The sequence below is a fragment of the Engystomops pustulosus genome, chromosome 1 (genome assembly GCF_040894005.1).
Source record: "Engystomops pustulosus chromosome 1, aEngPut4.maternal, whole genome shotgun sequence".
Taxonomy (NCBI): Eukaryota; Metazoa; Chordata; class Amphibia; order Anura; family Leptodactylidae; genus Engystomops; species Engystomops pustulosus.
Window position 1 is genome coordinate 299748367 of NC_092411.1, and position 144179 is coordinate 299892545.

A 144179-nucleotide genomic window follows, 5' to 3' on the forward strand; every position below is an offset into this window, starting at 1 on the left:
TCCTCCCTGTCACCATGGCTTAGGTGGCATACAATAGCAGGTAGTGGGTTAGACCACATCACCTCTAGAACATTGTTATCCTCCTCAGCGCTGGTCAGACACTACTACTCCTACTACCATGTACCTGTGATATTGGAGATCTCTCCCTCTGAACATGGGACGCAGTCATAGCAGCAGATGTGAATGGTTTCTCCTGGCTTTTTCCTGCTTCCAGGTAAACACGGATCTGAGCAGCGGGAGACTGGGATCTGAGGGGAAAGACAAGACACTTTACTGGAAGGACAAAGACAAAGGGGCTCATTTACTAAGGCTTGCCGTTAGGGAGAGAGTTGCTGCTGCTGCAGGGATAGCGTTAGGGTGTTATATTAGCTTACTCTTAGGCAGGAGTGATTCTACAAGAACCCAACAGCCCTTCTTAGGGCTACAATAGCGTTATATATATATTATTTTTTTTTATTTGCTTGTGGCTGGGCTTGCTGGCACTAGTAGTGCATCTAGTACCATATTGTGACGAATTTGCAGGGAGACTTGCGAATGTTCTATTTAGCCCTTAGTGACACACATCTCCATCTCAAACACCTGAGTGGGACAATTTATTAGGGGTTTGATTATATTAGGCACAGTCTGCCTATTTTTTATTTTATTTTTCAAAACTGAAAGTCACAGGCACAGCACAAAATTCTGTTGTGTGCTGTCAGTGTAGGTTAAAAACTAGCCATAGCAATCTTCATCTTCTGTGTTTGCTGTGTGATTTCTTCTGCACATTTTGTTCTATAAAAAAATTAAAAACACAAATAAAAAAATTAAAAAAACAAAAAAACACAAAAAATAAAAAAAACACAAAAAAAACCACAAAAACAATATACAGTTTATATTTCTGTTTTGTCTATATAATAGACTTTAATTTTGAAAATGTTGAACCCGAGGACTAGGGATAGAGGACGAGGGCGTGGGCTACTGCTACTGCAGGGGTCAGAGGCGGTGGTCCTGGGTGGGGTGAGACACCACCTGCTGATGAGGGAGCAGGGGAACGCCGCAGAGCTACACTCCCTAGGTTCATGTCTGAAGTTACTGGGGCTCGTGGTAGAGCACTGTTGAGGCCAGAACAGTGCAAACAGGTGATGACGTGGATTGCGGACAATGCTTCTAGCCATTTGTCCACCAGTCAGTCTTCCACGCAGTCCACCCATGTCACCGAAATCAGCACTCCTCCAGCTCCTCCACCTCAGCCTCCTTCCCCCCAGTCTGCCCCCTCCCAGGAAAATTTGGCATTTGAACCGGAATACTCTGAGGAACTGTTTTCTGGACCCTTCCCACAGTCACAAACCACTTGTCCGGTTGCTGCTGAGCTCTTTCCCGATGTCCAGGTTTTTCACTGGTCCAAGTCTGTGGGTGATGATGACCTTCTTGACGTAGTGGAAGAAGTTTGTAAAGAGGTGACGGACGATGAGGAGATACGGTTCTCAGACAGCGGTGAAGTTGTTGTCAGGGCAGGAAGTCCGAGGGGGGAGCAGACTGAGGGATCGGAGGATGATGAGGTGACAGACCCAAGCTGGGTTGATAGGCCGGGTGAACACAGTGCTTGTGAGACGGAGGCGAGTCCTATGCCAGAACAGGTTGGAAGAGGCAGTGGAGGGGCCAGACGGAGAGGCAGGGACAGAGCTGGTGCATCAGCGTCAAATGTTTCACGTAGTGAAGCTCCCGTGGTGAGGGCTGGATTTTCAGAAGTCTGGAGTTTCTTTAAAGAAACACCGGATGACCGACGGACTGTGGTGTGCAACCTGTGCCACACCAGGATCAGCAGGGGTTCAACCACTACTAGCTTAAACACCACCAGTATGCGCAGGCATATGAATGCTAAACACCCCACCCAATGGAACCAAGGCCATTCACTGCTCACTGCTCCTTCCCCTGTGTCATTTGCTGCCTCTGCTAGTCAGCCCCCTGCCCAGGACCCCCGCACAAACACCTCCCAGGCGAAAACCACACTTTCGCCTCCACGATCCTCCACAGCATCCACCAATGTCTCCATGTTCAGCGTCCAGCTCTCTATACCCCAGACGCTGGAGCGCAAGAGGTAATACAGTGCAACCCACCCACACGCCCAAGCCCTCAACGTCCACATCTCCAAATTATTCAGCCTGGAGATGCTGTTCTATAGGCTGGTAGAGACCGAGGCCTCATGGGCCAATCTCATGGAAGTAGCCGCCCCTCGGTTTTCGCTCCACAGCCGCCACTACTTTTCCCAATGTGCCATCAAAGCCCTGCACCAGCACCTGTCAGACAACAACACCCATGCCCTGACCAACGCCGTTTCTGAAAAGGTCCACCTGACCACGGACACGTGGACGAGTGCTGCCGGGCAGGGCCACTATATATCGCTGACGGCACATTGGGTTAACTCGGTGGAGGCTGGGACTGAGTCTGACCCTGGGGCTGCTCATATACTGCCGACGCCGAGGATTGCGGGGCCTACCTCGGTCCAGGTCTCTCAGGCCTACTATGCCTCCTCCTCCTCCCACCCCTCCTCCACCTCCTCCTCCAAATTAACATCCGTGGGCATGGCACCATCAGTCGGTAGCTAAGCGACAGCAGGCGGTGCTCAAACTGATGAGCCTAGGCGATAAAAGGCACACCGCCCAAGAGCTATTACATGACATCACGGCGGAGGCTGTACTTTGGCTGGCACCGCTGAACCTGAAGCCAGGCATGGTTGTGTGTGACAACGGCCGTAACCTGGTGGCGGCTCTGCAACTCGGCAGACTGACACATGTGTCATGCCTGGCCCATGTGTTAAATCTCATAGTTCAGCGGTTCCTCAAGACATTCCCCAATCTGCCTGATTTGATCATGAAGGTGCGCCGCATCTGTGTGCATTTCAGGAAGTCCAGGACAGATGCTGCCACTCTGCCAACTGCCCGCTCACCGACTGTTGTGCGACGTGCCCACGAGGTGGAATTCAACATTAACCATATTATCCAGAGATTACCAGAAGTGCGGAGCGATTGTAGACTGCCAGATGTCAACTTCCACCAGAACTGGTAGTCAGGTCAGTCAGCTTCCTCAAGTCTACAATGAGGAGTGGACGTGGATGTCTGATATCTGTCAGGTGCTGAGTAACTTTGAGGAGTCAACACAGATGGTCAGTGGCGATGCCGCCATCATCAGCCTCACCATCCCGCTGCTTGGCCTGTTGAAAAACTCTCTGGTCAGCACGAAGTCGGAAGCTTTGCGCTCGTCACAAGAGACGGGGGAAGAAGATTCCCTTGTTGAAAGACAAAGCGCCCTCAGGTCTGTTTCTCAGCGCATATCGGAGGAGGTGGAGGAGGATGCAGAGGATGAGGAGGAGAATGTTGGCGAGACAGAAGAGGGGACCATTGTTCAGTCCTTCACTGTTCAGCGTGTATGGGCAGAAGAAGAGGAGTTGGAGGAGGAGGAAATGGAGAGTCAGGCCAGTGAGGGGAGTGAATTCTTGCGCGTTGGTACTCTGGCGCATATGGCAGATTTCATGCTAGGCTGCCTATCCAGTGACCCTCGCGTTCAAAGAATTTATTCCAGCAGCGATTACTGGGTATTCACTCTCCTGGACCCACGGTACAAGCAAAATCTTTCCACTCTCATCCCTGGAGAGGAAAGGAGTGTGAGAATGCATGAATACCAGCAGGCCCTGGTGCACAAGCTGAAACAGTATTTCCCTTCTGACAGTGCTAGCGGCAGAGTGCGTAGTTCTGCGGGACAAGTAGAAAGGGAGAGTAGGCGAGCAGGCAGCTTGTCCAGCACTGGCAGGGGTACGCTTTATAAGGCCTTTGCCAGTTTTATGTCACCCCAGCAAGACAATGTCACCTGTCCCCAGTCTCGGCAGAGTAGGGCTGATCTTTACAGAAAGATGGTGAGGTATACGTAGCTGACCATACCATCATCCTAAATGATCACACAGCTCCCTACAACTACTGGGTTTCAAAGCTGGACATGTGGCACGAACTGGCGCTGTACGCCTTGGAGGTTCTTGCCTGCCCTGCCGCTAGCATGTTGTCAGAGTGGGTTTTCAGTGCAGCTGGTGGCATCATCACCGATAAGCGTACACGCCTGTCGACTGACAGCGCTGACAGGCTGACGCTTATCAAGATGAATAAAGCCTGGATTTCTCAGGATTTCCATTCTCCACCAGGTGAAGGTGAAGCTCAACCTGAATAATGTATGCACTCCTCCTCCTCATTTTCCTCCTTCTCCTCCTCTTTGTACACTAAAGCAGAGGAAACTGGCTATTTTTTGCCAGGGCCAACTGGCTCTAGCTATAGTACTCTATGCATTTAATTTTTCTGGAGGGCCACCTACCCGGTCCTCTGTTTTAAACAATTTTTGGGAGTGCCACATACAGGCACTCAATCTATTTAATTTTTCTGGAGGACCACCTACCTGCTCCTCTGGTTTGAAAACTTTTTTGGACTGCCACAAACAGGCACTATCCAAATTTAATTGTCTCCATAGCAGCCTCCACACATTGTCTTTATAGCTGCCTCTACAGGTTTTCTCCATTGCTACCTCCACACATAATCTCCATAGCTGCCTCCCAAAGTCGTCCATATAGCTGCCTCCATACATCGTCCCCTTAGCAAACGAGCTGTGTCAGGCAGAATTTTGGGTTGTTTTCATGGCTTCCACATCAAACTTGTTAACTTTGTCGCCACCCTGCTGTGTTATCCACAAAATATACTGGCAAACTTTATCATTTACCGATATTATTTTAGCGCTTCTTGCACATCTGTTTACATTCCCCTCACCCGCCATAACCAAGCCATTTACTTATAAGAACAGTACTACACTTGATCTTATACAAAAGGTTCTTAGAAGTGCTGTTTGTAGCCCCCGCCTGCTTTGAAAATTATAATTTTTTCAAAGTAAACGCTTCTGGCCCCCACGCCCATTTTGGATGGGGAGGAGCCGAGAGGCAGGGGCTTGGACAGGCAAAAGCTTGCCTGGCAGCGGACCGCCAGCTCCATCCCAAGATCCAACTAACATAGTTTTAAATGCAGCACCTTTAATCTACTACTACTTTACTGCCTCCATACATCAAATGAGCTGTGTCAGGCAGAATTTTCGGGTGTTTCACCAGATACATTGTGGAACTCGGCCCATCTGTCGCCGCCATGCTGGAGACCTGAAGTTGCAATCATAGCAGCGCAATATGGATGCCCCATACTGTCACTCCTAATCATGGAACCATTTCCGAAAAAACTATTAAAAATAGAACCACTATGCTATTCCATTATTCCTAGATGAAATATTCAAACGACCCCGCCTGCTTTGAAAATTATAATTTTTTCAAAGTAAACGCTTCTGGCCCCCAGGCCCATTTTGGGTGGGGAGGAGCAGAGAGACAGGGGCTTGAACAGGCGAAAGCTCGCCTGGCAGCGGACCGCCAGCTCCATCCCAAGATTAGGCAGCCTCAGAGGCATCCATGCATACTGCCCCTGCTTTTTCCTGTCCATTTTGCCTCCACGATCCTCCACAGCGTCCACCAATGTCTCCATGCGCAGCTTTCAACTCTCTATACCCCAGACGCTTGAGCACGAGAGGATATGCAGCACATCATCCCCTTATCAAACGAGCTGTGTCAGGCAGAATTTTCAGGTGTTTCACCAGATACATAGTGGAACTCGGCCCATCTGTTGCCGCCATGCTGGAGACCTGAAGTTTCAATCATAGCAGCACAAAATGGATGCCCCATACTGTCGCTCTTAATCATGAAAGTCATCCACATGTCGTCCCCTTATCAAGCGAGCTGTGTCAGGCTCATTTTTCGGGTGTTTCACCAGATACGTTATGGAACTTGGTCACTATGTCGCCACCATGCTGTGTTATCGACTAAATATACCGTCAACCTTTTGTTCACATAGGAAATCATTTCAGCGCTTCTTGCTCACCTCCTTTGGTTCCTCTCTGCCGCCTTAACCAGGCAAAATACTGATACATACAGTGCTACACGTTATCCTCGCCAAAAGGAATTTTCTTAATTAGTTTGAAGCCTGAGTCCATTTGGGGTATGTCGCCATGCCACTCTCTACCCTGCCGCTGCTGCCGCTGCCTCTGCATGCCATCTTCTATAGTGTCAGGGTCAATTATTGGATGTTTTAGATGCTATCTAGCCTCATTCGGTCACTCTGTCATGGCCATGCTGTTGCCCATAATTTTGGCATAATGGTGCGATTAAGCAGCCTCAGAGGCATCCATGCATGCTGCCCCTGCTGTTTCCTGTCCATTTCTGTGGTGTTTCCATCATTTTCTGAGGTTTCCAGGTGTTTGGCCAAGCTTCCCTGTGCAGACCCTTGGTCCCCTTGAAATATGCTCGAGTCTCCCATTGACTTCAATGGGGTTTGTTATTCGAGACAAGCACTCGAGCATCTGGAAAAGTTTGTCTCGAATAACGAGCAACCGAGCATTTTAGTGCTCGCTCATCTCTAGTCACTCTCAGAAACATACAATTTCCTCTTAGATTACCACTGCTGTTCAGTAAGCAATATTCTTCCTCCAACTAGATCACAGTAAGGTCAAAAATCGACTTCATACAAATAGTAGACATATACATCACACAACCAATGTCATATCTGGGGAATTCCATGTATGTGATATGTACAGCCTCCTGCATGTATACAGCGTGTATACATTCCCCACCACATGCATTAGAGTCAGTAATACACAAGTCCTGGACACACCACGACCTTATCCCAATGCATTTCTTTCAGTTTTTGCTTTCTCTCACAGTTTTTGTTGCCATTTTCTTATTATGTATTTGTAGAATATTTAAGAACCTTATGAAGGAGCCGTCCGCCCCCGAAACGCGTTGTTCATTATTCGATACTTTGTGAATAAAATGAATTGGTTGAGCCAGAAATCGATGTAGCAGCCCACAGAGGAAGCTCCTCTTTTTCCCTTGTATACACAACCCTTGTTAACATGTTCAACTCCTTGGAAATAATAACAAATAATAATGAGGATACATGAAGCAGGGAATTACCCTTCACATTTTAGTTTCCTGGAATAATCTTCTGTCTCAAGCTCAAAATACTCATTAATTGTCAATAATCCCCCAATGATGAGATCTCCATCCTGGTGACATTTCTCGAGATTATCATCAACTTCTCTGATCCTGAAATCGCACAATAAATGGATCATAGGAAGCCATGGAAGAATCAGCAGGAGCAGCATGGAAGATGAGGAGGAAATCACATAGAGAGACAGCGGCTCCCAGGATCAGGGCCACCCTGGTGACTGCTATCATCTCCCCTCTTCTTATACAGGATGATGGGATATATTTTACATTGTCTGATCTCATCTCACATCATTCTGGATCTGCTCCCCGGTGATTGTGTCCTCATCCGTCTTTACACTGGATAAATGTAGAACATGATGAAGAAGAAGAAATAACCATCCGCAGCCTCTTCTTGTCCGGGTTATTCTTTCACCTGTGTTACCTCTGAATCTATAAACTATTGATGTCCCTGATAAATCCTCATACACACAGAAGGAAAACTATAGGACCCTAGGATACAGAAGCCACGGCAGATTCATATCTGCAACATTGATTGACCCTTCCCTTCTATAATTCTTTCATTATCTAGAATAGCAAATAAAAATGTATCTAAATGTAAAGAGTGACGAGAGAGTTAAAATGGCAGTGGGTTCAGCGTTTTGTCCTCCATCTGGTGTCCCTTTCCCTGCACCTTGGTGATCCTGGGATTGTCAGGGATACTCTTGGCTAAACTTTGGTACTCTATATGTAGTGACAGGAAGGAAGGCTTCTCACAGGAGTGGTACCAACCTCTGGCTACCCATGAAAATGAAGGGAGTAGAGGAAGTGCAGGAGAGCGATAGTCATGGGGACAATTGCTTTTCCTGATTGCTATAGGATGTGACCCATAAACTCTGTTTTTGGTTCCAGTTCACTATTTGGATAGTTGAGTAGAGCTTGGTACAGCTGTACTGGGAATGAAGTTGCTTCACAGTCCGGATTACTTATAAGGCCTTTATAGTAGCCAATAGGGTTAACAAAAATGTCTTAACCATGCATGAATATTAAACCGCCTGGTACTCCCACAATGATGATAGCCCCAGCACTATTGGCCAACAGGAACACTTAACCTAGACTCGGCTAAGTGGCACCAGTCATCAATGTCACCCAAACCAGGCTGCCCCAGGCAACATAACCATTACTAGCTTCTAAAGCATGCATCTTGGGACTGCAAGTAAGTCTTAGTCCATTGGGATCTTCCACTCTGGTCTCCAGTAGAGCAACTTGCAGCTGCATCACTCGGCGCATGCTCTAAAAATAGACAACTTGCTGTAGCCTGACAATTACCCCTTCCATCCTTATATCTCTCAGCTATTTCAGTATCATATTAGGCATGGAAAACCACAAAAGAAATGGCGAATCACAACCTCTCACACATTCAACTGAACGACATCCCACTTACATTATCTTTTACCTTATCTGCAGTGGCATCGATGTGGCATCAGCTCAATCCATTCCCTGAAGGCAGATTCCAAGCTGATATCTTTTAAGAGATAACTTTGACCTACCCCAATTAGGAAATCTAAGCCTATCATAGGATTAGGACTTTCCTCCTTAAGCATGTTGATACAAAACCTGCCATCACTTCTTCAATACTACAATTTTTTTTAATAACACTGATATGGTCAAAAAAGGCATTTCTAGTATACACAAAGCACTATAGGCTACAAGCCCACTCATTAAATCAACATACATGACCAAATAGGTATCGGAAGTGGGAGAAGAGTTTGAGCACTGATTGGCATAAGGCGTTCATGTTTATTAATTCCACATTCCGTTGCATCTCTTACCAGGAAGAAGTCATTAAAACGCAGATTTGATGGTGATTCTCCCCTGCTAAAGTGGCTCTTATGTTTCCCTCATCATCTCCTGGGTGCTTGCGAGGCTGTAGAGGGAGGGGTACAACCCTAAACATCATATGGGAATGCCCAATTATTACACCTCTTTGGAAGGCCACTTCAGATGCCATTACTTTCTTAACTAACTCCCAACTACATCTCACTCCGAAGCTAACAATGTTATTAATAGGTATAGACAAGCTGGCAACAAAACAGAATTATAACAGCTCATCTTTTGATGGCAACTTAATTGACCATCACTCGACCTGGGTAGACCCATCTGTCCCCCATTTACAGAGATCTCCAGCATTATTAATGCCACCAGCACATATGAGAACATATTGGCCCTACAACAACACAAATTTAAAAAGTACTCGGAATCTTGGGCTGTATGGTTAACAAGTCCACTATGCACCACATGAGTAATGAAGATTGGGCTCCTTCAATCCCCCCGGAATGGTAAGGAAATATTCTTCAATTTCTCCAATAACGACAAAAACCTGTTGTTCTGTTGGTTTCATTCCATTGGTAACCTGTTACGATAATCTCCTGGATTATTTACCCTTTACAAAATATGCGCTAACATGTCAATCTACCCCTCCTGTCACATGTCTGAGAAACCAAAACTCAGACATTTTAGGCCGCTCACGTGAACAGGTCTGCAGGTGCACCTCTACAATAGAAAACTTTTCTGTGATGTTGTAAAGCAAATGTGCATTGAGGAATCAGAGTGTGCCAAGATATGATTTCTGTCTGATATTGCAGCAATTATCCTTGTTTCCCTTTGTATTGTAATCCATGTTAATTCAATCAAAAATTTTGAATTGAAAAAAAAAACACATCAGGAGAATTATTGATAAATTTCTTCCCATAATTGAAGAACTTGGGGCACATTTATCAGGACCTCTGTGCCACAGCATATGCAATAGGTCAGTATTATTTTCACTACATTTCATGCTTTTACCAGAATGTCCCTGTTTAAACCGACTAATCGTTTTAGGTGAATAATACAATCTATGAATTTTCCTTAACTGTATTAATGTAAAGGACTCCGATGCTGACATTCATACAATGTTCTGAAAAATATGTGACGGTTGGTTTTCTGTTTTCTGTACCAATTTCCTTTGAGCATAACTCCATTTTATTATGCTGTGGGGTAACAAACAAATTACTAGATAAAAATGTATATATTTGGGGCGTGGCTAACAGCTGAACAGAGTGGACTCATCCTGGGGCTGCTCTAGGGTAGATGCCCAAATCCACTGCCATCCACCTGTCTAGCTACCCCAGATTATTTGGCAGCTTACCAGGGTCCCCACAATCACCCGTCGCACCACTATACACGTCACCGTCACAACACAACCACAGAGCCACAGCTTTGTCATCAATTTCTCGACCAGCCTTCTCACCATCTCCAGAGCACATTGAGACAGAGCCCACATGTCTGGACACTCCAGGACCCTGCTGCCAGCCTGCAGATTGACCTCTTAGGGTTAACTACACCCTTTCTTTAACTCCGGCCACCACTGGGCACTGACTGAACACAACGCAGCAGAACCGATGAGGTCTCCTCACCACACTGCACCAACAGCTCTCATCCAGCCTTGGGACTTTAACGAAGGGCCTCCTCTCATAATCTCCCTCCAGGAACACATTCTGCACAGTCACATTTTAAAACTAATGTGCTCATATCCTCCTGTACCTCTACACCGGAAAGGCTGGCTCCACCTGTGTTGATTCTCCTATCTCCCTTTGAGAAGAACTCCGATTTTATCTATGCTGTAATTGAGCCTGTTGTGGAGAGAAGTTCTCTACTCCACATGTTCTGGTCTGTCATTAATCGAGGAATGGAAAGATATCTCCAAGACAAGTCAGCAGAAATGGCCGGTAGAAATAGCACCAGAAGAACAAACGGAACTGAGGCATCAACCTCCCAAAAGCAGCAGGACACCCAAATATGCAAACCACAAGGAAAAATGGGTTCTAAACAAATGGGTTCCACTCCATCCTCTAGTGCCCTGCCATTTCCTGATAACCCCCCAGACTGGGAAGTGGTGATACCATCTCCACCTCCTTCACATGCCTGGCAACCAGTTTGCTCCAGGAAGAGACGTCCTCCAGGGTCACGGTCTTCCTATTCTGCTTCTCCTGCTGACCCCCCCATGGCTGATCAGTGACTGTGGTGATCCTGGAAGTTACTCGGTGGTGTTTACGCCCACATGATATGACTATTGTTATCTCCATGAGGAGTTTATGTGCTGTGTTTAGCCTTATGGTGATGAACCAGTTCTATCAGTACTACTGAATATCCTTTATATAGGGGACATGCCGAAATCGTTTCACTTTTTCTGATGCTCGTTATTAGAAAACGTGTCCACAGACCGGGTGCCCGTGACCCAGGTCGTTCTATACATTTGTTCAGTTGGTCTATGTATATTGTCTCGTGTTGTTTCACTAACCCTTTTGTCTCTCCCCCATTGTGGAACTACAGACCTCTGAAGTTAATGCACTGTATGTTGGCTGGTCCAGCATGGGATGAGAGGCGCTCCTATCACTCTTTGGTAAGCAGGACCCAGGCAGTCTGTCCTATTCTTTATCTGCCCTAGCAGCTTTAAAATTAGGGGGAATTTCTATATTATCTTTTCAACAACTATTGATAGGCTGTCCATGGCAACCCTTTCTCCAGCTCCTTGAAACACATGGCAAGGGACTTTTGCAAGTTGATTTGGTCACATTCCTTGTTTGAATTATGGCGGGTGGAGCACCCAGGTGACCGTTCTTTGCTTCCTCACCCGCATAGTTGTCACACCCGTATTGACTATTTGTTTATAAATACAGTAGCATTACAACGTCTTCACTTGGCAGAGGTCAGGACAATTCTCTTGATCGGACCGTGCATCCATCTCAGTAGCCTTATAGGTGTCGGTTATTACAGGAGAACCTATCCTCTTGCCAGCTGCCCACCCTATCCAACACTGCAGAGGCTTACCAGGGAGGAGCTGGAAGAGGTGGTGAAAGCTATTCTGTCAGGGGAGTCCACTGGATCGGATGGGTTCACTTATATATACTTTAAGATCTTCCTGGACGACCTTGCAACCCATATGCTTTCTATGCTCGACTCCTTCCTGGATGAGGCTCAACTACACTGAGACATTTTATCTTCTTACATCTCACTGATACCCAAGCTGGGTAAGGATACCGCTGAATGCAGTAATTATTGCGCTGCTAAACTCTGATCGGAAGATCTCAATTTGTTGCAACAGAATTACCATTTCCAATTGAAATCAGCTTCTGTTAAATATCTCGGGGTACAGTTAACTGCTTCATATTCCTCACTGTATAGAGATAACTACCCTTATCAGTTTACAGATTTTAAGTGTTGCATGAAAGGCGGGCTTGCCATATATCCCTGCTTGGTTGGGTGTCAGTGGTCAAAATGACCTGGCTTCCTAAACTACAATATTATTTTCTAACTTTACCAGTGAAGGTGCCTCATAGCTCCTGCAAGGAGCATTCTTAACTTTATCTGAGATAATAAAATCCACAGAAATCCATGCTTGCCCCCAAAACCCAGGGAGGCTTGTTGGTCCTGGATGTGACCCATTATTACTGGGCAACACAGCTGCGCCACCTGCCACACTGGACGGTTTCAGCTGTATACATAAAATGGGTGGAAATGGAAAAGTTGTGGATACCACTGACCCACCATAACTCACACCTTTGGGGACCTTATCCCCCTAAGCATTCCACGGTATTATTGGGCCCTATGGCTTTTATACTTTCAGTATGGCAGGTGTGTAAGAAGCGCTTTAGTTTTTAAATCTTCCCAATGTTCCCCTGGTGTACGTTCTATTTAATCCTAGCATATCTGTAATCCTAAGGGCGCCTACGGTGCACAATCAGTCTAAAGTAGGAGTGCTCCACCTGGCAGATAAAATGGACCCCCTTACTTTGGAGCTGCAATAGTTCCAATATCTGCAACAGGAAAGCAACTTGCCAGGTGAAGAATGGTATGGGTATCGGCACATGGGGCACTTTGTTATGGGGCAGTTTGGGATTGTCACTGTATCTGAGCAAACTGAATTTAAAAGGTTATGCCGAAGGGGCACCTCGGTGAAGGGCCACAGTAAGGATATCCGGCGCGCGATCTTTGTGAATCGCGCTGGAGTTCATTTTGGTCAGCTAATGCACAGCGGGGATCATGACAGGATCGGGTAAGTAAATGGGCCTAGTGTGTCTGCTTGGAGAGTCCCTGCCCACATCCCAGAGTTTTACACTGAGCAGCCTAAGGAGTGATAGGAGCTAAAACAGCAATAACACAAGTAAAATTGTGAAAATATGGGTTAAAATTAATCTTTATTGTGTTAACATCACTAGAGGATTTAGATTTGAGAATTTTCTTTCTTGAGAAAACCTTGTTAAGATTGAGATTTCTATTATATTCTATATTAATGATGAGGCTTATATTCTGCAGTCATTCCTTTCTTCTCACCAGTAGATCTGTTTTTCTATTGTTTTCAGATCTAAATAAAATGATAAAACATTTAGGGAAAAACACACAACCTAAGAGTCCAGCACTGGAAGCCATTACTGCAAATATCTCCACAGCCACCATGTATTTCCCTCTGGTGCTCAGATAAGCCGGGATCATGGAGATCCAGACACTGCAGAACAGCAGCATGCTGAAGGTGATGTACTTGGCCTCATTAAAACTGTCCGGTAATGTCCTCACCATGAAAGCCAGAAGAAAACTGCCCGCTGCCAGGAGCCCCATATAACCCAACATGGAGTAGAAGCAGATATCTGACCCCTCATTACACTGAATGATGATCTTCCCAGGAGAAGACTGAGTGTCCAGGTCCTGGAATGGGGGAGAAATAGACAACCAGATAACACAGATGACCACTTGTATGGATGAACACAACAACACTATGGTGTAGGGCAGCTTCACACTCAGCCATCTTCTCCAGGGGCTTCCAGGCTTGGTGGACTTAAAAGCAACACAAACCATCACAGTCTTGGCCAGAAGTGAAGAGACGGCAACTGAGAAGAAAACTCCAAAACTGGTTTCACGTAATCTACAAGTGACATCACTGGGACGACCAAGAAACAAGAAGACAGCGAGGAAGCTGAGGAAGATGGAGACCAGGAGGAGGTAACTCAGGTTCCGGTTATTAGCTCTAACAATAGGAGTGTCCCGGTAGGAAATAAATATTGTGAATATGAAGCCGGTGACAAGACATCCGAAGAGCGAGAGACAGGAGAATACAGAAGCCATTGGGTCATTCTGGTAAGAGATGAATTCTGTTACTTTGGGAAGACATCGGTCTCTCTCCTCATTCGGCCATTCATCACTTTCACATTGTATACAGTTGTCGGCATCTGTAGGAATAAATAATTTATATTTTAAGGAGTAATTACACTTCAGGTGTCATGTTTACAGTGACCTATTAAATCATTTTTACAATGTGAGATTTCTGACATGTTAAGTATTTTGCACCTCTGTGTAGCCATTAAATTTTGAATAGGTTTGAACCTGACACCTCATAAGCAAACATATATAGAAGCTTCACACAAACACATACAGGGTAAGATAATTTCAATATCAGTATTTATAGATATTTAGACATTAAGAGCCGCAGGTGAGCCACGTTCAGAAAATGAGAAGTGATTCTTCATTCCAAGTGAAAGGTAAAAAGCATTTAATGGGCTTCAACAAAATACAATTTAGATTGAAAAGTAAAAATACAAATACAAAAAGTGAAATAAAAAGATGAAAAAAGTAACAGTCTTACAGCATGGTGGGATGCAGAGCTATGAATGAAAAGTCTTTGTTGCTGTATGGAGACAAAGGACTGATGGTGATCTCCAGTGAGGGAGAAGGTACCTCCTGGTGGGCGATGTCTCCCGATAGGGGAAGTGTCTCTCCTAGTGACTGGTAATTATACACAAACTAACATTCCCCAAGGCAATTTTCCCAATCTTCTATTGGTTCGTGTTAGTAGCATACATGATATCATTCCGGCTCATAAATATGTAAACTTAACACATTGGGGCACATTTATTTATCTGTCCGACGGAGGACACCCAAAGTGTATTGTCCATGTATAATGCTCTCTGCTGCGATTCCCATGTGTCTCTTCCCCGCTAAGGTCCCCGGAGTTCACCTTCTTTTCCTGGTGCATGTAAGTGCATTGTCTGTGTATAATGCACTGTGCGGGGAGTCTCTAAGATCATGCGCCCGATATCCTGCATGTGACGCTTCCCAGCTCAGGTCCCCGGGGATCACCTTCTTCTTCCTGGTGCATGTAAGTGTATTGTCCGTGTATAATGCGCTTTACGGGGAGTCACTAAGATTGTGCGCCGGACATCCTGCATGTGTCGCTTCCCCGCTCAGGTCCCCGGAGTTCACCTTCTTCTTCCTGGTGAATGTAAGTGCATTGTCTATGTATAATGCGCTGTGCGGGGAGTCACTAAGATCATGCGCCCCATATCCTGCATGTGTCGCTTCCCCGCTCAGGTCCCCGGAGTTCACCTTCTTCTTCCTGGTGCATGTAAGTGTTTTGTCCGTGTATAATGCGCTTTACGGGGAGTCACTAAGATCATGCGCCCCATATCCTGCATGTGTCGCTTCCCAGCTCAGGTCCCCGGGGATCACCTTCTTCTTCCTGGTGCATGTAAGTGCATTGTCCGTGTATAATGTGCTGTGCGGGGAGTCACTAAGATCCTGCGCCTGATATCCTGCATGTGTCGCTTCAAATAACACCTGTTGTATACCTGTCACAGCCGTGCAAATCCCGAAAATTCCGGAAAATCTGATGAAAGTGCGATCCGCAACCCTTAGTAAGTAAGCCTCATTTTATTTCACCCAAACAAGCTCGGACCAAAAATGAAGCAGAGCAAAAACATAACAGAAACATCATAATAAAATAAAGAAAATGTTGGGGTTAGACAAATCTTCCCTATGCACGGTTTGTGTAATATGATTTATGTGCAACATCCCTCACCGGGGCCTAGCCTTTTTCTTGGGGCCTAGAGACAGCCGGGGCCCGCAGTACCTGAGTGGCTGGCGGTTGCGGCCTAGGCACGCTAGTGTCACAGTGCTTGGTATGGGGAACCGGAGGGCTGTCCTACAGCCGGGTGGTGTTGGCAAGAAATGATGAGGGAGAGGCTGCTATAGCGGTTCTCCCTTTGGTGTCTAGAGTATGAGTCTCTGTGTGGTGGACAGGGTCCCTGTGATGGTGACTGCCGTAGTAGCAGGGACCAGACGGAGGCAGACGTTGATTGGAACCAACAGGAACAGTAGCAACGTGCCTTAACAGGATGGTGGAATGCTGGAGATGCAGTTGGAGGGAGCCACAGGAGTAGATCACCAACCTGGATGCAATGGCAGGCTGGGAGGTAGCTGTGTCCTAATAGGATGCTTCAGCTTGTCCTGGGTTGCTTCAGATATCACCCTTGAAGGTAGGATGATACCCCTTTCCTCTCACTAACTAACTCACTACACTCTTCAGGCAGAGAGCTGAGCTCTCCTGCTCTGGTCTGGTGTGCTGGCTGCACTGACTCTTCTGAGTCTCTAATCCACTGACTACAACTGCTCTCAGTCTGAACTAGACTGGAACTGAGCTCTTCCTCAGCTAACTCTGATCTGAGAGTGAACTCTAGAACTTTCCTGACCAGGGGTTTTATTACTCCCACTGGTCAGGTGGTGGCTACTCCTCCAATTACATCTCAGCTCACAGATTCATTAGGATAACACATGTGATTGGTTGCTGGAATTACATCACATTTAATACTTAACTCCTGCCTTACCAGGCAGACTCTATCGCTGCAGTGTTCCCCTGTGTTATGTAGTGACCTGCTGTGGGGTTGATCAGACCCTACACAGGCTGCAAGCTACATGGTGGGACGTATTCGCAACAATATTTGCATCGGCAGGGGTGTTGCATATGTATCTTAAGCCAAACTTCCTAGAATTATATTCTATAAATGCGAGTTACAGGACGTAGAAATGGCCAGAAGTGTCCACTCCAATAACTCGTAATGTAGAGCAACTGCAATTGTATTTCACATTACACGAAACATCCAGAAGTCACAACACTTACTCCAACACGTCTCAGATCTATAACTTGTCCTTAATCCTGACTAAACAGACCTATAAGCCCGGGACTTAAATTTACAAATCTTTACATTTATCAAATAACAATATATAGACTGCTCACTCCCTCACATGTTATAAGTGTGATTTAAAGTCATGCCCCAATAGTGGATAACATTGGGGCACATTTACTAAGGGTCCGTCGGACGCATTTCCGTTGGGTTTCCCAAATATTTCCATTTTGCGCTGAAATGCCCCGGGTTTTTGGCACACGCGATTGGATTGTGGCTGCTGCGATTCACTTACAGCGTGCCCGCTATTTTTGAACATGTCGCTTCCCTGTTCAGGTCTGCCGGAGTTCTCCATCTTCTTCCCGGTGTTTGTAAGTGCTGTTCTTGCGACACAATTTGAATTTCAAATTCCGCAGTTTGTCCGAATCAGTTGGGTTGTCCGACGGCCACACCCCCCTATTTCAGGAATTCAGGAAACCTGACGGAAATGCGTTGAACGGACCCTTAATAAATGTGCCCCAATATCCGACACACCCTCTCCTTCGCTCCTCATATTCCACCAATAGGTATCCAGTTTTCTCATCCAATCCTCCGCTAGTCGGGATAGTCCTTTGGCCCTATCACTACTCCAGAGTTGACGCACCTCCACATTCAGTTGTAACATTCTACCAATAGGGTGGTAGGAAATATCGACCAGTAATATGTTAGGGAGGGTTTTTGTTCCATCCAATCCTATTTAGTATAAACACCTCTTTTCATTCTGCAGTTACAGGTCGCTCGGTATTCTAGATCAGCAAATATTATTAACCTATTGTGGAATAATTGTACAAATATTTACACTTCTATTCCCCTAGAAAAAGGTAGATGATCCACATTCCTATAAGACTAATATTACAAACACCAGTATAATGTATTCTATATAAAAGCTGTAGAGGGAGGCTTTGCCATTGTCCTAAGGCGCCCGATGCCCAATACCCAACATTTTACCATTTTTTTTTTTTTTAAACTTGATTTTTATTGACATTTTGTTTTACATATCATTACATGTTAATACTGCCAAATTATTGATACATGTGACATATACATAACTTGATATGCATACACATAACTGTCTGTTACGTAATGATATGCGAATAACATACAAAGTAATCTTAAACCATCTGATAACATCAACAATTGCTTACAACATTACTCTAAGTCCTCACTTGTCTGATGCATTTTAATATGTTATTCCATAGGGAAGGGAAAGGCTGAAATATATACCCTTGGCCTCCAAGAGGAATCAGTATATGATATATCACTTATCATTTTAGCTCCATTGCCCACTCATTAGATCAGTCGGACAACCCAGTAATACAGGGAGAGAGTGCAGGATATAAGGACACCCAAGAATCCCATGTTTCTTGGAAAGTATGCAATGATTGATTCCTTAAAGCTAAAAGCCGTTCGAAGGTACAATGTTCTGCTAATTTATCCAATAAATTTGCAATTGTGGGTGAATTTGGTGATTTCCAACTTCTAGCTATTAATAATTTTGCTGTTAGTATTATGTGCCCCACCATGCATCTAGCTTTCCTGGGTATATTATCTATATCAACTCCTAAAACCGCCAGGCCAGGGTTTAGTGGAATGTCGCATTTTGCTACTGCCACGCACATCTGGAATACATCCCTCCAAAATTGTGATAGCGAAGGGCAATTCCAGAATGTGTGTAATAAGGATCCTTTCCCTCCACAGTTTCTCCAACATTGGCCAGAGGAACCTCTAATAAGTTTGCGTTCTTGGTTGCTTTTTTGACCCAGTAGCATGCGACGTTCCATTTTTTTTGAGAAATTGTAGTATCTAGTACTACTTGCCACTTGGAAAGTGTCGGGATTGTATTGTCTCCTAAATCTCCTTGGCAAACATTGTATAAGTATCGAATCTTTTGTTCTTTCACCTCTGGGGATTCTGATATCAGATCGTAAAGTGGAATTGGGAGTATTGCTTTACGCACTCCGCGTTTCTCAGTAAGTGTGTCACTTGAGAGTAAAGATACGAGTCTCTGCTGGATAAATGATATTTCTGAACGGCTTCTTGATATGATATTAGTTTATTTTGGTTATACAAGTCTCCCACATATTTTATACCCTGAAACGCCCATCTATCCAGAGATACTCCCGGAATAACATATTCCAATACCTGTATGGGGATTTGAATGTCTTTACTGGGTGTTGAGGATGGGAAGGATTTTGTTAGGGTCTCCCAAACATCCAATGTCGCTTTAATTGTGGGAAATTTGTTTTCTGATATGTTTGTTGAGGGAAAACAGACCCTAGCTAATAAAAGGTTATGAAGGGATTTCCCTCCTGACATATGTGTTTCAATCATCGGCCAGCTTGAGTTATTTCAATATGCGTTCCATTTCCTAATTTGTTGACCAACTATTGCCCTGTAGTAGTTGGACAGGTTTGGGAGATAATTTTTGCTGCTACCCTTGGTTTTTTATTGTTCCAAATGAAGTTTGAGAGCATTTTCTGTAATTTGGATAATAAGCTAATTGGAAGTGGTATTGTAAGAGTTCGAAAGAGATAAAGTATTTTAGGTAAAGTCATCATCTTAAAGAGTACTATGCGCCCCATCCAAGATGGTTCTTGTTTAGAGAATACTTCTAGTTCCTTGGTCAATTCTACTATGAGTGGGTCGTAATTAATTTTTGTTATATGCTTCCATGGGCTGCAAAGTTTGATCCCCAGATAAGGGACGAATGATTCTGCCCATTGAAATTTAAACTCTCTCATAATGCTCTGTTTCACTTGACTGGGACAATTTATTCCTAGAATCTGACATTTGGTAGTGTTTATCTTATAGTAAGAAATCTCTCCGAACGAATTCAAGACCCTTTGTGTCTCTCTCAGGGAGGTGTGTATTGATGATAAAGTTAAAATGACATCGTCTGCGAACAAACCCAGCTTATGTTGTCTCAACCCTGCTACTATGCCTGATATATTTGAATTGGTTCGTATGCTCTCTGCTAGCGGTTCCATGACCAATACAAATATGATTGGGGATAAGGGGCAGCCTTGCCGTGTTCCATTTGTTACATGAAATCTATCCGAATGGTATCCATTAGCCAATACTCTTGCAGTGGGACACGAGTATAACGCTTGAATTGCATTAAGTATTGGACCCTGGAATCCGAACTTAGCCAAGACTGAAAATGCGTATTCCCAATGTATCCTATCGAACGCCTTCTCTGCATCCAAAGTGAGGAGCAAAGAAGGCGTCCGAGATTTTTCCATCACTGAGATTAAATCGATTATCCTTCTAGTCCCATCCGGGGCTTGTCTCCCTTTCGTGAACCCCACTTGGTCATTATGGATTAGATTAGGGATGACCTCTATAAGCCTGCCTGCTATTATCTTGGCATATAATTTGGTATCACTGTTCAGTAGTGAGATGGGTCTGAAATTTGGGGGGGATGTGGGGTCTTTGCCTGGCTTTGGGAGGGTGGTTATAGTAGCTTCTAGCATTTCTTGAGGCATGGACCCTGTTTGTCTAGCTTTGTTAAATATCAATGCCATATATGGAGCTAAATGTTGGTGAAATCTTAAATAATATTCGTTGGAGAAACCATCTGGGCCTGGTGCTTTATATTTTTTTGATTTTTTAATGGCATCCGTGATTTCTTCTACTGTGAAGGGTTTATTCAGGTTTTCTATTTGGGTGGCAGTGAGAGTTGGCAAAGATATCCTTGTAAGAAAGTCATTTATATCCTGCTTTGAGGGTTGTTTAGTGTTTAAGTCATGCTTCAAGTTATACAAGGACTCATAATAGTCTCTGAATAGATTTGCTATTTTAAGAGGGTGTGTTTCTTTTTTGGGTGGATTTATACTACTATAAAGGAACGGTATTTTATTTTTGACCCTTTTGGGTTTAACCTTATTTGCCATGTATCTACTTGGCCTATTATTGGTCGTATAGTATGAGGCCTTCATAGAAGTCATATTTTTGTCATATTCTGATAACAAAGCTGCTCTCACAGCCTGTCTAGTCTCTGATATTTGAGTGTGTATGTTCGTCTTATTCGAATGCTGGGCTTCTTTATCGAGGTGTTTTAGTTTGTTAAGTAGGTCTGATACTATTTTTTCCCTTTTCCTGTTGTGTTGTATTTCCAATTGTATTAATTTGCCTCTCACCGCCACTTTATGAGAATGCCATAAATTGAAAATATCTACTTCTAGATTTACATTATGGTGGAAATAATCCAGTATTGCTTGCGTTATCTTCCTATGGAAGAAGGGGATATTATATAAAAATGGTTGATTACGCCAACTACGTTGGTTGGGGATAAGGTGGGAAAAAGATAGTATGGTGAAAGTTGGAGCGTGGTCCGACCACGTTGTGGTTCCTATTTTGGAGTTGCAAATTTGCGTCAATGCGTCTCCTTCCGCTAGACATAGGTCTATCCTTGTGAATGACCTGTGCCTGTGTGAGTAGAAGGTGAATTCTTTTGCTGAAGAATTTAAACAGCGGAATGTGTCATATAACCTTTCGTTATGGAGCCAAGCCATTAGGGATGGGGGAGGTAATCTGCCCTTGCCTGTCGTATCCATTAGAGGATCGGGGATAATGTTAAAGTCCCCAAGTACTAGTAATTTGCCCTTCCCTCTTTCCCTTACTTTTTTAAGAGTTTTGCTTAAGAATTTTCTTTGCCCAGTATTCGGGGCATAAATATTCACAATAGTGAAGGGTATATTGCTTATTTTGCAAATAAGGGCAATGTACCTACCTGCTTCATCTTTTAAAACTTCTATTATACTTATATCCACATCTGATCTAATTGCTATTAGGACCCCAGCTTTCTTAGCCTTGGAATTGGACATGTAGATATGTGGGTAGTCCCTGTTTGAGAATTGTGGAGAGTTCCCTTCCATAAAATGTGTCTCCTGGAGACATATAATGTTGGCCTTTTTTAGCATCTTTCCACACTGATGCTCTTTTAAATGGTGAATTGAGCCCTTTAGCATTGAGACTCATTATATTAATTGACATTTTGTTTAACTGGTAAAAAGCTATATGACCTAACAGCTATTCTCTTGATACTATTCAATTTATTTATTTTCCCTATTAAGTGTACTGATGAATTGTTGACTCGTGAGGATTTAATCTTAGCAACATTACATTTAAAACAGTTTAACCTGTAAAACATCTTAGTGAAGGCTGGGATTATCTCATCCTGCTGCCCCCACCAATAGAACTTAATACAAACTTCAGACATAGCCAAGAGGGCTATTAAGAACTGTGCAGGGTTATTGTATACCTGCATCAAATTTTGGGGATAAAGTCCACCTGTAAGTCCTTCCTGACCTAAAGGGAAAAAGACATCATAGCCTAAATTGTGCACCAAGCAATCATGCTACTTGCCAGTCCTTTGTGATTTCTGGTATCTTCTGAGCTGCCGACGTCGCATCCATATCCTCTATTGGGAGGCCCCACGATTGTAGAAGCTTGATTCCCTCTTCTGGCTTTGATAACACATGTGTTGTACCCTCTCGTCTGATGATTAATTTCGTAGGGAAGCCCCATTTGTAAAGCATCTCGTTTTTCCGTAGGGTTGTAGTCACGGTTGCAAATTTCTTTCTCGCTTGAAGCGTCACTTGCGAAAGATCTGCATATACTTTGATGTGTGCATAAGGATCTGGAAGCTTTTGCGTTCTTTTTGATTGTAGCATTAAGGCATCTTTTGTGTGGAAATAGTGCAATCTGGCAATGGCATCTCTAGGCAAATTATCTGGTACTGATTTCGGTTTGGGCAACCTGTGTGCCCTATCTATAAGGCATTCTGATAGTTGCAAAGGAGGTAGAGTTGTATGCAGGAGTTCTGTGAGAAAGTTCTTTAGCTCTGACTGGGAAACTGACTCTGGGACGCCTCTGAATTTTACATTATTGCGCCTTCCACGGTCTTCCATGTCAGCCATTTTTAACTTCATGGCCTCTACCTCCTCCTCTAATACATAATGGGCTTCAATTAGTTCGTTATGCGAGCTTGTAACTTCTCCCATTTTATTTTCTAAGTGATCGACCCTTACTCCCAGTTCTTCTACTTCTGCTGTAGTTTGGTTCAGCATCAATGTAAAGTCCTTATGTATAGAGCCTCTAAGGGCTAACATCATTCTCTTAATAAAGGTCTCAGAAGCTGGTTGTTCTGTAGACGGGAGATCTTGTAAAGGGTCTTGCTCGTTCTCACCTGATTCCTCCATATCTTGTGCTTCCTCCGAGTGAGCGTCTGACCACCGGGGTCTTTGCTTGTCCGGGCTGCAGCTGGGGGAGTTCGGCTGCCGCGTGTTGTCCGGCGGAGCTTCCTCCTCCAGATTGTCGTTTCTCCCGTGACAGTCCCGATTGCTGTGTTGATGCATTGTCACGCCGCTGCGGTGACCCAGGGCTTCTTTGTTGCACTTGGGAGCTTACCGAGGATATCGATGTGGCTGGCGAGCCAACTTTGCTTCTAGTCCCCTCGTGCTTTGAGCTGTCGTCGCCATCTTGGAGGCAATCCTGGGAGCCGTTTCGAGCCGAAAAGAAGTCTGTGAGGCGCTTTGGCCCGCTTTTAGCGTTTCTTTTTCGGGTCTGCATGTTCCCCTCTTGAACTCCGTCGCCCACCAGGTAAGTTTTTAGCTTGGTGTCGCTTTATCTCGTAGCTTCTTTAGGTCAGGAGTACGGAGCTCTGAACTACACGTCTGCTCCCGAGCTCATCCAGGCCACGCCCCCTCGTAATAAACCCTTTTATTCGTACTAAAGTTTCTATTGTGCTGTAATAACCTATTGTCATCTCCACTACTTATAATTTTATTCTCCATATTTAATTCCTCTGACTTCGTTTTGTACCACATCCGACTTAAACACAACTTCTAAATATATAACAAATATTAGAAAGACAAGATAAGCAAACCCAATAAATCCCCCCCCCCCTCAGTGCCCCTTATCCGTAGTGTAAGACAGGATATTCTATAGATTTCATTTAATTTGACGAATAATCCAATAAAGGGGACCTCTCCCTTATGATCATATAATGATTATAATTTCACATCGATCCAATAAGAAATAGTTTATTCTAGTATAAACCTTATGGGAATTATAATAAAAGGTAAAGTCCTGTTCAGTAGGGTTTCTTACCGGCCATGCATCGAAAAGCTCATTTTTGAAGATGGTTCTGCAAATGGGTTGGGTTCTGGCACCTTGTTAGCAGATGTGGAGACAATTTTTGGCCACAATGCCTGATTGAAGTCACCTGCCAAGATCAGGTATCCCTTCTTAATAATAATTATCCCTTCTTAAGAATAAGTATCCCTTCTTAATAATAAGTATCCCTTATTACCGTATTTTTCGGCCTATAAGGCGCACCGGACTATAAGGCGCACCTCTAATAAATGCCTGCTAAGACATCTAGGTTCATATATAAGGCGCACTGGAGTATAAGGCGCAGGATCAAATGCAGTACCTAAAAATGACCAGCAGGTGGCAGACCTGTGCACAGTTCAAGCCAGCTACACTTCCCGGGAAACTTGTCTTCAGCGTGTCAGAGAGCTCCGATCTCAGAGGTATGGGCTGCTGGGGGTTAATGCAGGGTGATGCAGCAGGGGTTAAGCGGTCTCCCTCTGACCCTGTGGATTCCTGTGGGGTTCCCTGTGGCTCCTTCTCTTTCCCCTGTTACAGGGCTGGCAGGTATGGGGGATTGTTTACTGATGATGATGATTGCCTTGTGGTGGGCACTATGGCGGCTCTGGTCTCTCCGTGCTGTGGGAGGGCAGGATGGGCACAATGTTAGTTGTGGTGCCAGGGCACTTCAGGAGCTAGGGACCCTGTATACTGTGTGGGAAGGTGCAGGACATTTCTGCGGATGGAGCTATTACACACTGGTAAATGTACAGTACATCTTGTCTGTAGTGCATTTCTGGATAAGTTCATATATAAGGCCGAAAAATACGGTAACTCTAGACAGTCATTTGTTAAAAAAAGTCCGCTGCTTCTTATTCTGCCCATAATCTGAACTATATTATACTGTTGGTTGTTATCTAGACAAATAACAATAATATATTGTCCCTTTTTATCTGTGAGGGATTCTTCATACTGAAAAGCTACCGAGTCTCTGATATCTATCGCTACTCCGCAGAGCTGGAGCATGGTACATATGGGGATCTCCTATTTTTAAGGTGGTAGCAGTCGGCTTGATTTAATTTCGTCTCCTGAAGGCAGAGGACGTCTGCATGGTGCCTTTCACATTGATAGAAATGTAAGTACCATAGTGACAACAAAAAGATCTTATTAATGATATATACGTTGTGGTGATTTCAAGGGCCCTCCAGTCTAGACTCGCACCCCGCGAGTGCTGTGAATAGTATAGTACCTGCACGCACCGATGGCTCCAAACAAGGGGATAAACAACAGCACTGAACCTCGGTAACCAATAGCAACCTGAGAAAGGTGACAAGTGTGTTCATACAGGGTTCAGGTCATTGAGGACCGGATAGTACGTGTCAGCGACGGTTGTATAATTAAGCTATTTGTAAAGGCTACAGTGAAGACTTGGTAGGGAGCACAGTCCTAATTCAGAGATAAAATATATGGTGACAAGTCTCTCAGATCACATCGCCCTCTTTTTCCCGTAAGCTACTGTGTACCTCTCCTCCTGCAGATGAAATGATGATGGACATTTACACGCGGTTTCTGGCACAGAGAGTGGGTACACCCGGCCCTGAGGAAGAGACTTGTCTGGCAGCAGATCCACAGGGTGGTCGAAAGGACTGAGAGGCAGCAATGTCTCGGCTTGCTTCTTCGAAAAGAGGTCAACAAAGTCCTGATAGCAAAATGAAAGGCCCTCCAGAGGCTTGGGAGCCACAGAAAAAACCATGACTGGTACTAGATGAGAATGAGACCACAGGTCTCGTGCAGACAGCACATCTTTAAATTGTCCCGAAAGTTCTTTTTTGAAGGTTGCAGTCAAGGCTGCATCGTTCTAGATAAGCTCAGAGACCAGAGTACGGAACTGACCACATAGTCACCAACTGAACAGTTCCCTTGGTGCAGGTTCAGAAGTGCAGTCTCAGTTAAAGACGCCCGTGCAGTTTCCTTAAAAACGGAACAGGATTCTGCTAGGAATGCTGCGAGAGTAGCCGTGACCAGATCATCCCTGTGCCATAGGGAAGCAGCCCAAGCCAGAGCCTTTCTGGAGAGGAGGCTGATAAGGAATGCCACCTTGGACCATTCAGTGACAAATTGAGATGGCATAAGTTCAATGTGCATTGAGCACTGAGTGATAAAGCCCCTGCACAACTTGGGGTCACCATCATACATTATGGATAGTCTCACCCTAGGTTCAGCGGTAGGCAGGCTAGCCAGAGTGGCAGGAGGAGCCGCAGGAGCTTGACGCTGTTGCTGAATTGCCATCATTTGCTGAAGCATGACGGTAACTTGACCAAGCCATTCACCGTGCGCAGCAATCTGTCAGGACTGCTGGACCACGACGGTTATAAGATCAGCTAGTACAGGTAGCAGAACTTTGGTAGGGTCCATGGCCATATCGTATTATCAGGCTCCAGGGGTAGTGGACCCACTGAACTACCACAGACGTTGACACCTGGCACCAGAGTCTAAGTGGCACCCGGTTTTCACCAGAGCCCATTGCTGCAGCGTGGTACCACCAGGTCATTTCACAGGTGCGACTATGTCCGTGGTGGCTGCCAAGGCGAGGTAAAGAAACAGAAGGCAAGTTCTTGGTCAGAGACAGACAGGAGGTCAAGATAGTTGGCAAAGGTTCAGGTTCAGAGGCAGAGCAGAAAGTCAGGGCTGGCGGCGAAGGAGCATGAATGGGAACAGGTCAGGCATCACAACCAATATCACACTAATCACAAAGGTCATGGGAAACAAGCTTTTTCTAAGGCGGTGAGGCACAATGATCCGGCAGAGTGTGCGGGGGGACGCTGGATTAAATAGAATTCTGGGTAAGGCCAGCGCCAATTAATTGAGCGCTGGCCATTTAAATCTTGTGAAGCTGGCACGAACATACACTAGGACGCGGGGAAGTGAACGGCCGAGTACCCAGAAGCAGGAGCAAGACCTAGGACCAGAGTCTAAGTGGCAGAGTCTAAGTTTTCACCAGAGCCTGTTGCTGCGGTGTGGTACCCCCAGGTCGTTTCACAGGTGCAACTTTGTCTGCGGTGGCTGCCAAGGCGAAATACAAAATGGAAGGCAGGTTTGTGGTCAAGATAGTTGGCAAAGATTCAGGTTCAGAGGCAGAGCAGAAGGTCAGGGCTGGTGGCGGAGGAGCATGAATGGGAACAGGTCCGTGGTCACAACGGGAAATCACTCCAATCGCATAGGTCATGGGAAACAAGCTTTTTCTAAGGCTGTGAGGCACAGTGACCTGGCAGGGTGTGCGGGGAGAGACTGGGTCAAATAGAATTCTGGGTAAGGCCAGTGCCAATTAACGGCGTGCTGGCCCTTTAAATTATATATATTGAGAAGAAAAGAAGTGTGCTACACTGGACCAAAATTCAGTCTTCAATTGAGTAGGTGGTAATGATCAGGAAGTTTCTTCGCAGTGTGAATAGTCCCACAAGAATAGTAGGTATCCAATGTAGTAGATGCCCTCTGTTCAATTTGCATCTTCTAAATAGCCCTTGACGTTATCAGGCAGCATTTTGGTTAGGAATATGAGTGAATTGTGGTATGATAGAAAGGAACAGATCCAAAACATCCAATCATTTTTCAAATTGTCTAACAACACTCAAAGTGTATTATTAAATGATGAAGCCCTGCATAATGCGAAACTTTCCCTAAAGAATTTGGAAAAACACCTCCTAATAGAAATGAAGAGTTTATGGGAAATCGCATCACTAGAAAAATATCTTGAATATGATGAAGTACCAAAAGGATTAAAAGTATATAAAAAATTAGCATCCGATATGGGGGAAACAAATATTTTACAAGAATGGAACAATATGTTCCATGAATTTTCTAAACAAACAGTCCGATTTATTATTGAGAAAAGACGTACACAGCTAATGAGAGAAAACGAGCAAATCTCCATTTTGTTTGAGAGAGTAAGGCCATACAAGGACCATCCAGATATTGTAATTTTGGCTAACTACATTAAAATACGTATGAAACAAAAAGAGGAAGAGATCATGAATAAGAAAAGGAACAAATTCTCAAGAGACTGGGTTCCACATAGCCATACACACGAACAATCAGCTCAGGAGGACCCAAATGATATATCACAGCAAGATGAACTTCAAACAATAGATGAAATAACAGATAGCAACATTGACACAATTGATATCAGTACACACCCAACATCACAGGATTTCAGACACACAGATGCAAACAGAACGACTGAGATGATGCAAGTAGATACACAATATCCATTAAGTCCTATCATTAAAATAACTAATAACATTCAAGAAGTTCCAACCACCAAAATCAGGGATCAACCAACTACATCTACATCAATAACCATACCCACGATGAATAGGTTTGAACATCTATGTGAAAACAATGATCTAAGTATAATAGAAGATATGCCTGATAATCAAAAGAATACTCAACCTACCAGTAAAAATAGGGTTACATGACAAAATAATGATAAAAAAAGTATGACCAACAACACAATGATTCCAAAAAATAGGATAACAGGATAACAGTAAGAACAAAAATAAGGGATATAAAGAAAAAAGTAGAAAAAATATACAGGATTTTTTTCAATTCCAACCAAATGTAAGAGAAAAAGAGGGTGCAGGGGCGGGCAACTCTCCAAAAAGAAAAAGACAGAACTAAACAAGAACGATCCTCCAAGCCATGAACACCCTAATATAACGCAATAAATGTATAATCTAAGCGATTACACCCTAACGGAGGGTGAAGGAAGATTGTTACAAAAGGGTTTAAAATTTGCGTCAACAAAAAACCTAAACAAATTTGATGCATTCATAGGCATTAAAAAGTTCATGAGGAATCTTGCCTTGAAAAAATATTTTATAAAGAAACCCCCACACACCAGTATGGTAATGCAACAAGACACATACATCAATACTACCTTAAAAAATAAATCTAATTTCCACCCATTAAATGAATATTCGGAGGTATTCAACACTTTTCAACATCTTGTGATCAGAGATATTAAACGGATAAATGATAAGAAGATAACCAGGAATCCGTATGAGAACAATTTAACTCGAGGTGAAATTAATGCCATAATCTCGCTTCAAAAGAATCACAAAATCACTCTACGCCCCGCTGACAAGGGGGGCAGTATAGTGATTCAGAACCAAGAAGACTATAACAAAGAGTCTCTCCGCATCTTGGGGGACACACGTACTTACAAAAAATTAACATCTAATCCTACAAATTTATACAAAAAGGAACTGGCAGTTCTAGTCAAAAAAGGGAGGGACACAGGAATCCTCACCAAACAAGAATACCATTTTATTAACAATCAAAATCCAAGAATATCAGTTTTATACCATATACCAAAGATTCACAAATCAATAAATAGCCCACCAGGTAGGCCTATTATATCTGGCATAGATTGTCTAACAGCCAATTTATCGGCCTATGTGGACCAACATCTGCAGGAATATGTACAAAAACTTCCTGCATATATAAAAGACACTGGGCACATATTGAACATACTATCAGACATAACTTGGAAACCAGAATACATTATAGGTACACTAGATGTCACTTCATTGTACACTGTAATAGAAAAACACAAAGGATGTGAATCTGTAAAATATTTTCTAACAAAGTATGGAGAACTACCACCGGTACAAATCGACTTCATTATTGACTGTATTAGCTTCATTTTGGAGCATAACTACTTTCTTTATGAGGACACCTACTATGTGCAAACATGGGGGACTGCCATGGGGACCAGGTTTGCGCCGAGCTACGCCAATTTGTAAATGGGAAGATGACTCCATTTTTTCCACGAGCGGGCTCGGCGAGAACCTGGTCCTCTGGAACAGATTCATCGACGATGTCGTCTTTGTCTGGTCGGGAGGTGAGGTGAGGAATTCCTAAAAAGTTTTCCTGCAACTCTTAATAAGAATGATTTTTTTCTAGAGTTTACGGCCACCTATAGTAAACGGGAAATACACTTCTTGGAGCTGATGATATACATAGAGGAGGGTCTGCTTAAGACAAAAAGTTACAATAAACCAACAGACAGTAACAGTTTAATACAAAAAACCAGCTGTCACCTCCGTGCTTGGTTAAATAATATACCAAAAAGTCAGTTCATGCGCCACCGACGAAACTGTACAAACTTGGAAGACTATAACATAGAAGCAGAAAACCTAAAAAATAAATTTGTACAAAAAGGGTATGAATCGGACTCTATAGAAGCAATTAAGAACGAAATAGCTGTTGTCCCCAGACACAGTCTGTTGAAAAATACAGATAAAAATACAAAGAAACCAACAGAATTGGAAGTTGAAAAGGGAGGAATCACAGTACCTATAATCACACAATACTCTAATAATCAGCAGATGTTTAAAAGAATTGTTTCTAAACATTGGAACATCTTATTACAAGATAAAACTGTAGCTCCTCTTTTACCATCAAAACCCAAGTTCGTGTTCCGTAAGGCAAAAAATTTGGGTAATTTAATAGCCCCCACTGTCCAAAACAAAACCCAAAAAAAGAGCCGGAACACCAACTTTATGAGAACACCGGGTTTCTACCCCTGCAAATACTGTAAAATGTGCAGATGTACCGCAATACGTACACCAACACACAATATAAAAAAGGTTGGAAGCTCCGATATTAAAATAAAAGATTACATCGATTGTAATACCAAAGGTGTAATCTATTGCATACAATGTCCATGCGAAAAGTTATATGTCGGATGAACAAAAAGGAAATTAATTACTAGAATCAAGGAACATCTGACAAATATAGAAAGGAAGCACGACGGACACCCATGATCAAAACATTACAAACAAATGCATAACGGAGAAATAAAAGGAACAAAGGTTTTTGGGACAGAGAGAGTGAAACGAAACTGGAGGGGTGGAGATTTTATTAAACAAATGTCCGGAGCGGAGAGCCGCTGGATATTTGAGCTGGAAACATTGGGGCATATTTATCAGGACCTCTGCGCACCGCCAGTGGCGCAGAGGCCCTGAAATAATCGCAAATGCTAGCTTATTGCTAGTTTTTGCGATTATTTTTCACTAACCGCCACCTTCACGCCAGTGGGGCGTGAAGGGGGGGCGCGGCCGGCCGAGCGGGGGGCGCGGCCGGACGGGAGTGGGCCGGCGCGGGGCGTTACTGTCCTGCGCACTCGCTGCTGCTGGCGACTTTTCATACGTGAAAAGTCGCCGGTTGCGTTTTTTTCTACGCCAGGCCCTGCCTCCGGAATGATTGTAGAAATATTAGACATATATGAGGTCTTGCCCCTTCTTATAATAAAACATGTTTTTACTGAAATGTTAACAGTATGTTTACACCCATTATTTAATCACAATCGATGTAAACATCGATATTTTTGACAAACAGAAGTATAGCTTATAGATTGCTTGAATAGACCCCGCAAAGATATTTGCAAATAAATATCAACCAACATCCAGTTGAATGTTTTACTAACCGCACTTAGAAGATTAATGGCAGAACAAGCGGCCGGAGCTCTATTGGAAGTTGATAAATTGCAGCAGTGGCAGAGAAGGTTGAACTCTACCCTGAGGAAGAGAGCCGTAGCTCTTGAAAACGCGTTCGGTGCGTGTTCACCTATGTCCCACCGCTCCATCCGTAACTTAAAGTGACGTCACTATTCACTTCCGACTCATCGTGTGGTCGAGCCACCGGCCTGGGCTCCCACACTGAATCGCTCTGCTCTTGGACTGACTTCAAACTTGGCTCACAGAAAAAGGCATCTACTACATTGGATACCTACTATCCTTGTGGGGCTATTCACACTGCGGAGAAACTTCCTGATCATCACCACCTCCTCAATTGAAGACTGTTTTTTAATCAGGTCAGTTACCCACTCAGCCAATACATCCCTTCACTTCATATATCATTGTTTGCATCAGTAGTCACAGTCAGCGCAGGTATATTGTTATTTTGAAATAATTTCTAGCCTGATGTCTGGGGAAGCCCTGGGAGATGTAGAGACACCATATATGGACAGATGATGGTATTTCTCTTATGCTCTGATGCTGCCCCACACATCTATTCAAAGGATTATTCAGCCTGACACATGTATTCACAGAATTTCCAGCCCTAAGTCTCCTTTGTTCATTCCCCTGCAGGCACATACTAGGGGGGTTATTTATTATTTATTATTGGTCTCATTGTAGTCGCATTGAGGTTTTTTTTAAGACTTTTCACTGCTAAAAAGTCTCCTGAAGATATTTCCAGCTTTTGCTTAGTCAGGTGTAAACACAGAACTACTGCTAGCACATTGCCATGCAAAGCCAGATGCATGACTTGAGACTTTTTAAGCATTTTGAGACTTTTTGGGACTTTAAAAATAGTCCATATGAACATTTATTAACCCCTTAGCGCTCTGCGCCGTAGCTGTTCTGCGCTGAGGCCCGCAAATAGCGCTCAGCACAGTACAGCTACTGCGCAGAGACGAAGCCGCTTCAGCTCTGCACAGGAGCCGAACTGGCATCGGGGGTCGTGGGATTTCAGCAGTAATCTACGATCGCGTTTAACCCGGCATTTTACATGCCTTCCGGGGGTCTTTACCCCACGATCGACCCCCCCCCCCCCCGCGCCGTTTTTCCGGGGAGCTGATCGCTGTTATGGCACATCTGTAAAAGCAGTGCCTTTTAGATGGCGTCTGTGACGTCATCTTAAAGGCAAAGTGTCAGCCAATGCATCTGCATAGCCTGGCACTGCTAATACCCTGCAATACATCAGTATTGCAGAGTATTATCATGAACAAGTAATCAGATGATTGCTTGTTCAAGTCCCATGGTGGATCATGTAAAAAATGTAAAATAAAATGTTTTTCAATAAAAAATAACTTTATAAATCACTAAAAATGCCCATAAGCCCCAAAACATATAAAGAGACATATAACGCTCAAAAAAGTCTAAATCATAACACAAACCCCACATATATAGTATCACCGCGTCCGTAACAATCCATAGAATAAAACTAAATAACTATTGAACCCATATGATGAACGCCGTAAAAAAAAACGTTAAATTATATCCCACTAAAAATGCAATAAAAAGTGATCAACAAAACATATGTACTCCAGATAGATAGATTTTTCCCCACATTAGGGTTTTATTTGGCAAATTTAGTAAAACGTAAGAAAAATTATTCATGTCTGGTATCCCCGTAATCGTATTGACCCATAGAATAAAGATAACATGATTATTAGGCTATACGGTGAACACGAAAAAAAAAAAAGCGCTGGTCAGACACGACTACTCCTACTACCATGTACCTGTGATATTGGAGATCTCTCCCTTTGAACATGGGGCGCAGTCATAGCAGCAGATGTGAATGGTTTCTCCTGGCTTCTTCCTGTTTCCGGGTAAACACGGATCTGAGCAGCGGGAGACTGGGATCTGAGGGGAAAGACCAGAACCTTTACTGGAAGGAAGAAGACAAAATGCAAACAGGTAAAAGTAATGAGATTTAGGAGGATGGATAACAGAAGCTAAAGTGTCCAGTCATATGAAGTGTCCTCCTGAAAGTAAGGATGGAAGATGCTAGATCAGAGGGATGGCAAAATAATCAGCAGATTTTATTGATTATAAACAATGAAGCAAATAGCTAAAAGGATGGAGAACAACCCCAAACTGATTTACTCAAAATGTTCTGCTATGGGGGGGGGGCGTGGCCTGGACGTGCACCGAGACGGACGCGAGGTGGAGGAGCTGCGTCTCTAGACCTGCAAGCGACGGCACTTAAGCGGTGGTGAGACACAGCAAAAAGCACAGAAAACTTTCCAGGAAGACTTACCAGCATGATGACCCGAAAAAGGACAGCCGGGAGTGGACCAAAACGTCTCCCGGACTTTTTTGCCACAAGACCGCATGGCGCGAACGGGTCCCAAGATGGCGCCGAGGCAGGAGCGGCATCCCCAGAATGGGAAGCGACACAGTCCTCTCCGACTTCCCCCGTTTCCAGCAGCGGACCGAAGGAGACAGAAAGAGGTGGAGGGGGATCCCCTAACAGAAACAAGCCTAAAGAAAAAAGGTAAGTAAGGGGTTGAAGAGTAGATGGGCTTTAACAAAATGGCGGGGGAGAGTGATAGCAACTCATCATCCCCAAGTAAAAGCCCTGCAAATTACAGACCTAGACTGGCTGCACAAGATAGCACCAGGGCCATACAGGACATGCAAGCAGAGGAGGAGGAGAGAGACCCAATCTGAGCAAGCAGCCTCTGAAGTATTCATTAAAAATATGATGCTGGCACTCAAAGGGTCCCTCAGGAAAGATCTTAACCTTCTCTCTTCCAGCCTACACTCCTCCATGGAGGAGCTAGGAGGTAGGGTGGATCACATTGAGAACAAGATGGCAGAACTAAATCACACAAAGATCTAATTGATGTACATTATGGGCTGGAGGAAGAGGTGGATAGAATAAAATTGAAACTGGCTGACATGGAGGATAGGGGAAGAAGGAATAATGTGAAGTTCAGAGGGATCCCGGAATCTGTGACAGATGGGGAGCTGAAAGCATATCTTGTACATCTAATAAAAGCTCTACTCCCTGACACACAGGCATCAGAGTGCTTGTTAGATAGAGCCCACAGATTGCCGAGACCAAAAGTGGTGCCAGAAAATCTCCCCAGAGATGTCATAGCGAGATTACATTATTTCCATGTAAAAGAGATGCTAATGTTTGCTTCAAGGAAAATTAAGACTTTTCCCGATCCATATGGAGACATCAAAATATTTGCCGACTTATCACAAGCCACATTGCAGGCTAGAAAGAAGTTTGGTCTGACTACAGGATCCCTGCGCTCCCACAATATCCCATATAAATGGGGGTTTCCTCTTAAGCTCATGATCCGTAAAGAGGGCACCACTCACATCTTGCTGCACCTTGAGGAAGGGCCTCCCCTATTGTCGGCTTGGGGCATTCCGTTGGCCAGTCAGGCACAAGAGAGAAGCGATACGCAGCCAAAGAAAATTCCAAAGGACTGGAATGTCGCGCAGAAAAGGAACGTTTTCTCATCACATAAATGCACTAATATGGCAGGTCGAAAGACCTCCAGGTGAACTGTAACCCACGTTAAATAATGCAGGCTAGTGAGAAACCCGCAAGAAAGAAGATTCTGACAAGAGGTTGGACTGTTTACATAGTTAAGTTTGGGCAATGGAAGCAGGATCATGGTGTCCCATCCATCGCCAAGTTGCTTAAAAAAGTTGGTTTTTGGTTGGTTTGTTATCAGAGGCACTTCACTGAATTTTCCCGATTAAATAGTAGAGAAAGGTATATGATTTCGATGAAAACATGGTTAAAAAGAGAGCTCAGGGGTAAGGTAGTAAGGATTTCACAAAATGTCAGTTAAAATAGTAAGTATTAATACCAATGGTTTGAACTCACCTTTCAAAAGGTCTACAGTGTGGAGGGAAGCGGTTAAATCCAGGGGGGATGTTGTATGCATCCAAAGGTAACTGTCCAATATTCACGCACAAAAAGTTCCCAACAATAATACAAGCTAACGCAGACTCTAAAAAAGCAGGAGTTTGAATTGCAATAAGGGACACGGTACATTTTAAACTATTGGATGACTGAAGAATACACATACAACAGACATAAATCCTACTCAAAATTGGATATGTTCTTGGTAGACAGGAGTACATTGTCATGGGTAACAAAATCAGGAATAGGGGTGGCTACATGGTCAGACCATGCGCCAGTGGATCTAGAAGTAACACTCTCTCCCAAAATCCTCCCCACAAGAATATGGAGAAATTCAACATTTATGTTCACAATCCCCTCCTGCAGGGAACAAATAATAAAAGCAATGAGGGATTACTTCTCATCAAATAAAATCGACCTGATAACAGCAATGGAGCTATGGGCAGCTCATAAAATAGCGGTTAGAGGCACGTTGATGCAATTAAGTGCTCAACATAAAAAGACTAGAGAAAAACACATTGACGAGTGTGTAAAAGAGCTAAAAAATCTAGAATTTCAAATAAGGACAGGCCCTATATCCGACCACTACGAAAAACTCATGCAGGTGAGACAAAAATTAAGGGTGGCCTTGATCGATCAATATGATAAACAACTGAAATCTAGGAAAGCTACATATTACACCTCATACAATAAACCTAGCAAATTAATGGCTGCTAAAGTAAAACAACAAAGAATAAAAACGAATATTCCCTTTTTATACAGGACCAATGATAAGACAGTTAAGGAATCCCATCCAAGTAAAATTTCAAATATATTTAAAAGCTTCTATGAGGAATTATATAACCTAAAAGAATGCAATTCCACGAGCCAACCTACTCAAGAAGCCATAGGAAAATTCCTAGGTAAAATAAAACTACCCTCCCTCACGGAGAAACAACTGGAAGAATTAAATAGACTGTTCTCTCTACCCGAAATAAATAAAAAAAAAGCCAAGAAGGGAAAAGCCAAGAGGGGAAAAGCATCGGGTCCAGATGGGTTTGGTAATGAATATTATCAACAGTTTCATGAGGAGCTGGGTCCCCACATTCTAGAGGCATTTAATCAGGCCATGCAAACACAGGCACCCTAAGGTCTGACATGTTACAAGCAACCATAGTCACCCTGCCCAAACAGGGTAAAGAACCCACAATTCCCCAAAATTTTAGACCGATATCCTTATTAGACTGTGACATGAAGTTATATGCAAAGGCCATAGCTAATCGTATTATGAAAGTCTTACCTGGGATAATCCACAATGACCAGGTGGGATTCACTAAAGGGAGACAGGCCCCTGATAGTACGAGGAGAATCAGTAATGGAGGACACTAGAATGCCTTCGCTGCTCCTCACTTTGGATGCAGAGAAGGCATTCGACAGGATCCACTGGGGCTTCGCATTTGCTACACTAGAAAAATGAGGGTTCAAGGGCGGTATATTGGAGGCCATAAAGGCATTATATTCTTCCCCATCCGCTAGGGTATTAGCAAACGGTCACTTATCAGATCCATTTCAGATATCAAACGGGACCCGTCAGGGATGCCCATTATCCCCTTTAATCTTTGTAATGGTGATGGAGTTAATAAGACAAACAGAAACAATAGAGGGAATAAAAGTGGGCAAAAAACACCACAAAGTAGGACTTTTTGCAAACGACGTGGTTCTCACATTATCCAACCCTGTAAAGTCCCTAACCAGCATGACTTCAGTATTAAAAGAATTCGGGGAAGTCTCCTACTATAAAGTTAACGCCACCAAGTCAACCATGCTAGGAATACACGTGCCTTCCCAAATGAAAAAAGGAATTGTGAAGGATTTCCCTTTCCAATGGGAAACAGGGGCTCTGTCTTACCTAGGAATAAAAATATGCCATCCCTTATCCAACCTGGTTAAAGTCAATTTTCCCCCCTTACTAGACCAAATCAAGAAGGAATCACTAAATTTGGAAAAAATTGATAATTTTATATAAAATGATGATACTTCCCAAAATCTTGTATTTCCTCAGGGCTTTAATAATTCCCATTCCCAACTCCATTTTTCAGTTATTCCAAAAACAAATGCTTACCTTCATATGGAAAGGACTAAAACCAAGAGTATCGGCTAGGGTACTATATGCTCCAAGGAGTAAAGGGGGAATGGGAGTTCCAAACATAAAATTATATCAAAAAGCGATTACAATCCACCACTTGAGGTATTGGTGTAGATCTACGGACATATCTAGCTGGCCGAAGGTAGAATCCCACTTGATGAAAGTAGACCACCCTCCACATCTCTTAATGGCACACCTGATCAATAGAGGTAACCCACCATTACACAAAAATTCACCCACAATTCGGGCGTCAATAGAGGCATGGCAATCACTATGTCAAACACTGAAACATCTAGCTCCTCAGGCAAAACGTCCCATACAAATCCACACACTGGGTTTACTAAATCCACAACTAAGAATTCAACATTGGTATGATAAAGGAATAAGGAATCTGAACGACCTCTATGAAGGCACCGCTCCAGTCACCTTTCACAAAATAGTAGATAAATACAAAGTAGAAAACAAAGACTTCCTAATATTTATGCAAGTGAAAGCGTTGCTGCATAAACTAGAAGGCCCCCATATGGACCTCCTCTAACATATTGCTAAGCTTCCTAGAGGGCAAAGAAGGGAAGCAACTAAAAACGGTTAAAAATATTTATGAAACATTAAGGAACCCCTCTGAGGTAGAAATTTCTGTTTCACAGATGAAGTGGCAGTTAGAGCTAGGCAGAACATTTTCAAGAAAGGAGTGGGACCAGGCTAGCTATTGGACCTCTAAAGCGGCAGGGAGTGCTAACCTCCTAGAGGTACATCTCAAGATCCTCACAAGGTGGTATTTAACCCCAATTAGACTGGCAAGAATTTTCCCAGGGATGTCAAATCACTGTTGGAGAGGGTGCAATAGAGAGGGGTCCCTGATACATGTGTTCTGGAGTTGCCCAGTTCTCCTAACCTTTTGGAGGAAGGCTTTCCAACTGTGTTCATGTGTAGCAAACATAACCATTAGCCCTAAGGCTTCGTTGGCACTGTTAGGATTGGGGATCACTAGAATCCCTTCCCATGCAAGGAAATTAGTGCTACATATATTGCTAGCGGCAAAGTTACTGGTAGCGAGAAATTGGAAAAACAAAAGGGCACCAGAAATGGAACTAAGGAACTTATAGCAGAACACTGCTTTTATGAAAGAATCAAAGCTTATAGAGAGGGTAAAAACAGCTCATTCCATGGGACGTGGGATCTATGGTTGAAAAAATTCCCAAATCTAAGTCCCGACATAAAGGGGCTATCCGCATAAAATACAATAGGAGAAGAAAGTAAAAAGGGGGTACGGCTGGAACAAGGTGCAGAAAGAGACTATCCTAGAGGCTCTCAAATCTAGTAAACAAGGCCCATATATCTTTCAACGCAAACAAAATTGGAGTAAGTGCCCAAGTTAGTGGTTTTAGTAAGTTGCAAGGTTATAAACTGAAAACATGGCTATATAGAAGTAATTAAAAAAGATGAAAAAGCGCTAATAACAGATAAGTCAATGTAACTGTTGTATCTTTTATTGCGGTCTCATATAATGGTCAAATGTTTGAGCTGGACATGTACTTTAAAGGTAAATGCATACAGCCCTTGTAAAACTTGTATTGGAAAATGCTAATAAAAATTTATTTACAAAAAAAAAATGTTCTGCTATGTATCATGGACATAACCCCGCGCATATATTGTGGCTTATTTACTAAGGGTCCGCGGATCGCATTTCCGTTGGACTTCCCGAAATTTTCAGGATTTGCACCGCTGTGACAGGGATTTAGCAAGGGATTGTGTTGCACGCGATGGGATTTTGGCACAGCGGCGCCAGCTTTCATGTGACAGAAATCAGGGGACGGGCTGTTGGATGATCCGACTGATTCGGACTGAGCACGGGATTTAAGATTCAAATTGTGTTGCATCCGATGCACTTACAAGCACCGGGAAGAAGATGGTGAACTCCAGCGGACCTGAGCGGGGAAGCGACACACGCAGGATATCGGAGTGGAAGTAGGTGCCCTTACCATGTCCATATAGAATGTGACCTCACCTCGTGTTTCCATCTCCCCTCCATATAGATTGTGACCTCACCTCGTGTCTCCATCTACCCTCCATATAGATTGTGATCCCACCTCGTGTCTCCATCTCCCCTCCATATAGATTGTGTCCTCACCTCGTGTCTCCATATACCCTCCACATAGATTGTGGCCTCACCTCGCGTCTCCATCTACCCTCCATATAGATTGTGTCCCCACCTCGTGTTTCAGTCTACCCTCCATATAGATTGTGACCTTACCTCATGTCTCCATCTACCCTCCAAATAGATTGTGTCCTCACCTCGTGTCTCCGTCTACCCTCCATATAGATCGGGTCCCCACCTCGTGTTTCAGTCTACCCTCCATATAGATTGTGACCTCACCTCATGTCTCCATCTACCCTCCAAATAGATTGTGTCCTCATCTCATGTCTCCATTTACCCTCCATATAGATTGTGTCCTCACCTCATGACTCCATCTACCCTCCATATAGATTGTGACCTCAACTTGTGTTTTCATCTACCCTCCATATAGATTGTGTCCTCACCTCGTGTCTCCATCTACCCTCCATATAGATTGTGTCCTCACCTCGTGTCTCCATCTACTCTCCATATACATTGTGTCCTCACCTCGTGTCTCCGTCTACCCTCCATATAGATTGTGTCCTCACCTCGTGTCTCCATCCCCCCTCCATATAGATTGTGTCCTCACCTCGTGTCTCCATCTACCCTCCATATAGATTGTGTCCTCACCTCGTGTCTCCATCTACCCTCCATATAGATTGTGACCTCACCTCTTGTCTCCATCTTCCCTTAATATAGATTGTTCTAGGTATATATTTTACATTCTTTCCATTTCTGCTTTTGTATTACAACTTGTGTAATACCAAATCTGTTGCTTTGGTTAACGAGGGAGAGTTATTTATGGCACATTACTATTGAGGGGCAATGTAGATGGGAACATGAAAGGACAACGTCTCCTGGAGGGGATGGGATGTCAGTTATAGTCCACCATTTTATTATGCAATGGAAGTGACCCCATCTAGAGGGCTGTTTATGGCTTCCTCCATGGTTCATTCTATTTGCAAAATAATAAGCCCATAGAGCTGTGGGGACTTGATTTTGTTTCAGCTAGTAAGATATCTTCCAATGGAAGGATATGAGGGTGAAAGGATACAGAGGAATGAAAGGGAAACAACACTGAAGCCAAGGAGGGCTGATTGTTATGTGGGACTGAATGGACAAAATATATTAACACCATTGTCAATGTCTGGTGGTCTCTAGGCCTGAAGTCTAATAATGTAAGCTTTGCCTCTGGTAGAAGAATCAAGGTTATCTGTCCTGGATTACTACCTGGTTGAGTGGTATAAAGTGGACTGACGATTCCACTCCATAATCACTTCATTTCATATTCATATCGCAACATTTTGGTGCCATGACAAGTGATAAAAAGCTTAAGGATTGTGACCTAAAGAAGTCTGTGCCTACCCCAGCAAAGTAACTACCTAGAAGGAAGTTTGGACCCAACAACCCTTCATAACAAAGCTCTGAAGACTCTGGTTGGTGAATATATTATTTTTTTCATATTATTGTGTGTAGCACTTTATGTTGTTATCATGACTGTAAACATGTCTAGTGAGGAACGTACTGTAAGAGGAGTTAATGTGAAAAATTGGTTGCTAAATTATACAAAAGGTCATGGCCGACCATATGAGATTCTCCAGGAACATAAACAGTTATGAGATGAAATGAGATGCTTTCTTGAGAAGGAGGTTTTTGATAAAAAAAAGTTAAAGAGAGAAATTGCAAGGATTTTTTATTAGATTAACAGAGGTTTTTAAAGGACATCTACCACATTTACTAATGGCCGAGTGTCCTAATTAGACTACTTGTTCCATCCAGGGGATGGGAGGATGTTTTTAACACATTTTATGGTATCTTTATAAATGAAATAATACGTTTTTAAAACAGCCGTTGTCGCTCAGGCAGATGGCGTCCAAGTGTCTCTCGGCTTTGCTGTCTTTCATTTTATGCACCTCCCCCACTGCAAGTTCCTCCTGCTGCTGGCCGGAGAACTAAGAGAGAACACAAAACCACTTTCTCCACACCACGGTTCTGAATTCAATGGCCAGCTCATAATTCCCCTGCCGGGAGCAGGGGAGGGCTTGGAGCAGCGGGCATGCATAAATTAAGAATCGGGGAAGCCGAGAAGTTATTTTTTCATTAATAAAGGTGCCCCAGAAAGTGTAAAAAATGGTCCCCCCTATCCGCTAGACTGGACGAGCATTCTAATTAGGACACTCTGCCAGCGGTAATCTGGTGGTAGATGTCCTTTAAGCAAAAAAACAATGAGATTAGATTGAAAAAATAAGAGTGTGAATATGTTCAAAGTGAGATGACTGACAATATTTCTGATCTGAGATTGTATGCGGTGACCACTGGGGAAGTGGTGCTTGAGAAAGCTAAACTCTAAAATCCAGAACATCCCAGCATCTCCTACTACTACAACAACTGTACTAAACACTGATAACACTGGCAAAGTGCAGCTTGTAACAAAACAACTGAAGCCTCAGGAGCAGGATGTAATAGTCAGAGACATTGAGCAGGGGATAAATGTGATAGTCAGAGACATTGGGCAGGAGATGGATATAATAGTCAGAGACATTGGGCAGGAGATAAATGTGATAGTCAGAGACATTGGGCAGGAGATGGATATAATAGTCAGAGACATTGGGTAGGAGATGAATGTGATAGTCAGAAACATTGGGAAGGAGATGGATGTGATAGTCAGAGACATTGGGCAGGAGATGGATGTGATAGTCAGAGATTGGGCAGGAGATGGATGTGATAGTCAGAGACATTGGGAAGGAGATGGATGTGATAGTCAGAGACATTGGGCAGGAGATAGATGTGATAGTCAGAGACATTGGGCAGGAGATAGATGTGATAGTCAGAGACATTGAGAAGGAGATGAATGTGATAGTCAGAAAGATTGGGCAGGAGATGGAGGGTAAATTTAGAGACATTGGGCAAGAGATGGAGGTGATAGTCAAAGACATTGGGCAGGAGATGGAGGTGATAGTCAGAGACATTGGGCAGGAGATGGAGGTGATAGTCAGAGACATTGAGCAGGAGATGGATGTGATAGTCAGAGACATTGGGCAGGAGATGGATGTGATAGTCAGAGACATTGGGCAGGAGATGGATGTGATAGTGAGAGACATTGAGCAGAAGATCGATGTGAGAGTCAGAGGTTGGGCAAGAGATGGATGTGATAGAGACATTGGGCAGGAGATGGATGTGATAGTCAGAGACATTGGGCAGGAGATGGATGTGATAGTCAGAGACATTGGGCAGGAGATGGATGTGATAGAGACATTGGGCAGGAGATGGATGTGATAGTCAGAGACATTGGGCAGGAGATGGATGTGATAGTCAGAGACATTGAGAAGGAGATGAATGTGATAGTCAGAAAGATTGGGCAGGAGATGGAGGGTAAATTTAGAGACATTGGGCAGGAGATGGAGGTGATAGTCAAAGACATTGGGCAGGAGATGGAGGTGATAGTCAGAGACATTGGGCAGGAGATGGAGGTGATAGTCAGAGACATTGAGCAGGAGATGGATGTGATAGTCAGAGACATTGGGCAGGAGATGGATGTGATAGTGAGAGACATTGAGCAGAAGATCAATGTGAGAGTCAGAGGTTGGGCAAGAGATGGATGTGATAGAGACATTGGGCAGGAGAAGGATGTGATAGTCAGAGACATTGGGCAGGAGATGGATGTCATAGTCAGAGACATTGGGCAGGAGATGGATGTGATAGAGACATTGGGCAGGAGATGGATGTGATAGTCAGAGATTGGGCAGGAGGTGGATGTGATAGTGAGAGACATTAAGCAGGAGATGAATGTGATAGTCAGAGACATTGGGCAGAATATGGATGTGATAATCAGAGACATTGGGCAGGAGATGGATGTAATAGTCAGAGACATTGGGCCGGAGATGAATGTGATAGTCAGAAACATTGGGCAGGAGATGGATGTGATAGTCAGAGACATTGAGCAGGAGATAAATTATATAGTCAGAGACATTGAGCAGGAGATGGATGTGATAGTCAGAGACATTGGGCAGGAGATGGATGTGATAGTCAGAGACATTGGGCAGGAGATGGATTTGATAGTCAGAGATTGGGCAGGAGATTGATGTGATAGTCAGAGATATTGAGCAGGAGATGAATGTGATAGTCAGAGACATTGGGCTGAATATGGATGTGATAGTCAGAGACATTGGGCAGGAGATGGATATAATAGTCAGAGACATTGGGCAGGAGATGAATGTGATAGTCAGAGACATTGGGCTGAATATGGATGTGATAGTCAGAGACATTGGGCAGGAGATGGATATAATAGTCAGAGACATTGGGCAGGAGATGAATGTGATAATCAGAGACATTGGGCAGGAGAAGGATGTGATAGTCAGAGACATTGGGCAGGAGATGGATATAATAGTCAGAGACATTGGGCAGGAGATGGATATAATAGTCAGAGACATTGGGCAGGAGATGAATGTGATAGTCAGAAACATTGGGAAGGAGATGGATGTGATAGTCAGAGACATTGGGCAGGAGATGGATGTGATAGTCAGAGACATTGGGAAGGAGATGGATGTGATAGTCAGAGACATTGGGAAGGAGATGGATGTGATAGTCAGAGACATTGGGAAGGAGATGGATGTGATAGTCATAGACATTGGGCAGGAGATAGATGTGATAGTCAGAGACATTTAGAAGGAGATGAATGTGATAGTCAGAAAGATTGGGCAGGAGATGGAGGTTAAATTTAGAGACATTGGGCAGGAGATGGAGGTGATAGTCAAAGACATTGGGCAGGAGATGGAGGTGATAGTCAGAGACATTGGGCAGGAGATGGAGGTGATAGTGAGAGACATTGAGCACAAGATCGATGTGAGAGTCAGAGGTTGGGCAAGAGATGGATGTGATAGAGACATTGGGCAGGAGAAGGATGTGATAGTCAGAGAAATTGGGCAGGGGATGGATGTCATAGTGAGAGACATTGGGCAGGAGATGGATGTGATAGAGACATTGGGAAGGAGATGGATGTGATAGTCAGAGATTGGGCAGGAGGTGGATGTGATAGTGAGAGACATTAAGCAGGAGATGAATGTGATAGTCAGAGACATTGGGCAGAATATGGATGTGATAATCAGAGACATTGGGCAGGAGATGGATGTAATAGTCAGAGACATTGGGCAGGAGATGAATGTGATAGTCAGAAACATTGGGCAGGAGATGGATGTGATAGTCAGAGATTGGGCAGGAGATGGATGTGATAGTCAGAGACATTGAGCAGGAGATAAATTATATAGTCAGAGACATTGAGCAGGAGATGGATGTGATAGTCAGAGACATTGGGCAGGAGATGGATGTGATAGTCAGAGACATTGGGCAGGAGATGGATTTGATAGTCAGAGATTGGGCAGGAGATGGATGTGATAGTCAGAGACATTGGGCAGGAGATGGATATAATAGTCAGAGACATTGGGCAGGAGATGAATGTGATAATCAGAGACATTGGGCAGGAGATGGATATAATAGTCAGAGACATTGGGCAGGAGATGAATGTGATAGTCAGAGATTGGGCAGGAGATGGATGTGATAGTCAGAGACATTGGGAAGGAGATGGATGTGATAGTCAGAGACATTGGGCAGGAGATGGATGTGATAGTCAGAGACATTGGGAAGGAGATGGATGTGATAGTCAGAGACATTGGGCAGGAGATGGATGTGATAGTCAGAGACATTGGGCAGGAGATGGATGTGATAGTCAAAGACATTGGGCAGGAGATGGATGTGATAGTCAGAGACATTGGGCAGGAGATGGATGTGATAGTCAGAGGCACTGGGCAGGAGATGGATGTGATAGTTAGAGGAACTGGGCAGGAGATGGATGTGATAGAGACATTGGGCAGGATATGGATGTGATAGTCAGAGACATTGGGCAGGAGATGGATGTGATAGAGAGATTAATGTGACATTAAAATTGCTCGAATAATTTAATTAATGTTTAAGAATTTTAACTAAAATATTGTAATGTTTTTCAGGTCCTAAAGATTGGGAGAAAGGAAGAAAAACTAGAAGGTTCCCTTATTCTATCTAAATACCTGCTGCTGGGGAGTGTAGAGAAGAAACAGAAAATCTGAAAATTTGAACAAATGGCAACTGTTTAACCAGAAGTCAACGAAATTAATGGAAATTCACCATCTTTCATCTGTCAATTTACATTATTATTATTATTGTTAGTCTTGTTAACAATTTATGTACAGTATCAAATCACACAAGGGCTCAAAGTTAGAAAGCGATCACAAAGGGGTCTGGGAACTGACACATCACGACTCAGTTTGGGTGCTACATTCTGGAACAGACCAGATTTAGACTTCTAGAGGTAAGTGGGTTGGAGCAGATATTTCCTACAGAGGGAAGAGCGGCCGAGCACCGATAAACAGGGTTGTGTGTGAATCTGACCAGTGGACTGATGATGACCATGAAGAAGACATGATAAGAGCCAGCATTATAACTGGACCTGTGGACACTGTTTTATATGATTTAGATAATGTAGAAGTTATGACCTCACCTGAATTAAGGGAATAACAACCACAACTTGAGCTGGACACATTGGGGGTCATTTACTAAGGGCCCGATTCGCGTTTTCCCGACGTGTAACCCGAATATTTCCGATTTGCACCGAGTTTCCCTGTATTGCCCCGGGATTTTGGCGCACACGATCGGATTGTGGTGCATCAGCGCTGGCATGCAGGCGACGGAAATCGGGGGGGCGGGCGAACGAAAACCCGACGGATTCGGAAAAAACGCAGCAGAGAACTCGCCGCTGGATTCGCGATCCAGCGGCGCCTTCTCTGCGGTGGATTCCGGTCTTCCGACGATTCAGTAAGGTAGTTCCTCCGCCGTCCACCAGATGTCGCTGCTGCGCTGAAGAGCATGGAAACACACTGGAGTACACTGAGCCGGGCTGAGTGAAGGTAAGCGCGTGCCAAGCGACAATTTTTTTTAAAAAAATGCGGCGGTTTTTCCGAATCCGTCGGGTTTTCATTCGGCCACGCCCCCCTATTTCCGTCGTGTGCATGCCGACGCCTATGCGCCACAATCCGAATCGAATCGGGCCCTTAGTAAATGACCCCCCTTGGGTCACATTTACTAAGGGTCCGAGGACTGCACTTTAGTCGGATATTCCGATGTTTTGGGGGATTATGTCACATGCAATCGGATTTTGGCGCAGCAGCGGCGGCTTTCATGAGACAGAAATCGGGGGGCATGACGTCGGACGTTCCGACTGATTCGGACTGAGCGCGGAATTTAATATTCAAATTGTGTCACAAGGCAATGCACTTACATGCACCGGGAAGAAGAAGGTGACCTCCGGGGACCTGAGCGGGGAAGCGACACAAAAAGGATATCAGGCTCAGGATCTTAGTGACTCCCTGCACAGTGCATTATACACAGACAATGCACTTACATGCACCAGGAAAATGAAGGTGAACTCCGGGGACCTGAGCGGGGTAGCGACACATGCAGGATATCGGGGGTACGATCTTAGTGACTCCCCGCACAGCGCATTATACACGGACAATGCACTTACATGCACCAGGAAGAAGGTGAACTCCAGGGACCTGAGCGGGGAAGCGACACATGCAGGATATCGGTTGCACGATCTTAGTGACTCCCCGCACAGCGCATTATACACGGACAATGCACTTACATGTACCAGGAAGGAGAAGGTGAACTCCGGGGACCTGAGCGGGGAAGCGACACATGCAGGATATCGGGGGCAGGATCTTAGTGACTCCCCGCACAGCGCATTATACACGGACAATGCACTTACATTCACCAGGAAAATGAAGGTGAACTCCGGGGACCTGAGCGGGGAAGCCACACATTCAGGAAATAGGGCGCACGATCTAATTGAAACACGGCACAGTGCATTGTCATTGGACAATGTACTTTTGGGAACTCCTCCGGACCGGTTTAGTTAATGTGCCCCCTTATTTAGTAGGGATAGCAGGAGAGTTATAGAATTGGAGAAATTGATTAACGGAAATATTGCCAATTCTAAAAATAAAATTGTAAAGGATTTTCAGAGGCCCTGGTGGAGCTTCACATTTTGTTTGTTTGCTTTGTAAATTGGTTCGCGTTAGAACCGATTCAAGTCTGGAGGGGGGTATGCGTATATATTATATTATTTCATTTCTTTATACATTGATCTACCATAGTTCTATTACAACTTGTTTAACATCTGTTGCTTTAGTTAAGAAGGGAAAGTTATTTATGACACCCTACAAGTGTCATTTAAGATAGAAGGCAACAGGAAAAGACAACATCTCCTGGAGGGGCTGAGGTGGCAGTTGTATTCTACCATTTTATTATACAAAGGAAGTGACCCCATCTAGGGGCCAGGAAGTGACCCCATCAAGGGGGTGGGAAGTGACCCCATCTAGGGGGCAGGAAATTATTTAGGTCTATTCTTTCTCTCACTGTCCTTGCAGCTCCAGTCTCTCTCTTTTTCGGTTTCCTCTCTATCTCCACTGAAACAGCAGGGTCACATGTCCCACCCAGTGAAACACAAACATGATCATACAGCCCATGGCTGTGGTTGCTTTGGGGCAGAAAGCTGGTTAAATGGCTGTGCAGCAGGTGCTGAATATGGAATGTTTGCTATGGTCCCAACTTTTGCAGTTTTGGTCGGCCCAACAATATTGAACTGTTATAACTTACCACTGAGGGTAGATTCGGCAATTAAGCATAGACAAATGGGAAGGAGGTTTAGTCTCAGGGTCCACTGTCTCTGTCTATGTCACCCATTGATTTCCTGATATTGCATAACTATAGTCACATGTATCATATAAGACTACTTACCTCCTGTGTGTGTCTCCAGGTTATAGACTGGGGATTTATGTAAAGCTTCTGACCACTGACAGCCCATGGGGTAAAATTTCCTACTTCACTGTCCCCTGGGGCCTCATCAACAAGAATCCAGTTGATGATCTTATATGGATGAGGAGCTTCCCCCTGGTCAGTAAAGTAATATGAAGGAGACATTGGGTCCCGGGAATTCTTCATCCTCTGTATGTAGCGCTGTAACTTCCCTGTGTATTGTACAAGTCCAGTTATTGGGTTTTCTTTATATTTGTCTTTTATATGTAAGAACATTTCATGTAGAGACTTTGCCAGGATTTCTACTGCCTCATACAATCGTGGGGTCACCCCGGAGGAGATGTAATTCCGTATATCCAGTGGAATGTAACTCTTAGTGTAGTAAGATTTTCCTTCAGTGAAATTAAATGTCTTATACACATTTTTATTCACTTTACCTGTGACTACATCCATTACTGTCCAGAAATACTCAATATGGAAAATATTGGGGAGTTTCCTGTAATTTTCCAAAAAATCTTGGAGTCCCGGGAAAGGTTGTGATGAGTAGTCCACCGCTAGACTTACATTCAATATATTGTAAGCACACTCCGTTATTAAGGAACTGGACGCCCAGGGTGGGGGTAGGATGAAGATTGTGCTCAATAGTAGAGTATGATAATCTCCTAGAAACTCAAAGCCAAACAAAGAGAAGGTCCCGCACATTATAATGATTCTAACTTTTTTCAAAAAGTGTAAGATAGACTCCTGATCTAATGTTTTCTGTTCTTGAAGTTTTATGGTGAAGGCGGCACAGATCCCGTTCTCTCTCATGTACTTTGTCAGTATCTGCAGTTCTCTCTCTCCGTTATCATTATCTGATACTAAAATCCCGACCCAGGTCCAGCCAAAATACTTCAACAGCTCAATGATCACCATATTGTGGGTGTGGCTACTTAGGACGGTTCGGAAAACATGTGGATAGAGGAGTCTATCAGATAACGAGGGGTCGGTGGCTCCATAGCTGATCTACAAGACACAAAACGTCTGTGATTCTATATCCATATGGGTAGAATTATTACGTTCTTAGTAGATTTATCAGCACTTGTATTATTATTTTTTTAAAAAATCATATCCTTTATTGTATCCTGTTAAGATATAGGAAAATATGAAAAATACGAAACCTATGGAGCATGCATGGTCACTTGTAAAATCAAGCAGCAGGCCTATGCATTTCAGACTATGGGGCACATTTACTTACCCATCCAGAGAAGTTCCAGAAAGTGCATTGTCCGTGTATAATGTGCTGTGCGTGGAGTCACTAAGATCCTGCGCCCGATATCCTGCATGTTTCGCTTCCCCGCTCAGGTCCCTGGAGTTCACCTTCTTCTTCCTGGTGCATGTAAGTGCATTGTCCGTGTATAATGTGCTGTGCGTGGAGTCACTAAGATCCTGCGCCCGATATCCTGCATGTGTCGCTTCCCCGCTCAGGTCCCCGGAGTTCACCTTCTTCTTTCTGGTGCATGTAAGTGGATTGTCTGTGTATGATGCGCTGTGCAGGGAGTCACTAAGATCGTGCGTCCGATATCCTGCATGTGTCACTTCCCCGCTCAGGTCCCCGGAGTTCACCTTCTTCTTCCTGGTGCATGTAAGTGCATTGTCCGTGTATAATGCGCTGTGTGGGGAGTCACTAAGATCATGCCCCCGATATCCTGTATGTGCCGCTTCCCCGCTCAGGTCCCTGGAGTTCACCTTCTTCCTCCTGGTGCATGTAAGTGCATTGTCCGTGTATAATGTGCCGTGCGGGGAGTCACTAAGATCGTGCACCCGATATCCTGCATGTGTTGCTTCCCCAATCAGGTCCCCGGAGTTCGTCTTCTTCTTCCGGGTGTATGTATGTGCATTGTCCATGTATAATGCGCTGTGCGGGGAGTCACTAAGATCCTGCATCCGATATCCTGCATGTGTCACTTCCCCGCTCAGGTCCCTGGAGTTCATCTTCTTCTTCCTGGTGCATGTAAGTGCATTGTCCGTGTATAATGCGCTGCGGGGAGTCACTAAGATCATGCCCCTGATATCCTGTATGTGTCGCTTCCCCGCTCAGGTCCCCGGGGTTCACCTTCTTCTTCCTGGTGCATGTAGGTGCATTGTCCGTGTATAATGCGCTGTGCGGGGAGTCACTAAGATCCTGCACCCGATATCCTGCATGTGTCGCTTCCCCACTCAGGTCCCTGGAGTTCACCTTCTTCTTCCGGGTGTATGTAAGTGCATTGTCCGTGTATAATGCGCTGTGTGGGGAGTCACTAAGATCGTTCCTTCGATATCCTGCATGTGTCACTTCCCCGCTCAGGTCCCCGAAGTTCACCATCTTCTTCTCGGTGTATGTAAGTGCATTGCTTGCAACACAATTTTAATCTTAAATCCCGCGCTCAGCCCGAATCAGTCGGATCGTCCGACAACCGTCCCCTGATTTCTGCCGCATGAAAGCAGCGCAGTTGCACCAAATTCCAATCACATGCAACACAATCCCCAGCTAAATATTTGTCCCAACGGCACAAATCCCGATGACTATGAACAGTCCGACGGAAATGCAATCCGCGGACCCTTAGTAAATAAGCCCCATTGGGCTTTCCGGCAGATAGATTTACCATTTAGTTGCTGAATAATATTTCCCATCGTCTACTTTACATTTTCTTCATTTTGGAAATGTCTAGATAATTTATTTTGATGTCTCGGGAATACAAATCGAATATCAATTTTCCGCATTTTCAGAATTGACCATTTTTGGGATAATTACTTTTTTTGAATAATCAGCCCATTTTCAGATCTGCACAACTCCAACTATCAGAAACAGCTTCTAGGAAAATTGTTAACCCCTTGAGATCTTCATAGTAATTAAATCAAAATGGAGACGAAATTTAAAATGGTCAAATTTTGTCGGTTATACATTCATTTAGCCCTAAAATTTACACATTTAAAAAAGATAAAAAGAGAAAATCCACCATACAATTTGTTCTGCAATTTCTCCCGAAGACCCCCCACATGTGGCCGTTACTTGTGTTATGGGGGCACAGCGGGGCGCAGAAGGGAAGGAGGGACCTGCAGCTGCCAGGATTTTAGTTTCCTCATTGACTCCTTTTGTAGGATATACAATTTTTTACTAAGGAGTCAGTGGGGGTCATTTACTAAGGGCCCGATTCAGGTTTTTCCGACGTGTTACCCGAATATTTCCGATTTGTGCCGATTTTCCCTGTATTGCCCGGGGTTTTTGGTGCACGCGATCGGATTGTGGCGCATCGGCGCCGGCATGCACGCGACGGAAATCGGGGGGCGTGGCCGAACGATAACTCAACGGATTCGGAGAAACCACCGCATTCCGATGCTCTTCAGCGCAGCAGCGACACCTGGTGGGCGTTGGAGGAACTACCTTAATGAATCGCAGGAAGACCCGAATCCACCGCAGAGAGCGCGCCGATGGATCGCGAATGGACCGGTTAAGTAAATCTGCCCCAATATGTGCACATTTTTTGATCACTTTTTTTTGCATTTTTTGTGGGATTGAATAGGAAAAATCATAATTCTTGTCGCGTTTTAACAGTTTTTTTATGGCGTTCATCGTGCGGGTTCAATAATTATTTACTTTTATTCTACTGGTTGTTACGAATGCGGTGACACTATATATGTGGGGTTTGTGTTATGATTTAGACTTTTTTGTGCGTTATATGTCTCTTTATATGTTTTGGGGCTTATGGGCATTTTTATTAATTTATTATTAATTGAATAACTTTTTTTTTTTTAACTTTTTTACAGTTTCCACTATGGGACATGAATAAGCGATCACCTGATTGCTTGTTCATGATAATACTCTGCAATGCTAATGTATTGTGGGGTATTAGCAGTGTCAGCCTATGCACATGCACACATCATAGACGCCATCTTACAGGCACGGCCTACAGGCAGCCCTGGGGTCCTGTTTGGACCCCAGGCCTGCCATAGGAATGATCGGCGCCCCGCAAAGATAGCATGAGGCGCAGTTTAAATGCCGCAGTCTCTCTGACGGTGGCATTTAACAAGTTAAACACACGCAAACAGAGCCAACTCCAACCACGGGTCTTACACTAGGGTATCGGCTGTTAGTTTGAGCCGGCACCCCGTGTATCCCGATGCTAGTTCGACTCAGATCTCGGGCTGAACCAGCAACAGCTCTGCGTCCGATCTGATGTGGAGCATGAAGAGGTTTATTCAAAATAAAAAGTTTTTTTCTTTATGACTTTTTTAATATATAAAGTTAAAAATAACACAGCAGCATGTGTTATATATTTTCAGTGTAAGGAGAGTCATGTAGTGACATCTAGGAGAGTCATGAAGACTTCACCTTCATCTTAAATGTATATACAGGCTCCTCCCATTATTCATAGCGCAAAAACAGACACAGGTCACAGCAATATTTTATCTGCTGTTTCATACTGGAAGGAGGGGCAGAATCTGCAGAACACAAGTGTGAACTGAGTCTTGTTAATATGAAGAGCAGATAGAAGGGACCTTCCAATATATTATAATCAATGAACTGCAGTGGGATTTATACAAACACATATATACTATGGGGGACAGTTTTCAGGACTGGCATAGGAGCCCCAAAATATTCGCAATAGCCAATGAACCACCAACATCTGCCATTATTATCCACTGTGCGCCATCTCCATGCAAAAGGGAAGGACCTGGCATAAAAATGTACACTTCACAGCCTCTAGACAGGGTCGGACTGGGGTACCTGAGGCCCATCCTACTACTACATAAGAATATTGGGAGAGTCTGGGATCTTGGAATTTCTAGGCACTGCCGGGGGAGGCAGTAAAATAAAAATAAAGAAATCCCTTTCTTCATTCCTCCCTTCTCTTGGTTTGTTCACAGAGGCTGCGGGGGGAGGGGGGGATGTTATGTGAAGGAATTAATGTTGGGAATGTTATAACAATTTGCCCCTGGTCGAGTGCCCGAATCACCCACAGCTGTTTTGCTGCCTCCTTCAGGTCTCCGCATCTGCCGCCTGAAGCAGAATTTTTATCCGGCCCTGCACCCCAGTGTCTGGGGCACAGCATGAGGGTGCAGGGCCTTCTGCAGCCTGACTAAGATGCCGCGGCCCTGAAAGCAGCACAGACATATGCCAGCTGCTACTTTAGCTGGAACAGATTTGAGTTTCACCAATAGAAGATGCCGCTCCATGGAAAGCTTGTATCCAGAGCAAAGTGCAAACCTCACCATGGGCCACACCACCTGAAACGTATGAAAGTTCATAAGGAGACATTTTAAGAATGAAATGGGCTATTGTGGCTGGCAGTACTATAGGCCAGCGACCTAGACCTCCGAGAACTATGGAGGACGACTATGAAGAAGCAATGATCTGTGGTTGGGGAGAACTATTACTGAACTGTTGTTAGTTTAATATTTTGGGGTCCCACTTTTAATATTGCCCAGGGCCCCACTTTGTCTAAAATCAGCCCTTTATAAGGAGTTTTTTATAAATTTTCTCTCACTAAAATACAATTGCAAAATGGAGCATCTTTCTGCTTTTGAAATATCAAGGTCAAGCAGTTGGTCAGGAGGGAGTCTTATAGGAGCCGGAGGAGTCTATAGTTCCCTTCATTCCTGTCTAGAGACTGAACCATAAACAGTTCATATTCCTTATGTTTAATCAGTAGAGTTTCTTCCCTACAACCTCCCCCTATGGTTCTTACTCCAAGAGAAGAACAAGTCCCAGAACTTTAGGAGGCAGTTAACCAATGTTTATCAGTACAGGCATTCCCCGGGTTATGTACAATATAGGTTCTCTAGGTTTGTTCTTAAGTTGTATTTTATCATTGAAACCCCAGACAAAGTTTATTTGGTCTCTGTGACAATTGGATTTTAAAAATGTTGGATTGTCATAAGAATCAGGATTAACAATGAAGCTTCATTACAGACACCTCTGATAAGTGTTACAGCTGTTTATTGTGGTCTTGGGCTAAAGTACGGAAAATTACCAACATCCAGAGGTCCGTTTGTAACTAAGATTTGTCTGTAAATCAGGTGTTCTTAAGAAGGGGACCCCCTGTATTTCAGATTTAAAACGTTCAAACTTTGATTCCATGTTTAATGATTGATTGCTCTTTTTAATGTATTAGGTTTTGTTAATGTTCTTTTCTCTGTGGGTCCAAACCCATTGCATTGGGTTATTATGTTATCACAGGAGACGTCCTACGCACATATCCCACACACATTGGAGACAGATGTTCCCACAATAGATGTATACACACATCAGGTATCCTGTTCCCATCATGTTATAACTGCACCAATAAACAATGACTGCAGTATCCAGTACCTGAGGATATCCGTATAGTCCCAGGATCTGTGCTGCGGGAATAGTGGTAGATGAGTGGTGGTCTCCAGTGACACCAGCCAGCTGGCCACGCCCCGAACAGGAGTAATTAGGTATCACCTTATCTGGACCAGACAGAAGATGTAACACACGGCTGACCGCCACTTTTTCATCAAGACACGAGTCATAGACATGATATCCCAGGGTAATATTGGGTAAGATGTCAGGGTTCTGGTTAATATTATCAACGGCAAAGAGGAAAATCAGTAAGTGAAAGATTCCGTTCAGTTCTGGCCTGTGAATAGATGAACATGTAGAAAAGTACAAGAGAAACTCTAATAAATGTTGGTGAACAGCTCTAAGGTCCTGTCATCCTGGTCATAAGACTCCATCTGATGGAGTGTTATGACCATTAGAGTGGCCAATATAAAGCTGAGCTGGAAACAAAAAACAAACAAATCTGGCCGCCTGCCTTTACGATAAAGTTGTATCTCAAACCCCCTTCCCTCTGATTCCTCACCCTGTTCACTCTCCTCCTATTACATTGTCCAGGCTTTGCTTCTCTGCTGGTCCCATTGCCTGCACCAATAGTCCCATCTCCCTACATCTCGTAGTTCCCACCCTCAGTGTTCACTTCTAACATTTTTAACTTCTCTCTTTCTTCTGGTGTATTCCCCTCATCTTTAAGATGAGCTGTCCTCACCCCATTACTAAAGAAACCGTCCCCAGACCTGTCCAGTGCTGCTTACTACTGACCAGTCTTTAATCCCCACTTCATCTTCAAACTCCTAAAACACCTGGTCTATTCTTGCCGAACCTGTTATCTGCCATCTAGAAATCTAGAGATCTAGAAATCTGTGTCAAATCCTCATAGTTGATGGAGTGATTTTTGCTCTGACCTCCTGATGCCACCTCCACTCTGTGGCTTACCATGTTACTGCCACCACCAGAATTTGTCATTGTGCCACTCTCTGGCCTCATGCTGCTGCTACTGCTGCCGCCCACCTGCACACACTGTGATTGTGCCACTCCCTGGCCTCATGCTGCTTCTGGTGCTGCTGCCACCTCCACACTTTGTCATTGAGCCACTCTGTGGTCTACCATGTTGCTGCCTCCTCCAGAATTTGCCATTATGCCACACTCTGACCTCCTGCTGCCGCCACCTCCACAATTTGTCATAATGCCACTCTGTGGCCTATCATGTTGCTGCCACCTTCAAGAATATGTCATTGCACTACTCTCTGACCTCATGCTGCTGCCACCACCTCCACACTCTGTCATTGTGCCACACTGAGGCCTACTATGTTGTCGCCAGCTCCAGAATTTGTCATTGTTCCACTCTGCCTACTCATGCTGCGGCCAACTGACTGCTGTCTCCCTGGAACACCCTGTGATTTCCATAATGCTGTTTTCATCGCTCTATGGCGTTGCCACTATGTTTGGTTTTCCCCTTCATTTCATCTGTCAGAAGGAATGAAAAGCCTCAGGATTGATCAATAAAAGCAGGAGTGGATACAGAACACAGAGGACATGCAAGTATCCCATTTACTGGTCATCTCTGTTCTGGATCAACTCCTTTTTGTTTTTGGCTTTAGCAATACTGATGGATTATTGACCGATGGAAAGCGGCCACTGACGGATGAAAAAAAGGGCAAAATGATCAGTGACGTCAATACAGAATTACTGCCGACACCCTCTGCACTCTTTTGGGGGGTTTCTACATGTATCAGCTTTTAACAGAACAGATTCTGTCGTAATCTATGAATCATCTGATGTCAGTGTAAAAAGAGTGCACTCTGTGATGTTATAGTGGGATCTTGGCCCTCAGCTCAGTCCTTTCGAGCTGGTACAGATGTTACCTTGTCAGGCTGCGTTCCCGCTTCACTTATTTGGTTAAGTTGGCCCCTGTACGTGCCCATGGAATTGAAGAGTGATGCGTGGCTGTCATGTGCGTGTCATACTAAAACACAGCATTGTATGAAGACCAAACCTCGCTCCATATGTATTTTTGAGCATGGCACAACATTCTACAACACCCTATAGGCTCTCTGCAGCCAGGAAATAACTGTTTTTTTTAATGTGATTCAACATGATTCGATTCAGGTCGAATCAAATTTTTCCAGAAAATTCAGCGAACCTGGTCGAATCGAACTTTGAAAAACTCGCCTATTTCTAGTGGCCGCTTTGAAAGTCCAGGTAGCTGTTGACATCTACCTTTTGACAATATGTGTTTGTAATAATAGAAGTTCCTTCATGAAATACATTGATGTCTAGGAATTCTATACTGCGTTCTTCTAAATTGGCCGTAAAAGAGATCCCCCAGTTATTATGGTTGAGGTGATCTATGAAGTCTTTGGCTGATTCCACAGAAAGAAGAGGTCATCTATATAATGTCTAAAATGCATTATATGGTGACGCCATGTGTCATTGGCCCAGATGCATTCCTCTTTGACGACCCCCATGAAAAAATCTGAATCGGAAAATCTGCTTTTGGCAGGTAAAGTAGTTATTAGTTAGGATGAATTCCAAGACTTTCAACAGGAAGGCTTGTTGCTCCTCAGTTAGTCTATGGTCTCTGTTGAGAAAGTGTTCTACACACCAAAGTCCTTTTCTATAAACAAATATAGGGCTGCAACATCCAGTGTCATCAAGAGATAGTCTTCTTCCCCCTTCAGTTCTTTCAATTCCACGATAAGTTGTGCTGAATCTTTCAGGAAGCTCTTAAGGTTGCACACATGAGTTTGTAGGATGATAATCAGATATTGTGAGAGGTTGCTGGTGAGGGAGTTTACTTCTGAGATAATTGCCCATCCGGGTGGATTCTGCAGGGATGTGTGCACCCTGGGTAAGTGGTAAAAGGATGTTGATCTTCTAGGTGTCTGTGAGGTAGTCCTTTTGCCCTTCTTTGAAGGGGTTAACCTTGCTGGGGACATAGTATTCCTTTTTATTGAATTAAAACATTTTTTTTTCAATTTTACAAATCTTGCACACCCACAACATTATACATCATCATCAGCACATTTCAGTCATAGTGAATATACCACATCTACTATACACTCACATTAGTAACGTCCATTTACAATCCCGCTCTCACAAAGTTGTAGCATTGCCGTGTGTCAGCGCCAAAAGAGAAGGAGGGGGGAAAAAACAGCTGATAGGACTGACGACATAATGAGGCACAGCCAATAAAACAACGCCCTGCAGGCTCGCCTCTGCCCTGGAGAGAAAGGGTTTACTGCTGCCGTGGAACGTGGTAAGCCACGTAGCCCGCACCAACACATCAGCCATACTTTAGGTAAGACACAATGTTACAGTCCAGCTCTACTGTACTACTGTATCCTGCATACTTGTCTAACACCCATACATTGAGAATGTATCAATATATAGAGGGAACGTATCAGCACATAGAATTCATATATGTTTGTCTTAGATATTTATTTTAAATGAAATTTACTTTTATTGGTCACTACCTCAGAAACATACAACTTTACGACTGCTGTTCAGTCAGCAATATTCCTCCTCCAACTATATCACGGTATGGACAAAAATCGACTTCATACAAATAGTAGACATGTACATCACACAACCAATGTCATATCTGGGGAATTCCATGTATGTGATATGTACAGCCTCCTGCATGTATACAGCGTGTATACACTCCTCACCTCATGCATTAGAGTCAGTGATACACAACAAGTCCTGGACACACCACAACCTTATTCCAATGCATTTGTATCAGTTTTTGCTTTCTATCGCTGTTTTTGTTGCCATTTTCTTATTATGTATTTGTATAATATTTAAGAACCTTATGAAGGAGCCGTCTGTCCCCGAAACGCGTTGTTCATTATTTGATACTATGTGTATAAAATAAATTGGTTGAGCCAGAAATCGATGTAGCAGCGCACAGAGGAAGCTCCACTTTTTCCCTTGAATCCACAACCCTTGTTAACATGTTTAACTCCCTGGAAATAATAACATATAATACTGAGGATACATGAAGCAAGGACTTACCCTTCACATTTTAGTTTCCTGGAATAATCTTCTGTCTCAAGCTCAAAATACTCATTAATTGTCAACAATCCCCCAATGATGAGATCTCCATCCTGGTGACATTTCTCGAGATTATCATCAACTTCTCTGATCCTGAAATCGCACAATAAATGGATCATAGGAAGCCATGGAAGAATCAGCAGGAGCAGCATGGAAGATGATGAGGAAATCACATAGAGAGACAGCGGCTCCCAGCATCAGGGCCACCCTGGTGACTGCTATCATCTCCCCTCTTCTTATACAGGATGATGGGAGATATTTTACATTGTCTGATCTCATCTCACATCATTCTGGATCTGCTCCCCGGTGATTGTGTCCTGATCCGTCATTACACTGGATAAATGTAGAAAGGGATGAAGAAGAAGAAATAACCACCAGCAGCCTCTTCTTGTCCGGGTTATTCTTTCACCTGTGTTATCTCTGAATCCATAATCTACTGATGTCCCTGATAAATCCTCATACACACAGAAGGAAAACTATAGGACCTAAGGATACAGATGCAGCGGCAGATTCATATCTGCAACATAGATTGACCCTTCCCTTCTATAATTCTTACATTATCTAGAATAGCAAATAAAAATGTATCTAAATGTAAAGAGTGACAAGAGAGTTAAAATGGCAGCGGGTTCAGCATTTTGTCCTCCATCTGGTGTCCCTTTCCCTGCACCTTGGTGATCCTGGGATTGTCAGGGATACTCTTGGCTAAACTTTGGTATTCTATATGTAGTGACAGGAAGGAAGGCTTCTCGCAGGAGTGGTACCAGCCTCTGGCGCCTACCCATGAAAATGAAGGGAGTAGAGGAAGTGCAGGAGCGATAGTCCTGGGGACAATTTCTTTTCCTCATTACTGTAGGATATGACCCATGAATTCTGTTTTTGGTTCCAGTTCACTATTTGGATAGTTGAGTAGACCTTGGTACATCTGTACTGGGGGTGGGATTGAGGGAACATATTTGCCTGGTCGGGACCTGTTGGGGTCAGTTGTGAATCATTACCTGTGGGCAGTGAGGACATCAAGGTCATTTGCCATTGCATTTTGTTCAAGGTGCTAAACCTAATAATTTTCTGAGTTTGTTTTCCCATTGTTTTAGTAGACGCTCTTCCCCTTCATCGAAGGACAAGCGAGATCTTTTACCACTATTCCATGACGAAAAATATTCCATTCTTCTCATTCCAAATTCTTTTATATATTGGCATTTGATTGGCTCCCTCATATTACTTTCATCATTTATTCCCCCCCCCCCCCCCGAACATCATTAGATACAAAATTCAACATAACAAGTCTTAATAAATATTTAACCCGCCCCACCCCTCCCATCCACCCTCCATTGCTTGGTCGTGGAAGAAAAAAAAAGGGCTTTTAATGAATACTTTAAATTTAACACTATCAAAGAATGAAGTTGCTTCTCTGTCCGGATTACTTATAAGGCCTTTATAGGAGGAGAACTTCTCAAACTTCTTATCTATAAAACAAAGAGAAATGGCTTCTATTAATTGCAAGATACATGCACTTGAAGCTCAGAACAAGATGGCCTCTATCCCAGCTTTAATAGCAGCACTCATCAATGAAAGGGACCGGCCGCTCAACCTACTTCTACAAAATAATTACAGACTCCTTAATACTTGTTAGTGCAAGCCCTCAACCAAAAGAGCAGAGAAGAGCAGAATCCTTTATCTTATCCACCACACTTCTGGCAAAGAAATCTTGTCCCCCTAGGGCCATTATTGAGTCCTTTAGATCCTATTATGAATATGCAACACCCCATGCCAATACGCATGGCAGAGGAGTGGTTGTGAATAAGCCCCTTGTACCATTCAGTACACCAAGAGGTAATATGCAGCGGTAGATACTGCCTGGATAGGCAATGGTTAATCGTATTTGCAATTTTTATCCAACAATGTTCCAATCTGTAAACTGGAGTGTGATTTTAGAGGGAGACCACCGACCAGTGTGTAACAAAACCCCAGGACATGAAATGACAAAATCTCTTTACCATCACCTCTTGCCCAGAGAGGTCAGTCTTTCCAGCAAGCTCTCTTACCAGAGAGTGAGTTAGTGCTGAGCTCTCACCTCATGAGCAGCTCTTGTAACCCAGCTCCTGACAGAGGAGCATATCAACTCTACACTGAGTGACCAGAGACAGCGTGTGCCTCACACCTCTAGTGAGCTCACACAGAACAACCAGGGCTAAAGTTGCAGCTTCCAGCATTGGACACAGCTGCATCCCAGCCTGCATCTGCATCCAGGCTGGTGACCAAACTCCTGAGGTTCACTCTCCAAGATCACTCCCAGTAATCCGACCATCTGTACAGAATCGTTTGGCACATTGCCTGCTGTTGGTTCAAATAAAGAACTGTAAGTTATTTTTGCACAACGTTGCCTCCGTCTAGTCCCTGCTACGGCTGTCACCATCAAGGGCGCCCCATCTATCATCCAGGGACTCATACTACAGACACTAAGGGGTGCCCCAGGGAGAACCAGTACAACATCCTCTCTCTCATCTAATTTCTTGCACATACCACCTGCTGGAGACCTGCCAGGCTGTAGGATAGCCCTCCGGTCCTCATGCCAAGAACCGTGACACTAGCGTGCCTAGGCTGCAAACGCCAGCCACTCCGGTATTCTGGGCTCGGCTGCCTCCAGGCCCCAAGAAAAGGCTAGGCCTCAGTGGGGAATGTTGCAAGTGGCGTCACGAACATGATGTCTACTTCTGTGCCTTATTCTGGCAATATAGACTGTCCTTTATTGAAAATACTGTGCTGCCTAACCCTGCTGCCATCCGGGTTTAGGCCCAAGTGACTTTGTACTTTTTCAACATTGACTGTGTTATATTGCTGCCAGGTGCTGTCGAGCTCCGCTCCAGCACTCAGGAGGTTCATTCCTGCAATGGACTTTGTCTGCTCTGCTACATCTGGTGCAACAGCACCTGAAGTGTTTACCTCAGGAGATTGTGGCGCAGCAAGGAGCTCTAGCCCGCTAAAACCTTCACTGGCCGGAAACCCAGAGAATTCACCAAGCTCCACCCCCTGCGCCCATGGCGTGAAGTACTGTGGAGCCGGACCGGTTGCGGCCCAGCAACAAAGAAGGTTAATCGGCCATCTTGGATTCCAGCGCAAGCCGCACCTGTATTGGCCAACATCGCGCGCATCATCCGGAAGTGCCGACGCATGTGTCCTGCGACTGAAGGAGAGCACTGCTGATCATTGCCGAGCTGGACGTCGGGAAAGGAGATCATTGCAGCTGTTCCACCATCACCGCTGATCACCGCAGAGCCCCTGCTGCCTGCCAGACATCGGGGCACGGAGTTCTTTGTGCACCGGAGATGCCCTGTCATTGCGGCTGACTCTGAGTGAGTACCGCTGGGGAAGTTAAAGGGGGGTAAAGATTGTTTCCGACACTAGGTTAATTGGTTTACCTTCCAAGGAATATTGACTATGCTTTAGAGTGCCCATATCCCCATTACTCGCCATCGCCCATAGCAATGGACATTGTTAACCCCCTCAACTCCACAAAACCAGCCCAGTCATGTCATCCCAAGATGAAGACACTGAACTGGGAAAACTCCTGTCTCCTGGGCCTTCATCAGGGTATCGGAATATGCTGAATCCTCCAGAGAGCCCGTCCAGCCCTATTGCAGCCAGTGCCACCACCATTATGCCCCTGACTATGCCCTACTATCTGGGGGCTCCCTGGTTACCCCACTATGAAGGACAATTGCACACCCTCTCTGAATTTAGAGCCAAAATGCTAGCTACCTTCACTCTGTATCCGCTCACAGAAGAACAGAAAGTGGGCATTCTAACCGGGCAGTTAAAGGGACCCGCTCACCGGGAAGTCAAGTCCGGGCCCCAAGAAGTGGTCCAAATCCTCAATAGACTGCACAACACCTTTAGAAAAATGTACTGTCTCTGAATTGAAGCAGAAGTTCTTTGGGAAAAGACAGAAGCCCCAAGAATCTCTCAGAGACTTTGCCCTCTCCCTACAGGAGACATAAAAAAGGCCTTGACCCCAAAGAGGCTGAGGATTCCGACCAAACCCTGAGAGAGCAATTCCTTCATGGCGTTTCTAACCATCACAGATGTCAGCTGAAAATGTTAGCCCTTCATTATCCTAACGCTTCCTTCCTAGAATTTAAGGAGATGGCCATTGATGTACTTGAGGAACAACTTCCATTTGAGATACAAGAGGAATCAGCACCCTTGACTGGTGAAGGATCTACCGCATATGTCTGTTCGGTACAACAGGCCTCCCAATCTCTGATGCGTAAGGAAGTCGCCACCCCAGAGGATCAAGTGTCCTGCTTGACTACAACATTACACCAACTCCTAGAACGTCTGAAGCAGTTAGAGGCATCATCCTGGCATCAGAAACCAGAACTTCCAGCCCACAGACCGTCTCCACCACTGCCTGCAGACCGAGATCAAAAGTGTAATACACCGCCAAGATCTCCAGACTCCGGCTATAGTAGCCCTAGAAGGTCTAGATGTGGATACTGTCGCCGCCTTGGGCATCAGGAAGACACTTGTTGGCAGCTGTGATGCCAGAAGTTGAGGAATTAAGAACACTCTCCAAGGGGAGAACCTCCCCAAGATTCTAACTGTATGCCCAGGTTTGTGGGGACTCATCCCATGGTTCATGTGACCATCAACGGAGTAACCCAAACGGCCTTAATTGATACCGGCTCCTAAGTGACCACCCTCCGCAGTGCCACCTTTGAGAGATGTCGAAGAGTAGCATCCTTTACACAGCCTCCCAAGGCTTATTTAAACATTATCGCTACCAATGGGAAAACTGTACCTATCCGCGGCTACTGGGAACCCACACTAACCATTGGAGACACAGAGTTAACCAGACAGGGCGTAGTGGTGACACAAGTGCCCGAAGACGGTAACCTCTCCCTGGTACTGGGTACCAATGTCCTCCGCAACTGCTACCCTGAAGTGCTGAAGGCTCACGACAACTCTCTACCAACAGTGCCCAGTGATTCACGGAAAGGTAATTCAGGAGACCATGCAAGTCCTAGCGGCACAACAGGAGTTTGCTGGCCCCAATGGAAAAATCCTGTTCAAGAATCCACAACCTGTCCGCCTTCAACCTGGGACCGAGACGTTAGTGTGGCGCCGAGCCTGTATGGGCGTTCAAGGTCAAGACTACCAGGCTATGGTAGAACCCCTACCAGCTGATGAAGACTTGCCCATTCTAGCCGCCAGGAACCTAGTCCCAGTATCTAGAGGACAAGTTCCCATCGGACTGCTAAACGTGGAAGATTCCCTGGTGGATCTGAGAAGGTACCAAGCCGTAGCCACTATTTTCAGCGTCCACCCTGAAGATTTAGTGGAAACCTCTCTGTCTGCCTCTCAACAGCTGGAGGTGAAACAAAGTGCTGAGGGTGAGCCTCCCGAGCAATCCTAGTGGCTTGAGCTCAATATTGGAGACAATGATATTACTCCTGCAGATCAAGTACAAGGCGTCCTGGTTGTCGTCATGAAGCACCACCAGGCCTTCAGCAAACACCCGCTGGATTTTGGGCAGACTACCCTGATTCAACATACCATCCCTACTGGCTCTTATCCTCCTATCAAGGAGGGGTATCGGCCCATTCCTCTAGCCTGATACCAAGAGGTGAAGAAGCTACTGCAAGAGATGAAGACAGCCAATGTTATCTGGGAGAGTCACAGCCCATGGGCTGCCCCACTGGTCCTTGTGAAAAAGAAGAATGGAACCCTTTGCTTCTGGGTTGACGATAGGAAGATGAACAATATCACCCACAAGGATGCCTATCCGCTGCCTCAAATTGAGGAATTCCTCGCAGCCTTAGGGTCGGCCGCCTACTTCTCCACCCTGGATCTGACCATTGGCTACTGGCAAGTGGCCATGGTACTGGAAGATAGGGAGAAGATGGCTTTCACCACACCAATGGGCCTGTTCGAGTTCAACAACATGCCTTTCGGCTTATGCAACGCCCCAGGCACCTTTCAGCGGTTAATGGAGAGATGTTTGGGTGATCGGAACTTCAAGACCGTCCTACTATACTTGGACAATATCATCATCTATTCCAGGACCTATGAAGGACACCTCCAACATCTGATGGAAGTCTTCCAAATCCTGACCCAGCATGTGTTGAAGGTCAAGCCCTCCAAATGCTATCTATTACAGCCCAGCGTAAAGTACCTAGGACATGTGGTGAGTGCTGATGGAATCAAGCCAGATCCAGATAAAATTGCAGCTGTCCATGACTGGACTACCCCATCTACTATCCAGGACATCAAAAGCTTCCTGGGATTTGCCAGCTACTACAGGCGATTTATCCCGAAGTTTGCCCAGCTGGCGGCCCCTCTGCAATAATTCCTAAGGGGACTGCTGAAAGAGGGCCAACAATCCCGAGCGGCCATTGAATGGACAGTAGAACGTGAAGCAGCCATCCAGATGCTGAAACAAAGGCTGACTGAGCCTCCGGTGTTAGGATACCCAGATTACAATCTACCCTTCATACTCTACACCGATGCCAGCAAGCAGGGATTAGGAGCTGTACTATCCCAGCTACCATCCGAAAACCAGAACAGAACGACCAGAATTACAGCTCATTCAAGTTGCGGTTTCTGGCGTTAGTCTTGGCTGTGACTGAAAAGTTCAAGGACTACCTAGATGTTCCTTATTCACTGTCTTCATGGACAACAAGACAAAAACCCCTTGGCGCATCTGAACACCACCCGGCTTGGAGCACTGGAACAGTAATGGGCCTCCACATTAGCAAACTTCAATTTTACTATCAAGTACCGGGCCGGCAAGACCAGCGACAATGCTGATACTCTGTCCCGACTCGCTGACCAGTGGGAGGGTCCCTCCACAGATGCTTAGTGGAAAGATGTGGAGATGCCGGCGTTCTATGCCCGGTTTCTGCACCAAGAGGCCCAGAGAGTTTACTACTTACCAACAGAAGCAGTGCCCGCTACGTCATGAGAAGAATCTGCGCCACCTGCAGAGAAAGACCTCTGGATGAGTCTGCAGGCTGATAGCCGCGCAATAGCAGAAATGATGGACTATCTCTCTAGTGGGCGAGTGCCTGAAAGGATTAGTCGGAGAAGAGCCGACAGGGAATTGTCCCAATTGTGGCGCCAGTGGAAGACTCTGTGTATGCATCAGGGCCTGCTGAAAAGGAGAACTCTGGATCCTATTACCTATGACCGGCTGTAACAGATTGTGATCCCCCAAGATAGTGCTGGATATGTACCATGACCAGTCGGATACTTTGGCACGCAAAAGACTGAAGCTACCCTCCGGAAGCACTTCTACTGGGTGAACATGAAGCCCAACATCGAGGCCTGGTGCCAGGAATGCCCAGCCTGCGCCATCACTCGAGAAGAGCGACAGATCCCACTGTGAGCCAACGTCCTCTGGAGATCCTGGCTCTGGATCATGTGAAGTTGGAGCCCAGCAGGTCCAGTCACACATACGCCATGTCCATAATAGACCACTACACTAAATTTGTGGTCGCCGTACCAGTCAGAGACTTCTCCGCGAGGACCACCGCAGCTTCCCTGTGGAAAAGCTTCATCCTCCCTTACGGCTGTCCGGATAAAATCCTTACAGACCAGGGAACTGCATTTGAGTTGCAAGTGTTCAAGGAGCTGTGTACCCTGTATGGTTGCAAGAAGCTGAGAACCACAGCCTACCATCTGCAGAGCAATGGACTCTGCGAAAAGATAAACAAGACTCTCATCAATATGCTGAGGACCCTGACCCCTGCGAAAAGGGCTGACTGGCTGAAACTACTACCGGAGTCAGTAAACCTGTACAATAACACCACCCATTGCTCCACAGGATACACTCCATACTACCTGATGTTCAGGAGACATGGCCATCCCCCTGCCGATATGGCCTTGGACATGGAATACCCCAATTCTCAATCTCTACTCCCCCAGACTGATTGGGTCCAGGAACAGCAGAGGTGCCTGGCGGATGCCAGAGAAATTGTGGATCTTCGGGTGGAGGAGGCCCGAGACAAACAAAAAAGAGACTTTGACATTAAGTTAGATGGGCGTTGGGAGCGTGAGCCATACCTAGTCAGGGACAGTCTCTCCCCTGAAGTCTACGAGATTTCAAGATGTCCACCATACAGAAACCGACTGAAGAAATGTCTGCGTCCCTTCAACCCTGTGTCAAGATGTTTGTTTCCGACTCCCATTCCAAGAGACCCTTTGTGTTCCTCTACCCCCAGTTTTCTTGAATTTGTGACTGTGCCTAAATTTTGTGTAGTTGTCTCTACCCCAATGACAGTTACTCCGGAGAGGTCGTCATCCCCACCGCAGTCCCCAATACTGCTGTCTGTGGAGGATGACCCAGTGCCTGAACCTGCTGCCCTCGTTGCACCTGAGGCAGCTCCAGAGCCTGCGTCAGAGGAAGACTCCGAAGAGATTGTGCTTTTCTCTCAGCAGGAACTCCAGATATCTCAGTGGGAGACAAGAGGAAAAGCTCCTGCGTACCTGCAGGAGTGCAAGATGTCCTGGTAAAAAGGTCGGAAGCCGAAGGCCGTCCACTTCACCGATCCTGAGGTACTCACTGCTATTTCAGACCACTCTGATACAGAGTAACCCCTAATGGGGTGTAGCCCTTAACAAGTACTGTGTACATGTTGTATATACATTTGATTTTCTACTCCCAGTTGGGCTGCACCCATATATACCTCATAGAGCCAGAGACTTTCCTGAGACTCTTCCCCTTATTTATTTATCTCAGTCAAGAGACTCTCCTTGAACTGTCTACCATTGTTATGTGCTATGTTAGCATCAACCTCTGCTGACGCAGAGCCCCCATCCACAAATGATTCTGTCCCTCCACATCTAGAGGAGACCCTTTGCCTGCACTGTTCCCCGCATTAAGGGCTGTGCCCAAAAGATGGACTTTGCCTTAAAGCCTTCTAATAGATTTTTAGCCAACTGCCATAGAGGAAAAGTTGATATTGACTTTGTTTTGCACTAAATGTTTTTCATTTTCAGGAATGGACATTTTGTTTGAAAAATCTATGCCTTTTTCTCCACATGAAAATGGACATTTCACATTTTGCACTTTGCTTATGCTGCCATGAGTAGTCAGTTTAAGTAATGTTTGAAACGTTCAAGTAATTTAGGACTTTCCTCCTTAAGCATGTTGATAAAAAACCCGCCATTACGGGAGTTTCAAGAGGCGGCAAAAATTTTGCGAGCACATAATGGGGCAGATTTACTTACCCAGCCCATTCGCGATCCAGCGGCGCGTTCTCTGCACAGGATTCGGGTCCGGACGGGATTTATGAAGGTAGTTCCTCCGCTGTCCACCAGGTGGCGCTGCTGCGCTGAAAAGCATCTGAACACGCCGGAATACACCAGCTGGGACCAAGTGAAGGTAAGCGCTTCCTAAGCGACACTTTTTCGGTTTTTAAATGCGGCGGTTTTTCTGAATACGTCAGGTTTTCGTTCGGCCACGCCCCTCGATTTCCGTCGCGCGCATGCCAGCGCCGATGCTCCACAATCCGATCGCGTGCGCCACAATCCCGGGGCAATTCAGGTACAATCGGCGCAAATCGGAAATATTCGGGTAACACGTCGGGAAAACGCGAATCGGGCCCTTAGTAAATGACCCCCAATATCTCTTATAAGTTGGGATTCCCGGTCAAACTAATCATACAGAAAGATGGAAGGAGTGTAATAGCGTCTTCACCAAAAAAACTTCAGGAGCTACTACAAGAATGGAAGTTGACACCGGAGGGAGAACTTTCTACATCTGCAAGATCGCCCACAGCACCAACTCACCTGGAAAAAGAGTGGGAGACGGTGACTGGAAATTGAGAAGCCTTCATGAGCCATAGATGAAGAGTCGTCTGAATGTCAAACGTTTTTTCTTATTTTACTATTTTTTACAATCTGGTATAATCAAGGTGAGAGCAAATGGGACCTTGGGTCCTGCACGGTACTGCTAGATTGTAATGTGTCTGGCACACACGTTAAGTGCCCTCATAGAATAGAACACTGATAGGGGTTTGGAGTATTACTCATTTTGTGACATATGTCACTATGGGGGTCATTTACTAAGGGCCTGATTCACGTTTTCCCGACGGGTTACCCGAATATTTCCGATTTGCGCCGATTTTTCCTGAATTGCCCTGGGATTTTGGCGCACGTGATCGGATTGTGGTGCACTGGCGCTGGCATGCACGCGGCGGAAATTGGGGGGCGTAGCCGAACAAAAACCCAACGGATTCGGAAAAAAACGCCGGATTTTTTAAAAAAAAGTGTCGCGGGACTCGCGCTTACCTTCACCAGGAATAGGCTGGTGAACTTGAGTGCATTCCGACGGGCCTTGGGGAACTTCAGCGCAGCAGCGCCCCCTAGTTGACGTCAGAGGAACTTCCTTAATGAATCCCGTCCGGACCCGAATCCACCGCAGAGAACGCACCGCTGGATCGCGAATGGACCGGGTAAGTAAATCTGCCCCTATGTTTTTTCTTTTATTCCAGGTTTTTTCCCCCTTGTTTTTTGCAGGCATGGGAATCCAAAGTGTATTTAATTGTAAAATATGGGTATATATGCAATTTCTTTTACAGCAGTATGTATATAAGCGTATAATCATCAAATTTATATGGTACTAAAAATAACCTCAGTTAACGTTAAAGGGTTAAATAGCACGTACAAAAGATCGATAATGTGGAAGGAGGCACTAGAATCTAAAGCAGATATAATTTTTGGGCAGGAATCACACCTAAATCAAGAGGATATATTCAGGTTGCGTCATAGACAGTTCCCTCATATTTTAGCAGCACCGGCGGTAGAAAAAAAACGAGGTACCTTTATAGCAATTAAAAATATGGTTGCCTTCTCCCTTATGAAACAAATTGTTGATATTCAGGGCAGATATGTCATCTTAATATATGATATATTATAGACGCTGGTATCGGTATATGCACCTAATTCTTTAGTTCTCTCTTCTCACTAGTTAGCTCCTGTAAGCCGGGCTCTACGCTCTTGGCGGGTGACTTTAATATGACCATGTGGCCATCAATGGACACATCTAAAATGTCACATAATGATAATGCCACTGACCTATTTCACTTAACCCATGAGGAATATTACCTAGATGTCTGGCGTTTACAGCACCCGACAGAGAGAGATTATTCTCCAAAGGGTCCTCCCGCATTGATCTATTCCTGTCTGACCACAATCTATTTGGTAGGATTAAAACCTCAAAAATCGGGGTGACAAGCTGGACGGATCATGCCCGAGAGGGCAATGGCGGCGCCCAGCACAATGTGACAGAATAGGAGCCGGGAAGCCAGAAGACGAGCCGCGCAGACACCGGAGGGTGAGTATATACGCTTATTATTTTTTTTAATGCTGGGCTGGGTTGTAAAATACACGGGGCAGGCTGTATACTACTGGGGGCAGGCTGTATACTACTGGGAATACCAATAGCCGTACCCACTTCTTTAGTAACAGATCCCTATGCTATTCAAACAATAAATACCAACAAAAAGCATACAAGACCAAAAATCCTACTCCAAGTACCAAAACGTATTTCTAAATATAAATCTTTATTTATACATATAGGAAATCAAATATTAGACATTAAAAACATACACGTTAAAACCACACAAACAGACAACATGGTGGTGGTCAGTCTATTAACGATAGTACATAATAACGCGTCATATAGACATACCAAATAAATCAATAAATGTAGAGATAGGGGCTATGCTGAGCACCAAGACTGAAAAGTCCATCAAAGTGATATTACAAGTGTCTAAGTAAAGTACCTGTGCCTCAAGTCAAATAAGCCCCAGACCACCACCACAGCACCCCGACGCGTGTTTCGCCGTCGCTTCCTCAAGGGTCCTCCCGCATTGATCTATTCCTGTCTGACCACAATCTATTTGGTAGGATTAAAACCTCAAAAATCGGGGTGACAAGCTGGACGGATCATGCCCGAGAGGGCAATGGCGGCGCCCAGCACAATGTGACAGAATAGGAGCCGGGAAGCCAGAAGACGAGCCGCGCAGACATTGGGGGAGCAGCGCTGCGCATCGGGTCCACCGGAGGGTGAGTATATACATTTATTATTTTTTTTAATGCTGGGCTGGGTTGTAAAATACACGGGGCAGGCTGTATACTACTGGGGGCAGGCTGTATACTACTGGGGGCAGGCTGTATACTACTGGGGGCTGTGCTGTATACTACTGGGGGCAGGCTGTATACTACTGGGGGCAGGCTGTATACTACTGGGGGCAGGCGGTATACTACTGGGGGCAGGCTGTATACTACTGGGGGCAGGCTGTATACTACTGGGGGCAGGCTGTATACTACTGGGGACTGGCTGTATACTATTGGGGGCAGGCGGTATACTACTGGGGACTGGCTGTATACTACTGGGGGCAGGCTGTATACTATTGGGGACAAGCTGTATACTACTGGGGACTGGCTGTATACTACTGGGGGCAGGCTGTATACTATTGGGGACAAGCTGTATACTACTGGTGGCAAGTTGTATACTACTGGGGGGCAAGCTGTATACTACTGGGGGCAGGCTGTATACTACTGGGGGCAGGCTGTATACTACTGGGGACTGGCTGTATACTACTGGGGGCAGGCTGTATACTATTGGGGACAAGCTGTATACTACTGGGGACTGGCTGTATACTACTGGGGGCAGGCTGTATACTATTGGGGACAAGCTGTATACTACTGGTGGCAAGTTGTATACTACTGGGGGGCAAGCTGTATACTACTGGGGGCAGGCTGTATACTATTGGGGACAAGCTGTATACTACTGGGGACTAGCTGTATACTACTGTGGGCAGACTGTATACTACTGGGGACAAGCTGTATACTACTGGGGGCAGGCTGTATACTACTAGGGGCAGGCTGTATACTACTGGGAGCAGGCTGTATACTACTGGGGGCAGTGCTGTATACTATTGGGGACAAGCTGTATACTACTGGGGACTGGCTGTATACTATTGGGGGCAGGCGGTATACTACTGGGGACTGCCTGTATACTACTGGGGGCAGGCTGTATACTATTGGGGACAAGCTGTATACTACTGGGGACTGGCTGTATACTACTGGGGGCAGGCTGTATACTATTGGGGACAAGCTGTATACTACTGGTGGCAAGTTGTATACTACTGGGGGGCAAGCTGTATACTACTGGGGGCAGGCTGTATACTACTGGGGGCAGGCTGTATACTACTGGGGACTGGCTGTATACTACTGGGGGCAGGCTGTATACTATTGGGGACAAGCTATATACTACTGGGGACTGGCTGTATACTACTGGGGGCAGGCTGTATACTATTGGGGACAAGCTGTATACTACTGGTGGCAAGTTGTATACTACTGGGGGGCAAGCTGTATACTACTGGGGGCAGGCTGTATACTATTGGGGACAAGCTGTATACTACTGGGGACTAGCTGTATACTACTGTGGGCAGACTGTATACTACTGGGGACAAGCTGTATACTACTGGGGGCAGGCTGTATACTACTAGGGGCAGGCTGTATACTACTGGGAGCAGGCTGTATACTACTGGGGGCAGTGCTGTATACTATTGGGGACAAGCTGTATACTACTGGGGGCAGGCTGTATACTACTGGGGGCAGGCTGTATACTACTGGGGGCAGGCTGTATACTATTGGGGACAAGCTATATACTATTGGGGACAAGCTGTATACTACTGGGGACAAGCTGTATACTACTGGGGGCAGGCTGTATACTACTGGGGGCAGGCTTTATACTACTGGAGGCAGGCTGGGCAGGCTGTATATCATAAGGGGCTGGCTGGCTATATACTGGGGTGGTCTGTGACCAATGCATTTCCCACCCTCGGCTTATACTCAAGTCAATAGGCTTTCCCAGTTTTTGGTGGTAAAATTAGGGGTCTCGGCTTATACTCGGGTCGGCTTATACTCGAGTATATACGGTAGCTCCAGAGTGTGGCGCCTGAGTCATTTTCTCTTGCGTCCACTTAAATTCCATGAGAGTAAAGTACATCATTTGAAAGAATTTTTTCAAACTAATAATGTGGATAATATCTCCCCAGAACTCCTATGGTGCTCACATAAGATGTTTATGAGAGGTCATTACAAAGGACTAGCAGCAGCAAAAAATAAAGCGAACACAGAGAAAAAATGACATATTATTAAGTCCCTTACAAATAATAAGGCTCCAGGGCCTGAAGGCCTAACGAATGAGTACAAGACTCATATAGAAATTATAGTACCACACCAGACAAAGGTATTCAACTCCTTCCAATCTTCCGGCAAAATACCTAAAGAGATGTTACTAGCTGCTATCTCAACCTTACCCAAACCGGGGAAAACCCCAGATAAACCCTCAAATTTTCGTCCTATATCGCTCCTCAACACTGATCTGAAATTATACTCAAAAATATTGGCTGAGAGGCTGGCCGTCCTCCTGCCGCGGCTCATACACATAGATCAGGTGGGCTTCGTCTCCTCCGATGGCACAAGGCGATTTATAGATTTAATAAATTGTGTGGAGTGGACTCGGGCCTTCTCTGCTTCTTTCATTGGATGCAGAGAAGGCGTTCCACAGAGTGCCCTGGGGATATTTAAGAGGTTTTGCTGAGGTTTGGATTTATGCCTGAAGCATTGAAAAGTGTTGGGGCATTATACATTGTACCTAATGCATATGTAACTATGTCTGGATCTTCTTCTACCCCATTTGATATCACAAATGGAACCCGTCAAGGTTGCCCATTGTCGCCATTCATTTTCACTCTAGCAGAGGCCATTAGGGCATCATCAGAAATAAAGGGGATAAAGATAGGAGCAGTGGACCATAAAATAGGTCTATTTGCTGATGACGTCATAGTCTCAATTACACAACCCAAAGAATCATTAAAACAGGTATATACAGTACTTCAGCAATATATCCTACTACAAACGTAATGCTAATAAATCAATAATCTTAGGAATGAATATAGATAATAGAACCACTGAGGAACTTAAGGCAAGTTATCCACTCACCTGGGCTTGATGACCATATCTCATACTTTTACAATTGACATATCCAACTATAAGATTGCATCAACATAATTATATCCCCCTTTTAGATCAGATAAAACCGGACCTGGTGATATATGCAAAAGCTTATGTGTCATGGGTAGGAAGGGTGGCTGCCGAGGAAGGTTCTTCCCAAAATTACGTATCTTTACAGAAACCACCAATTCAACTTACCAAAACATATCTATCTAACTCCAGAGATGAATAAATACGTTCATATTGGGAGAACGTAGACCTAGAATAGCCGCAGAAGTTGGGCCTCCCACGTCTTACAAGTTATTATGAGGCTGCATTGGACCAGGCGGAGTTTTTCCCCTCCACAAATAAACATTGGATACAAATAGAAAATAATACGCCACAAAAAAAGAATGTGCCAGCGGCATTCTGGGAAAGGGCTATCCATCCCTCCTCCTTTCATAGCCCCTTAGTCACAGTACAAGCAGGGTGTCTCCAATGGGAAAGATACTCCAGAGACTCCAAATTATTACAATTAAAAGTGGGTGATCTCACGTGTGAAGGGGTGTCTCAACTGATAGAAAACTTAGATCTACAAAATTGGAAAAAAAGGCATCCACAAAATAGCAGACATTGGGAGAAAGGACACTTCATGGCGTTTGCGGACATTAGCAAAAAATTTCACATTCCTAAACAGGATTTATACAAGTACTTAAGACTGAGACATTTTATTTCAGGAATTCCCACAAATATGAAAGAGTCAAAGACGGCTTTTGTGTGTTTTTGAACCCTGAAAAAGCACTAAGGGGGTCATAGGGCAGTCTGAGCTGTTTATTTTACTAGATATTTATACCTTGAGATGTTATATATTTTATTAGAGTTTTATAATGTTTTCTATATGTGATAAATGTGACCCGGGGGAGGGGAGGTCTGCTAGTTTTTCATCACTTTAAATTAGCCAAACTGAGCCACTGTCACAGTCTATGGGGTTAGTCCCTTAGGACTAAGTAAGTGGACTCCCTGGACCACCTTGGGAGAAAACAACCTTAGCCGTACCCGGGAGCGGAGTCTAAGTGAACTCCTGGTCTTCACCAGAGCCCGCCGCAAAGTGGGATGGACTTGCTGCCCGCAGCGGCAGCCAAGTTAGGGACACGGGGACCATGGGAAGGCAGGACCACGGGAAGGCAGGCAGACAGGACCTCTGAAGGACGGCTGGCAGGACCTCTGAAGGACGGCTGGCAGGACCGCCACAGGATTGCAGGACCACCACAGGATTGCAGGACCACAGGAATCACCACAAGAACAAGGGAATCACCACAGGAACACGGGAATACCCACAGAAACACGGGAATCACCACAGGAACACGGGAATCACCACAGGAACACGGAGGCGTACGGAAACGCTCAAGAAGGCTTTCACTCCAGTAGAATGACCTGAGGATCCGGCAGGGGATGTTGGGAGTCGCCAGGCTATATAGCCGAGCCAGGAATGCCAGAGCCAATAAGGAGGACGCTGGCCCTTTAAGGCTGGGAGAAGTCTGCGCGCGCCCCCTCTAGTGGCAGGAGAACGCGACTGCATGGAAGAAGCATGCGGCCTACACGCTGGGAGCAAGAGTGCAGGCCGGAGCCAGGAGAGGTAAGTGAGAGCTGGGGGAGCAGGGACCGTGGCAGCAGGCACGGGTGCACCCGCGTTTCATACCGAGGATCGTGGGTGTAACCGTGACAGTACCCCCCCCCCCCCCCCCTTAGGGCCCCTCTTCTCTTCTTCTTCAGCCCACTGTTCTTCTTTCTTCACCTCCTCCAATTCTTCTTGGTGATCAGATACCTTAGGAGGAGAGCAGGCACCAGGAAGACTTGGGAAGCCGCAGGCACACCGGAGCGGCCTCAGGGGAGGCCAGTGGAGGCTCTGGAGCGGCCTCAGGGTAAGCCAGTGGAGCCATGGGAAGCCACGGAGTAACCGGAGCAGCACTGACAGGCTGCGGAGGCCGAGACGACTTCTGGAGAGCCGCTGGCGCAGCTACGGGAAGCTGCGGAGCCACAGGAGCAGCTGCGGCAAGCTGCGGAGCCACAGTAGCAGCTGCGGGAAGCTGCGGAGCCACAGTAGCAGCTGCGGGAAGCTGCGGAGCCATGGGAGCAGCTGCGGGAAGCTGTGGAACCAGGAAAGCAGCTGCGGGAAGCTGCGGACTCACTGGGCGCCGCTGGTGCAGCTCTGGGAAGCTGTGGAGGCTTGGACGTCGCTGGTGCAGCTCTGGGAAGCTGAGGAGACACTGAGGCCACCGGAACCACGCAGGACAGATGAGGTGGTCAAACTTGAGCTGGTTCAAACCTGGACTGGATTTTTGCCAGGAACTTGGTAAAGGTAACCATGTCCGAGTCACCACTATCCCGTAGAGGAGAAGCCCAGTTCAGCGCCTCTCCAGTGAGCAAAGAAAAAACACATGCCAACTTAGTGCATTCAGGGGTGGACTGGGAGGACAACAGTTTGATGTACAACGAGCACTGGGCAACAAAACTCCTGCAAAAATTGGGGTTGCCATCATATTTGTTTGGCATAAAAAAATCTGTTCCAGAGTTCGCTGCCGAAAAACGTGGCTGGGGGACAGAAGCAACAGGAGGAATCACAGGAGCCTGCTGCTGGGAGGCAATAATCCGCAGGGTGGCAGCAAGTTTGTCCAAGAGTTCTTTTTGCGCAGCAATCTCTTGGGACTGCTGGGCAATAGTGCTGGGAAGGTCACCCAGAAGCTGGTACGGATCCTTGACACTGTCCATGGCTTTGGCAGAGATCATGACCTTGGCAGAGTCCATGGCCGGATCTTACTGTCACAGTCTATGGGGATTAGTCCCTTAGGACTAAGTAAGTGGACTCCCTGGACCACCGCGGGAGAAAACAACCTTAGCCGCACCCGGGAGCGGAGTCTAAGTGAACTCCTTTCCTTCACCAGAGCCCGGCGCAAAGCTGGATGGAATTGCTGCGGAGGGAGTCACCAGGTCGCTCTGCGGGTGCGACTAGGCCCGCGGCGGCAGCCAAGGTAGGGACACGGGGACCACGGGAAGGCAGGACCACGGGAAGGCAGGCAGGCAGGACCTCTGAAGGACGGCTGGCAGGACTCTGAAGGACGGCTGGCAGGACCTCTGAAGGACGGCTGGCAGAACCTCTGAAGGACGGCTGGCAGGACCACCACAGGATTGCAGGACCGCCACAGGATTGCAGGACCGACACAGGAACACGGGAATCACCACAGGAACATGGGAATCACCATAGGAACACGGGAATCACCACAGGAACACGGGAATCACCACAGGAACACGGGAATCACCACAGGAACATGGAGGCGTATGGAAACGCTCAAGAAGGCTTTCACTCCAGTAGAATGACCTGAAGATCCAGCAGGGGATGCTGTGAGTCGCCAGGCTGTATAGCCGAGCCAGGAATGCCAGAGCCAAAAAGGAGGACGCTGGCCCTTTTAAGGCACCCTCTAGTGGCAGGAGCACGCGACTGCATGGAAGAAGCATGCGGCCTACACGCTGGGAGCTAGAGTGCAGGCCGGAGCCAGGACAGGTAAGTGAGAGCTGGGGGAGCGGGGACCGCGGCAGCAGGCACGGGTGCACCCGCGTTCCATACCGAGGATCGTGGGTGTAACCGTGACAGCCACCTTGTTGACAAACTCAGCATGTGGCTGGACTTCAAAGACCTATACAGACAAACAGTCTCCAGGCATCACCCCCCCCCTCGCCTCCCCAGTCTCAAACAAAGAGCCATTAAAACTCTCAAATCACCAGGTTGAATAGAGTCAGTTATGAAGTTATGGTCCGTCTCACCAGAACACCAAATACATTTTTGGATTGGTTCATCTCAGGAATTCATAACAATTCATGGTTTGTAGGGCTAGGATACTCAGTTCCAATCAGGCACCACTGAAGGGGTCTTTGTCTTTCACCTGGGGGAAACTTAACATCAACAAAGCGCAGGGAGGATCTAAAAGTGTGGACTATCCATCCCCATTAGGCCACACACACAAAGGTAACTAACTAACCGAACTGCTTAGACTTGTGGTGCTACCCGTGTAATTTGGACTCTCTTTACTGTATATATCTATTGTGTGTACTGTATTGTCCAGTGTGCCCTTAAGGCAATTAAATATAAAATCTAATCTGTCTTGCTCTTTTATTTCGATCACGAATCTTACGTCCGGGTTTCTCGCTTATATACACGCTATCGGGTTGGTTCCTCACCCTATATAATCCCGTTATGGACCGGGCTTATATTAAAGGAGAACTGGTGGCAGCGTAAGGCTGATAATATTCTGTCTCACTGCGGCTAGTGAGAGGGATCTTATAGCCATTCAGGGATTTGATTTAGGGTTGTGCCATATCCGGAAGTTGTGTGGACAACTTTAAATCACTTCCTGCGCCTCTCAGAACCCGTGCGTTCTGGGATTGTCTGTAAAAGGATAACTGAGTGACCTTACGTACCCTTCAGGGGTCCGGAACGCTGCGGTTTCCTTCACATTGGTGGCAAGCGGTGGGATAATCGAGATAATAGTGTTTGATTGTGTAATCCATACTCTCAAACACTAAAGATTGCCAACAGCAGCGTTTGTGTTGGGATCTTAAGACCAATTCAGCACTAGACACAGGCAGAGTGCAATTACAGTAAGGTGTGAGGTACATCAACAGCTGTGATAATGGCCGGTAGGAACAAAGGCAGGAAGAATGCTGCCAGTGCTGTGGACATTACAGAGGACGATGAAGTACCGCAGTTGGACCAGGAGGAGGTGGGGGCGCTATTGTTCAAGGCGAGGGGAGCTCTGCCCAGACTCCCCAAGGAGCCAGTCACCAGTGATCAGTCTCACATTGGACCGCCCACTGCCCGCCCACTCACATGGTCTGATGGGCTTGGCGGCCATTTTGCAAGCTGCCTTGTCCAGTTTACAGGCAGAGAACCATGCTGCATACGAGACCCTCATGGCTGCTGCAGAGCGGCGAGAGCGAATGGAAGCAGAGGCTGCAGAGCGGCGAGAGCGAATGGAAGCAGAGGCGGCAGAGCGACGAGAGCGAGCCCAAGCTGCAGAAAGGCAACGGGAGCGTGAACACCAGCTGCAGATGCTCCAGCTACAACAGTCTGCTCCTGCTAGTCCAGTGTTGCCGGAAAACCATGTCCCAAAGCTGCGGACTGAGGACTTTCCCCTGCTCGATAAAGGTACTGACTTGGACACTTTTTTGCTGGCTTTTGAGAAAACTTGCCAACAGTACCATGTGCCTGCAGACCAATGGGTTCAGTACCTTACCCCTCATCTCAGAGGGAAGGCCCTGGAGATATTTGGCTATTTGTCCAGTGAGACCACCCTGACCTATGAGGATATCAAGCAGGCTCTGGTCCATCAGTACAAACTGACCCCTGAGACTTACCGGAAGAAGCTCCGGAGTTTGCAGCGGGGGTCTACTGACAGCTGGACTGATCACATGAGGGCTCTTCTCCGAGCAGTGGACCAGTGGACCTCAGGACTGGGACTTACCACCTTCCAGCAGCTGAAGGAGCTAATCGCCATCGAGCAGTTTTTGTGGAATTGCCCAGAGGAATTACAGCAGCATCTTGGTGACCGGAAACCCAAGGATGCTTTGGAAACAGCTGGCCTGGCAGATGAATACAGCAACAACCGGACTCTGGAGACCAGGAGACCTTCTGGTTAGAGAGGGGGTAAGACGAACACCATCCCTGTTATCCCTGCCCCTGCACCCAAGTGGGCACCTGCCCATCCTCCCCTCTCCACATCAGTGGGTGAAAACCATCTGTGTCATTTTTGCAGACAGCCAGAACACTTCAAGGCCATGTGTCCACAGCGCCAGAGAGGCCCAGGACCGTCCCTTACACCATCTCCTGTTTTGTTTGTGGGTGGGGGTGGTGGGAGGTCCCCTGATAATTTACAGCCCATCACCATAGGCCAGGCTAGGGCCATGGGACTGAGAGACACTGGTGCTGGGTTGACCCTTGTACGGCCTGAACTGGTGTCCCCACAGGATTTGATACCTGGGAAAACCCTCACTGTTTCTGGAATTGGAGGAACAGAACCGGCACTGCCCATTGCCAAGGTGTATTTGGACTGGGGTGCGGCGAGGGGCATGAGGGAGATGGGCGTGTCACCTGACCTTCCTGTGAGTGTTCTGCTCGGAACAGACTTGGGCCGACTAGTGTCACAGTACGTGACCCCAGAATCATCAGGGACTGATCGCTCAGACAGCAATATCCAGCCTGCCACTGTAGCTGATACTGTGATGGATGTTGGTGACAGTGATGTTATTATTGTAAATAATCTTAATGTGTGTGACCTACCTACTGCCAGGAATGTGGGGGTGGGCAGGGTCATTGGTCCCACTTTGCCCTTGGGGGAGGGGACCATCCAAGCAGAGGGTCAGGCTACTATGGAGAGTGGCCTGTCATCCTCTGGATACCTGTTGTCCTCTGACACTCCTAGAGTAGGGAGAGACAGGGGGCTAACAGCTGCGGGCAAAAAGCTTTCAAGGGAGGACGGGAAAATACCGGGACTAGTGAAGTGCCCAGTTAATTACTCTGTGCAGAGCGTATCCCCAACCGGACTGTCTCAAGACAGGGCCTGTCCATCTGCCTTGGCGACTGCCCTGGGTATCTCTCAGGCATAGAGAGGTAATGAGTGGGCACACGGGGAAACACAAGGGTGTTACCCCTTAGCGCCCTCTATAGGAGGGAGGTGTGATAAATGTGACCCAGGGGAGGGGGGGGCTGCTAGTTTTTCATCACCTTAAATTAGCCAAACTAAGCCACCTTGTTGACAAACTCAGCATGTGGCTGGGCTTCAAAGACCTATACAGACAAACCGTCTCCAGGCATCACCCCCCCTCGTCTCCCAAGTCTCAAACAAAGAGCCATTAAAACTCTCAAATCACCGGGTTGAATAGAGACAGTTATGAAGTTATGGTCCGTCTCACCAGAACACCAAATACATTTTTGGATTGGTTAATCTCAGGAATTCATAACAATTCATGGTTCGTAGCGCTAGGATACTCAGTTCCAGAGATATCAATACCTCTGGATAGGACCAGAGCAACTGGGTCAGGTTTGGTATCAATGCGATCCTGGGATCCACCCGGATCCAATGATACCAGAACCATGACCCCAGGACTTCCCATGGGGTAGCTGTGGCTTCTCCAGGGCTCTGGATGTAATACCAGGTAGGAGTGACCAGTGACCCCTCCTTAGGGTGGACAGAGGTGTGTCCACACCTGATATAATCAGGCACCACTAAAGGGGTCTTTGTCTTTCACCTGGGGGAAACTTAACATCAACAAAGCGCAGGGAGGATCTAAAAGTGTGGACTATCCATCCCCATTAGGCCACACACACAAAGGTAACTAACTAACCGAACTGCTTAGACTTGTGGTGCTACCTATTCTGACTCAATGACCTGGCTGTAAGCAGGTGTTTATAGATAGTCTTATATCTTTGCTTTAACCAGTACTCACACCAAAATCACTTATTGTCAGACAGTGTCAACTCCATCGAAGAAGCATGTGGGAAGATTCCAGCTTTATTTGGTGCAGAAATCTTGATGAAATGCTAGGTACAACGGTGTGAAAAGGATATAATTTGCCAGGGTAGCAGGAACACAGAGGCATGTGCTAATTCTGACAGAAAGATGTCTGACAACATGAGGGAGAGGGGAGGAGTTACAATACTGCAGCTAGGGGACAGGAAGACAGGAGGGTCAAAAGGCAACACAGTATAACACATATACATGTCAATGAATAGAAACAAGTCCTGGGACATGACACTCCCCGTCTGAAATCTAAAGATTTCATAATATACCAAAATTGAAAGAATGTCGTATGAGTCCAAAGGTTGTTCTTAAAACCTGTAAACAGGAGAAAAAACAACATGCAAACAATAGCAATAAGTCCAAATCTTGAGGTTGAAGATTTGTAATCCTGATGCGAAACTGTGAAGAAGTTCAAGTAAACCCATCTTCGGATTGGGGAAGACGCAATCAGCAAAACTTCCACCAACCCACACTGTAATCCACAGGTGATATCATAGTCTATGGCGGTATGCTCCCCGCCATAAGCTGAGTGGGTATCCAAGTCACTCATGTAGCTTCTTCTTTTGGTAGCAGAAGCACTAGCTCATGGATAGGATGGAAGAAAACCTTTGCGGAACCTCCCTTTGTTACCTTGACTTCCACTTTGCAAATCTTTCCATCGTCGCTAGGCATGATTATAGTGATGAGACCCATGGGCCACTCATTACGATGGGCTTCTTTATCCTTTAATAGAACAAGATCACCTTCCTGGAGGTTAAGGTTTTGAAGTTTGCCACTTTTGATGGCTTTGAAGCATCTGTAGATACTCTCTCTTCCACCTATGCCAAAACACATTAGACAGATGTTGCACCTGTTTCCACTGGCTTCTGTAGATGTCACTGTGGTCAAAGGTGCCTGGAGGAATATCAGCAGTTCCGATCTTCTGAGTAAGAAGTGTTGCAGGAGTAAGAATGATTGGAGAATCAGGGTCTGAGGAAACTGGAACTAAAGGCCTTGCATTGATTATGGCAGATACTTCAACAAGGAAGGTGACCAATGTCTCATGAGTAAGCAAGGAAGACTTGTTGTCCATTAGCATTGATTCAAGTATCCTGCGTGCAATTCCAATCATGCGTTCCCAGGATCCTCCCATATGGGATGAATCTGGAGGGTTAAACACCCAAGTACATCTATTGTTGGTCAAGAAGTTTTCCAATTGTAGTTCCTTGCAAGCTCCCACAAAGTTGGAACCGCAGTCGGACCTCAACTGTTTCACAGGTCCACGAATGGAGAAGAATCTTCTAAGGGCATTGATGAAGCAAGAGGCATCCATGCATTCAATTACTTCAATGTGTACTGCTCGAATGCTGAGACAAGTAAACAGTACTGCCCATCGCTTGCTATTTGCAGCTCCACCACGGGTTCTACGAGTAACTACTGGCCATGGACCAAAGACATCGACCCCAACATAAGTAAATGGTGGATCAGTACTTAGTCTGCTGGTAGGTTTGCCATTTGCTGCTGTTGCTGTCTTCCTCTTAACTTATGACACTTAACACATTTGTGGAGTACAGAGGAATTACATCTTTTCATGCTCGCAATCCAGAAACCAGCTGACCTGATGACACCTTCAGTAAACTGTCTGCCTTGGTGCTGTACTAGCTCATGATGGTGTCAGCAATGTAGCAATGTGATGTCCACCTGGTATTATGATAGGATTTTGTTCCTTGTTACACAGGTCAGATCTCTCTAACCGGCCACCCACTCTCAGTAACTGGTGGTGATCGAGCACTGGATTGAGTTTGTAGAGTGCACTACTCTTGGACAAACTGATGTTTTTTGAGATAAAATTTATCTCCTGATGATACACTTCTTGTTGAACACAACAGATGATGACTTGTTCAGCATGTTCAAGGTCTGAAGCAGTAGGGTGTTCCTTACACGTATGCCACCCAGGACATTGTGATGGTGTGTCCTTAGCAAAGCAGCGAGAGATGTGAACCAATCTGGCAATAGCTCGCACAATGAATGACCAAGTTGAGAAACACTCGAAGCGATGTGACTTCAGCTTGACCTTTGAAGTTACAGAAGTGTACAACGTGGAGGCTGTGGGCCTGATTTCCTTATCAGACTCAGGATCAATTAGCTCAAAGACATCATTGGATGGAGTCAGACAAGTTTCCTCACACAGAAACTTTGGAGGAGATAACCACATGTGATCTAAAAGACGTGCAATCGGTGCAGGTCTTGTTCCTCGATCAGCAGGGTTAAGTTCCGTGGAGATATACTGCCACTGTTCAGGCATAGAAAAACTCCTGATGCATTCTACTCGGTTGCTGACGTACATGTAAAACTGTTTAGTCTGGTTATGTATATAACCAAGCACGACTTGCTATCAGTGTAAAATGTAAACGAATCAATTGAAATGTCTATTTCGTCTTGTATTACTTTAGCAATTTCAACTGCTAGCACGGCTGCGCAAAGCTCAAGTCTCGGTATAGAGCGTGCGGGTTTTGGAGTAAGTTTTGCCTTACCTAAGACAAATCCGCAATTTGTCTCATTGCTGGCTCCTGTGGTCTTCAGATAGGCTACTGCAGCTATGGCTTCCACTAATGCATCAAAGAAGATGTGGACTTCCCTTCTGATGGCTGTTGAAAGGGAGCTGGTTGAATAACAGCGTGGAACTTGGAGTTGCTCTAACACTTCCAGAGACCTTTTCCATTTTTCCCACCTTAGTTGTTTCTCAATAGGTAGCGGAGAGTCCCAGTCCGTATTTTCAGTGGTAAGTTGTCTTAGCAGTATCTTGCCTTGGATGGTGATGGGCGCAATGAACCCAAGAGGATCATAAATACTGTTCACAACAGATAAAACTCCTTGGTGAAAGGTTTATCACAAGCAGACACTTGGAAAGTAAAAGTATCTTGTTCAATGTTCCAGAGCAACCCTAGGCTGCGCACAGGAGGAGCGTCTGAACCGAGATCAAGACTCTTCAAGTTGATGGCATGATCTTCTGAGGGAAAGGCTTTCATTACCTCATGGTTAGTGGAGATGATCTTGTGATGTCTGAGATTTGCTGCAGACAACATCTCTTGTGTTCTGGTAATAAGATCAACTGCCTCTTCACTTGTGGGTAAAGACTTAAGTCCATCATCAACATAGAAATTCCTCTCAACAAACTGACGAGCATCAGAACCATACTCCTTATCACCTTGTTGGGCTGTCCTTGGGAGTCCATAGATTACTACAGTAGGAGATGGGCTGTTGCCGAAGACATGCACCTTCATTCGATAATCTATGGCTTCCTTGTTGACGTTGTTGTCCTTGTGCCAAAGAAACAGAAGATAGTTTCTGTTGTCTTCTTTAACAATGAAGCAATGGAACATCTGTTGAATGTCGGCCATTATTGCAACAGGTTCTTGTCTGAAGCGCATTAGGACCTCTAGAAGACTGTTGTTGAGGTTAGGACCAGTGAGGAGCATGTTGTTGAGAGAAACTCCCTCAAACTGTGCACTAGAATCAAACACCACTCTGATTTGGTCCGGTTTCCGAGGGTGATACACACCAAATGATGGCAGGTACCAGCATTCTTCTCCTTCCTTTAGTGGCGGTGCAGGCTCTGCATGGTCTCTGTCAAACACCTTCTGCATAAGGTCTACAAAGTGTTTTTCCATCTCTGGCTTTCTCTTTAAGGTACGCTTTAAAGATGAAAATCTTGAGGCTGCTTGCTGCAGATTGTTTGGTAGTTTTGTTCTTGGAGTACGGAAAGGTAAAGGTGCTACGCAGCTGTTGGAATCATTTTGAGTGAATTCCTTATCCATTACTTTGAGAAATTCTTTATCTTCTCTAGCAGGTGCCAACTTGTTGTCATCACTTGTGGTGTTGCACACTGTAGATCCAAGGCTATCATCCCATGGAAGGCAAATGTTCATGTCATCTTGCTGGTCATGCTGTCCCTTACAGTTGCTCATCTTTTCTTTCACCTGGTAATGACATGGGCATGGCTGAAAATAAGTGCTGCGACCATTTGGCAATATATGAGTCTTAAATGAGGATATCTTGGTAGGCCTTTTCATTCGGTCAATGCAGATGTTGCCTATAATAACCCAGCCTAAGTCAAGGCGCTGGGAAAATGGTGCATCATGTGGACCATTGATTTGCTAACGTATTTTGTGCACTCTGAGAATGTCCCTTCCCAGTAAAAGCAGGATCTCTGCATTTTTGTCCAGAACTGGTATTTCACTGGCTATGGTCCTTAGATGAGGATGTTGAAGAGCAGCTTTTGGTGTAGTCCACTAGTCCACTACAAGTCCACTGGCTCTTCTCCCTGAACCCTCTGAAATGCCACTACAAGTGCCCAAGGTATATGGGTAAGCATTCCCCTTTAGGTTAAACAGATCAAAAAGTTCTGACCTTGCAAGTGATCGGTTGCTCTGGTCGTCCAGGATGGCATACACCTTTAAAGTTTTTTCTGGCTGACCATTAGGGTACACCTTGACTAGGCATATCCTTGCGCAGGACTTGTCACAAAGATCTTCTCCGCAGACTTCTGTACATGAAGAGGATACTGTGATTGGCCTTGCTGCTTGATCTGTGTTCTCCCCGCCGTGCTTTGCTGGAGGAGGGAGATCTGTAGATGGTGTAGGGCTGGACTGAGAGGGGTGAAGAGCTTGTACGTGGTTCTCACTGTCACATTCTATGAAGTTTATAGTGGATTTACAGTCCTTAGCAACATGTTCAGTGGAAGCACAACATCGGAAACATATTCCAAACTTCTTTAGCAGCTCCTTGCACTCTTGAAGTGGCTTCTTTCTGAAGCCAATACACTTCTTGAGAGGATGCGGCTTCTTATGAATAGGGCATAGGCGATTGGGGTTCTCAATCTTTTCACCTTGGTTGATCTTACAGCTGAGCTCCTCAGAAGCTGATGAGGTAGTGGGAAGAACATCAGTCTTTTTTACTGATACTGGACCTCTGTGTTTTCTGTACTCGGAGCGTGGGCTGTCATAATTAGAAGGTGGTGAACTGAGGCCGCTGAACTCACCGTAGGAAAAGCTCGGGTCATTCTTGGACTCGAAATGTTGCTGACAAACTCACAGAAGTAGTCAAATGGAGGAAAACAGACGTGATTCTCTCTTTTGTATCTTGACCCAACTGTAGCCCATTTTTCTTGAATGTTAAGTGGCAGTTTGGCAACTATTTGGTTTACCCCACGAGAAGTATGCAGGTAGCTGAGACCAGGTAGGTGAGGGTCTGTCTTGGCTAGTTGGAGCTCTGAAAGTAGGTCACTAAGCTCTTGAAATTTTTGGTTGTCCTTGCCAGATAGCCTTGGGAAACTTTGCAACCGTTTGAAGAGAGGACTCTTAATTGCTTCAGGACTGCCATAGGTTCGCTGTAATCTCTCCCAGGCAGCTGTAAGACCTGCTGCAGGATTACCAATGTGAACAGACCTGAGTCTCTTAATCTGTTCTGTGGACTGTGGGCCCAGCCATCGGATCAACAGATCTAGCTCTTCAGCAGCAGTGATGCCGAGGTCACTAATTGCAGATTTGAAGGCACATTTCCAGCCTCTGTAGTTCTCAGGCTGGTCATCAAACCTTGTGAGTCCGGTCTTAGTAAGTTCACGGCGTAACATGTATCTTGCAAACTCTGACATGTCTGTTCGCTCCGAGCTTGGACAAGTAAATGCTGGCTGTGTAACGTTGGTCACATTGTTCTCGGCGTACTGGCTAAGAAACACAGGTGTAAATGAGGCGGCATAGGCGTTTAGGCCAGGAGGTGGCTTACTGTCCATAGGCTTAGCTGTGGATTGGTATGATGCTAGGCCATTGTTAGGGTTTGGCGTTTTAGCTTGTTGAGCATGCTGAGGTGTAGGGCCGTGGTGATTTATGTAGAGTGAAGAATCAGGATGATGAACAGGCAGAGTGTTGTACTGACCTTGACTTTGGGATATTGCAGGAGGAATTATGTGTTGTAGCTGTGAAGACATATCTGCTCTGTCAGGAACAGTAGTAGCAATCTGGGGTTCACTGCTTTGGCTTAACACATAGGGGCAGATTTACTTACCCGGCCCATTCGTGATCCAGCGGCGCGTTCTCTGCACAGGATTCGGGTCCGGATGGGATTTATGAAGGTAGTTCCACTGCCGTCCACCAGGTGGCGCTGCTGCACTGAAAAGCATCTGAACGCGCCGGAATACACCAGCTCGGACCAAGTGAAGGTAAGCGCTTCCCAAGCGACACTTTTTTGGTCTTTAAATGCAGCGGTTTTTCCGAATACGTCGGGTTTTCGTTCGGCCACGCCCACCCCATTCCGATCGCGTGGGCCACAATCCCGGGGCAATTCAGGTACAATCGGCGCAAATCGGAAATATTCGGGTAACACGTCGGGAAAACACGAATCGGGCCCTTAGTAAATGACCCCCATAGTCTCTAGTACGCTTGAAAGGATCCTCTGCATCCAAGCCGCTCAAGGCAACACTGCCTCTTTCCCTCCCACTGGCTGCTTCTTCCAGAACCTTCACCCGTGCCATGGCTGTAGCATGCTCACATTGGGGGTCATTTACTAAGGGCCCGATTCGCGTTTTCCCGACGTGTTACCCGAATATTTCCGATTTGCGCCGATTGTACCTGAATTGCCCCGGGATTGTGGCGCACACGATCGGATTGTGGCGCATCGGCGCCGGCATGCGCACGATGGAAATCGGGGGCGTGGCCGAACGAAAACCCGTCGTATTCGGAAAAACCGCTGCATTTAAAAACCGAAAAAGTGTCGCTTCCGAAGCGCTTACCTTCACCTGGTCCAGCTCGGTGCATTCCGGCGCGTTGAGATGATTTTCAGCGCAGCAGCGCCACCTGGTGGACGGCGGAGGAACTGCCTTAGTGAATCCCGGCCGGACCCGAATTCAGAGCAGAGAACGCGCCGCTGGATCGCGAATTTTGCTGCGTCTGCTTCCATTTCAGCTTTCTTTTGCGCAAAGGCGGCCTGAACCTTAGTCACCTCAGCTTCTGCACGCGCCTTTATAAGCTGCTCACTGAATGTGGAATATTTCGAAGATTGCGACCTAGACATGCGTTTAGAACGTCTTTTGGACTCAGAAGTACAAGATGTTGTTTCTTGAAGTCGCACAATTCTTGCCCTTGTTTTTGACAAAGTTTCATATATTCAGCCGTCTCGTTCAGCATTAAGATGCTGGAAGTTGGGGCGGAGCCTGACCGCGTTACAAGACGGAGGCTTGAAGCGTGAGCTCCCGCAAGCAGGCTAAGCTTCAAGGCTACTAAGCAGCTCCACCGACCCGAAATGGGTAGAACCGGGAAGGAGAAAGGGTCTGACATCTGTGATACCCCAAAAAACAGAAAATATCAGGGGGATCTAGAGAAATACCTCCGAAAGAAGCTCACATCGCCGCTGCCGAGACCTCGCAAGATGGCGCCGGACTTCCCGCCAGAGTCAGACGCACCAGAAGACTCGGAGGCAGAGAGCCAGGACAACGAACGAATGGAGGATGAAACACAACCACTATCAAAGAAGGTCTTGCAAAAGGTACTGACAAAAGCATTAGCTCCAGTACTCCAAGAACTGACGGCTATCAGAGAGGACATGAGGTCAGTGGGGAAGAGGGTGGAAACACTAGAAAGCAACCAGGCAGCCATAATTGATTTTAACACAGCCATGGCCCACAGCATGTCAGTGCAGGCAGATGGCTTGAATACAGCCATTCTTCAGATAGAAGATCAAGAAAATAGAAGTAGACGAAAAAACCTAAGAATAAAAGGCTTACCTTAGACATATGCATATGACACACTACAGAAAACTGCAAAACAAATCTTTGCAAACCTACTCACTGAAGAACGGGCTAATAGCATTGTCATTGAGAGGATCCACAGGGCTCTTAAGCCAGCACCAAAACCAGATGAACAACCAAGAGACATTATCTGTGGTCTACTAAGTTATCAGGACACAGCAGCAATACTCAAAGCTGCTAGAGGAAGAAATGAAATAGAGCACGAAGAGCACAAAATTGCTATATACCAGGACATTGCACCTTCCACTCTCTATAAGAGGAGACTACTTCGCCCACTGACTGACCATTTAAAAAACCACAATATATTGTATAGATGGCTGTTCCCATTTGGCATAAGTTTTGCAACACAGGGCAAAAGATGTATAATAAGAACACCCGCGGATCTACAAAAAGCTTGGGACCTCCTCGACATGGCACCATTGCCAATCACCTCCTGGATGCCTGTACAAGAACAGCACCTGGACTGGCCGGCGCTACCTGTGATAGAAGCATGGACGACTGTTACTAAGTCAAAATCTCCTAGAAGCAAGAATAAGCAATCAACGAGCAAAGGCAGCTGAAGAAAAGAACCTCGGCCTGAAGGACATATGAAACATTAAAACAAGCACAGATGGACCTAAGTATCTTAATACATTAGATTATTGATACTCCCTCCCACAGGAAGACTCCCCCCCCCCCCAATTACCCCCCCAATGACTCTCTTACCCTTTACTCTCAATACCCCTTCCCCCCTTACCCAAATATACCCCAATATACCCCACCTCCTCGTACATATTGTACAACCCCCCCTTATACACCAATATATCAATTAGCGTACATCTCTTTACACCCCCACCAATCACATCTGGTCACTAAACTTTCACAATAACAAAAGCATGAGGTAGGATCAAGGTATGACCGAAAGAATATATACTGATCAATACCCAGACTAAGACAAGAATACTAACCCCGCAGTTGAATTCCCCCTGGACACCTCACCCCCTCTTGAAACCTGAATAACCCCTTCCCTTAACTTCCCTGTCCACCCCCCCCCTTCTTTTTCACCCCATCCCCCCCCCCCCCCTTATAGTCAGTGTGAGCAATACATTTGCTTATGTGAAACTTTGCATATAAAGCCGTGAAGGACAGCCTGCAAAATAGATCAGGCTTTACAGAAGTATCTGTAATTACCATCCCTCCCCCCCCCATCCCATGCTAAAACACAGACCCAGAATTGACATCTAACAGTCTGTGTTCTGGTTTGGACAGGGTACGCACAAACGTACCCCACATAGGAGTACTACATTACAACAACAGAATGTACCCTATTAAAGCAGATTTAAGTATGTTTATAATTAGAGATGAGCGAACACTAAAATGCTCGGGTACTCGTTATTCGAGACGAACTTTTCCCGATGCTCGAGTGCTCGTCTCGAATAACGAACCCCATTGAAGTCAATGGGAGACTCGAGCATTTTTCAAGGGGACCAAGGCTCTGCACAGGGAAGCTTGGCCAAACACCTGGGAACCTCAGAAAAGGATGGAAACACCATGGAAATGGACAGGAAACAGCAGGGGCAGCATGCATGACAGAGTGACAGAATGAAGCTAGATAGCATCTAAAACATCCAATAATTGACCCTGACACTATAGGGGACGGCATGCAGAGGCAGCGGCAGCAGGCTAGAGAGTGGCATGGCGACATACCCTAATTGGACTCAGGCTTCAAACCAATGGGTGTCAGAGAGGAACCAAAGGAGGTGAGCAAGAAGCGCTCAAATAATATCGGTACATGATAAAAGTTTGCCAGTATATTTTGTGGATTACACAGCAGGGTGGCGACAAAGTTAACATGGAAGCCATGAAAACAACCCAAAATTCTGCCTGACACAGCTCGTTTGATAAGGGGACCATGTATGCTTACAGTTCATGCCAGTCGCTGCACTGGCTGCCAGTCTCCTTTCGAATACAGTTTAAAATAATAATAACCCTCATCCATAAAGCTCTGTATAATGCTGCACCCCCCTACCTCTCCTCTCTTATCTCAGTCTATCGCCCAACCCGTGCTCTTAGATCCGCCAGTGATCTTAGATTAACCTCTACCCTAGTGCGGACCTCCCACTCGCGTCTCCAAGACTTCTCTAGAGCTGCACCAATTCTATGGAATGCTCTGCCCCGGACTATCAGACTAATACCTAACCTCCAAAGTTTCAAACGTGCTCTTAAAACCCATTTCTTTAGGCAAGCCTATAACACTCATTAACTGCATGAAGTTTTAACTCTTCTACTAACCCGTCCTGTGTCGTCCTCCCATCTGTTATCCAGCAACCAACAGGCACCAGACTTCTCTGCAGTCCCATTCACCCTGGACCTGGTATATAAGATGACGGCTGAGTGGTTCAAGCGACAGCAATTCCATTTATTATATTTTTTTCTATTCCCTAAGAAGAATGGCTTGACCATTAAATATTCTTTTACCTCGTGTTACCCCATCATCTTCATAAACCGTAAGCTCTGGCGAGCAGGGACCTCACTCCTGTTGTTCCATACAAATGTTGTGCTCTGTTACATTACATTTGTATTTGTTTCCTATGATTTGTAAAGCGCTACAGAATATGATGACGCTATATAAATAAAGATTATTATTATTATTATTATTATGGAGGCAGTGAACTAGTAGTAGATTAAAGGTGCTGCAACTATGTTAGTTGGATCTTGGGATGGAGCTGGCGCTCCGCTGCCAGGCGAGCTTTCGCCAATCCAAGCCCCTGTCTCTAGGCTACTCCCCAAACAGCACTTCTAAGAACCTTTTGTATAAGATCAAGTGTAGTAGCGTTCTTATAAGTTTAGGATATGGCGGGTGAGGGGAATGTAAACAGATGCGCAAGAAGCGCTGAAATAATATCCCTAAATGGTAAAAGTTTGCAAGTATATTTTGTGGATTACACAGCAGGGTGGCGACAAAGTTAACAACTTTGATGTGGAATGCCCTGTAATAGCTCTTGGGCGGTGTGCCTTTTATCGCCTAGGCTCAGCAGTTTCAGCACCGCCTGCTGTCGCTTAGCGACGGCACTGCTGCTGTGCCTAGAGCTACCGACTGATGGCGCCATGCCCACGGATGGTAATTCGGAGGAGGAGGAGGTGGAGGAGGGGTGGGAGGAGGTATAGTAGGCCTTTGAGACCTGGACCGAGGTAGGCCCCGCAATTCTCTGCGTCGGCAGTATATGACCAGCCCCAGGGTCAGACTCGGTCCCAGCCTGCACCAAGTTAAGTGTAGTAGCGTTCTTATAAGTTTGGGATATGGCGGGTGAGGGGAATGTAAACAGATGCGCAAGAAGCGCATGATGCGCATGGAGCTGGCGCTCCGCTGCCAGGCGAGCTTTCGCCAATCCAAGCCCCTGTCTCTAGGCTACTCCCCAAACAGCACTTCTAAGAACCTTTTGTATAAGATCAAGTGTAGTAGCGTTCTTATAAGTTTAGGATATGCCGGGTGAGGGGAATGTAAACAGATGCGCAAGAAGCGCTGAAATAATATCCCTAAATGGTAAAAGTTTGCCAGTATATTTTGTGGATAACACAGCAGGGTGGCGACAAAGTTAACAACTTTGATGTGGAATCCATGAAAACAACCCAAATTTCTGCCTGACACACCTCGTTTGATAAAGGGACGATGTATGGAGGCAGCTATATGGACGACTTTTGGAGGTAGCAATGGAGACAACGTGTGGAGGCTGCTATGGAGACAATTTAATTTGGATAGTGCCTGTATGTGGCAGTCCCAAACATTTTTCAAACCAGAGGAGCAGGTAGGTGGCCCTCCAGTAAAATGGAATAGATTGAGTGCCTGTATGTGGCAGTCCCAAAAATGTTTCAAACCAGAGTAGCAGGTAGGTGGCCCTGCAGTAAAATGGAATAGATTGAGTGCCTGTATGTGGCAGTCCCAAAAATTTTTCAAACCAGAGGAGCAGGTAGGTGGCCCTCCAGTAAAATGGAATAGATTGAGTGCCTGTATGTGGCAGTCCCAAACATTTTTCAAACCAGAGGAGAAGGTAGGTGGCCCTCCAGTAAAATGGAATAGATTGAGTGCCTGTATGTGGCAGTCCCAAAAATGTTTCAAACCAGAGGAGCAGGTAGGTGGCCCTGCAGTAAAATGGAATAGATTGAGTGCCTGTATGTGGCAGTCCCAAACATTTTTCAAACCAGAGGAGCAGGTAGGTGGCCCTCCAGTAATATGGAATAGATTGAGTGCCTGTATGTGGCAGTCCCAAAAATTTTTTAAAACAGAGGACCGGGTAGGTGGCCCTCCAGAAAAATGGAATAGATTGAGTGCCTGTATGTGGCACTCACAAAAATTGTTTCAAACAGAGGACCGGGTAGGTGGCCCTCCAGAAAAATTAAATGCATGAAGTACTATAGCAAGAGCCAGTGGGCCCTGTCAAAAAATAGCCATTTTCCTCTGCTTTACTGTACAAAGAGGAGGAGAAGGAGGAAAATGAGGAGGAGGAGGAGTGGATCAATTATTCAGGTTGAGCTTCCTTCACCTGGTGGAGATTGGAAATTCTGAGAAATCCAGCCTTTATTCATTTTAATAAGCGTCAGCCTGTCAGCGCTGTCAGTCGACAGGCGTGTACGCTTATCGGTGATGATGCCACCAGCTGCACTGAAAACCCGCTCGGACAAGACGCTAGCGGCAGGGCAGGCAAGAACCTCCAAGGCGTACAGCGCCAGTTCGTGCCACATGTCCAGCTTTGAAACCCAGTAGTTGTAGGGAGCTGTGTGATCATTTAGGACGATGGTATGGTCAGCTACGTACTCCCTCACCATCTTTCTGTAAAGATCAGCCCTACTCTGCCGAGACTGGGGACAGGTGACAGTGTCTTGCTGGGGTGACATAAAGCTGGCAAAAGCCTTGTAAAGCGTACCCTTGCCAGTGCTGGACAAGCTGCCTGCTCGCCTACTCTCCCTCGCTACTTGTCCCGCAGAACTACGCACTCTGCCGCTAGCGCTGTCAGAAGGGAAATACTGTTTCAGCTTGTGCACCAGGGCCTGCTGGTATTCATGCATTCTCACACTCCTTTCCTCTGCAGGGATGAGAGTGGGAAGATTTTGCTTGTACCGTGGGTCCAGGAGAGTGAACACCCAGTAATCGGTGCTGGAATAAATTCTTTGAACGCGAGGGTCACGGGATAGGCAGCCTAGCATGAAATCTGCCATATGCGCCAGAGTACCAACGCGTAAGAATTCACTCCCCTCACTGGCCTGACTGTCCATTTCCTCCTCCTCCAACTCCTCCAACTCCTCTTCTTCTGCCCATACACGCTGAACAGTGAAGGACTCAACAATGGTCCCCTCTTGTGTCTCGCCAACATTCTCCTCCTCTTCCTCCTCATCCTCCTCCACCTCCACCTCCTCCGATATGCGCTGAGAAACAGACCTGAGGGTGCTTTGGCTATCAACAAGGGAATATTCTTCCCCTGTCTCTTGTGACGAGCGCAAAGCTTCCGACTTCATGCTGACCAGAGAGTTTTTCAACAGGCCAAGCAGCGGGATGGTGAGGCTGATGATGGCGGCATCGCCACTGACCATCTGTGTTGACTCCTCAAAGTTACTCAGCACCTGACAGATATCAGACATCCACGTCCACTCCTCATTGTAGACTTGAGGAAGCTGACTGACCTGACTACCAGTTCTGGTGGAAGTTGACATCTGGCAGTCTACAATCGCTCTGCGCTGCTGGTAAACTCTGGATAACATGGTCAGTGTTGAATTCCACCTCGTGGGCACGTCGCACAACAGTCGGTGAGCGGGCAGTTGGAGGCGGCGCTGCGCTGCCCTGAGAGTGGCAGCATCTGGGCTGGACTTCCTGAAATGCGCACAGATGCGGCGCACCTTCGTGAGCAAATCAGACAGATTGGGGTATGTCTTGAGGAAACGCTGAACTATCAGATTTAACCCATGGGCCAGGCATGGCACATGTGTCAGTCTGCCGAGTTGCAGAGCCGCCACCAGGTTACGGCCGTTGTCACACACAACCATTCCCGGCTTGAGGTTCAGCGGTGCCAGCCACAGATCAGTCTGCGCCGTGATGCCCTGTAATAGCTCTTGGGCGGTGTGCCTTTTATCGCCTAGGCTCAGCAGTTTGAGCACCGCCTGCTGTCGCTTAGCGACGGCACTGCTGCTGTGCCTAGAGCTACCGACTGATGGCGCCGTGCCCACGGATGGTAGTTCGGAGGAGGAGGTGGAGGAGGGGTGGGAGGAGGAGGAGGCATAGTAGGCCTGAAACACCTGGACCGAGGTAGGCCCCGCAATCCTCGGCGTCGGCAGTATATGAGCAGCCCCAGGGTCAGACTCGGTCCCAGCCTCCACCAAGTTAACCCAATGTGCCGTCAGCGATATATAGTGGCCCTGCCCGGCAGCACTCGTCCACGTGTCCGTGGTCAGGTGGACCTTGTCAGAAACGGCGTTGGTCAGGGCACGGATGATGTTGTCTGACACGTGCTGGTGCAGGGCTGGGACGGCACATCGGGAAAAGTAGTGGCGGCTGGGGACCGAATACCGAGGGGCGGCCGCCGCCATGAGGTTGCGAAAGGCCTCGGTCTCTACTAGCCTATAGGGCAGCATCTCCAGGCTAAGCAATCTGGAGATGTGCACATTAAGGGCTTGGGCGTGCGGGTGGGTTGCACTATATTTGCGTTTCCGCTCCAGCGTCTGGGGTATGGAGAGCTGAACGCTGGTGGATGCTGTGGAGGATCGTGGAGGCGACGATGGGGTTTTTGTGGCAGGGTCCTGGGCAGGGGGCTGACTAGCAGCTGACACAGGGGAAGGAGCAGTGGTGTGCACGGCCGGAGGTGAACGGGCTTGTTGCCACTGAGTGGGGTGTTTAGCATTCATATGCCTGCGCATACTGGTGGTAGTTAAGCTAGTAGTGGTGGAACCCCTGCTGAGCCTGGTTTGGCAAATGTTGCACACCACAGTCCGTCGGTCATCCGGTGTTTCCTTAAAGAACCTCCAGAATTCTGAAGATCTAGCCCTCGCCGCAAGAGCCCTCGCCACGGGAGCTTCACTAGTTGACACATTTGGCGCTGATGCACCAGCTCTGGCCCTGCCTCTCCGTCTGGCCCCACCACTGCCTCTTCCAACCTGTTCTGGTCGAGGACTCTCCTCCGTCTCAGAAGCACTGTGTTCACCCGGCCTCTCAACCCAGCTTGGCTCTGTCACCTCATCATCCTCCGAGCCCTCAGTCTGCTCCCCCCTCGGACTTCCTGCCCTGACAACAACTTCCCCACTGTCTGACAACCATGTCTCCTCATCGTCGGACACCTCTTTACACACTTCCACTACGTCAAGAAGGTCATCATCACCCACAGACTGTGACTGGTGGAAAACCTGGGCATCGGAAAATTGCTCAGCAGCAACCGGACAAGTGGTTTGTGACTGTGGGAAGGGTCCAGAAAACAGTTCCTCAGAGTATGCCGGTTCAAATGCCAAATTTTCCTGGGAGGGGGCAGACTGGGGGGGAGGAGGCTGAGGTGCAGGAGCTGGAGGAGTGGCGATTTCGGTGACATGGGTGGACTGCGTGGAAGACTGACTGGTGGTGGACAAATTGCTCGAAGCATTGTCAGCAATCCACGACATCACCTGTTCGCACTGTTCTGGCCTCAACAGTGCTCTACCACGAGTCCCAGTAACTTCAGACATGAACCTAGGGAGTGTAGCTCTGCGGCGTTCCCCTGCTCCCTCATCAGCAGGTGGTGTCTCACCCCGCCCAGGACCACGGCCTCTGACCCCTGCAGTAGTTGGACGCCCACGTCCCCGCCCTCGTCCTCTACCCCTAGCCCTCGGGTTAAACATTTTTAAAATGAGAGTTATAACTTTTTTTTTTTTTTAACTTTTTTTGTTTTTTTTTTGTGTTTTTTGTTTTTTTTTGTGTTTTTTGTTTTTTTTTGTGTTTTTTGTTTTTTTTTGAGTTTTTAAAACCAAACAATGCTATCCTATTGCTATGGCTATTTTCTAGCCAAGTATCAAAGCACACTACTATGCCAGATGAGATGACACTGAGTTAGTGCCTAATTGAAATCCAACCCCTACTAAATTTTCCCACTTCGGTCTTTGCTATGGATATGTGCGTCACTAAGCGCAGAACACAGCGGTCGCAAGTCTCACTACAAATTGCTCAGAATTGGCTAGTACATGCACTGCAGAAAGTACAGCCACCAGCAGATCAACCAGAAATCAAATATATAGAACGCTACTGTAGGCGTAAGTAAGCTCTTTGTATTCTCCTATGGCTATTTTCTAGCCAAGTATCAAAGCACACTACTATGCCAGATGAGATGACACTGAGTTAGTGCCTAATTGAAATCCAACCCCTACTAAATTTTCCCACTTCGGTCTTTGCTATGGATATGTGCGTCACTAAGCGCAGAACACAGCGGTCGCAAGTCTCACTACAAATTGCTCAGAATTGGCTAGTACATGCACTGCAGAAAGTACAGCCACCAGCAGATCAACCAAAAATCAAATATATAGAACGCTACTGTAGGCGTAAGTAAGCTCTTTGTATTCTCCTATGGCTATTTTCTAGCCAAGTATCAAAGCACACTACTATGCCAGATGAGATGACACTGAGTTAGTGCCTAATTGAAATCCAACCCCTACTAAATTTTCCCACTTCGGTCTTTGCTATGGATATGTGCGTCACTAAGCGCAGAACACAGCGGTCGCAAGTCTCACTACAAATTGCTCAGAATTGGCTAGTACATGCACTGCAGAAAGTACAGCCACCAGCAGATCAACCAGAAATCAAATATATAGAACGCTACTGTAGGCGTAAGTAAGCTCTTTGTATTCTCCTATGGCTATTTTCTAGCCAAGTATCAAAGCACACTACTATGCCAGATGAGATGACACTGAGTTAGTGCCTAATTGAAATCCAACCCCTACTAAATTTTCCCACTTCGGTCTTTGCTATGGATATGTGCGTCACTAAGCGCAGAACACAGCGGTCGCAAGTCTCACTACAAATTGCTCAGAATTGGCTAGTACATGCACTGCAGAAAGTACAGCCACCAGCAGATCAACCAGAAATCAAATATATAGAACGCTACTGTAGGCGTAAGTAAGCTCTTTGTATTCTCCTATGGCTATTTTCTAGCCAAGTATCAAAGCACACTACTATGCCAGATGAGATGACACTGAGTTAGTGCCTAATTGAAATCCAACCCCTACTAAATTTTCCCACTTCGGTCTTTGCTATGGATATGTGCGTCACTAAGCGCAGAACACAGCGGTCGCAAGTCTCACTACAAATTGCTCAGAATTGGCTAGTACATGCACTGCAGAAAGTACAGCCACCAGCAGATCAACCAGAAATCAAATATATAGAACGCTACTGTAGGCGTAAGTAAGCTCTTTGTATTCTCCTATGGCTATTTTCTAGCCAAGTATCAAAGCACACTACTATGCCAGATGAGATGACACTGAGTTATTGCCTAATAGAAATCCAACCCCTACTGAATTTTCCCACTTCATCTTTGCTATGGATATGTGTGCCACTAAGAGCTAAACACAACGGTAGCAAGTCCCCCTGCTAATTCCTCACAAAATGGTACTAGATGCAAATTAAAATAAAAAAAGTAGAACGTTATTGTAGCCCTAAGAAGGGCTGTTGGGTTCTTTGAGAATCACTCCTGCCTAACAGTAAGCTAATAGAACACCCTAACGCTTTCCCTGACCAGCAGCAGCTCTCTCCCTAGCGGCATCCAGACACAGAATGATCCGAGCAGCGCGGGCAGCGGCTAGTCTATCCCAGGGTCACCTGATCTGGCCAGCCAACCACTGCTATCGACGTGTAAGGGTACCACGTCATGCTGGGTGGAGTGCAGAATCTCCTGGCTTGTGATTGGCTCTGTTTCTGGCCGCCAAAAAGCAAAACGGCGGGAGCTGCCATTTTCTCGAGCGGGCGAAGTATTCGTCCGAGCAACGAGCAGTTTCGAGTACCCTAATGCTCGACCGAGCATCAAGCTCGGACGAGCATGTTCGCTCATCTCTATTTATAATGTTTTGTTATATGTTAACATGTTCACTAACTTTGCTTTGTCATCCAGTCACCAGTCGCCCACGAACAAATGAGGTAAGGTCTCCTTTTCCACCATTCCAATGACGTTCATTAAGATAACAACCCTAAATGCCAGGGGGCTAAACAAACCCAAGAAAAGGTCGCAAACATTGACTATTCTACGAAACATGAAAGCAGACATCTGTTTCCTACAAGAAACCCACTTTAAGGTAGGCGTGGAACCACAGTTCCCTAAACACAAATACAAATTCTGTTATCACAGCACCTACCATAAAGCAAAAAGAGGAGTCAGCATACTGATCTCTAAACAGGTACCTTTTACACATTCCCTTACTTGGTCAGACCCGGAAGGGAGATTCGTAATAGTTAAAGGGAAAATTGGACCTTCTCCAGTAACATTAGCAGCCCTCTATGCGCCAAACACCAAACAAGTTGGATGGCTAAAGGAGACATTACTTAAAATACATGAAATAGCAGAAGGGATTAGGATAATAGGAGGTGATTTCAATATAGCATTAAATCCCACTTGGGATAGTTCCAAAGGGTCAACGACACACTCACAAAAATCACTAGGTTCAATTTACAAATGTTTTAAAGACATAGAGGTCACAGACACTTGGAGAACTATGCACCCAACTATAAGAGATTACACATACTATTCACATGTACATAAATCATACCAAAGAATAGACTACCTACTCACTTCTACTACTTATATAGACTCTATTAACAACGCTGAAATAGGGCCAATCACCATTTCAGATCACGCCCCAGTGTCTGCAACCATCTCTCTATCAGAAATACCCAAGAAAATAAACACATGGCGTTTAAATGAAACACTATTAGACTCACAAGACACAATAAAACAGATCACATCTAGAATTGAAACCTTCTTCAAAGAAAATACAACAGAAGGGATATCTAAACCAATAATATGGGAAACACACAAAGGGGTCATTAGCGGAGAACTTAAGACGATAGGAGCCAGTATCAAGAAATCAAGAACTGAAAAATTAAATAAGCTCCTGACACAAATATCAAACATAGAAAGTTTAGCTAAAAGATCACACACAAATCAACACGAAGATAAACTGAAGGCCCTACGAACAGACTTGCTAAACCATCTGAATATAAATGCAGCTAAACAATACCAATATGCCAAATTCAAATACTACTCTCATGGCAACAAAGGGAATAAACTCATGTCACATCTTTTAAAGAAAGACAAGGACGTGTCATTCATAAACTCAATTACTACACAACATAAAGGAAAGGTGACAAAATCTGCAGACATTCTAGAGACATTCAGGTCTTATTATCAGGACCTGTATAACATAAACACCTCAACCTCAACAAACCCAATACATAGAATGGAAGCCACTGCAAATTTTCTTGGAAAAATAAAATTACCTTCACTAGATAAAAATGCACAAGCATCACTACTAGAACCAGTAACAAACAAGGAAGTGACAGACATAATCTCCTCACTCCCCTTAAATAAGAGCCCAGGCCCAGACGGATTACCATCTGGTTATTATAAAAAATTTCAGACAGTACTTACTCCACATATAGTAGAATGCTGCAACTCCCTCCTCACAGGTAGCCATTTACCACCCCAAGCCCTAGCGGCTAATGTCACAATACTCCCCAAGCCGGGGAAAGACACAGAACAGTGCGGTAGCTACCGCCCAATTTCTCTGTTAAATACAGACATTAAAATCTGGGCAAAACTTTTAGCTAAAAGGCTAAGTCCGTACTTACCCTCTTTGATTAACCCGGAACAAACGGGTTTTGTACAGGGAAGAGAGGGCAACCACAATTCCACAAGGGTCATACATGCAATTCACTATGCACACTCTAAGAAGATACCTTTAATACTACTGGGTACAGATGCAGAAAAAGCTTTTGACCGAGTTGACTGGACATACATGAAAGAAACCCTTAAAAAATTTGGAATCCCTGTACAATTTATTAACGCAATAATGTCACTTTACAACAAACCAAATGCCAGAATAAAAGCAAATGGCATATTATCTAGCCCCTTCAATATTTCCAATGGTACAAGACAAGGCTGCCCCTTGTCCCCCACACTTTTCATCCTTGTCATGGAAACACTATTACAAACCTTTAGATCCACAAAAGACATCAAAGGGCTGAAAGTTGGCAGTTCAGTACATCTAAATGCTGCATTTGCGGATGATTTACTCTTGATGCTGACAGAGCCAAAAACAGCTTTCCCAAGCATTATCAACATACTAACAGAATTCGGAGTGGCCTCAAACTTTAAAATTAACCTGGCTAAATCAGAGGCATTAAATATAACCGCCCCCTCACCAATGGTGAACTCACTTAAAGCACAATACCCCTTCAAATGGCAAACCACTAAATTAAAATACCTAGGAATACACATCACTACACAATGTTCCTCGTTATTTAAAGAAAACTACACACCTCTATTAAAACAAATAACAACAACACTTAACTCACTAGACCTACCATATGTTTCGTGGATGGGAAGAAAGAATTTACTGCAGACATTTATAATGCCTAAGTTATTATATCTATTACAAACACTACCAATAGCAATACCTGGGTCCTTTTTCAATAAATTAAAATCCTTATACACTTCTTTCTTATGGAAAGGCAAAAAAGCGAGAGTCCCTTATGACAGATTAAAACTCAAAAGAGAAAGAGGTGGATTTAATCTACCGGACGCATTTTCCTACCATAGAGCAATACATCTGAAAAGATGGATACAGTTGCACAATAAGAATTTACTAAATCCAAGCTTTGAACTGGAACTCGCAACCTTGCAATACCATCAGAAAGCGTTACTATGGGGTATAAACACACCAGGCACATGTAATAATCCAATCACAAAGGGGACAATAATAACCATTAAATCACTTACATCGGATATGCGTATATTAGGCAACCCCCCTTCACTAATGCCAAGTAGCTTAATACCGATCTTATTGAACCCAGAGGGAAAATTACACTCAACGTCCTTATGGACACACTGGGCATCGATCCCGTTAAAAACATTCCACAGCAAGAAAATACAACAAATTATAAATTCAGATGAATACCAACTCCCGACATTCAACTTTTTACAGCAAGAGGAAATACAGTACAATCACACGAGGCTAAAGACAAAATACCCCCTCAGGCAAGATCTTACATGGATAGAAAAATGGATTTTAAAAGATACACTACCCAAGGGCTCCATATCAACATTATACACTTACATTCTCTCGCAGGGACATGACGCAAAACCAGCATACATAACAGGTTGGGAAAAGGATTTACTCACTTCCTTCACACCCGCTCAAGTCAAACAAATACACCTCAGATCACATGGATTTTCTAGATGTGTAAGAACACAAGAAAACTCATATAAATTAATGACACGTTGGTATAACACACCCGCAGTACTCGTACAGAAAAAATTACTGACAAGGGACAACTGCTGGAGATGTGGAAATATTGGAGGCACTCTAGGTCACATATACTGGAGATGCCCAAAATTGTTTAAATACTGGACGGATATACAAACTCAAATTAGACAAATAACCAAGAAGCAAATCACATTAACTCAAGAATCCGTCTTACTATGGTTACCTCACAAGACATGGACTCCATCTAAAAAAGACCTTACCACCCAGTTAGTACAAGCAGCCAAACTTCTGATTCCCCCTAAATGGTTACAGGTAGAACCACCGACACTCTCAGAATGGCTAAACAAAATAGACGAACTGTTTAGGTTGGAGGAACTAGCAAGTTGGGAAGCAAGGGCGCATCACAAATTTAAGAAACTATGGGATCCATGGATAGTCTTTAGGAAATATACATAAAACAACAAAAACAGATAACAAGTACAAGCAACCCCGAAACAAAAACGAAAAGCAAAGAAAACACCTATGATACACAGTAGATGTATATATTAATAAAACACACAGCAGATTCTATGTGAGCAAAAAGTGTGGCGAACTGGATGACTGGAAAACAATCATAAAAAACTTTTTACTTGTATAACAACCAAAGCATTGTTAAAGTTAGTTATTAAAGTTTAAGATGTTCATGACGTATGTATACACTAGGCTAGGTTGCTATACTAATGAATCAACCGAAGACAAACGGTAAAACTATGTTATGTAAGCTAAGATATCATTGTATGAATACTTTGTAAAGAGAAAATAAGTCAGTAAGCAACCGAATCTGTAATGCCAAAAAAATTACAAAAAACAATAAAAAAGTTTTATACAAAAAAAAAAAGATGCTGGAAGTTTTTGAGTTCTTCTAGAGTATCTTGTGTATTGATTCTTTTCAGAACGCTTTCATATTCTTGACACTTCAGTGTGTAATGCTCTTGCATAGAGGACAGTGTCTCTAGGGCTCCCTCTAGAGGCAATACATTATGTCCAGGCAAGGAAATGGTGAAGACATGTGCCTGTAAATTTTTCCACAGATTCATAATGTCTGATGAAAGTTCATGCTGCAGGCTTTCAAGGTTCTCTCTAACCTTCCATGTAGGCTCAACAGAGCGTTTGTCCTTATCACTGGACAGCAGACTGGGATCCATGCCTCCCTGTACTGAGTGTCCCTCAGCCATGATGATGGAATACACACAGGATGGATTACACTGAGGAGGGATGGCTGCTATGACTGTAGCTGTAGCTGAGTCTCTGTCCCCACGGCTGCGGCTGGCAGTCTATGATCCTTTTCACTATTCTGACTCAATGACCTGGCTGTAAGCAGGTGTTTATAGATAGCCTTATATCTTTGCTTTAACCAGTACTCACATCAAAATCACTTATTGTCAGACAGTGTCAACTCCATCGAAGAAGCATGTGGGAAGATTCCAGCTTTATTTGGTGCAGAAATCTTGAAGGAATGCTGGTTACAATGGTGTGAAAAGGATATAATCTGCCAGGGTAGCAGGAACATAGAGGCATGTGCTAATTCTGACAGAAAGATGGCTGACAACATGAGGGAGAGGGGAGGAGTTACAATACTGCAGCTAGGGGACAGGAAGACAGGAGGGTCAAAAGGCAACACAGTATAACACATATACATGTCAATGAATAGAAACAAGTCCTGGGACATGACACTACCCGTGTAATTTGGACTCTCTTTACTGTATATATCTATTGTGTGTACTGTATTGTCTAGTGTGCCCTTAAGGCAATTAAATATAAAATCTAATCTGTGTTGCTCTTTTATCTTGATCACGAATCTTACGTCCGGGTTTCTCACTTATATAAACGCTACCGGGTTGGTTCCTCACCCTATATAATCCCGTTATGGACCGGGCTTATATTAAAGGAGAACTGGTGGCAGCGTAAGGCTGATAATATTCTGTCTCACTGCGGCTAGTGAGAGGGATCTTATAGCCATTCAGGGATTTAGGGTTGTGCCATATCCGGAAGTTGTGTGGACAACTTTAAATCACTTCCTGCGCCTCTCAGAACCCGTGCGTTCTGGGAGTGTCTGTAAAAGGATAACTGAGTGACCTTACGTACCCTTCAGGGGTCCGGAACATCGCGGTTTCCTTCACACTATATATTAATAACTTGAGAATAAAGCTGTGACTGGTTGTCCACCACCCACAATGAGCCTCCGTGTGTGTGTTATTGGGAATGTTGACAATTAGGCTGCTGATGTGTCATTCAGTAAATGCCGGGTAAATGGTTAATTTGGGTGATGAATATGCATTTCACCAGTCTTTAAGATTCTGACACATTGGGGGTTAATGCGAGTGAAGAGAATCTATGTACAGGTGGAAAGGAATAAACATTATAAAACACAAGGACGGCTGGAAATGGTTAATACTTCATCGTGTACTACATTTATCCAGTGTAAAGACGGATGAGGACACAATCACCGGGGAGCAGATCCAGAATGATGTGAGATGAGATCAGACAATGTAAAATATCTCCCATCATCCTGTATAAGAAGAGGGGAGATGATAGCAGTCACCAGGGTGGCCCTGATCCTGGGAGACGCTGCCTCGTGTCACCGTCACATCGTGCACAGGATAGAAGACTTCGTCATTGTTATTCTGCTCAAAGACGATGCCTATTCTCCTTCTGATGCTGCTTCTTCCATGGATTGCAATGATGCAATTGATCTGTGACCTGAAGATAAGAGACATCCATGATAACGTAGAGAGAAGTTTCCAGGATGGAGATCTGATTATTGGAGGATTATTGACAATGTATAAATCTACAAATAATGCTCTACTTCCCGGGGAACGTATCCAAAGTATATGGTGTGGACAGTAAGTCCTGGCTTCATGTATGTATTGTCTATAGAAGAGGTGGTCAGAATAGGGAGACGCCTATAGACATAGCTCCTCCCATCTCTTCATACACTACAAGCCTCTGTATAATACCACCAGTAATACATGATGAGGCTACAGACATAGCTCCTCCCATCCCTCCATACACTACAAGCCTCTGTATAATATCACCAGTAATACATGATGAGGCTACAGACATAGCTCCTCCCATCTCTCCATACACTACAAGCCTCTGTATAGCATCACCAGTAATACATGATGAGGCTACAGACATAACTCCTCCCATCTCTCCATACACTACAAGCCTCTGTATAATATCTCCAGTAATACATGATGGGGCTACAGACATAGCTCCTCCCATCTCTCCATACACTACAAGCCTCTGTATAATATCACCAGTAATACATGATGGGGCTACAGACATAGCTCCTCCCATCTCTCCATACACTACAAGCCTCTGTATAATATCACCAGTAATACATGATGAGGCTACAGACATAGCTCCTCCCATCTCTCCATACACTACAAGCCTCTGTATAGCATCACCAGTAATACATGATGAGGCTACAGACATAGCTCCTCCCATCTCTCCATACACTACAAGCCTCTGTATAATGTCACCAGTAATACATGATGAGGCTACAGACATAGCTCCTCCCATCTCTGCATACACTACAAGCCTCTGTATAATATCACCAGTAATACATGATGGGGCTACAGACATAGCTCCTCCCATCTCTCCATACACTACAAGCCTCTGTATAATATCACCAGTAATACATGATGAGGCTACAGACATAGCTCCTCCCATCTCTCCATACACTACAAGCCTCTGTATAATATCACCAGTAATACATGATGAGGCTACAGACATAGCTCCTCCCATCTCTCCATACACTTTAAGCCTCTGTATAATATCACCAGTAATACATGATGAGGCTACAGACATAGCTCCTCCCATCTCTCCATGCACTACAAGCCTCTGTATAATATCACCAGTAATACATGATGAGACTACAGACATAGCTCCTCCCATCTCTCCATACACTACAAGCCTCTGTATAATATCACCAGTAATACATGATGAGGCTACAGACATAGCTCCTCCCATCTCTCCATACACTACAAGCCTCTGTATAATATCACCAGTAATACATGATGAGGCTACAGACATAGCTCCTCCCATCTCTCAATACACTACAAGTCTCTGTATATCTCCACCTTAAGCACACCAAACAAAGAACTAACAAACAAACCCTAGTTACAGACTGACCTCTGCCCCTGTGACATCTGGTGACCTCTGGATGTAACTTTAGTCCCAGGCTGCATTGATAGGCTGAAAGATGTCCGTAATGAAGATTTATTGATAATCCTTGTTTCTATGACATCACAAATGTAAATGTGCAGAGGTAGATTCTGCCTGGATAGGCAAGGGTTAAGAATGTTTAATGTTTGTCATTCAATGATGTTCCACTACTGTGAACTGGAGTGTGATTGGAGGAGGAGACCACCTGACCAGGGATTAACTAAACCCTTAGTCAGGGGAGGAGTCAGGCTCTTCAGGCCCAGCTCTGCTAGTGAGCAGAAGTGTCTTAGGCCCAGCTCTCCACACAGGAGGAAGAGTTCCAGAATTTTCAGAGAGAGCAGATCTCTCAGGCCCAGCTCTCCCCACATGAGGAGCTCCTAGGCCTCAGCAACTACAGACAGAGTGACACAGGACAAACAGGACAAAGCTGCAGCTTCCAGCTTTAGACACAGCTACATCTTAGCCTGCCCCTGCATCCAGGCTGGTGACACAACTCCTGAGGTTCCTTCTCCAAGATCACTCCAGTACTGCACTTGTGCACAATCACTTGGCGTGTTGTTACCGTTGGTTTGAATAAAGAAATGTAAGTTACTTTTATGCACAACATTGCCTCTGTCTGGTCCCTGCTGCAGCTGTATCACCATCAAGGGCGCCCCATCCATCTACCAGGGACACATACTACAGACTCTAAGGGTGCCCCAGGGAAAACCAGTACATCAGCCTCTCCCTCCATATTTCGTGCACACACCACCTGCTGGAGCCCTGCCAGGCTGTAGGACAGTCCTCCAGTCCCCATACCAAGCACCGTGACACTAGCGTGCCTAGGACACAACCACCAGCCACTCCGGTATTCTGGGCCCCGGCTCTCTCCAGGCCCCAAGAAAAGGCTAGGCCCCGGTGGGGAATGTTGCACAAAATTTTATTGAGTTACAATAATAAAATATATCAATTCCAAATAACCTACAAATTCAACTTAAGTACAACCCTAAGGAAGCTTATACATAACCCAGGGCCTGCAGTTACATTAGGGAATCCATCTCTGGTATATGTTGTGACTTGTGATGGGGTTTTTTTTGCGACTTTTCATGTGACTTTTGTATTAAGTCGATGATATCTGATCCAAAAGGCTTTTTATTGAATGGCTCTGTTACTTTATGTCGTATTGTTTTGTCATGCTGTGTTAACCATAACTTCACTTACTGGTATTTTGCTAATCACTTAGCAATTACTTATTGACCACACCCATCTGGGTGGACTCCACCTACAATATAAGGCCACTTTTCAAAAATTTTCCAGGGCCACTATTTTTTCCCAGTCCGCCCCTGCTTGTCTTCCATGTTGGATTGTGCAGGTCCTCAGAAAGAGAGGGAAACAAGGCAAGACTGTTCAGGTCCTCCTCCTTAAGTGTTAGTATTTGTGCAGTGACCTTTCATCCTTCTCTTGGATCCAAGTACAGCAGGTAAGTCCCTGAAGTCATGTGGAGAAGGGATGATAATCAGAGTGTAGGATGCGCTGCTCCCCCCCTCCTATGCGCATCCTGCATATATATATATATATATATATACATAGAGAGATTGTAGACATTGGGGCATACTTTGCATATTGCTAACACTTGCGATTATTTGCCTTAATCCACCACCTTCATGCCAGTGGGGGGTTAAGGGGGGGAGGGGCACTCGCTGCCGCCGGCGACTATTCACATGTGACAAGTCACCGGCTGCGTTTATTTCTATAATTGCTGTGCGGCAGCCTGCCCGATACATCAAGAGGCAGAAGCCCACTGCGAATATGCACAAGCGATGGCGTATGATAACTGTCCACTAGAGATGAGCGAACACACTTGTCCGAGCTTGATGCTCGTTCGAGCATTAGCGTACTCGAAACTGCTCGTTGCTCAGACGAATACTTCGCCAGCTCGAGAAAATGGCATCTCCCGCCGTTTTGCTTTTTGGCGGCCAGAAACAGAGCCAATCACAAGCCAGGAGACTCTGCACTCCACCCAGCATGACGTGGTACCCTTGCACGTCGATAGCAGTGGTTGGCTGGCCAGATCAGGTGACCCTGGAATAGACTAGCCGCTGCCCGCGCTGCTCGGATCATTCTGTGTCTGGATGCCGCTAGGGAGAGAGCTGCTGCTGGTCAGGGACAGCGTTAGGGTGTTCTATTAGAATAGTGTTAGGCAGGAGTGATTCTGAAAGAACCCAACAGCCCTTCTTAGGGCTACAATAACGTTTTATTTTACTTTTTTTTGGTTTGCCTGTGGCTGGGCTTGCTGGCACTAGTAGTGCAGCTAGTACCATATTGTGACGAATTTGCAGGGAGAATTGCGAACGTTATATTCAGCTCTTAGTGACACATATCCATCTCAAACAGCTAAGTGGGACAATTTATTAGGGGATTGATTGAATTTGGCACAGACTGCTGATTTTTTACTTTTATTTTTTTTTATAACTCAAAGTCATCAGGCACAGCACAAAATCCAGTTGTGTGCTGTCAGTGTAGATTAGAAACTAGCCATAGCAATAGGATAGCATCGTTTTGTAAAAAAAAACAAATAAAACAACAACAAAAAATCCCAAAAAATGTAGTTTACACTGTTGAGGCCAGAACAGTGCGAACAGGTGATGTCGTGGATTGCGGACAATGCTTCTAGCCATTTGTCCACCAGTCAGTCTTCCACGCAGTCCACCCATGTCACCGAAATCAGCACTCCTCCAGCTCCTCCATCTCAGCCTCCTTCCCCCCAGTCTGCCCCCTCCCAGGAAAATTTGGCATTTGAACCGGCATACTCTGAGGAACTGTTTTCTGGACCCTTCCCAGAGTCACAAACCACTTGTCCGGTTGCTGCTGAGCTCTTTTCTGATGCCCAGGTTTTACACCGGTCGCAGTCTGTGGGTCATGATGACCTTCTTGACGTAGTCGAAGAAGTGTGTAAAGAGGTGTCGGACGATGAGGAGACACGGTTGTCAGACAGTGGTGAAGTTGTTGTCAGGGCAGGAAGTCCGAGGGGGGAGCAGAGTGAGGGATCGGAGGATGATGAGGTGACAGACCCAAGCTGGGTTGATAGGCCGGGTGAACACAGTGATTCTGAGACAGAGGCGAGTCCTCGACGAGAACAGGTTGGAAGAGGCAGTGGTGGGGCCAGACGGAGAGGCAGGGCCAGAGCTGGTGCATCAGCGCCAAATGTTGACCGTAGTCAAGCTTCCGTGGCGAGGGCTAGATTTTCCGAAGTCTGGAGATTCTTTAAAGAAACACCAGATGACCGACGGACTGTGGTGTGCAACCTGTGCCACATCAAGATCAGCAGGGGTTCCACCACTACTAGCTTAACTACCACCAGTATGCGCAGGCATATGAATGCTAAACACCCCACTCAATGGCACCAAGGCCGTTCACCTCCGGCCGGGCACACCAGTGCTCCTTCCCTTGTGTCATCTGCTGCCGCTGCTAGTCAGCCCCCTGCCCAGGACCCCGGCCCAAACACCTCCCGTGCGAAAACCACATCTTTGCCTCCAAACTCCTCCACAGCATCCACCAATGTCTCCATGCGCAGCGTTCAGCAATCCTTACCCCAGACGCTGGAGCGCAAAAGGAAGTATAGGGAAAACCCACCCACACGCCCAAGCCCTCAACTTCCACATCTCCAGATTACTTAGCCTGGAGATGCTGCCCTATAGGCTGGTAGAGACCGAGGCCTTTCGCAACCTCATGGCGTCGGTCCCCAGCCGCCACTACTTTTCCCAATGTGCCGTCCCAGGCCTGCACCAGCATGTGTCAGACAACATCATCCGTGCCCTGACCAACGCCGTTTCTGACAAGGTCCACCTGACTATGGACACGTGGACGAGTGCTGCAGGGCAGGGCCACTATATGACACTGAGGGCACATTGGGTTAACTTGGTGGAGGCTGGGACCGTGTCTGACCATGGGGCTGGTCATATACTGCCAACGTCGAGGATTGCGGGGCCTACCTCGGTCCAGGTCTCGCAGGCCTACTATGCCTCCTCCTCCTCCCACCCCTCCTCCACCTCTTCCACTGGCACCATCAGTCGGTAGCTCTAGGCACAGCAGCAGTGCCGTCGCTAAGTGACAGCAGGCGGTGCTCAAACTGCTGAGCCTAGGCGATAAAAGGCACACCACCCAAGAGCTATTACAGGGCATCACGGCGCAGACTGATCTGTGGCTGGCACCGCTGAACCTGAAGCCAGGCATGGTTGTGTGTGACAACGGCCAGAACCTGGTGGCGGCTCTGCAACTCGGCAGACTGACACATGGGCCATGCCTGGCCCATGTGTTAAATCTCATAGTTCAGCGTTTCCTAAAGACATACCCCAATCTGTCTGATTTGCTCACGAAGGTGCGCTGCATCTGTGCACATTTCAGGAAGTCCAGCACAGATGCTGCCACTCTCAGGGCAGCGCAGCGCTGCCTCCAACTGCCCGCTCACCGACTGTTGTGCGACATGCCCACGAGGTGGAATTCAACATTAACCATGTTATCCAGAGTTTAGCAGCAGCGCCGAGCGATTGTAGACTGCCAGATATCAACGTCTATTAGAAATGGTAGTCAGGTCAGTCAGCTTCCTCAAGTCTCAATGAGGAGTGGACGTGGATGTCTGATATCTGTCAGGTGCTGAGTAACTTTGAGGAGTCAACACAGATGGTCAGTGGCGATGCCGCCATCATCAGCCTCACCATCCTGCTGCTTGGCCTGTTGAAAAACTCTCTGGTCAGCATGAAGTCGGAAGCTTTGCGCTCATCACAAGAGATGGGGGAAGAAGATTCCCTTGTTGATAGCCAAAGCACCCTCAGGTCTGTTTCTCAGCGCATATCGGAGGAGGTGGAGGAGGATGAGATGGAAGAGGAGGAGAATGTTGGCGAGACAGAAGAGGGGACCATTGTTTAGTCCTTCACTGTTCAGCATGTATGGGCAGAAGAAAAGGAGTTGGAGGAGTTGGAGGAGGAGGAAATGGAGAGTCAGGCCAGTGAGGGGAGTGAATTCTTGCGCGCTGCTACTCTGGCACATATGGCAGATTTCATGCTAGGCTGCCTATCCCGTGACCCTTGCGTTCAAAGAATTTATTCCAGTACCGATTACTGGGTATTCATTCTCCTGAACCCACGGTACAAGCAAAATCTTTCCACTCTCATCCCTGGAGAGGAAAGGAGTGTGAGAATGCATGAATACCAGCAGGCCCTGTTGCACAAGCTGAAACAGTATTTCCCTTCTGACAGCGCTAGCGGCAGAGGGCATACTTCTGCGGGAAAAGTAGCGAGGGAGAGTAGGCGAGCAGGCAGCTTGTCCAGCACTGGCAGGGGTACGCTTTACAATGCCTTCGCCAGTTTTATGTCAACCCAGCAAGACACTGTCACCTGTCCCCAGTCTCGGCAGAGTAGGGCTGATCTTTACAGAAAGATGGTAAGGGAGTACGTAGCTGACCATACCATCGTCCTAAAAGATCACACAGTTCCCTACAACTACTGGGTTTCAAAGCTGGACATGTGGCACGAACTGGCGCTGTACGCCTTGGAAGTTCTTGCCTGCCCTTCCGCTAGCGTGTTGTCCGAGCGGGTTTTCAGTGCAGCTGGTGGCATCATCACCGATAAGCGTACACGCCTGTCGACTGACAGCGCTGACAGGCTGACGCTTATCAAGATGAATAAAGCCTGGATTTCTCAGGATTTCCATTCTCCACCAGGTTAAAAAAGCTCAACCTGAAAAATGTATGCACTCCTCCTCATTGTCCTCCTTCTCCTCCTCTTTGTACACTAAAGCAGAGGAAACTGGCTATTTTTTTGCCAGGGCCAACTGGCTCTAGCTAAAGTACTCTATGTATTTAATTTTTCTGGAGGGCCACCTACCTGGTCCTCTGTTTTAAACAATTTTTGGGAGTGCCACATACAGGCACTCAATCTATTTAATTTTTCTGGAGGGCCACCTTCCTGCTCCTCTGGTTTGAAAACTTTTTTGGACTGCCACATACAGGCAATATCCAAATTAAATTGTCTCCATAGCAGCCTCCACATGTCGTCTTTTTAGCTGCTTCCACACGTTGTCTCCATAGCTGCCTCCAAAAGTCGTCCATATAGCTGCCTCCCAAAGTCGTCCATATAGCTGCCTCCATATATCGTCCCCTTATCAAACGAGCTGTGTCAGGCAGAATTTTGGCTTGTTTTCATGGCTTCCACATCAAACTTGTTCACTTTGTCGCCACCCTGCTGTGTTATCCACAAAATATACTGGCAAACTTTTATCATTTACCTATATTATTTCAGCGCTTCTTGCGCAGATGTTTACATTCCCCTCACCCGCCATAACCCAAACTTATAAGAACACTACTAGACTTGATCTTATACAAAAGGTTCTTAGAAGTGCTGTTTGGGGAGGAGCCGAGATACAGGGGCTTGGACAGGCGAAAGCTCGTCTGGCAGTGGACCGCCAGCTCCATCCCAAGATTAGGCAGCCTCAGAGGCATCCATGCATACTGCCCCTGATGTTTCCTGCCCGTTTTGCCTGCACGATCCTCCACAGCGTCCACCAATGTCTCCATGCGCAACTTTCAACTCTCTATACCCCAGACGCTGGAGCACGAGAGGATATACAGCACATCATCCCCTTATCAAACGAGCTGTGTCAGGCAGAATTTTTCGGGTGTTTCACCAGATACGTTTTGGAACTTGGTCACTATGTCGCCACCATGCTGTGTTATCGACTAAACATACTGTCAACCTTTTGTTCACATAGGAAATCATTTCAGCGCTTCTTGCTCACCTCCTTTGGTTCCTCTCTGCCTCGCATTGGTTTGAAGCCTGAGTCCATTTAGGGTATGTCGCCATGACACTCTCTAGCCTGCCGCTGCTGCCGCTGCCTCTGCTTGCCGTCTTCTATAGTGTCAGGGTCAATTATTGCATGTTTTAGATGCTATCTAGCCTCATTCGGTCACTCTGTCATGGCCATGCTGTTGCCCATAATTTTGGCATAATGGTGCGATTATGCAGCCTCAGAGACATCCATGCATGCTGCCCCTGCTGTTTCCTGTCCATTTCCGTGGTGTTTTCATCATTTTCTGAGGTTTCCAGGTGTTTGGCCAAGCTTCCCTGTGCAGAGCCTTGGTCCCCTTGAAAAATGCTCGAGTCTCCCATTGACTTCAATGGGGTTCGTTATTTGAGACGAGCACTCGAGCATTGGGAAAAGTTTGTCTTGAATATCGAGCACCCGAGCATTTTAGTGCTCGCTCATCTCTACTGTCCACCACTGTGTGTATGGGCTTATTTGTAAGGAAAGTTGTTAGGAAAGAGGAGATATTATATGTAAGTCAAAGCTAATAAGAAGACAGGTGGAGTTTCTTACCTCTGTAATCCTCTATACACAGGGAAGATTTCCAGGGATTTCTACATTCTCTGATATTTTTATTTGCCATTGATAATATTAACCAGAATCCTGACATCTTACGCAATATTACTCTGGGATTCCATGTCTATGACTCGTGTCTAGATGGACGAGTGGCGGTCAACCGTGTGTTACATCTTCTGTCTGGTCCAGATAAGGTGATACCTAATTACTCCTGTCCGGGGCGTGGCCAGGTGGCTGGTGTCATTGGAGACCACTACTCATCTACCACTATTCCTGCAGCACAGATCCTGGGACTATACGGATATCCTCAGGTACTGGCCTTTGTCTTTTAGCACAAGTGTCATGTGATTGGAGTGGGATGTAAGAGGGATAGTAGTAGTAGTAGTAGTTGCGAGTAGTATAAATTATAGTTATGTGATGATGTGTGTACTTTAGAAGGTTAAGTTCCGCTCACCTCTCCCCATGGCTTATACTACTCGGTAGCGTAGAAATCCCTGCTGTGAGGGTGAACATAACCAAAAGTAAAAGAACAATCCTGCTCTTGAGGCAATCTCAAATGTTATTTCACATTACACAAAACATCTAGTAGTTAAAACATGGCAGTTAACGCATTTCTGACAAAGAACATGTCCAGGAATAAGCATAATTCTTAATCAAATGGATCATTACAATATAAGCTAATATGTAATTAGTTGTTGTTTAAAATTTTTCCTCCCTGCAGAAAAATGTTGACATTCACTGTAATGAAGAATTTTGTCCTTGTGGTTAAGCAACAGGACTTAAGTTGGCTGCTGGTCACATATCCAGGTCACATGTCCTGCACCTACCACTATGTTTGGCTGTAGTTGGTTGGTTGCAGTGCATCCAGTATGGCCGGTGTGTAGTGAGACGTCATCTCAGTGAGGTGATGTGCATTGAAGGCCGTTACACATCATTACTATGGCAACAGAGCAGGACAGTCTGTTATATCATCACTGGGAGCAGAGCTTGGGAAGAGGGAGGAATTACTGAGAACTGAGAGATCATGGGAATTGTAGTATCCTGTGGTGACCATCTTGTTGATAAGTCCACCTACTTTAGAGAGGTCAAAAATGTTGTTAATCATAAAGTCAAACTTAAACTTCATTTTGTGATTAATGGCTTTGAGTTTTTCTGTATTCATTTATTTATAGCTTTTAGGTTTTTGTATCAGACGTTCAGTTTCCCAGCATATCCCTTTGAGCAGTGCAGTGAGTAATCAGTGTATCCAATATACAAATGTCTATAAAAGAATTTTCATAATGTGATCAGAAAATAACAATATATTATAAATAATATAATAAAACCTCTTAATCAAATTATTCCAAGGATCATATGGAGCGAGTATCACATCCACATCACATGTAAGGGCTTCTTACTGACCATCAATAGCTCCACCAGAACATGATCACCTGTGCGGACAGGACTGAAGGCATGACCAATAAAAGAAACGATAATTTATAAATATTTACTTCAGCAGAAAAACAATAGGAAGGAAAAGACATTGGATACCAGCACAGAATCCTTCATTGTCGTAGAAACAATTGATGTAATGAACCTAATGAAGGGTATTTAATAAAGACATAAAATAGGGGTTTCCCACTTGGACAATCACATTTAATTTAAGTCATCTGCCAACTACATATATTTCATCAACCGGATTCATCTGCCATATACCGTGTGTATTATACTTGTGTATTAGCTGAGTTTTAAAGCACAAAAAATGTGGTGAAAAACCTCCCCTCAGCTTAGACAGTCAATAAAAAAATAAACTTACATACTCACTGTTATATTTGAATATTAAAGTCAAAACTGAGATTTATATAATATGGACACTGACATAGCTTGCCAGCAGATGGACATTGCCTGAAGCCTTGGAGTGGTGCCATAAAAGACTTGGTGATTGATCATGTGTCACCTATGTGCTCTTTCTCAAGGAATATCCTGTGGAATCTCCACAGGAAGGGTTTATACATTACCTTGGGGCATAGATCAAAGGCATCAATTTCCTGGTGGTCAGGAGAGCTGTGTTGCTGCAGGCCTAATTCTATTAACTCTGGAGGGCAATAAATAAACATCTGTTGTGGAGAGGTGATACAAGGACACTTTCCCAGGGGAAGCCCTATTGTGTCAGGTGGGCAATAAATACCATCCCTGGGAGGTCGCCCAAGCCATTTGGGACATAGGCCTGAGGAAAAGATACCAATTCCAAGTACGAGAGCGCCATCGTGAGGAAGGAGTAAATAACGACACCAAGGAGGCCAATATCCTAGTACCGGAAGCTGATTGGCGACAAGTCATCATGAAGGCCGGAAGATATCCGAGTAGGGGTGGAGTCATGAGCATCTGTGGGTGTGTTTTTGATAACAGTTGAGCTATATATGTATGGTCAAGGAGTAGAGAACTAACTTAGTAATGATGGACTAATTATATAGTCTTGTGTCTGTTAGTCATGTAGTCTTAAATTTGTATGTATTTTTAATCCTAGAATAGAGCATTGAGGAGGCATTTTTATCTTGTATTATTTTCCTTTTATACTTTGTCATCTTTTATACCTTTTTAATTAAATAAGCCTTTCTCCAAGTTTGGACTCTGCATCTTCAAGGAACAATTCTTAGTTAGAGCAGGTAGAAGGAATAACCCACAATATTACACTCACCTTCGGCCACCCCTGATGCTCCGTACGGCTTCTCTTCTGTCTTCTCTCTGCTGTAACAGCTGGCAGAGGCGTGGCCATTCGCTCTGCCGATCGGCGCACACTATGATGGTGTCTTCACTGATGAAGTCATACTATGCTCCAGTGGGCAGTGTACATTGAAATAAGAGGAGCTGCAGGGAGCCATGCCAATCATCGGGGGCGCCAGAAAGTGAGTATGTAAGTTAATTTTTTTTATGTGCTGGGCAAACTGGGGGGCCGGCTGTATACTAATGAGGGCTAACTTTATACTAAAGGGGGCTGACTTTATACTAAAGGGGGCTGGCTTCCTATATAATACAGTGGCTGGCTTCCTATATACTGAGAGGCTGTGACCAATACATTTCCTACCCTCGGCTTATACTGGAGTCAATGGGGCAGATTTACTTACCCGGTCCATTCGCGATCCAGCGGCGCGTTCTCTACGGTGGATGTGGGTCTTCTGGCGATTCACTAAGGCAGTTCCTCTGACATCCACCAGGTGTCGCTGCTGCGCTGAAGTCCGCCGAGGTCCGCCGGAGTTCACGATCTGTTGCCAGGTGCAGGTAAGCGTGTGTCCAGCGGCACTTTTTTTTTTTTAAATGCTGCGGCTTTTCCGAATCCGTCGGGGTTTTGTTCGGCCACATCCCCGACTTCCGTCGCGTGCACGCCGGCACGGATGCGCCACAATCCGATCGCGTGCGCCAAAAACCCGGGGCAATTCAGAGAAAATCGTCGCAAATCGGAAATATTCGGGTAACCCGCCATAAAAACGCGATTCGGGCCCTTAGTAAATGACCCCCAATATGTTTTCCAATTTTTGGGTGGTAAAATTAGGGGACTCGGCTTATACTCCGGCAGCTTATGCTTTAGTATATATGGTACATACATTTCTTCAATCAATGTTATTTAACTTGTGTAATATATGTAAAGATAATTCTCCATAAATGTAGCCATGTTATCCCTTAGGAACACGATACTTGTCCTTGGATGCAACCACCCGCACATCCTGCTGCAGTGACCACACAAGCACTATTAAGGCACCCAACCACCTGGATTGAGTGTTTATTACCACAAAATGGATGTGGGTTATGAAATTACTCTTGGACAATCCATATGCAAAGGTACTTGTTTCTTTGTGCAGTGATGGTTGTATCCAATGACAACAATTTCATTTCTAAGGGACAACATGGCTACATTCATGGAAAATTATCAGGTAAATTCAATTAAATGCCAATGCTCAGATGGGAATAGCCCTTTAAGACCTAAATGATGTCTACAACCCAGATGGGAGAAAAATTTTAGGACATCAAAACTTCTTTTGAAAGTTCATGCAGGAGGCATGAGTAATTCGAAAGCTTATGATATAGAAAAATTTTTTGAAAATATACATAGGGGGTCATTTACTAAAGGCCCGATTCACGTTTTCCCGACGTGTTACGCGAATATTTCCGATTTGCGCCGATTGTACCTGAATTGCCCCGGGATTGTGGCGCACGCGATCGGATTGTGGCGCATCGGCACCGGCATGCGCGCGACGGAAATCGGGGGGCGTGGCCGAACGAAAACCCGACGTATTCGGAAAAACCGCCGCATTTAAAAACCGAAAAAGTGTCGCTTAGGGAGCGCTTACCTTCACTTGGTCCGAGGTGGTGAATTCCGGCGCGATGAGATGACTTTCAGCGCAGCAGCGCCACCTGGTGGACGGCGGAAGAACTACATTCATAAATCCCGGCCGGACCCGAATGCAGAGCAGAGAACGCGCCGCTGGATCGCGACTGGACCGGGTAAGTAAATGTGCCCCATAGTCTTTGAGAATGAGGGAGGACTTTGGAAGTTAAACACCAGATTTCATAAATATTCCTGAATGATCTCATTTTTTTTATTTGTCATTGACGCTTTTCTACTTACCCACATATTTCTTTATTTTAGAATGGCTTGACTGTCTTTCTCCTTCTGATGTCTTTCTCTGTGAGGTGTTCAGGTGACTAGCTGTTGTTTGTCACCATGGCTACCACTTTGACCGTGACCATGACCGTCACATGACCATTTGGGGCATGTAACTGTTAGAGCTTACCCTTCAGTCATGGTGGCACATGTGATTATGTTCGGGTGGAGCTATTGATGGTCATAGTATCATAGTATATAAGGCTGGAAGGAGACGCAAGTCCATCAAGTCCAACCTTTAAGAATTAAATAAATGTTTTATCCCCGTAACCCGTGATATTTTTTCTCTCCAGAAAGGTATCCAGGCCTCTCTTGAACATGTACATAGAGTCCGCCATAACAACCTCCTGCGGCAGAGAGTTCCACAGTCTCACTGCTCTTACAGTAAAGAACCTTTGTCTATGTTGATGGTAAAATCGCCTCTCCTCTAGGCGTAGAGGATGCCCCCTTGTCCTGGTCACAGGCCGAGGTATAAAAAGATCTTTGGAGAGATCCTTGTACTGTCCGTTCAGGTATTTGTACATTGTAATGAGGTCTCCCCTCAGTCGTCTTTTTTCTAAACTGAATAATCCCAATTTTTTTAATCTGTCAGTGTATTCTAGTTCCCCCATTCCCCTAATAATCCTGGTTGCTCTCCTCTGCACCCGTTCCAGCTCTACTATATCCTTTTTATACACTGGTGCCCAAAACTGTACACAATATTCCATGTGTGGTCTGACCAGGGATTTGTATAAGGGCAAAACTATGTCTTTATCATGAGAATCTATTCCTCTCTTGATACATCCCATTATTTTATTTGCTTTAGCAGCAGCCGCCTAGCTCTGGTCACTAAAATTAAGTTTACCATCCACCAATATCCCCCAAGTCCTTTTCAGCTTCAGTTTTACTAAGTAATTGACCGTTTAGAACATAATTATACTTTTTGTTTCCATGGCCCAAGTGCATAACTTTACATTTATCTACATTAAACCTCATCAACCATTTCTCTGCCCATCCCTCAAGCTTCCACAAATCCCTCTGTAATGCTAAACTATCGACCTCAGTATTTATTACTTTACACAGCTTAGTATCATCTGCAAAAATTGAAACTTGACTGTGTAAACCCACTACAAGGTCATTAATAAAAATATTAAAAAGAAGTGGCCCCAATACTGACCCCTGTGGCACTCCACTGGTAACATCAACCCAATCTGAGAATGTACCATTAATGACCACCCTCTGTTTTCTATCACTAAGCCAATTACTTACCCAAATACACAGATTTTCTCCTATTCCCAGCAGTCTCATTTTATATACCAACCTTTTATGTGGCACGGTGTCAAATGCCTTTGAAAAGTCCAGATATACAACATCCACAGCGTCCCACAGATCCAGTCTTGAACTTACCTCCTCGTAGAAACCAATCAGATTAGTCTGACAGGAGCGATCTCTCATAAACCCATGCTGACGCTGGGTTATAAGGTTGTGCACAGTGAGATACTCCAGGATAGCATCTCTAATAAACCCCTCAAATATTTTCCCCACCACAGCAGTTAGACTCACGGGTCTGTAGTTTCCAGGATCACTATTTGATCCTTTTTTGTATATTGGTACCACATTTGCTATGCGCCAGTCCTGTGGAACATAACCAGTCCTCAGTGAATCTTCAAATATTAAAAATAACGGTTTGTCTATCATCGTACATAATTCATGCAGAACCCGGGGGTGTATGCCATCTGGCCCAGGTGATTTATCTATCTTAGTGGTTGCGAGGCGGCGCCGTACCTCTTCCTGGGTTAAACTGTTGACATTATAAAAATAATTAACATTATTCCTCATTGTGTCTTCCACCAGGGGATTTTCCTGGGTAAAGACAGTTGAGAAGGCGACATTCAGTAGATTGGCCCTTTCCTCATCTCCTTCCACCATGACCCCCATGTTATTTCTAAGGGGACCCACACTCTCTGTTTTTAGTTTCTTATCATTTATATACTTGAAAAATAATTTGGGATTATTTTTGCTCTCCCTTGCAATATTTCTCTCAGTCTCTATTTTTGCGGCCTTTATCTGTTTTTTACAGGATTTATTTTTCTCTCTATAATCCTCTAATGCCTCATCGCTACCTTCTCGTTTTAGCACCTTAAACGCTTTATCTTTCTCACTTATTGCTTTCCTTACAAGACTAGTTAGCCACATAGGGTTTTTCTTGTTCCTTTTATGCTTTTTCCCATAAGGTATGTGTTTCTCACAGGACTTTTTCAGAATATATAAGAAAAAGTCCAATTTTTCGGGTGTACTTTTGTCTTTGAGAACATTATCCCAGTCTATGCCTTTAAGGTCTTCCCTTAGTTGCTGAAAATTTGCCCTCCTGAAGTTTAGAGTGTTGGTTGCCCCTTCACTAACATGCTTCGTAAAGCATAATACAAAATCAATAATATTATGATCACTATTCCCCAGGTTCCCCCCAACCTGTAGTTTTGATACCCTATCAGGTCTGTTGGTAAGGATAAGGTCCAGCAGTGCCCCCCCTCTTGTTGGCTCCAGGACTAGTTGCGACAGGTAATTGTCTTTTGTTGTTGACAAGAACCTGCTGCCTTTGAAGGACCTGCATGTTTCTGCCCCCCAGTCAATATCTGGGTAATTGAAGTCCCCCATGATAAGTACTTCACCATGCTTTGAAGCCGCATCCATTTTACTTATCAGAATTTCCTCTGCTGCCTCCACTATATTTGGAGCCTTATAACAAACCCCTAGTAATATTTTATTTTTATTTTTCCCTCCTCTTATCTCCACCCATAGGGACTCCACATTTGCGTTACTGATGTCATCTCGCAGGACGGGCTTGAGGCGAGAATTCACATATAAACAAACCCCTCCCCCTTTTTTATTTATACGATCCTTTCTAAAAAGACTATAACCATCTATAGTAACAGCCCAGTCATAGCTACTGTCCAGCCATGTCTCGCTGACACCCACTATATCATATTTCCGCTCCAACATCAAGAGTTCCAGTTCCTCCATTTTGTTTGTGAGGCTTCTGGCATTTGTGTACATGCACTTTATATGGTTATCCCTGTCCGTATTCCTTTTGTTCTTATTCCCAATCTCATTCCAGCCCCCCTTCCTCCCCCATGGACTATGACTCTTCCCAGCTCTCTATCTACACTGTCTATTTGCCCTGCACAAGTGTAGTTGCCCTCCCCCCAGGTCTCTAGTTTAAACACTCCTCCAACCTTCTAGCCATTTTTTCCCCTAAAACAGCGGCCCCCTCCCCATTGAGGTGCAGCCCATCCCTACTGTAGAGCCTGTAGCCGACAGAAAAGTCAGTCCAGTTCTCCATGAACCCAAAACCCTCCTTCCTACACCAACTTTTGAGCCACTTATTTACCTCCTTGATCTCCCGCTGCCTTTCTGGTGTGGCACGTGTTACAGGCAGTATTTCGGAGAAAATTACCTTTGAGGTCCTTGCCCTGAGCTTATGGCCTAAATCTCTGAAATCATTTTTAAGGACCTTCCACCTACCTGTTACTTTGTCATTAGTGCCAATGTGGACCATGACCGCTGGTTCCTCACCAGCCCCTCCCAGTAATCTGTCAACCCGATCCGCAACATGCCGAACCCGAGCACCCGGCAAACAACACACTGTTCGGTATGCACGGTCTTTGTGACAGATTGCCCTGTGTGTTCCCCTAATAATCGAATCTCCCACTACCAGCACCTGTCTGACCTTGCCTGTGCTTCCATTACCCTTCTTACCGGAGCAGACATTCCCCTGGTTGCTAGCGGCCACGTCTTTCTGCAGCATTGCTACCCCAGAGCTGATATCCCCCTCATCCGCCAGCCTGGCAAACTTATTGGGGTGCACCAGATCAGGACTAGACTCCCTACAACTCTTCCCTCTACCCCGCCTTCTACATGTTACCCAACTAGCTGCCCCCTCACTCTGCACCTCCATACTTCCCTCCCCACACCCATCTTCCCCAGAGAGTTTGTGCTCCAGGAGCAGCAAACTTCGTTCCATATTATCAATTGCCCGCAGCCTTGAAACTTGCTCATTTAGATCCAGAATTTGGGCTTCCAGATGAGCAATTTTCATACACCCCACACAGCAGTATTCCCCCTCGAACGGCTGTTCAAGGAAAGCATACATGGCACAGGATGTACACTGTGTAGCAATGCCACTTATGGAGTCCATTATTCTAATGGGGATTACAATAGAAATATGCACAGAAAGAAGAATCTACAGTCAGAGTAACACAAAACACAGCAGTTACCTGTTAAAGCCCCTCAAACTTAAGTCCCTTAAACCTAAGTCACACTTAAGACAGTGCACACACTTGGGATCAATGCACACTCGCCGCCAAGCTCACACACTCGCTTTTGTGATGCTTCTTTTAAAGGTTATCTGCCTCAAAAATCTGCAGAGCTCACTGCAACAGGATCTGGCTGTAAAAAACCATAAGGAGCCCAAACAATGGATGTCATTGTCATTCCATAAGATTCTTGGAATCTTTCCAATAAGATGATTGCGGATCATATATGTGAACGGAATTGGGATCTTGTCAGAATAGTAGAACCAAATCAAGGGCTACACACATGCGAAAACAAACTATGCAAATTAGAAACAAGAGAGCATGTGTCATGTAGCAAAAAAACTAAAATACTTCAATACATACACTCACCGGCCACTTTATTAGGTGCACCTGTCCAACTGCTCGTTAACACTTAATTTCTAATCAGCCAATCACATGGCGGCAACTCAGTGCATTTAGGCATGTAGACATGGTCAAGACAATCTCCTGCAGTTCAAACCGAGCATCAGTATGGGGAAGAAAGGTGATTTGAGGCCTTTGAACGTGGCATGGTTGGTGGTGCCAGAAGGGCTGGTCTGAGTATTTCAGAAACTGCTGATCTACTGGGATTTTCACGCACAACCATCTCTAGGATTTACAGAGAATGGTCCGAAAAAGAAAAAACATCCAGTAAGCGGCAGTTCTGTGGGCGGAAATGCCTTGTTGATTCCAGAGGTCAGAGGAGAATTGGCACTCTTTGGGCCCCTTGGCACCAATTGAGCATCGTTGCAACGCCACAGCCTACCTGAGTATTGTTGCTGAGCATGTCCATCCCTTTATGACCACAATGTGCCCAACATCTGATGGCTACTTTCAGCAGGATAATGCGCCATGTCATAAAGCTGGAATCATCTCAGACTGGTTTCTTAAACATCACAATGAGGTCACTGGACTCAAATGGCCTCCACAGTCACCAGATCTCAATCCAATAGAGCATCTTTGGGATGTGGTGGAACGGGAGATTCGCATCATGGATGTGCAGCCGACAAATCTGCGGCAACTGTGTGATGCCATCGTGTCAATATGGACCAAAATCTCTGAGGAGCTTCCAGCACCTTATTGAATCTATGCCACGAAGAATTGAGGCAGTTCTGAAGGCAAAAGGGGGTCCAACCCGTTACTAGCATGGTGTACCTAATAAAGTGGCCGGTGAATGTATATAGACATAAAGCAAACATTAATAGGCCAAAAAAGATAAAAACATTTAAAAAGGATGCAAACCCAGGGCACCCATGAATAAAGAACCAACTGGAGCCTGACACCTGATAATGTCAGGTCATCCAGACCTGGGCCCCCAACAAACAAACCCCACAACACTAACTCCAAAATATTAGTGCAAGGCAGGTGTGTGTGAGCTGGAGTAGGGTCACCACAGCCGGCAGATGTAGCATGAGGGTGTGCAACAATCTGTGCACTCACTGTGCATAATATCCGTCCATGCCGGCACAAACCAGTGATGGAATAAAGTGCATAGATCTAAAAACGCAAGCCAATGCCAATGAGTGTTACCAAAAAGGTGTGAGATGGGGATCAGGGCCCAGGAGGAGTCGCCCCCCGCATTCTGCTGCTAGCCGCAGCTTCCTCAGGGCTCATATTTAAATATGTGACATACAATATGTGTCTCTTCTATGATGGCATTATAAAGTCTTGTATAGACATTTGTATATTGGACTCACCGGGGATTAAGGACATGTTGTAGATCTGAGACGTGTTGGAGAAAGTGTTGTGACTAATGGATTTTTAGTGTAATGGGAAATACAATTGGAAGTTGCTTTACAAGAGTTATTGGAGATGACACTTCTGGCAGGAGATTTCTTTCATACACAGAATGCGTTCAAGACACCGCAATGGTCATCCTGAAGCCCCGATATCCAAGGCTGCAGAAAGGTTCCCGACGACTACGTCCTACTGCCATGACGCCCACCACTAGGTCCCCCTGACTTGCTACAGGTATAAATCACCAGGAGATATACATGCAGAAAGGACTATGGCCAGGGCCTATTATTACCCCCTCCTGGAATATTGGGGAAAGCTGATAACAGGCAGTGGGGGGAGCAGAGCCTTGTGAATGGAATTGTGGGAAATCAGGGAGGCCAGCAAGCGTTGCTTACATTGTAATGCAGTCTCTTGCAGAGCCTCTTATACAGAATACATAATGACATACATAAACATTGGCTGGAAGAATAATAAACTTTTCAAATAATCTCACTGCAGATCTATGGGGACATTTTTTTTCAATTGATTCCATTTTCTGCAGTAAGTCTGGTTAAAGAAAATCTACCATTAAAATCCATCCTGATGAACCAGGGACACTTACTCCTAGGTCCAGGCATCGTTATTGTGGTAATCTAATTTATGGATAATTATTATCCATGGCCTCCTTCCTTCTAAAATAAACTTTTAAAATATGCTAATGAGCCAGAAGGGCTCTGAGGGCATTTCCATAATACCAGAACTCCTCCGTGCTGTAGATTCATCAAGAGGATGGAAAACGGAAGTGCCGAGGACTCAGAGAGGAAGGGTGGGACGGTCTAACAGCCTGTGAAGCCAGAGCACAGAGGGTCTCTTGTATCACCCCCTGCAGCTCATCTGGCTTCATCGTCAGTTCCAGGGTTGGTACGCACACTGATGCCGGGCATGGAAAGGCTAGGCCACACCCCAGTTGTCTTTCAGTAAGATTTTAGACCACTTTAAGAATCTTTGTTGATGTGTATATCTCCCAACCATCCTGGATTTGGCAGGACAGTCCAGGTTTTTCAACACTGTCTGGGCAGATAGGGAGATTATACTGGACTTCCCCACTTTGTCCCACCTCCTCCTCCTCCTATACACAACAGCTTCACAAGATGGCGTATACAATTGTCATTGGTGTTTTGTATGACCTCAGACTCAAGTGACAAAAAACTCTGAATTTGCCCATGGGATTTTTCCATTACACAGCTTAGTAACCATGGAATGAAGAAATCATGTCACATTGATTTTTAGTATGTAGTATGGCAGTATATGATAGGATCGATCAGACAACCTAGGGTCAACGTACCCTCAAAAGTCTGAAAAATAGTAAAAAGAAAAATAAAAAAAAAAGTTTAAAAAATATATATATAATAAAAAAACCCTAAAAATTAAAATCAACCCCCTTTCACTAGAACTGATGTACATATAAATAAACACATTAGGTATTGACGCGTCCAAAAATGCCCGATTTATCAAAATATATTAACGTTTTTTCAATGTGTTTAACCCCGTAAGGGAAAATAGCGCCCAAAGTCGAAAATGGCACTTTTTTTGCCATTTTGAAAAATATAAATAAAATCTATAAAAAGTGATCAAATGGTCATACAGTCCTAAAAAGGATATGATTGAAAATATTATCAAAGGTTGCAAAAAATGACACCACCCACAGCTCTGTACAACAAAGTATAAAAAAGTTATTAGCGCCAGAAGATGGCAAAATAAAAAAAAAATGTGTACAGGAGGTTTTAATTTTTGTAAATGTATGAAAACATTATAAAACCTTATACAAATTTGGTATCCCCGTAATCATACCAACCCAAAGAATAAAGCAGACCTGTCATTTGGGGCGCTCAGTGAAAGAAGTAATATCCAAGTCCACAAGAAAATGGCGCAAATGCTTTTTTTCCCCATTTTCACTGCATTTGGAATTTTTTTCCCGCTTCCCAGTACACGACACGGAATATTAAATACCATCACTGAAGTGCAATTTGTTACGCAGAAAACAAGCCATCACACAGCTCTTTACGTGTAAAAATAAAAAAGTTATAGATTTTTGAAGGTGGGGAGTGAAAAATGGAAATGAAAAAACAGGAAAGGGCTCGGGCATTAACCGGTTAATGGAAGTATAACAGAAATGGCACATACTGACATTAATGGAAACCATTAAAACTCCATTGAAGACAAACATTCGACTTTGGTAATTATCGTACATCAGGCAAAGCAAAACAGAAGACATAAGGATTAGATTCAGAGCCTGAAAATCTGGTGCAGGGGCCTCCAGCCTTCAAAACAACAAGGATGTTTCAGCCACAAGTCTCGGAGCAGTCACTAATGCTCTTTAGTGACTCTCCTAGCTTGTTCTAGAGGATAAGGTGGACAGTTGGACCATTGCAGAACATCTATAATGAGGAAGAAACTCAAGTGGCAACTGCTGTGGTTTTCTGAATTGTGAAAAAATTGATGGAAGACAATCTGAGAAGTGACCACTAGAGATGAGCGAGCACTAAAATGCTCGGGTGCTCGTTATTCGAGACAAACTTTTCCTGATGCTCGAGTGCTCGTCTCGAATAACAAGCCCCATTGAAGTCAATGGGAGACCCGAGCATTTTTCAAAGGGACCATGGTTTGGGAATAAAATGTGTTATTTAATTGAAAAAGAATGTCTTCTGATAAGTTAGCAGATGTATGCAAACATCTGCAATCTATTCTTCACTGTTCTGCGCGTATATTATCTCCCGACAAGTTAGCAGATGTAAAGAACAGTGAAGAATAGAATAAAAACAGTGACCGCAGGATCATTTAAGTGAAAAACAGTGAAGAATAGATTGCAGATGTTCGGCACATCTGCTTACTTGTCGGTAGATACGCTGTCCCGGGATCCGCTCCTCTTCTTCCACTGAAGTCTCCCAGATCTCTCTGCCCTTCCCGATGTCTCTGTGCCGCTGCCCCGCTGTCTCGGTGCCTGCCGCTGCCCCACTGTCTCGGTGCCTGCCGCTGCCCCGCTGTCTCGGTGCCTGCCGCTGCCCCACTGTCTCGGTGCCTGCCGCTGCCCGTGCTGCTCCCCGTGCCTGCCGCTGCCCGTGCTGCTCCCCGTGCCTGCCACTGCCCGTGCTGCTCCCCGTGCCTGCCGCTGCCCGTGCTGCTCCCCGTGCCTACCGCTGCCCGTGCTGCTCCCGGTGCCTGCCGCTGCCCGTGCTGCTCCCCGTGCCTGCCGCTGCCTGTGCTGCTCCCCGTGCCTGCCGCTGCCCGTGCTGCTCCCTGTGCCTGCCGCTGCCTGCCGCTGCCTCCGTGCCTGCCGCTGCCCGTGCTGCTCCCCGTGCCTGCCGCTGCCCGTGCTGCTCCCCGTGCCTGCCGCTGCCTGTGCTGCCTCCGTGCCTGCCGCTGCCTGTGCTGCTTCCCGGTGTCTTTGTGCTGTTCCCCGGTGTCTCTGTGCTGCTCCCTGGTGTCTCTGTGCTGCTCACTGTGTTCTTCAATGTGTTCTTCACATACTATTTTGTTCGCACCGTTCCGCGCGTATCTTCCGACAAGTAAGCAGATGTGCCGAACATCTGTAATCTATTCTTCACTGTGTTTTTCACTTTGTTTTTCACTTAAATGATCCTGTGGTCACTGTGTTCACTGTTTTTATTCTATTCTTCACTGTTCTTCACTGTGTTTTTTTTAATTAAATGCTCGATCTCGAGCAGGGGAAATACTCGTCCGAGCAACGAGCCGTTTCGAGTACCTTAATACTCGAACGAGCATCAAGCTCGGACGAGTATACTCGCTCATCTCTAGTGACCACCCATTGTGGACAGTCAACTTCTTCTGCAGTTCAAACTGCAGAACTTGTGAATAAGTCCCTGGCAACGCTGCTAAAACACCAGTGGTATTTTTGTAATTTCTCCTGTGTCTTGTAGATCAGCTATGGAGCCAGCGACCCCTCGTTATCTGATAGACTCCTCTATCCACATGTTTTCCGAACAGTCCAAAGTAGCCACACCCACAATATGGTGATCATTGAGCTGTTGAAGTATTTTGGCTGGACCTGGGTCGGGATTTTAGTATCAGATGATGATAACGGAGAGAGAGAACTGCAGATACTGACAAATTACATGAGAGAGAACGGGATCTGTGTCGCCTTAACCATAAAACTTACAGAGGAGAATTCCACATACAATGAGAGGATTTTACATTTTTTAAGGAATCCACAAGTCAGTGTCATTATAATGTGTGGGACCTTCTCCAGTTATGGAGCTGATTTTCTTGGTTACTTTAAATCTGTATTAGAGAACAGAACCCTCATCCTTCCACCATCCTGGGTCTCCAATTCTGTTATTCCAGAGTATAAGTACACAGATCTGAGTGGGAGTCTCGCAGTGGACCTTTCATCACAACATTTTCCAGGAGTAGAAGATTTTCTGAATGACTACAAGAAACTCCCATCCATATTTCATAATGGATTCTTCCTGAAAATATTAGAATTTGTTACAGGAAACAAGAACAAAAATTCCTCTATTGTATTTGTTATTAAACATAAGCGATATAACTCCTCCTCCAAGTATAGAATATCAAATATAAGGAATTACCTCTCCTCCGGGGTGACCCCACGATTGTATGAGGCAGTAGAAATCCTGGCAAAGTCTCTACATGAAATGTTCTTACATATAAAAGACAAATATAAAGAAAACCCAATAACTGGACTTGTACAATACACAGGGAAGTTACAGCGCTACATACAGAGGATGAAGAATTCCCGGGACCCAATGTCTCCTTCATATTACTTTACTGACCAGGGGGAAGCTCTACATCCATATAAGATCATGAATAAGATGTTTGTAGATGAGGCCACAGGGGACGGGGAAGTAGGAAATTTTACCCCATGGGCTGCCAGTGGTCAGAAGCTTTACATAAATCCCCAGTCTATAACCTGGAGACACACACAGGAGGTAAGTAGCCTCACATTATACATAAGATTATGTAAAGCTTTCACAATACAGATAGCATATGCAATTCCTTGTGGATTTCATTGCATTATCCTCCAAATAAATATGTTTTTATATTTCGTTTTTTTTTTTTTATGAGAACTTTATATTTCAATTTTTTTCTTTTCTAACCATAAATGCAGCACAGAGATGCAGAAAAAGACAAATTATAAAATGTGTAACAATAAAACCTTTACATCCCCTAACCCGGGGTGGGTTATCACATGATTGATCCTGGTGATCACATGTTCACCGCAGAAGCCCCAATATACACAACCCTATAAGACAAGTCCCTCACTCATCAGAAGGGTAAAGTGGCTCAAAAGCCCGATTCACCCTGTCCCCAATAACAGCGCACATTGCCCTTGGCACTGACCCAGCTGCAATGTGCAAGCCCAGAACATCAAACCGCCCTCCCCATGTTTTTTCAAATTTAGCCAGTCATTTTCTTCATAACAAAATGCCATACTACAGAAAAGTATTTATTCTGGCTTTATTTTCTCGTATAGGGAGTTGGAGAAGGCCTCATCCAATGTAAAGGTAGTTTTTTGTTTCGAGGTACAATGCCCGTTGCATACCAGTCATGACTGGGTCATTAAGAGAGTGATTAGACAGTAAAGCAGAATCTGGAATCCAGATCAATATGAAAAATTTTTCAACAATTCCCTACACGACCAAAGTATGGGCATCAGGTTCTCGTCCAAATCCGCTCATCCAGGGCATCTAAACTCTGCCTGAACCGTGTTTCGAATCACATGGCCCAAAACTAAGAATCAATGTGATTCGAAACATGTTATTGATTGGATTGATATCCGGTTTATGGAGCACTCTAAGGAACAGCGTCTTAAACAAGCGCAAGTCTGGGGCTTAGGTTTGCCTCGCTTGGCTCCCACCTTCCAAAGCCCGCTTTGAGCTGCAGAAGAACCAATACAGGTGGACACAGCCTGATTTTCTTCTCAGGAATGCTCCAGACAATGTCAGCAGGACCTCTGTCTGTATCGTGCAAGTCCGGAACATTTCATTGGGGCTTGCCCTGTTTACTCTCAGTGTCTGGAAAACGTCCCATCTAGGGTTCTTGGGAGAAGTGTCCCTAGGTGAGAGGAAAAGTCCACGTCTGAACATTCCCATGCTCCTCAGCTCCTCAACCATGTGAGACGCCTCGAAATGCCCCTGGTCATCTCCTCGGTCTGTGGTCAAAATCCTCACCGAGCCAGTACCGCACAGAGCCCTTGTTCAGAGACTGTCTTTCTATGTGCTGCCTAAATCCACCTCGTCCCTTCTGTTAGGTCTTCTGTGGTTGCATCTCCATGCCCCGTGCCAGTCTCGATGTATGGAGGTTCCTCATCCAGTACCTGTCATGGTATCTTCTCTGGTCTCCAAGCCACTGAAGGGTCTCCCAGCTTGCAATCAGGACTTTGCTGATGTCTTTTCAAAGAAGCAAGACAATACTTTGCTCCTGTACCGTCCCTACGACTGCCCTGTTGACCTCCTCGAGGTCGGGTGTACCATTTCTCTCTGACGGAAACCGCAACCATGTCGGACTTTATCAAAGAGAACCTGCAGAGGGGGTTCATATGTAAATACTCTTCTCCGGCTGGTGCAGGCTTCTTCTTTGAGACCAAGAAGGATGGGTCACTCCATCCTTTTATTGACTACCGCGGTCTAAACAAGTTCACTGTTAAGAACCACTATCCTTTGCCATTGACCACTGTGATGTTTGACTGCCTACATGGAGACAAGTTATTTTCCAAACTGGACCTTCATGGGGCCAACAACCTCATCCATATCAATTCCATAACAATTGATAACAATTGCAATGGGCACTTTGAACACCTGGTTAGGCCAGCCGTCTTTCAGGAAATTTTTTTCATTACATTACATTTTTTCAGATGAATATTTCTTCACTCTTGTTCTATCCTTTCTTCATTCTTTTTGCTTTATCACCCCTCTTTTTATGCCTCATGGGGCTTGCTCACTTTGGCACTGATTTTGTTGGCACGTCTTTTCTGTTGACACGTTGTTTTGCACAATTTGGGTCACCCTAATTCGTGGCGGTGATTGTTTGTGACCCCCTCATCACTTACTGTACTAAGGGTTAGTAAGTAGCCCATATAACACTTTTGGGATATATTCATGTATTCGTCATTTTCTTTTCTCTCTTTTTAGCACTTTGGTGTTCAGTTTATCTTTACTTTTTTATGGTACATTTGTCTGCCATCCATACACGGCTTTATTTGTGGGCAGACGGACCAGTTTGTTGTATACCTTTCACCCGGCATTTACAAGAGTTCCTTTATTCATTTTATGTCATTTAAGTTTTGTATACTTACCGTTTAGGTCATTGCTCCACCTCTTTCTTCTTCTTTGGCTTCTAATTGATGGTCCTCAAGTTTTGCTCCTTCTACCATTTGAAGACATCTGACTATATACAACCCAGGGAATACCTCACTTGGATGTTTTGCTCTCCGAAACTAGTCTTTACCTCAGCACGCACTGGCGGATTAATGAAAATAATGAAAATTATCAATCTGTAATATTAGGCTGCTATATTTTTTTATGATAAGGTTGCTACATATGTGATATATATTTGTACTTATATAATAACATTGCACAATGTTGTCCGCTTTGTACTTTCTGTGCTCCCCCCTCTCCCCCCCCCCCTCTGTTTCACTTGCCTCCTCTTTGCAAATGGCGTTTTTTGCACAAACACTTTGCACTTTTCATGGTTTTGAAGTTGATTGTGTGTATGTATGTTCATAGGCCCATGAAAGGATGAATGATGACTTTGGCATGTATGTAGTTGTTAGTATGCATTACGGTTATAATTTTATGAATTTCTGCATTATTCGCCTATCTAGGCTAATGAGATATATTATTAAGCAACAGTTTTCTGACATAAGTTCATACTTCTTTAGATGCATAATTTTTATATTTTTATATTTGTATACATGGGCTTGGTTTGTCTTATAAATCTCTCTTACAAATTTTGGTTATATGTATTTATTTATTTATATATTTATTTATTTATTTATTTATATATTTGTGTTACATTTAGACAGTGGAGTTTAGTTCACTTGAACTTAGTAATCGCATATGATATAGGCTTAGAGCTATTTTTACATACACTTATGTTAGTATACATGCCAACACGCACATAGATGTTTCCACTTCCCTCTAGATGTTTCACCTGTGCACACACTTTCACTTCAGCTCCTCGCCACACCACTTAGGCAGTTCACCTTTGGAACAGCTAAGGGACACTGTTTGCAGGGGGAGTGGGCACCATTTTTTGGCGCATGTGCGGGCCCATGCGACACTTTTGGCGCATACGCGGACCCCGCGCGACACTTTTACTAGCTACTACTGGACTTCCGGTCCGCGACCGGAAGTCACAAGCTCCGGCACCAGAGGGCTTTTGGAGGGACGCCGGACTATAAAGCGGACACCAATTTACATCACAGCACCCCTGAGGAAGCCAGTTGGTTGGCGATACGCGTGGGGCTTTGTCCCCCAGCTTCCCCTTACCTCTCCTTGGTTTGGATCCTTTACATGACAGGTAGATACCCTCATTGACCTATGAGCATTTTTTCATACTATTTACTTTTAAAATAGCGATTTGGCTCTATTATCAATTTAGTACTCCATACCTTCATACAGTTGTTTGTTTGGGTTTTGCTATCTTGGTTTTATGTATTGCCATCATTTTTCAGTTTATACTGTTATGACATACACGTAGTTAGGAGAGGTCGCAGAGAGTAGGGAGGACCAGCATCACCATATGCTAGGTCTTCCTGCGGCATTGTGTTTGTGTGTTTTTCACACTTTTTAATTGTTTTTATATGTGTTTTTTTCGTGTTGTGGTGTACCACGGTACAAATAAATTTGTTTACATTTTGAATTTGGGTCTTACAGCATATTTCTTTCTTCTTTTGAATATATTATTGTCTTTCAGGAATTTGTCAATGACATCTTCAGGGCTATACACCTGTGTTGTGGTTTATATAGATGATATACTGGTAATTTCTGCGGACCTTCTCATCAAGCCCGTGTGCCTCAAGTCCCCAGTCGCCTCTACGCTAAACTTGAAGAGTGCCAGTTCCATTAAAAGAGCCTACCCTTCCTCGGCTACATTATTTCTAACAGGGGTCTACAAATAGATCCTGCTAAGTTGTCTGCGGTTCTTCAATGACCACGCCCAGAAGGACTACATGCAATACAGAGATTCCTGGGCTTTTCAAACTATCCCCCATTTCTCCACTCTGGTATCTCCCATCATGGCACTCACTTGTGGCTTTTTCTCTAGGACTTCCTCCTCCACAGAGAGGAATTAGTCCATAGGAGATAGAGAACTTCTGGCCATCAAACTTTCCCTGGAAGTGTGGCGCTATCTTCTGGAGGGAGCTTACAATCCAGTCTGTGTCTTCTTTTCAAGTTTCAACCTGCTGATCCGCTTCCGTCCTGCGGAGAAGAATATCAAGGCTGATGCCCTTTCCCGTGCCTCTGATGTCATTGGAGAAGAGCCGGTCCCTAGGCATATTATTTCTCCTGAACAACTGGTTGTTGCTGCTCCAGTGGTACTTTGGCAGGTTACCCCTGGCAAGATGTATGTCTGACCTGCAATGCAAAAGGGGATATTGTCTTGGGGACAAAGTTTGTGTTTGGTTGGGCACCTTGGGGTACAGCCCTTATCTCCGTTACTACTGGTGCCTGACCTGGGCAAAGATGTTCGGGATGTTGTGGGTTCCTGCACTTCCTGTGCCCATAATAAGCCTTCTCGCCTTAAACCAGCTAGCCTGCTGCTTATGTTGCCGATACCCAGTCACCCACGGTTGCACGTGGCAATGGACTTTGTCACGGACCTTCCCCCTTCCTCTGGCAATACCGTCATCTGGGTGGTGACTGACTGGTTTTCCAAGATGTCCCATTTTGTTTCTCTTCCAGGTCTCCTGTCTGCTCCATGCCTTACTAGTTTTTTCTTTCATCACATCTTCTGGCTTCATGGACTTCTTCAACACATCGTTTCTGATTGAGGGGTTCAGTTCATGCCCAAGTTGTGGTGATCCTTGTGTAACAAGCTGCAAGTGAATGTGGACTTTTCTTCTGCTTATCAACCGCAATTGAATGGTCAAGAGGAGAGGATGAGCCAAACTTTGGGCTGCTATCTCCACCATTTCATCTCTGCCCAACGGGATAACTGGTCCAATTTGTTGTCATGGGCTGAGTTCTCCTATAACTCCCTGGAATGTGGGTCTTCTGGGGCAGCTCCGTTCTTTGTTGTCTATGGACGAATTCCTCATCCACCTTCCTCTGTCCATTCCTTAGGATGCAGTAGAAGAGTTGATACAGGACCTCAAATCGACCCTAAAACCGATTTGGGGAACAGACTCAGCAGTTTCTCCTACGGGCCTCTGCCCGGCCACGCGCCGCCACTCTCAAATTTAAAGGGCAGCGCACCACTGATTGGCGAAGGACACTTCCCTGGATTCCTTTAAAACCTGGCTCTTCCCAGCATCCCCTGCCAGATCTTTATGCTCATATGCCTCAGAAAAACCATTTCCCTGTGACTAGTTACCATGTATTGACCTCCCGTTGTGACCCCAGACCTGTTCCTGATGCCGCTCCTCTACTGCAAGCCCTGACCTCCTGCTCTGACCTTGAACTGTTGCCACCTTTATTGACCTACTGCCTGTCTCCGACACAAGATTATTTGCCAACTTTGTACCTTGACTGGCCCTGCTTTGCGGCGAGCTCTGGTGAAAATGGGGTGCCATTTATACTCCAGTCCAAAGTGTCAGCTTTAGTCATTGTCTGCAGTGGTCCAGGGGGTTCACACAGCCTTACACACAGCTGCTGCAAAACATCAAAATACAAACCTCAGCTTCTACTGAACCTCATTTTACACACATCAGCTGCTGTAGAATTTCATAGTACACACCGCAGGTGCTGCAGAAAATCATAATACACACCTCAGCTATGGTAGCACATAGTTATACACAACTCTGCTGCTGCATAACATTAAAATAAACATCACAGCTGCTGCAGAACATCACATTTCACACCTCAACAATTACTGAACCAACACAATACACACCTCTGCTGCTACAGAACCACATAATAGACACCTCAGCTACTATACAATATCGACATGCTCACCTCATCTTCAGAAGATCACAAAAGACATCTCTCCCTAATATAGATTTCTGACCTGCAGATCCCATATAACTTTGCCCTCCCAAGGAGTATGATCCAGCAGTCCCTACATTATAAACATCCTAGTCCTTTGTTGCCTCTCTCACCTTCACTTGGCCAGGGCACTTCCCCCTTTTGCACGGTACTGGCAGCCTCAGGAAGACACACCCCTTCACCCAGGAAGCCCCACCCCCATAACCCATGTGGTCCCTCTTCCTTCCTGCTGATAGTAGTATGAAGGATCATACAGGGAGACTGCACTACTTTAGACTCAGCAGAATTGGTGTCCTCAGAGTACAGAGACAGCTGATTATGTGGCAGGAGGCAGAGAAGCCTAGATGGTTGGGGCCCTATTCTGCTGCTGGTGTGGGCCCTGGGGCTCAAGCCACGGGGCCCTCCCTATAATCTGACCTATGCTGTTCTAAATGGAAGGCTAACAAACTTTAGTAACCAAGACTGTATCTACTATTTCTAATATATAAGGCGTGACATGCACCAAATTGTATTGCATCTCAGTAACTTGGAGCACTAAGGTGCAGGGGCTTCTATATGGCTGAAGGAATCCTTACACTGCACATAGATATTCTGATGAATCATAACAATACAAATGAATAGTAAGCACTGCACCCCGACAAAGACGTCCGTGAGAATATAAATAGAAATCTTCTGTAACCCACACTCTCAGCTCATCTCATTACTTCAAAATCTGCATTTGTTATTCTGGTAAAGGTTCTGGTCTTTCCCTCAGATCCCAGTCTCCCGCTGCTCAGATCCGTGTTTACCCGGAAGCAGGAAGAAGCCAAGAGCCACAACTCACATCTGCTGCTATGACTGCGCCCCATGTTCAGAGGGAGAGATCTCCAATATCACAGGTATTTTGGACCATGCATAGAGCCAGTATATACTCAGTAAAGGTTGTATTTACACTTCATCCCTATCAAGATTTGCTTGTTTCTCTATAATCATAATGATATTGTGGCTGAATGATGAAATAATCCACCAGGCAAGTTCTATAATCCCCATCGTACTCACACATACTGGAGTAGCACTGCACACTCATTCCTATATACATCCTGTCTACGTATGTAACCTTATATAACTGCTGTGCAATCCTTACATACACTATGACCCATATCCCCTGTGCCCAATGCAATATGTCACTATGCTCTATGTTACTCCATCAGTCTGGTGCGCCGTAAAAAAAAATAAATAAATAAGCTCCTAAGGACTTTCCATCCCTCCAGTGCTTAAAGGGAAATAGGAATCATTACCAACAGCATCAAAGTATTACTTCATTTTAGCTTTATAGAATGTTTCAAAAACATATAGATTCTATCCTATCGTGTTTATAACCCCTCACATGCATTGTGTCTGTGAAAAAAAGTCTAAAAAAAAGCCAAAAATTGCACCTGTCAGAACAGGAAAAGCTTGGCTAAAAAAAGACCAACCAAAAGTCTCAGTTATACACCAAAAAAGAAAAAACTAAGATAATTGTCCCCACTGATTAATTAGGAGCAGAACAGAATGAAATTATTGTACTAACACTGGGTAGTGTATGATAGCCTGGGATTACCACAGGAAAGCTGAGAACATACATAAAGGGGGTAACGGGGGTAGCCTTAAAGGCCATTTAGGCTTAAAGGTGGCATGGAAAGGTCCAGCAAGACCCCCTCCATCCAATTACAGGAAGCTAACTGAATGCAGACTTTTGTAAAAACCCAATCTGCAGGACATTACAGATACTGTTAACATGTAATATATTACATAATATTCCTACAGATGCCGACAACTGTATACAATGTGAAAGTGATGAATGGCCGAATGAGGAGAGAGACCGATGTCTCCCCAAAGTGATAGAATTCATCTCTTACCAGAATGACCCAATGGCTTCTGTATTCTCCTGTCTCTCGCTCTTCGGATGTCTTGTGACCGGCTTCATATTCACAATATTTATTTCCTACCGGGACACTCCTATTGTTAGAGCTAATAACCGGAACCTGAGTTACCTCCTCCTGGTCTCCATCTTCCTCAGCTTCCTCTCTGTCTTCTTGTTTCTTGGCCGTCCCAGTGATGTCACTTGTAGGTTACGTGAAACCAGTTTTGGAGTTTTCTTCTCAGTTGCCTTCTCCTCACTTCTGGCCAAGACTGTGATGGTTTGTGTTGCTTTTAAGTCCACCAAGCCTGGAAGCCCCTGGAGAAGATGGCTGAGTGTGAAGCTGCCCTACACCATAGTGTTGTTGTGTTCATCCATACAAGTTGTCATCTGTGTTATCTGGTTGTCTATTTCTCCCCCATTCCAGGACCTGGACACTCAGTCTTCTCCTGGGAAGATCATCATTCAGTGTAATGAGGGGTCAGATATCTGCTTCTACTCCATGTTGGGTTATATGGGGCTCCTGGCAGCGGGCAGCTTTCTTCTGGCTTTCATGGTGAGGACATTACCGGACAGTTTTAATGAGGCCAAGTACATCACCTTCAGCATGCTGCTGTTCTGCAGTGTCTGGATCTCCATGATCCCGGCTTATCTGAGCACCAGAGGGAAATACATGGTGGCTGTGGAGATATTTGCAGTAATGGCTTCCAGTGCTGGACTCTTAGGTTGTGTGTTTTTCCCAAAATGTTTTATCATTTTATTTAGATCTGAAATGAACACAAAAACTGATCTGCTGGGGAGAAGGAAGAAATAGAATTTTTACTGTTATTTCTGGTTTAGGATTTCAAACATTCTATTGTTCCGCCTACCAATATTAATATTTTCCAAGATCTTGTTCATATCCTGTTACAAAGAGAATTTTGCAATATTTGAATCCATAAATAATAAACCGTTCTGTATTTCTGCATTAGTAAAGTATAAAAACTAATTACACAAGAACCAACTTCACTTGTTCTGAGGCTAAAATGTATTAATATTTAATGTTCTTATAAAACCCTTTTTTTTTGCACACACACTGTGGCTCATTTACTAAGGGCCCGATTCGCGTTTTCCCAACGTGTTACCCGAATATTTCCGATTTGCGCCGATTTTCCCTGAATTGCCCCGGGATTTTGGCGCACGTGATCGGATTGTGGCGCATCAGTGCCGGCATGCACGCAATGTAAATTGGGGGGCATGGCCGAACGAAAACCCCGACGTAGTCGGAAAAACCGCCGTATTTTAAAAAGAAAAAAGTGTCGCGGAGCTTGCACTTACCTTCACTAGGAATTGGCCGGTCAACTTGAGTGAGTTCCGATGCTCTTCAGCGCAGCAGGGCCACCTGGTGGACGTCGGAGGAACTGCCTTAATGAATCCTGGCTACCGAATCCACCGCAGAGAACGCGCTGCTGGATCGCGAACGGTCCGGGTAAGTAAATCTGCCCCATTGTGGCATGAAGTAACTGGACATCTCCTATAGTAATATTGATACATTGGGGGTCATTTATTAAGGGCCTGATTCGCGTTTTCTCGACGTGTTACCTGAATATTTCTGGTTTGCGCCGATTTTCCCTGTATTGCCCCGGGATTTTGGCGCACGCGATTGGATTGTGGCGCATTGGCGCTGGCATGCACGCGACGGAAATCGGGGGGCGTGGCCGAACGAATACCCGACGGATTCGGAAAAACCTCCGCATTTAAAAAAAAAAAGTGTTGCGGAGCTTGCACTTACCTTCACTAGGAATATGCCGGTGAACTTGAGTGTGTTCCGATGCTCTTCAGCGCAGCAGCGCCACCTGGTAAACGTCGGAGGACCTGCCTTAATGAATCCCGGCCAGGCCCGAATCCACCGCAGAGAACGCGCCGCTGGATCGTGAATGGACCGGGTAAGTAAATCTGCCCCATTGTATATTCCAGGTCTGAGTAACATCACCAAGAAACCAGAAAGGTACAAAATCCAACCTACAGGTTAGAGAATGCTATAGAGTTATAATATGTTACTTACCTTTCCTTCCCAAGAATTTTTACTGATGGGCAAGATCTCTTTACTCTACAGAGACTTTTACAATTCCCTTCATCAAAATGACTCCCTGATGTAGCAGCTATAACATCCATGATTACAACATGACAGTTTGACAGAAAATGTGAGAATATAAGCGCAACTGGTGGAGGTATTACTGGAGGAATTTCCACCCACATTGAGGACTCAGTGGCAACAGGGGCAAAAGCAGCAACTCGGAAGGAAGGGTGAGCATGACCACAGTGTGGAACACCCTGTTCAATTCAAAGCAACATCCACCAGTGCCACCGCCAGATATGGTACATATTACCACTTGTCAATGGGCATTCAAGGAAGAACATGACTTACACAGTGGATGAGTCTCAGATTACAAATCTGTTGGTAATGGGTGTCCTTCCTGTTCAATTTCTGGGTTGGTAAATTTGACATGTGACCAGAGCTACTTTAGAGGTGCTGGCCTATTGGCCTATCCTGTGGCATCTTTGTTCAGCACTACTGGGGGTTTCACCACCAACAAAAGGATCCAACTAAACAAAAATGTAGACATTCCTGCATTCATTAACATGAGCTACATGGTGGATCCCACGGACTTGGCTGTGCCATAAGCTGGTTAAAGTGTAGGTTTCCTCCCCCTATACTTACACCACCACATCAACCTCTAAATCCTCCTCCTCCTCTTCCCTTTAGACCTTTGTTGCTTGTATTTAATTATTATTTTATTTATTTTTAATTTTTCTTATGTCTTGATAATATATTATTATTTTATTTCTTTACCCAAACCATATTTTGAGGTCAATTGCCCCGTTCAGTGATGAGTGGATCTGGATGCCCATTGTGTCAGTGAGAGGAGCTGCCAGGGTTTTCCCATTGGTTCTTTTATGGCAGTGATATGATGGACCTAATTTCCAATATGCCCCATATGACATTGATGGCTCAGTGGTGGTTACAGATGACTATGCTCCCCTCCTGGAGATAACAGACATTTTGCATGCTATTCACTATTATGAGCAGTTCTATGATCCAAATATTAATGCACACTAATCAGTATGGTGAGCATTTCTATTATCCATATAATAATGCACCATATTCACAATGATGGACAGTTCTGTGATTCATGTAGTAATGCACACTATTCACAATGATCATCACTTGTATTATATGCTATCCACTTTATTGAGCACTGCTATTATTCCTTTATTAATGCACGCTACTGACTATTATGATTGCTTCTATTATTCATATATTAATCCACATTAATCGCTAAAATGAGCATTTTTATCATCCATGTATTAATACACATTTATCACTATGATGAGCACAAATATTAATGCACACTAAATCACTATGATGAGCACTTTTAGTATCTACATATTAAAGCACACAATTCACAATGATGAGCACGTCTATTATTGACGTATTACTACTGCATGCTATTCACTATGATGAGCACTTCTATAATCCACTCATTAATGCACGCTATTTACATTGATGAGCACTTCTATTATTGAAATATTACTACTGCATGCTATTCCCTTTGGTGAGCACTTCTATAATCCACTAATTAATGCACACTTTTCACTATGATGAGCAATTCTTATGAATAAATTCACTATGATGAGCACTTCTATGATCTAAATATTAAAGGGGTTGTCCAAGATTCAGTAAAAATAGCAAGGTAACCGGGGGACACTTTACTTACCTCCTCCGGTGCTCCTGGTGTCCCGGTGCCCCTTGGTGCTGTGTGCCTGTTTGTTTATATATACATAGCAGCTCGGTGCCAACAACTTCCGTCCTCCTGTCACATTAAGAATGTCTACATTGGCTGTGTATAGGCAAATCTTTTTGTCTGAGATAAAATAACTGAAAACTGTTTTTGATAGGACACTTGCCACAGGTTTGGCCAGAACCTATAAGGCATAGAGGTCAAGTTTTGGCCATATGTCCACTTTTTGACCTTGCTAACCCTCCCTTCTGAGATCTGGCTGTTTTCCCAACTGCTTTGGCGATTTCCTCTTCTCCTATAATCTTGACTTGCATCCAGGGATATCTAGAGTGAGTCAGAGGGGATGTGGCCTCCTTAGGCTGGATTTAGCAGCTTCTCCCCATCATGTCTCAGCATTCAGCAATAATGTCATGTGACCAGGGTGACATGATCTAAGGTCCTTTAGCTTTCTAATATTAGAAAACTGTACCCCATGCATATTTCTGATCACATGAAATCACAGAATCCATGGAGGATGCAGGGAGTCACATGACATTACTTCTGAATGCTGAAAATTAGCTACTGAATTCAGTCCCAGGAGACCATACCCCATCTGACTTGCTCTATATATTCCTGGATAACACACACAATTATTAAGTTAATTTATGGGGATCTGATGGAAATATGTTTTAGCTAAAAGAAGGGTGTCAGTTAGTTAATATGGTTATATGGAAACCACTAGCTGTATTTTCCCCTAAAAGAGAATAATCTCTATTTCATATGATTCTAAGATTGTGTTTCTAGGTACCAGGGAAACAGAGGTATTTATGCTTAAAGTGAGAATTTTGGGTGCAATTTAAATAAAATATATATAAAAATGACTCCTGATGACACAGTTAATATATCCGGTTTCATGTCACATAGAAACACAATGTTAGATTTACTGTATACGATACTCCTCTTTCAGAAGAAGAAAGTGAGCTTCTAGGTACTACAGATCTGAAGTTAAAGCCCTCTGAGGTGTTCACCCCCTCCAGATTATTAGCCAGCAGATTGAAGGGATTTTTTGGAGGGATCTGCACAGAGGACACACTCACACCTCACTGATAAAGTAAATATCGATTTCATATATTGCAGAATTTTGATAAGGGATCAAATTAAACTAATGTTCATGTTATTAACCCTTTTCTACACAGAACAATCTAAGAACACACTTGTTTTGATATATAGAGATTTCATGCACTTCACCTAAAGTGGCTACATATTAACACTGCAAGTCAAAACATATCCAAAAAGTTATATGTAACATGAAAAATGCACATTCCTGGATAAAGTTTTTACTTCAATTTTAGAGTAGATGTAATTCTTTACAACAAATGTTTTTATTTTCACATATCTTCATTTTTGTCTTTTCAGCTTCTCCTGCCTCCAGCTGATGTCTAATCTGTTACCAGCCAGTAGCCAAATAATTTCCTTTATCCCATCTCATGATTGTGCCTCTTAAAGATCTCTTGACCCGACTGACCAGGGATGTCACTACATTAAGGTTTTTTAAACTGTGAAAACATTACACTACAGTAAATAATTCATGGGAACCAGACAGAGAGATAACATTGATATGTGCTGTAATTAGAAGGTCCCGTCACACTCATCAGCCGCCCCTCGAATCTCACTTGTGATTGGTGATTTCTGCAGTAATGCTACAGTGTGTTATATTCTGATTGGATAATTGGATAATGTATCGCTTATTCAATTAGACTTTTTGCATATAACCTGCCCCTGTGATGGCTGTAGGGGGGGGGGGGGGGGTGTCTGAACTATTGGACAGAATCCTCACATATGCAATAAACACACTGAAAAAAAACGGCGTGTCCTGATCTATGGGAGACTGAGAAGTTTATACAATACGCTGAGGCGTCTGCCCGGTGCAGTGATAGGATCTTGTCTCCTTCCTCATCGTCTTCATTCTCTGTGATGAGAACAACTTCAATAAAGACGGAAAATATTCCAATTCCTTTTCCTTTTTGGGTAAAGGTCAGTAGCGTCTCCTCTACATCCATCAGCGTCTACAAACTACTCTACAACATCAACACACAGCCCCACAGCCTCATAGATGTATTGATCATCTGTTCTGATATGTGTGAGGAGTAGAGTCATTTGTTCTTCTCTTAGTTATTATTGTGTCACAGTAATTCCCAACATCTGAGCACAATGAGGGTAGTAGTTGAATGTTCAGCA

At 45.1% G+C, this 144179-nt stretch overlaps 2 protein-coding genes across 4 annotated transcripts; one reads left to right on the plus strand and one right to left on the minus strand.

The window, feature by feature from the left end:
• Positions 1-13273: 13273 nt before the first annotated feature.
• Positions 13274-85789, minus strand: LOC140084609 (vomeronasal type-2 receptor 26-like). 3 transcript variants are annotated; one of them, XM_072126466.1, is made up of 4 exons: positions 81580-85789; positions 33979-34202; positions 33458-33581; positions 13274-14289 (listed from the first exon to the last, which is right to left on the minus strand). In XM_072126466.1, exons 2-4 carry the CDS (start codon positions 33982-33984, stop codon positions 13382-13384), a joined length of 1038 nt encoding a protein of 345 aa, XP_071982567.1. In that variant the 5' UTR covers positions 33985-34202; positions 81580-85789; the 3' UTR covers positions 13274-13381. The 3 variants fall into 3 exon arrangements, 1 of the variants encoding a protein (XP_071982567.1); XR_011849954.1 differs by lacking the exons at positions 13274-14289; positions 33979-34202 and having other exon boundaries at positions 33539-33581; XR_011849955.1 differs by lacking the exons at positions 13274-14289; positions 33458-33581 and having other exon boundaries at positions 33985-34202.
• Positions 85790-108896: 23107 nt separating this feature from the next.
• On the plus strand, positions 108897-138994 carry LOC140132863 (vomeronasal type-2 receptor 26-like). Its single transcript, XM_072152248.1, has 5 exons — positions 108897-108901; positions 114470-114761; positions 129054-130082; positions 137056-137179; positions 138087-138994. Exons 1-5 carry the CDS (start codon positions 108897-108899, stop codon positions 138992-138994), a joined length of 2358 nt encoding a protein of 785 aa, XP_072008349.1.
• Positions 138995-144179: the final 5185 nt, after the last annotated feature.

Excerpts from the sequence above, each read along its gene's own strand:
- LOC140084609 (XM_072126466.1), bottom strand. Across the intron at positions 14,290-33,457 it reads AGAGATCTCCAATATCACAG|ATGCCGACAACTGTATACAA; the intron begins GTACATGGTAGT and ends TTATTCCTACAG.
- LOC140132863 (XM_072152248.1), top strand. Across the intron at positions 130,083-137,055 it reads CCTGGAGACACACACAGGAG|ATCCCAGTCTCCCGCTGCTC; the intron begins GTAAGTAGCCTC and ends TCTTTCCCTCAG. Across the intron at positions 137,180-138,086 it reads AGAGATCTCCAATATCACAG|ATGCCGACAACTGTATACAA; the intron begins GTATTTTGGACC and ends ATATTCCTACAG.